The sequence below is a fragment of the Theropithecus gelada genome, chromosome 5, assembly GCF_003255815.1.
Source record: "Theropithecus gelada isolate Dixy chromosome 5, Tgel_1.0, whole genome shotgun sequence".
In the NCBI taxonomy this organism is placed as follows: Eukaryota; Metazoa; Chordata; class Mammalia; order Primates; family Cercopithecidae; genus Theropithecus; species Theropithecus gelada.
In genome coordinates this window covers 162,647,526-162,791,704 of record NC_037672.1, presented here as the reverse complement: position 1 = coordinate 162,791,704, position 144,179 = coordinate 162,647,526, and the positions used below count along the sequence as shown (strand labels likewise).

The 144,179-nt window shown below is 36.3% G+C and overlaps 1 long non-coding RNA gene across 1 annotated transcript; it reads right to left on the bottom strand.

Annotated features, from left to right (window-relative positions):
• Positions 1-47,797: 47,797 nt before the first annotated feature.
• On the bottom strand, positions 47,798-125,643 carry LOC112625417. Its single transcript, XR_003119586.1, has 6 exons — positions 125,531-125,643; positions 124,422-124,504; positions 117,956-118,124; positions 75,260-75,345; positions 55,602-55,787; positions 47,798-49,325 (listed from the first exon to the last, which is right to left on the bottom strand). It is a non-coding gene; the product is annotated as an uncharacterized LOC112625417 (long non-coding RNA).
• Positions 125,644-144,179: the final 18,536 nt, after the last annotated feature.

Below are 144,179 nucleotides of genomic sequence, written 5' to 3'. Positions count from 1 at the left end.
AAAACAAGAGAACAGGGAGTTCATCGAGATAAGAAATGCAGTTTTTGATTACAAAGAATTTTTAATGCCTCAAATCTTTCAATTATTTTGTGTTCCTAATGTGTAATCTTTTTTCTTATCTCTGCCAAACTTCAAACAATTCTTATTGTTTGTACAACAAAGAAGTTTCTAAATTGTAAAAGGTTTTGATAAAACTGCAATCACTACCCAACATTTTAGTTAAACACTTTCTAAACTCTAAATATTTAGACATCTTTCTGGAGTGAAAGGATAGTAGTCTAAGGTTAGAGAAGTTTTTCTGCTCCTGAAGTGGAGATTAAATAAAAAACAGGTTGCCTGAATAAAATACAAGTATGATGAAAAGCACTAAGCTTAGAACTGGTTGTGTCATAGTAAACTCGGAGGATGGTTTGTGGGTAAATCAATTAAATTCTCTTCAGATTTATTACTTTTCTGATGATGAATTGGATTTCATATATCACAGTAACCTTGTGTGTGTGTGTGTATTAGACACACACAGACATACTCTCTCTCTCACTAGGCAAGAAGTAAGACAAATAGAAATCGAATATATAAGGATGTCTTAATACATACTTAATATGTACTGAATCATCTTATATTATTGCACCAAATCCTCATTTGCTATTGTTCAATTTTAAAAATAAGAATAACAAAATCTGACACTATGCTTGCCTTCCCCGGACAAGGACCAAAACTTAAACTGCTCATATAATTCTTTAAAAACTCAAATTACTTTTTTTCTTAAGATAAACAAACAAACAAACAAAAAACCTCTGGCTAAATTCTTTACTTGATAAGCCTGCTACTGATTTAATTTTATTAACTCTCTATTAATTTAAAGTGATGCTTAGAACTAAAAGATATTTCTCAGCATCGCTCCAGACCCTTCAGTTTTTCCGGAGGACAATACTTCTAAGTAACAAAGGCAACCATTCATTACTGCCAATGGTTTCCCAAAGACTGTATCATCTCAGTAGGATATCCTAAATATTTCCAACCCATACATGAAGTAAATTATACACGAAACTCACACAGTGAATAAAATAATTAAATTATTGTGTATTTGAATTGAGAAAGATGAGTTACGGACTCGACCAAGAAAATCAATGACTGTCTACTGCCAGTTAGGGAACTTAAGCAGACCTGAAAGGATTAAACCACTGTGCCACAATAAATAATGATCATAATAACAATAAATTAGACAGATGCTGGAAAGCACTTAAAAAAAGAGTGTGTTTGTGTGTATGTACGTGTGATTTTATGGCTTCAAAATATGTTAAGATCTCAACACATCAAAGATTTTAATGAAATCTCCAATATGTTAGCAAAATTTAGCTGGACACAGATTATCTATGCCATATCTAATCTGATGAGCTGAGAAACAGCCACCACCCTGGTAGTCTCACCACGTTTTCTCTTCAAGGCCTAAGACAAAAACTGTTTGGAAAATAATTTGTCTAGAAAACCAAATACTAATAAATGAATGTGGATTTTATTTTATTTGTGAATATATTCAGTTGAGATGCCCATCAGATGGTTTGGGGCCAAGCCTTGTACTTTTATGGGTAATAAAATTACTGTAAAAAATAATAAAAACTTATTAATTTTCACTAAATATTATGTTTTGTTAAAATGGAAACCTTTATAGCATCACTCAAATCCTTTAATTTAGATATCTTTTTCACTTTTATTTTATTAAATTATTTGTTGCCATTACAATCATTATTATCATTATAGTACTTGCTGTTCCTTTCTTATTATTCGTTACTATTACTATTATTATTGTCTTGAAGAAAACAGGGAAAATATATGTAACATTGAGAAGCTGCTATTTTTTATACTGTCAAAAATTTCTACCTTGTTGCTAAATGTGGTATGTGGAGATTAGACATTATAAAGGATTCCATTTTGGGAGTCCATACATTGTTTCTTCTAAGGGTAAAAGATGGACTTGGTGTTTTAGGCTCTATCTCCCCTAGTTCTTGGGCAAATTAGACAGGAAGATGTATGGTTGACCTCTTTCTAATATTGCAGGGATGAAGGAATCTAAATGTAGATGTTTCTAAGTGAATGTTAAGTGACTTGTTCTTTAGGGACAAAATTGGATTTTTGCTGAGATTATTATGAAGGCAACTGATATGGTTTTGATCTGTGTCTCTACCAAATCTCACATTAAAATGTAATCCCAAATGTCAGAGGTGGAGCCTGGTGGGAGGTAATTGGATCATGGCAGCAGATCCCTCACAGTTTGGTGCTGTCCTCATGATAGTGAGTTCTCATGAGATCTGGTTGTTTAAAAGTGTGTGTCACTTTCTCACTTGCTCTCACTCCTGCCATGTGACATGCCTGCTCCCACTTTGCCTTCTGCCATGATTGTAACCTCCCTAAGGCCTCTGCAGAAGCCCGGAATGTGCCAGCACTGTGCTTCCTACTTATGCAGTCTGCAGAACTGTGAGCCAATTAAACCTCTTTTCTGTATAAATTACCCAGTGTATTAGTCTGTTTTCATGCTACTGATAAAGACATGCTGGAGACTAGAGGTTTAATTGGACTTACAGTTCCACATGGTTGGGGAGGCCTTAGAATCCTGGCAGGAGGAAAAAGGCACTTCTTACATGGTGGCCGCAGAAGAAAATGAGGAAGAAGCAAAAGTGGAAACCCCTGATAAACCCCTCAGATCCCATGAGACTTATTCACTATCATAAGAATAGCATGGGAAAGACTGGCCGCCATGATTCAATTATCTCCTCCTGGATCCCTCCTACAACAAGTGGGAATTCTGGGTGATACAATTCAAGTTGAGATTTGGGTAGGGACACAGCCAAACCAGGTACTTCACCCAATCTCAGGTAGTTCTTTCCAGCAATGCAAGAACAGCCTAACACAGCAGCATTTTCTCATTTTAGATTACTGGAAGTAGGGTAGCTTCTTCAACTTTGCATCAGCACACCGCTAAGAATACAAAAGGCCAATGAGGAATGATAGGCATCTCTGGAGCACCACTCTTGATGGACAAGAACGATATGGAATACTTAGCATTTAGAATTGTCTCCTTTTCTTTGCATTTTAATTCCACTCCGTTTTCCTCAAGGCCTTCAATAACATTTTATTAAACTCTAAGCTTAGTGTTAGTTGAGTTTTCAAAAATTTAAGGGGAAAGCTTCTATGCACACTCAGTATGAAGTCAATCAAGGAAATTTGCTACAAAAACACAGAAGTTTAACTGTTGGAAAAGCCCAAAGCAGCATCCAGGAGACGGAGATGAGAGATAAATTTGTAAAAAAATGTAAGCCAAAAATGAGTTAATACTGCACATTCTCTTTTATGATCTACTTTTTCATTTAACTTGTTTTGTAAACGAATTGCAAGTCATGAAACATTTTCCACTGTTTTTTAAAATGTGTCTTAGCCAAGCAAATCTATATTCAAAATAAAATTTACTAGAATATTATACAAACATATGTTTTTTAAAAGACAAAATAATGACACTTGTATGTACATAAAATAAGTACATCAGTGAATTTATTTTACTCAATCATTAATGAGGAACTAATGAGGTGATACGGGAGTGTTAAAATGCACTTTCAAATAGATGCAAAATGTCCTAATCAATTGCATTCTGTGAAGACCCACTTAATTTGTATTTCCAGGGACCAAAATAATATGCATTATCAGTTTTCTACAACCTCCAGAGTTGTTAAATAGCTCAAGGACCATGAAAAGCAGATACAAGCAGGCAGGTGTGCCTAGATAGGACAATCAATCATCTGTATTTCCTCCATTTTCAAGTCTTTCAAAATTTTTCCTGACATTTAATGAACATTTTTTATTGTTTTTTCTCAATGTTTTTTTAACCATCTAAACATATGTCAAAAAGTAAATATTAAACATAAAAATCAGAAACATCAGAATGCCTCTTTGAAACAAGGAGGCAAATGGAAGGTCCACAGTTCTGTTGCCCTCCTCCTGGGTGACCTCTGTGTGTCCTCATAGAATCACTGAGGCTCTCAGGACCACACCAGAGAAACTATTCTTCCATGATGATATTTTAAAATGGCTACATACAGTTGCATCCTTGCACATATAAACATTTATTTCTGAGGAGCCCCACCCCCTTTTTCCTAGAATAGATGAGGTATTTGAAAACAAACTTCCTCTAAAGGTTTATCAAGAGACATATTTTCTCAGACTTTACACGTAACAACATATCCTCAAAAAATGATTTCCAAGAAAATAAACTATATCAGCATAAAAGGCTGCCACAATCCCATATTGTAAAACATTGAGGCTGTTTCTAATATTTCAGCAGATAAAGCTGTGAGAAACATTTTTAAATATATTGTGCCCTTAAGTATAAATTCCTAGAATTGGAATTTCTGAATTAAACAATATAATGTTTTTTAAAGACTTTTGGTACCTATCTTCAATTTACATGCCAGAAAAAAATTGCACCTATCAGCAGTATATGACATTTATCTAAATCGTCAGCAATATTGTAGTTTACAACTTTTTAATATTTGCCAATTGCAGAGTTGAAAGAAAGCTTCTTGTTTTATTTGCATCTTTGACCAGAGAGGATTAACTTTTTTAAACATATTTTTTGGCTGTTTTACTTTCTATTATAAATTGTTCTGTATATGTATTCTCTTGTAAGGGAAAAGAAATATCTTCCCATCTTATCCTAGGTTCATGGCTGAGGCCTCTACAACAAAAGATAGATTAACACAAGAAAAGCATACAAAATGTATTTAACGTAAGTTTTGTGTCACACAGGAGCCTTCATAAGGAAACGAAGCCACAGAGAAATGTATAAACCTGGGTATTTTTTATGCTAGCTTTGATAATGAGTGGACGGTTGTAGAGAAATATGATTGGCGGACAAAAAGGTATGACACAATAATAATAAATGGGGAGAAAACTACAAAGGCTTATTTGTTCAGATTCTTGGTGTCTTTGTATCTTGAGCTCATTTCCTCTAGGCACATATTGGGCACATCTAGAATGAGGGTTTCATGACCTGTTTCAGGATAGAATCAGAAAATCCCTCCTAGGATTTGATGACCTGTGGAGATGGGAGAGGAGAGGTCAGAGAAAATTTCCTGCTTCTGCAGTTTTCTAAAATGCCATATTTTGGGGTAGCATGTCCTATAACCTATAGCTCTCTTTTTTCATATATCTAAAGTTAATAAAACTGGCATTATCTAGCCTGTCGTTCAGTCTTGTTTGAACCTGGAAATCTTTTATCTCACCTAATACCTCCTAATACGATCTAGAATTGGTGTTCAATAACATACTTCAGAAAACACTGAGTTAGCAACCTAATTGAATACCTAAAGAATTCTTCAAACAACTAATCTTTTCCTAACCCAAATGAATGCTATTATTGTAATAAATAAATAAATAAATATTTACTTAAACGTGAATGTCTATTCTATTTCTTATTCAGTTCTAATTGATTTATTTCTGTTTCCTGTTCCATACATTTTTATTTAATGCAATTTTATGATACTTTCAAAATATAAGATAAACTGGCCCCTTCTCAGTTTTCGGTTTGAAGGATCTTTTTGTCACTCTTAAATAGTTTTGATGAACTTTGATTTTTTCAGGTTTCCAACTTGTTTTTGTTACGTTTGGAAATTCATATTTTACACAAAATTCTCAAATGTAATTGTCTAGTGTGTATAATTTTCAAAATTTTCCAAAACCTTCTAATTATACGTTCCTTCTAATCATTGTGTTTTAAAGTTATGTTTTACTTATTATTTGACTATTGATGTAAATATATTGCTTTTTTAATAGATTTACGTATAATTTTTTAATTTTCAAAATTGTTTCCATTTTGACTTACGGTTTCATTTCAAAAATTCTTCCTTCTGTTTCTGTTCTTTTTCCAAATTCTTTGTATAAATGCTTAATTTAGTCCCTGAATTTCTTATTCTAAAATAAAGGTCTCCGAATGCTCTCCTGAGAACATTTGACCTCATGTCATTTTTAATTTCTATTATGTAAATGTTTGAATATATAGAAAAATATAGAGAACAGTATAATGGACTTGAGAACCCTTGACCCAGATTTAATCATGATCACGATTAGCATTTTACTTAGGACATAGTAAGTACTCAACAAATGTTAGCTCTTCATATTATTGAGATGTTGAGGGCAGCTTAGAATTAGCATTACTTTTAAAAATACTAATAGATGAGGCAATTGTTGCCTCTGAAATGGATGATAGGTATTTTCTGAAACATTCATGAAGAATACCATAGGTATTCCCTGTCTCCTTATTATTCATTCTGGAATAATTACGTGTTAATTCTGGGGATGAGGTGCAGAGTAGGATAAAGAGGCTAAAATAGCATGAGAGGTAAAAAAAATGTAGGGGAGGCTTTCTAGCAGAGTAAGGATTACAGTAATGAAACTGATTCAGCAGGCAGCATCTCAGTTCTATTAGACCATCGGACATATGGCACCCACAGTGTGGCAGCTGCCAAACTATTGCCGGATTCATTTCAAGTAACAAGGTTATAAGGCATCTGGTGTGATCTTAGTGTCCAAATATTTTTCTTTTTCTTACCATGTAAGTATAGAGAGTACCGTTCTCAAGCCACCACAGTTGCATCATATAGTATTTCATCAATTTATTGTACCCTGCCCCAAAACTTTATTATCTCTACTGTAAACTTTGCTCCAGAACACAAGCATTATAGTGAATTGTCTGGAATGCTAAATAGAAGTCATCTATTACTTTCATTTAAGGTGTTTAGATTTGGATGGTATAGAGCCCAGTAAGCTGAGCCAGAGAATAATGAATTTGAACTTTGAGTTCTAACTTTGACAGGTTAGAACATTGAGTTCTAACTTTGACTGGACTTCAAGTTCTTTTGACACTTAAGGATAAAATTTGACACATTAGAACTTTGAGTTCTAACTTTGACTGGACTTTAAGTTCTTTTGACAGTTAAGGATAAAATAGTAAAATTAACTATATATGTAGTGGTTGTAAGGTCTAGAGTTTAAAATTATAAATTAATTTTAAAAACTGAAATAAAACTGAAAATAAGTTTTATGGCAATAAAGAATGAGATCATGGAATCTAAAGACCAGAGTTTGTTAATTATCTCAGTGCCATTTGCATTCATTTCTGAGATATGAGATATTAAATATATGAAATAGCAAAATTAAAATGATAAAATATAAAAAAGAATGTTATAATGATTTAAAACTTTAGATTTTTGATAAATGTTATCAACACATTTATCAGCGAAGTATAAATATCCATAAAATTTAGAACAACAGGACTTTAGGAGTTACTTAAACAATGATCCCCAAAGTATATCTCCTAGTGTCATTGTTTCATGGTTAAAAAAAAAAAAAATTGAGAAACACTGAATTAAACAAAGTTACTTGGTTTCTTTACTGCTAAACTTCTCCAAGTCTTTCAAATGTAAATTTCTTCATGAATTAATAAATGTGATATCAAGAGAATATAACATTGATGTTTCCTGAACTTAGTTGATCAGGAAACTCTCTGCCGTAGATCTTGAAGAGCTAGGATCCAAGTTTACTTTCAGAAGTGCTAATAAAATTGAGCACTTTATGTTATGCAACAGAACTAGAGTCCAGAAAAATTAAGTGGTTGAAAAACGGCAGAGACAGAATTAGAAACAGGAAATCTTGACTTTGTCTAGTGATTTTTTAAAAACTTATTTTCTGACTGATATTTATATAATATGATGGTGAACTAATATTTTTAGGAGGCAGTTTTGACACATTTCCTCATTTCACAAATTATTGTCATTGACATAGGTGGAAACTCACTAAAACTCTTCCTCTACTTGGGCAAAAATGTATCCTCCCAGTCTCCACACAAAGTGCAAAATATTATTAACTTGATTTCATTTGCCTAACTTAATCAGTTCTTAAATCAGGGAAAAAAAGAGGTGTGTCTGCCTAAAGCACACACTTAGTTCACAGCCCTTCACATCACATTTTCTTTTAAAGTATATTTGAAATTGCTTCTGAGAAGTTCAGAATGCCCAATGACATGGAAATGCATTGCACACAGCAGTGCACATCACCATCTGCCTCGGCAAAGTTGTCCTTTTTGCTGAGTTGAGTGGAAAGGTTAGTTTCAGCTTAGCTCTGTGTGTGGTTGGGCAGTCCCCAGCTGCAAACCAAAACAGCACAGGGAAATGTTTATTAAAAAAAGAAAAATTGTACAATTAGTGTGTGTGGCCAGTGTGAGCCGGATTAATTTCCTATGTGGGTGAGTTTGTTACATGGATAGGCTCAGGTGGCTGAGAGAAAGGTGTGGCTCTCTTTTAGGGCTATTGAGGAAACCTTAAAAAAACAAGACATTGCTTATGTACTTGCAAAGGTTGACAGAGGAATTGTGAACAGTTTACGGTACAAAACCAAGACACATTTTACCTACTATGGAAGTTAATCTAAATCGGGATCCAATGGAAGTAACGGAGAATATTTGTCTTGAACATTTAGCCTGCAGTAAGTTAACAGGATCTCTGTCTTAAGGAGAGATGTCAATTGCAACAGCATTACTTATTCTCCTATGCACACAGAAAACCAATTTGGTTGCTGACAGTATCAGAAACTGATCATGTTCCTGAATCATTTATTTTTGACAGCAGAGCCATAGGCCATGCTTCACATGTGTACATAAAATTCAGATGGCATGTGCAAACCTGCCAGTAAAATATCATTTAAAATCAGAACTGAGGTTCTAGCCATTCTCAAAAAGAGATGATTTCACAGTCTGGTGATAAATATAGAATTATGGCATCTGTTCACTTCACAGAATTCACTCTTTGTTCTCTAATTTAAGAAAAGGCATACAATGCACATGTCTCTGGGCACATTTTCAACAAAGAACAATGTGTTGTAATGAATTAAGAAAAGAGCTGAGCTTTTGATGAATTGTAGTGAAAACTTGATAAAGATAAATTGAGCCTTTCAATACACCCTTAAGTGCATAATTCACAAATTATGAAGGAAAAGGAGGAAATTTTTTCTGCGAATATCTAACCTCCATGTCTTCCAACTTATAGAACAAATCAGACAGCACAAATTTCTGCAACTGTCCACTATTCTGGGAGTCCATCGACAACCGTGATAGTAAGTCTTTAGTAAAAATATGTAACGAATACCCAAAATTGCTTATTTCCTATTCGTTGACACAAACAAGCAAGATGAAATGCACCTGTTCTGAAAACTGTTTATGTATAACCTTAAAATTTCTTTCCATCACATTAATTCTGAGTACAAATAAATTGAAGAACAGAATAACCTGTTACAACAGTTATATAATTATAACTTCTTGCAATTGAAGAAAGACTAAAGAGAGATGGAAGGAAGAATATCCAATAAAGCTGAGTGCTAGGGAAAATATTCTAGAGTGGTTTCTAGAATTTGGCCTGGCAAGATTTCTGGAGTCTTACACGAAGCCCCATTACCCTAACCCTTGTGTTGAGTAAATTCTCCTAATGTATAATCCTGTTGTAAAATCTAGATCAGGTCAAAAGAATGTATATTTTCGAATATAGTTAAAGAGAGCAACAAAAGGAGTACATTACAATAATATCTCATCTTGAAACTACTTGAAAATAGACTTCAGATTTTGTTGATATGTTTCATTATTTACAAATTCAAGGTAACACTCTTCCTTCTGAATCTTTAAGATTAAATGAAATAGTGTAAGAATATATGTACACATATAGTTATATAACATATCCTGCAATGTGTATAATATATAGTATATACAATGCTAATATGTATATATTGCATTCCATGTGTATATAATATATACATATTATGTATAGTGTAGCATATATATGTAATATACGTATTACATATAATATATAATGTGACTAAATAGATTATGCTGATTATATAAGTGCATACAGATGTATAATATTTCTATGCGTGTAAAACATTAATTAGTATCTCACTCAAGTTAATAACTAAGCCTATATACATTTTTTTATTTTATAGAAATATATTTTGTGTTAGACATGCAATTTTAAATAAGAAATTATCAAGGGATTAGCATATTGTTTTGTCTACATAGTGTCCTATTAAATGAAATTTAAAATAAATATAGTAGCAAAAATCTATGATATTTTCCAGTTAAATTTAATATCTTCAGTCATTCGTTCATCATTTGTTCATTAACTATTTTGAAAATTAGTTATTAAACAACTATGCTATGCTAGACTTTGTGATCGCTGTTGCCTATCTTAGGTAAATTGAAAGCAGTAGATAATGTAGTCAGCAAATAGTTAATTGCTGTTTAATGTTGTCAATGAAAAGGAGTGTTACACAAAATCAGAGGTTTTATTACTAGGCTTCTTAATTTTTAAAAAATCAATAATGTTAACTCAGCTCTCCAAATGATTTTACAATACTATGGAATCTCTTCACGTTAAATACAACACTGAAGATTTTGAGTATTATGTCAAATGACTTAAAATTATGTTTGTTTTGCAAAAATGACTTTCTATAGGAGAATGGGGGAAAAAGAAGTGGGTAAAGATCCCTTATTAATGATCATTTAGCTTCTTTAATATCATATACTTCTCAGCAAAAACTTTGATCAGTTAATTGTAAATAAATCAGAAACTTATGAATTAAATTTCTTCTGAAATGTACTTGGGTCTAAAAATAAACGGGCAACGTCCTTGCCAAAATGCATTTTAGATTTTATTTTACCCAAAATGCTTGAATAATAGTTCAAGATGTTCAATGAAACCAAAGCACAGCTGGTTTCCTCCATCCTTAATACTGTAATTGTAGAATTACTGTGGATGAGATGAAGCCATAACTTTAGCAAGCATTCTGTAAGAATACAGATAGCCAGATAATACCTAGATTAAGCAGTTTTTAGTAAAACTTGCATCACTTTCATGCTTGAAGTACCATGATATAAAATTAATTTCAAAATATCAATGACAGAAAAAATAGAAGCTTACTAGCTATTGCGTATTTATGCAATAATATATTCAAAAGGACCCAATATTTATAAAATTGTATAGCAACTAACACTGCCAAATTCTACTAATTTCTACTAATTGAGAAAATTAACTCATTACAGTCTGTGGGAAATTCTGTTCATAGTTTCAAAACAAGTATTCCCAGGTCTGAAAGGTAGTCCTTTCTATTTTTGATATTTCTGTGTTATTAGCTTTACTTCAAATATCGTCACTATTCTGAAGGTTTTCAGTTATAAATTAATATTATGGGGTCCCAGAAAAGAAGATTTCTAGATAGGATTGCTTAATTATCATTAAATGTCTAAATTCTTAGTATGTATGAGTTTCTTACTTTTGTCCCTCCCACCTCACAACTTTGGGCTTGGAAAGGTTGCTTAGATATGATTGCCCAAACAAGCACTGTCTGGTAGAAACATAAGGTGAGCCACATGTCATTTTAAACTTTCTGATATACACATTTTAAAAACATTCACAAGTAGGTGAAAATCATTTTAATAATACATTTTAATCTAAAAGATCTATTGTCATATTAACATGTAATCAACATTTAAAAAGTACTGAGATATTTTATGGGTTTTTGGTAAAAATCTTTAAAGTTTGATGTCTATTTTCTACTTACAGCACATCTTAATTTCGACTATTTCATGTTTCAAGTGCTCAATAATCACTTATGGCTGGTGATTACAGTACTGGTTAGCTCGCAACAGAATTTAAGTCTCCACCATCCTTATCTGCCAGGTGCTGATCCATTTTTCTCCCCTTTAGCAAGACAATTTCTTAAAAGAGTTATCTCCAATTTTGTCTCACATTTAAATACAATTTTCTTGAAAGCTCTTGTTTCCAGTTACTCTTCACCACTTAATTCGATCAGTCTCTCACTGCCATCTTTCAACCAAAGCTGCTTGGGTCAAGGTCATCAATAGTTATCTTCATGTTGTCAAATCAGTGGTTACTTTTCTGTCCTCCACACGCATGATACACAGATAATTAACTCTTTATCCTTTGAACCTCTCTTCACTTGAACTCAAGAATACCACACTGCTGTTTTCCCTCCTACCTCACTGGATGCACCTTTTCTTTTGCTTACTCCTCCATGTCTTAGCATTGGAGTATTCCAAGGGTCAGCCCTTGACCCTTTTCCTCTCTATGTACTCATTCCACATGGAGATTTCATACAGTTTCATTGCTTTACTATCATCAATGTGTAAATGGCTGACAAATACAGAGTTCTTTCCTGAATTCTGGACTCACATATTTGAAATGTCCACATGACGTCTAATAAGTACGACATGAACATATCCCGTACTAAAATCCTATTCATTCCCAAATGTGCCTCATTTATGATTCCTCATCTTAGTTAATAGCAGATCCATCTTTCCAGTTTTTCAAGCCCTGGACTCCTTCTCAAACTTGACTCCTCTTTCTCTCATTCTCGACATTCAATCAGGAAATATTGTTGGCTAAATCTTGAAAATACAACTAGTACTCCTCACCAGCTCCACTGCTACCAACCTATGAAATTCACCATCTTCCCTTACCTGCATTATTACATAAGCACCTTAACTATTCATTTGCTAACTATCATGTTTGTCCTTTTATAATCTTGTTCTCAACAGAGCCCTCAGAGGCAAAATAAAGACAATTACAGTTAAATAAGAACTGGGAGAAAATTCTCAAGAGAGCTGCTCTAAAGAAACTTCTAAATAAGCCATTTAAGGTAGCAAAATATAAATAACACTTTCTGTATCAAAAAATAGTGTTTAATTTGTGAGGCTAAATAATTAAGCACTTAATATTGGAGCTAAAATTTTGTAAAATTATATTGTTTATGTAGGGAAGTCTATTTTTAAAAATTTTACTTTGGACTTTGACAAGTTAAAGACTCTTTATAAAATTAAGATTAACCACAAACAAAGAATAAAAATAGAGTTATAAATTTTTAACTAGTGCAACTAAAAAATGGGAGAAAAGGGAACCAAAAAAATCAATCATTCCTTACAATAAAAGAATAGGTGGGAAGAAAATTATAATAATCTGAATAAATGTAAATCTGAAAAAAGAAGGTAGAAACAAGTACATATATATCAATAATTAGCATACATGTAAGCTTACCAGATAAAATGCAGTATTTTTCAGATTTCATTTTTAGAAACCTAACTATATGTTGTTTATAAGAAATAGACATAAGTATAAAAATGGTTTAATGAAAAAACTGAAAAAGATATGTATTAAGCAAATATTAAGAAAAAATAAAATCTGGGCATATCCATTTTAGTTATGAGCAAAATAGATCTTAGGACTAAAAAACTCTGGATATGTTTACTAATTATACTGGAAATGCCATTCACCAGAAAAATACAATTCTAAACACTTTTGCACTTAATACAAGAGACTTAACATATGTAAAACAAAAGTTGGTAAGACTACTGGGAAAAATCAATAGAACTACCAGCAGAGTGAGAAAATCAATACAACTCTCAATTATTGATGAGTTAAGCATACAAGCAAGTCAACAAAGATAGGGAAGATTTAAGAAGTAACACAAATAAAATAAATTATCTAGTAGGTATATTTAAAATTCTGCATACACTTAAGTAAAAATACGTATTCTTTTTAAGCACTCATGGAAATTGCCTGAAATTGACCAAGTAGGCAAACACAAGGATAGTCTCTATAAATATGAGAAAAATAGATGCCGAAAGATTCCATACTCTTACCACAAAGCAATTGTGTTAGGAAGTCATAAAAAAGATAAAAACCTCAAATTCCTGAATGTTTGAAAATTAGAAAACACATTTCTAAATAACCTATGTGTTACAGAAAATGTCATAATGAATGTTTACACATACTTATAACTGAATGAATAAGAAAAGATTATATATAAAAACAAGAGATGTAATGCAAATTGAGATACAAAAGAAAATTATAGTCTTAAGTGCTGGTAGTAATAAAACAAAAAAGAAAGACTAATAATAATCTGCCCCAGTTGAAGAAGGGGAGAAAAATAATAAATATGAAGGAATTTGATAAAAGGAAAAGTATATAAACAGAAATGAATGAAATAGACAACAATAATGAATTAGAAAAGACTTAACAAAAACATACATATTTAAAAAATAAATCTGTATGAGGCCAGTCAAGAAAGATAAAGTATAAATGAATAATATTTTGATTAAAAGAGGAATACACTGATATAAGAGAATAAAAAGACAGTATTATAATCAATAATGAAGAGGTTAAATTAATGGAAAAATATTACATCAAAAACTAACCCAAGAATACATAGAAAATCTAAATAATGCTGTAATTATTAATGCATTTGAGGCAGTAATTAAAATCTTCCTATAAAGGAAACATCAAGATAAGACCGTTTTGTAAAATTGTTTTACTAACTTTCCAAAAACATGTTATTCTAATCTTCTATAAGCTTTTCCAGAGAGCAAGTTAGACTATTTCTCAATTATTCTATGAGGTGAGACCTGAAAAGGAAATTTGCAAGCCCATTTTACTTATACAAATTGGTTAAAAAGAAAATAAAACGCCTAACAAAATATTAGCAATCTGAAATCAGCAGTATGTGTGTGGGGAGAGATGGTGAGCTGGGGGAAGAAGGATAATAAACCAGGACTAACTTAGTTTATCCCCAAAATGCAAGGATAGCTTAATTTTAGAAAATCAGTAGATGTTCTTCACCAGATTAACAGATTAAATAATAAAAGAATTTTTTATTAAATGAATGCAAATAATTTAACACCCACTTACGCACACACACACACACACACACACATATATATTTAAATAAATAAAAATAGAAGGGTAATTCTTTGACCTCATGAGGAATATATAGGGCTATCACATGTGGTTTTGCTGACTGTGCACTAAAATTCTCTATGAACATACTGCTCTCTGGAATTGTGCTCTTGGGGGAAAAAAAAAAAAAAAAACAACTGTCACATCACAATGGGCATGTTTTTAGGCGAAATGTTAGAATACAAGTAGGCCAGTTATCATTACTTCCAATATATATTTTGTTATAGAGCCTATTTAGCATATGAAAAGATAAAGAAATTTAAATATAAATGTAATTTCTTGAAGATAATATACTACTTAAAAAGAAAATTCAAAAGAAACTTCAGAAGTCCTTACACATAATAATATATGTCAACAAAATTTCTGGAAATAAAGTCAGCATATAAAGATAAAGTGTACTTTTATACAACAAGAAAAACACACATAATACAATTTAAAATAATGCCACATACATTATTAACAAAAATAACAAAGTATCAAAGAATATATCTGAAAAAAAAGATGCACAATCTTGAAGAAAATGATAAATTTTACTAAGAGAAGTTACCTAAGACCTATATAAGTGCAGAGATAATGCATATTCATGCACAGGAAAGTGAAATATAACAGATGTCAGTTCTTCCCTGTTGACTCATAAATTCGCTCTACCAAAGTAATTTTCATGAAATTTGCTGTGTTGTTTCTAAAATTATATGGAAAAGCAAATAGCTAATTATTACCAATCTACGTTTATTTAAAAAAAGAAATAGGGACTTCCTACAATACAGTAAGCCTTGTAGTAAAAAGATGGTTATTAAATTACTGTACAATAGATGTAGAGACAGGTAAACTTATCAGTGCAAGAGACTAGAGATCCCCAAACAGGCCCACATACAAAAGGAATATTAATATTGTCAGAGGTATCATGGTAGATCAATATAGTAAATACAAACTAGGAAAAGTAGTTAGTAGTAAGGGGGAACAAATGAAATTATATCCTTACCACATAGCTTACATAAAATTAACTCCAGATGGATTAAAGAGTTAAAAATATATCAAAGAGTAGACGGGTGGATCACGAGGTCAGGAGATCGAGACCATCCTGGCTAACACGGTGAAACCCCGTCTCTACTAAAAAATACAAAAAACTAGCCGGGCGAAGTGGCGGGCGCCTGTGGTCCCCGCTACTCGGGAGGCTGAGGCAGGAGAATGGGGTAAACCTGGGAGGCGGAGCTTGCAGTGAGCTGAGATCCGGCCACTGCACTCCAGGCTGGGTGACAGAGCCAGACTCCGTCTCAAAAAAAAAAAAAAAAAAAATCAAAGAGTTAAATATATATCAAAAGCAAAAACCTTAAAAATTTTTTAAAGAATACACATCAGACCTTAAATCCAACCTTAAATAAGCTATAAAAATTCCTGTAAAAATTCTGAATAAAAATACAGGCATACCTCATTTTATTGAATTTCGCTTTATTGTGTTTTGCAGATATTATGGCTTTTACAAATTGAAGGTTTATGGCAACCCTGAGTCAAACAAGTCTAACTGCACCATTTGTCTAACAGCATGTGCTCACTCCCTGTCTCTGTGTCACACTTTGGTAATTCTCACAATATTTGAAACTTTTTCATTATTATTACATCTGTTATGATGATCTGTGATCAGTAATCTTTGATGTTACTGTTGTAACAGCTTTCGGACATCATGAACCACGCCCATATAGACAGTGAACTTAACCAATAAATGTTGTGTGTCCTAACTGCTCCATCGACTGGCCATTCCTCCATCTCTCTCCCTCTCCTCAGGCCTCCCTATTCCTTGAGACACAGCAATATTAAAATTAGGCCAACTAAGAATCCTACAATGGTCTCTAAATGTTCAAGTGAAAAGAAGAGTTGCACATCTCTCATTAAATAAAAAGCTAGAAATGATAAAGTTTAGTAAGGAAGACATGCCAAAATTGAAACAGGCCAAAAGCTAACTCTTGTGCCAAATAGTTTGTGAATGCAAAGGAAAAATTCTTGAAGGAAATTAACAGTGCAACTCCAGTGAACACAAGAATGATAAGAAAGCAAAGTAGCCCTATTGCTGAGTTGAAGAAAGTTTTAGTGGCCTGGATAGAAGATCAAACCTGCCACAACATTTCCTTAAGCCAAAACCCAATACACTAAAAATTAAAAAAAAAATTTAAATTCCAAATACAGAGAAAAGCCCCAACTTATTCAATTCTACGAAAGCTGACATAGATGAGGAAGCTGCAGAAGAATAATCTGAAGCTAGCCGAGATAGGTGGTTCATGAGGATTAAGAGAAAAAGCATCTCTAAAACATAAAAGTACAAAGTGAAAACAGTAAGTGCTGATGTAGAAGCTGCAGTAAGTTATCTAAAAAATCTAGCTAAGACAATTGACAGTGATGGCTACACTAAATAACAGATTTTCAGTGTCAGTGAAGCAGACTTTTGTTGGAAGAAGACGCCGTCCAGGATTTTCATAGCTATAGAGGAGAAGTCAATGCCTGACTTCAAATCTTCAAAAGACAGACTGACTCTCTTGTTAGGAACTAACGTAGCTGATGATTTTAAGTTGAAGCCCATGTTCATTTACCATTCTAAAAATTCTAAGGCCCTTAGGAATTATGATAAATCTACTCTGCCTGTGTTCTATAAATAGAACAAACAAATCTCACTAACAGCATATCTGTTTACACCACGGTTTTTGAGCTATTTAAAGCCCACTGTTGGGATTTACTGCTGAGAAAAAATATTTTTTCTCAAAATATTACTGCTCATTGACAATGTATCTGGGCACTGGAGAACTCTGAAAGAAATGTACACGGTGATTTATTTTGTTTCCACGCTTCCTAACACAATATTTATTCTGCAGCCCGTGGACTAACACAATACTCTGCAGCCCGTGGATCAAGGAATAATTTCAACTTTCAAGTCTTATTAGTTAAGAAATACATTTTGTGTGGCTATGACTGCCATAGATAGTGATTCTTCTGATGGGTTTGGACCTGACCAAAGTAAATTGTAAACCTTTTGAAAAGAATTTACCATTCTAGATGCCACTAAGAACACTGTGATTCATGGGAGCAGATCAAAATATCAACATTAACAGGAGTTTGAAAGACGTTGGTTTCAACTCAAACGGATTACTTTAAGGGGTTCAAGATTTTTCATGGAGGAAGTAACTGCAGATATAGTAGAAATAGCAAGAGAACTAGAATTAAAGCTCATAATTAAAGATCATAATTAAAGACAGGCTCCAAGTGTGAAGTGAAATTGAAGCCTGAAGATGTGACTGAATTGCTGCAATCTCATGATAAAACTTGAGTGGACGAGGACTGGCTTCCTATAAATGAGAAAAGAAAGTGATCTCTTGAAATGGAATCTGCCTCTGGTGAAGATGCTGTGAACACTGTTGAAATAACACCTCAAGATTTTTACCTACACTTAATTGAAAAAGCAGCCACAGAGCTTGAAAGAATTGACTCAAATTTTGAAAGAAGTTCTACTGTGAGTAAAATGTTATTAAATATCATCACATGCTACAGAGAAATTTTTCATGAAAGGAAGAGTCAATTGATGCAGCAAATTTCACTGTTGTCTTAATTTAAGCAATTGCCACAGCCACCCCAACCTTCAGCAACTACCACCTTTATCAGTCAACAGCCTTCAAGACAAGACACTCCATCAGCAAAAAGATTATGACTCCCCCAAATCTTAGATGATCATTAGCATTTTTTTAGCAATAAAATGTTTTTTAATTAACATAAGCACATGGTTTTTAGACATAATGCTATCCACACTTAATGGACTACAAAATAGTGTAAACATAACTTTTAAAAGGAAATGAAAACATTTATGTAACTCACTTTATTGTGACACTTGCTTTATTGTGGTGGTGTGAAATTGAACCTGCAATGTACTTCAAGTACATCTTTAATGATGAACAAATTAAACTACATGAAAACTAAGAACATCTGTTCAACAAAGGAAATGTTCAAAAAGGTAATACAACAATAGCTATAATGATTTTGCAATATAAATAACCATCAAAGGATAAATGCTGTAGACTATATACTAAATCCCTACAAATGAATAAGAAAAAAGGCAAAAAAAAAAAAAAAGTAGAAGAATGGGAAAGATATGAATATTTATTCTAAAAGTAAATGCATAGAACCAATATTACATATTAGAGAAATTTAAATCAAGCTTAATTAGCTACCATTTAATCATTAGTATTAATTATACATTATTAATGTGAGTATAAATTGGTACAACCACTTTCAAAAGACATGTGGCATTATCTTGTAAATGTTAATATTTGCATATTCTCAACCTAGCAGTGCCTCTTCTGGGTTTATAGCTAAGGAGACATATGTGCACCAGAAGACTGCAAGGATCTTTATACCACCATTTTAGTAAAACATTAAAACCTGGAAATAACCCAGATATCCATCATTAGAGTGAATAAATACATGTTAGTATGTTTAGAATTAAATTTTTTCAGAAGTAAAAATGAATGAACTACAGCTATATCCATACATCCATTACTGTAAGATTACACACAATATACTATTTAAACCTCAAAAAGATGTAAGATTTAAAATATTTTATCATATATATGACAAAAACACTTTCTAAAAACAAAGGAAACAACATTCAGAGTAGGGATTACTCTTGGCCAGGCCCGGTGGCTCAAGCCTGTACTCCCACACTTTGGGAGGCCAAGGCAGGAGGATTGCTTGAGCCTGGGATTTCAAGACCAGCCTCGGCAACACAGTGAGACCTCATCTCTACAAAAAAATGTAAAAATTAGCTGGGCCCATGTAGTTATAAATTAGTGGTAACATCCTAGTTCTTAAATTGAGTGATAGGCCCCCATACAGTCATTATAGAATCTTAAACTTGTTAAGTAAAAGATGGATTCCTACATGGCCCAGTGATTATAATGTGCTGTAAATTGAGGATTTGCCTAAATTTTATAAAGTTATAAAAGGAGTATTATGTGTAGTTAAAAATGTTCTCATAATTTTCAGATAAACATATGGAAGACGTCTTTCCCTATTATGAGAGATGTCAAAACATAAGAGATACTCATCGCTGTTACTTAGAACTTGACCTTTGATGCCACTAAATTCTGTAGGGAGGAGGCAAGGGGTAAAGAAACAGTTAAAAGCTTGGGCTCAGAAACTGGGCTTCCCACATTTCAATTTCTGATGCCTGTCTCTACATGCTGTATGACTTTGGACACGTTATTCACTTCTCTGTGAAATAAGAATGACAATGATCGTGGGGTAGTGTTAGGGCTTAAAATGTGTCAAGTGCACCAAAAAAAATGTTAATCACCAATATTAGTAGTGAAAGTACTTGGAAGGGCCTAGCTGCCTGGCCAACAGCTGAATGCTGTCACTTCCTCCTTGCTACTCTTGGACTGGGCAGCCAGGACCCCCCACCATGCTTTCCTGGATTCCAAATTGAGCATGTTAGGGAGTGTTCTGATGGCATTATTGGGGTTCCCAGATGAGGGTGGTGTCTGAGGCCTCTGATCTAAGACTCCTGGTTATTAAGGGGAACTAAATGGCCTCCCCTTAAAAGGAAATCTCCTCTCCAAAACTGAAGTCTCCGCATCTGTGGAAGGCAGCTGGGATTACCATTCTTCTCTTTGCAATCTTTAGTGTCAGAACACAAAAGGCTAAGCATCAACAAATACCCACAAATTATCATAGCACTTTATCAATGTAGGAATAAAAATAACCCGTTTGGGGCAAGAGGTACCAGGATGCAATGGTAACACATGACAATTAGTTCATGCCTCAGTCAGCCTAAGACTTGACTTGTTGGGGTTCCTAGATGAGGGTGGTGTCTGACAAGTCAAGTCTTGACTCTTCTGAGAGTCAGTGCCTTTTGCTGCAAGAAATTCTCCAAGAAGTCAGAATTGTTTTTCCAAGGTCCTTCTGAGTTCCAGAATTTTGAGTCTTCACAAGCAGTAGAAGGTTTTCCCCAGTGGATATATTTTCACCACAGACATAATCAGTTAGCCTTGCACATTTGCCATTGTCCTCACCGAAGGCTCTGGAAGAGTAATAGCTGGTGACAGGAGAGAGGGAGTTGAGTGGGTTTCACAGATACCCAACTGGAAAATATCTTCATTGCACCAGACTATAGCTGGGTTACCCAACAAGATTAGCTGTTCAAGTATCCAGATTCAATTATTTCTTTTTCCATTAGTTATCTGAATACAACTTAAGTTTTTCTGTGGGTGAATAAAATCACACGACGTTAGTGAAGATATGACATTTTAAAACAAGCTTAGGTACTTCCTTAATAAGCAACCTAAAAATAAACAGAAGAACAGAATGAAGGAAGTCACCCTAATACATTTATAAATGTGTGGTATTTCTCATCGTGAGAGTGAAGAGTAAATTCTGTATCTACTTTGCACACAGCCAAATGTGCTATGAAATATTATTGATGTACTTGACAAATTCCCAAGTATAGCATCAGCCTTGCTAAAATACTTGCTGGCACGACATTGCACTTCCAAATTTAGCATTATGGCTGACAGCATTTTTCTTGGTCTCTCAAAAAATGACCAGCCAAAATTGTACTGCATACATTTCCAAAGGATCTGATACTTAATTCTCTCTTTTTAGAAACTAAATTCATTGAGTATGAAATACATAAACCTTCAGATACAACTGTTAACCTTTTCAGGTTTAGGAAAGGAAAAATATGGCTATGTGAGTATTATCCAGTAATGTATTAAAATAATTCTACCACTTGGAGGGATTAAGCTGAGATGAAGTTTAACTTCCGAAAAATCAAATATGCATATCAAGACTATAACAGCAAATTAGAAATTAAAATATTTTCTTTCATTTTATGTAATAACAGCTACCACCCTCTTATCTAATAAAAGGTTTTACAATCTCTCCTGGTTTTAAGTGTTTTATGAAGAGGAAGGATAACTGGAGATAAGTACTCAAACAGCATAAAATAAAAGATACTTTCAAGAATAAAATCTTTAGGAAGCAACTGAATTAAAATAAAAGCACTAGTTAATATTCACTGTGATAGAAATTAAATTGATACTGCTTAATGTGATAGCAACCCAGACTTTAAAGTAAATCTTAAAATGCAAATAAATAAATAAACAAGTACATGAAAGATGAGTTAGGGGAATCCATTGACATTTGAATGTCAACCTCTTGGTTCTTCCAGTTGAATCCAAACTTTGTTTTGGCTCTACGTTTCCACTTCAGTATCTACACTGTCATGCTCATCTTTAAAAATAGTAACATACTGCTGTGCCAAGAAGCAAGGGCAATGCCAAACCTAGAAAAATCTATAAAATCAGGTTTAGGAAAGAACTGAATTGCTTATAAATGTCAAAAGCTCTGTAAGGAGTAGTATTTTAAAAAATAATCACAACAAAATCTTCTACTGCTTTGCTCAGAAGGCCCAAAATACACTGAAGCCAGTGTGGCCAAGAAATGGAAGGTTTATATCTGAAAACCAAATTTCCATCTTCACTCACATTTACAAGCAAATACTGCTCTGTAGTTTGAGGAAGTATTTTTGACCTAAGAATGATACTCATGCCCCTGGTGTGTAATCAGGATGATCTAAGGTATCATAATCAAAGACCCATCAAAATCACTTGCTCTGTGGTAACCACTGACTGGTACTTTTTTCTCAAGAAGGCACCTGGGACTATGTGGGGAATGTGCCCTTTGCCTGTCTCTGTGCCTGAGGCAAGTTACTAAGCTCTTTGAGAGCTTTGGTTATCACCAGAGAGAAAAACATTGACATTGAATTATAACCCCAATGCAGACCAGGAAAATTTCTACTTGGAAGTATGAAGAACACAAAACACTTAATGTACCATAGAATTCTGACAAATGTCCACTTGCTAATGAAGTTAGTTCCATTTTGATATTTACATTAGCATAATAGAAATGATAATTCATAATATTAATTTCCATTTACTGAGTGTATATTGTATGTCAGGCACTGTATACTTAATATAAAGTACTTTATTTCAATCCTTAACTAACCCATAAAGGAGATCTGGGGTTCAAAATGGTTAAGCTATTTGCCCAAGCCCTTATAACTAATGAGTGGCAGAACGGGCATTTCAGACTAATCTATCTGGTTCTAAAAAAACACTGTAAAGTGTCTCCTGTTTTATTTGTCTGTGGCATAAAGTGAGATTTTTTTCTACTAAGTTTCACTTGGCTTATTTTATTAATTCAGTTAATATACACAATTATTAGCTAATATTAGCAGTTTAATTGGACAATATGAGTGCCTTGCACATATGCATGATTAATAATTACTGATCAATACTTATCATTTGCTTTGGGTTGAATTGTGTCCCCCCCAAAACCCATATTTTGAAGCTCTAACCTTCCATGGAACTATTTGAAAATGGGGCCTTTTAAAATTTTCATTTTGTTTTTGAGATGGGGTCTTGCTTATTGCCCAGGCTGGTCTCAAATTCCTAGGCTCAAGCAATCTTTCTGCCTCAGCCTCTGGGATTAGAGATGTGCATTATCACACCCAGGTTGGAGATAAGACCTTTAACTAGATCACTAACCTAGAACTTAAAGTATAATTTAAAAAAGAAAAGAAAAGAAAAAGAAAAAAGAGTAAATTAAGTCATAAGAATGGGACTCTGATCCAATAGGATTGATGTCCTTCTAAGAAAAATAAGAGACACGAGATATCCTTCTTTCAGAGACCACAGAGACACGAAGGCAGCCATCTGCAAGCCGAGAAGAGCGAGCTTACAAGAACCCCGTCGTACTGATACCTTCATCTTGGACTTTTAGCTTCCTGAACTTTGAGAAAGTAAATTTCTGTCATTAAAGGCACCCAGTTTGGGTGGCTTTTATTTTGTTATGGCAACTTCATCAAGCTAATGGGGACTTGACGACTTCTGAGGACAATGATGTTACATGTGCAAAACCGGGGAAAAAAACCACTGTGTTCATAGGGCAGAGCTTAGAGCCCTCTCAGATGACCTACATCTACCATGCAAATCCCTGATATGTGACTGGAAAAGGCTAGTTTCTCTCTGGGATCAATTCAGACCTATTTCTTTCTGGCTTATTTCTCATTTCCTTTGCCGGAGGCTGTCAGTAAGATATTTGTGATAAGAAAATATTTCTGATAGACTCATTCTTAGAATGGGGAACTGAGTCATAGAAAAACCAGCTGCTGAAAGACTCTGGCCAACAGTATATGCTCATGTTTTGTGCTTCTAGCTGTATGTTGTCTTCCATCTTCAACTCTAGCTCTTTACTTCATTGAGGGCTTGAAAAACTAGGATCCTATGGCAGCAGGTGGGCTGAGAGGAATGCACTATGGGTGAATGTCACAGGCCAGAGCTCTCTTAGCAGGACTCAGAGGACTCAGGCATAGGATTAACTTGGCTTTTTAGAGTAACTGTTTTCACTAGTGGAGTTTTTATGAGAGTCTGAGTAGGTTTCGCTGGGTCTGTAATTGTGCTTGTTTCTCTACCTCGTACCCTGCGGTAACGCAAAGGTTCTTAAAAGGAGACTAAGCTGGGTGATTTGCGTTTCAGAATATCAGGAGGTTTCTGTTAACCTTCTGCACTTCTAAAACATTTGGGATCTCTAAAGTGACCACGTTATCGTTTCCAGTGCATCACAAGGTGTGAGAGAAACATTTCTCTTTCCCCACCTTCCATTTCGGGACATCCATCCCTTCAACATCTCTACTTTCTGAAACATTTTTTTTCCCTCTCTCTGCCAACTGTAGAAGTCAAGGATAGTACAAAAACATTCAAATTGGGAAGCGGCCAGTGGATTCTGCTGCTAGGGATGTTATACCACTTGGGCTGTTTGTGGAGTATCACTGTGCCCAGGAGCTGTCACCCCCGTCAAAGGGTGGGGAGAGTATTTTGTTACTGTTCACCCGCATGATTCTAATTGCACAAACATAGGTTTCCAAGGTCAGGGACCTTTTTTTCCCTCTGTTCTAATAGCAACAATAAAAAAGAATTTATATGTTAGCATCCTGATTCTTTGTAGGGGAAAAAATTGTGCTCTGTTCTGTCACTGCTGTTTATCTTCAAAATCAATTTTGTGTACTATAGACCACACCTAATAATCATCTACTACAGGGCTAATTCAATTTATAGAAATCTTAGATAGATCGATGAATTTGCATAAATTCTTCCTCAAAAAATCCCGTGCTTTACAAACCAGTGTACATAACAATCTTTCTAAAAAGAAATTGGTTTTTAGAAGCACACCATGTAAATCCAGGTATAGCGTACCCCTTTGACTCATTTATCAATGCATGTTAATAGAAGATGTTCAATAAATATTTGTTGATTACAAGGATAATTTTGAATGAATTCTGTGACAAAGAAATCCCAGTGAAGTGTGGATATTTCCCAAGACACTACCAATCTGGCTTCAGTTTGAAATAAGCAGTGGTTAGCTTTATTGAGGGGACTAGACAGAGGTCACTAGAGGAGTCAGCCAGAATTTGGAAGTGGAATACTGCTGGCTCCCAGCCCTGTTTCTAGTAACTACTCCACCCTACTGTTCCCAAGAGAACAAATGTGCACTTGATAGCTGAGCAGGTGGCATGGACAGCACTAATAAACAGCTCCTTTCCTGTAAGGGAGCGCTGGACTAGGTTTATGGATCCATGAGCTTTCCTGTGGGGAAGCCATTATGTCTAGTTAAAATTGTAACTAAAAACATCCGTCTCTATCAACTTCTCAGTAATCCTACTCTGGTTTAGTCCAAAGCCCCTCAATACTGCTCCCCTCATCAATTCAGTTGAGGGCATGTGCAACCTGCTCCCAGGCTCAAAGACAGCATGAGAGACAACCGGAAATTATTCAGTTCATCTGTTTGCCATGAGGAGCGGCTGTGGATTTAGTCCACCTTCAAATTAATGCTGGGAAAAGGAAGCCACTTGGGGTTCAACAGGTCTCTTTCCCTGTGTGTGTGGTTTTTTCTTTTTTTTTTTTTAAATGTGTGTACTTCCTCTGCTTCCCTCACGAACTCCATAGCTTAGGAATTCCAAGCCATTAAATGAAATTAAGACACAGGCTCATTATTTATTTAGAGCCAAAAGGTTACAATCAACTCCCCTCCAACAATCAACCAATATCCTTTTGTTTACTGGAAACATAACAGGAAAACACTACCTTATGTCTAAATGACTTGGGTGGGGGGGTGGTATTTTCATAAACGCTTGCTGAATTTTCCTAATTAATCAGAAGTCTTTGGCACAAATCATCAAACTGTTGGGACTTGAGACCCAGGGCTGGCAGAAAACTTGTCAGCAGAAACTGTCTTTTGTGCAATCTATGTGCTACCTGGCACAAAAAGTACTTAGTCAATCTTGATTATGATTACATTACAATGGTTAATTAGCAGAGCTTTTCTTTGTCCTTACAAACTTCTTTAGACTTTGTCATTAATGAACTGAGGAATGAGAGTTTCCCTGGATTTGTAGGCAAAAAAAAAAAAAAAAAAGTGAGAGTGAGTTTTTGTTATTTTCCAAAGGATATCCCTTGTGCTGACAGTATTCCATGGCATGAGCCCCACAGTCCCAAAGCCAACCACCCAAGCTGGCCAAAGAAAACGCTGACCCTACTGGACTTGAGTAGGTCAAGGAGTTTTATGGTGAATGGAGAGTGACTGTAAAGTTAATCTCTTATTTATGTTACACTGTGATAATCCTGCCTAAGAGTAACAACAGCCGCAAAAGTCAGGAAGTTAAAAAGAATTAACAACACAAAAAGAGTCTTAGGCCATCTTTTTGTTTTGACAGTTATTGGTGTAAACTTGACGGGAGGTTCAGTTGTTAAAAAAGCATTTTTAAAGTCTAATTAAATGCTTATATCTTATAGTAGCATATATTCTATTTAAAACAATATCAAATACTCTGAACTATAAAACTATAAAAAGAAAAACAAATTTGTATAATGCAAAAATTTTTAAATTAAAGCTAAAATGGGCACCTTATTTGGAAAGCATTCAGAGTATCTCAGAAATGATTTAGGACTTTTTTTTTTTTTTTCAAGACTTGAGTTGGATTAAAGAAAGTGAGCAAGGAGTAACTTTTAAAAATGGGTTTCCAGTTTCCAGTTATTTTATAGACATTTTCAGTGAGGACACAGTAAAAGGAAACATTTAAGCACATTGTGAAATATTGAGGTTAGATGAAAAATAATTTCCTGAAGGGATTTAGTCATTGGAATAAGTCACCAAAAGTAAGCTCTGAAATCTTTTTCTCTAGAGGTCTTTAAAAGCATGATACATTTCATCTCTCAAGGACAGAGCTGTATGTGAAGATGGATAATCACAATAAATAATTTTAAGGAAAATATGAATTTTTCTGACTGTAAGTAAAGATTTTATTTCTTCAAAAATGCTTAAAATGGAAAAAACCATTAATTAGGTTCCAATAGTGACCGGGAAAAGGCCATTTTATAGGAGCTTTCACAGCTTCACTCAAAAGAAATATTTCTCAGCATATATGTTGTTGTTGTGGCCCCTAGAAAACCATTAGCTTCGATTTTGGCTCTCTTTCTACGTGGACATAACAACCCATGAATTCATATTTGGAATCTCAGGCAGTTACATAACTTATTCTATCTTGCCAAGATCAGTAATGTTTCTTATTGTTGAGTAGTTTGTTTATAAGAAATAGTAATCGTATATCATAGGTGAAAAGAACCCAGAAAATCAGATTTGATATTAAAAATGTCATGGGATCATTTTTAGAATAATTTCACCCATGAGAAGATTGTTCACTAGTGAATGAAGACTGGTTTAATTCCAGTGGTGTAATGTTACACTAATCTTAGAGATACAATACAGCCTTCTGAGGGATTTATGTACCAATAGCTATGCCACTGTTTCCCAGTAAAATAGATCAAAGCAACTCACAAATATATGGCTTATTCTTCTATACATCTCTGAAATGAATGGATAAGTGTGGCAAAGAAGCTATTGTCAGAACAATAAAAGAAAAGAAGGAGAAAGAAAAAAGCTTAAAGCACACATGAATGTAAGGGAAGCGAAAATAAGGAAATGCCAGGTGAACAGACAAAGAAGAGTGGTCCCAGCAACATAGGAAGAGACAAAATATCATGGTGCCACATGGACCCAGGGAGGAGAAGTTTCAGTAAAAACAGGGGTGCACACCTGACTCAAGGACTAAAAAAGAGATGACCATTTGACCTGACAGGACATTATCGACAAGCTTTGACGGTTAGACACTACAGTGGGTAGAAGAGAAGAAGGAGGGATGCCAAGTGAGGAAGTAAATATAGAAGTTATCTAAGTATTTTGCTGGATTATCTAAAATTGATTGTGGGCAGTGGAAGCATTCACAAGGAAGAGCGGAACCAGATGAATCAAGCATGCTAATCCCAAAAAGAAAACTCTGGCACTGCACAGTAAAAGTGTGCAAAGGGACTTAGAACAAGTCCTCTTCCTTTTACTCTATCTGAGCTCCAGCGGGCACCACATATTCATGTTCCTCCTCCTGAAAGGGTTTATGATGTGATTTTTAAATAAAATTGGTTTGCATGGTGTGATATTTATATTATTTGTTATTTTTCTGAATTGAACACAAAAGTTTATAAATTTCCTTATTATGCAACTTTTGCTAGGTTATGCTGAGGTAGGAAATAGTCAATGGCTTCTAACAACAATAAAAGCCAATGGCTTCTAACAACCATGCTTTATTTCTTGTCTACATTGCATGTGATCTCCATGTGTGTTGTTAATTCAGGGGTCCGCAGTCATGAATGGCCCCTTTCTGGACACACTGAGCTCACAGCAGTTAGAAGGGAAGCAAGAACAGAGCCTCAGGGTGGTTCTTGAGATTTTACTCAGACATGGCAGAAATTAATTCACTCACAATTGAGCAAAGCAAGTCGCCTACCTGAGAGATAGAGTGGAAAAGTACAATTATGTGACATGGAGGGCAGAGAACACATGGTAACAATCCAATCTATCGCAACTGTTAAAATTTTAGAAGCCATATCATGCACAGAGAAAAAAATTAATTTTTTTTGCATCTTTCTAATTAGTTTACTGATGAGATCATAATATGTGTTTTCTTTTGATCCTGCTTTTTAATTAATACTGCATTGTACATTTTCCTCTACGTCATTTGGTATTCTTTAAAATGTGATTTTAAAGGCTGTACTTTATTCCACTGTCTGGAGGTATGTAGGTAATGTGTTGGTATATATACACATACATTATTCCATTTTCTGGATATGTATATTTACTTTCCCTTGACTTTTCTGCTTTGCTGTTGTTGTTGTTGTTGTTAATATATTGTCATGCAGAAGTTTAGGACACATTTTCTAAACTATTTTTTAACGCAAGCTTTGAGGAATGTTAACGACCTGAAACAACAGTGACCACACCTTTAATAATGGCTACCTTATCTCTCCTCCTGAAGAATTAATACTCTATTTACAAAATAAGGTTTTTAGTTTCGGTTGAACACTTGCCTGGAAAATGAAAGCAATGCTCAGGAGTGCTAATATATTTTTGGTGTTTCACTCCCATGATTTGATTTATTGTGAAATTCTTTGAGTGACCAATAATGCTTTCGTTAAGTCCGAAAACTCCTTTCCAATCATATAGCAAGAAAGTTAGCACCTCAGGTACTGTCTGTCTCAAAATATGTATTAAGAATATACATTAGAAGTTTTAATTTTGAGATTATATGTGTTCCCTATAACAATCTGGAGTCTAAAGAAATAAATCAAATATTTTAATGATGTAGCTGACACTTGTTTGCCTACCCATTATCAATTCCTCCCTTTCTTTTCCTGATACAATCTTCCCACAGTCATCTGCATGCTTCTGTGGAGACCGACCACACCCCCTGCTCTAAAGAGCAGGACTGACTGTTCTAAAAATGACCTCAACCTCATTGCCAATGATTGACTCAGGAGTGGGCAGTTTGCTCCATTCTGCCAATGAGACAAGAAGAATATCTGATTCCTGAGAGACATTCTTTCTCTGTTAGAAGAGAGTCACATTAAAAGTCATTCTCCTTCCTCCTGACATTTTCATGTGCGTAAGTGATACCTGGTACAAATACAGACAGTTTCCCGGCACTTTAGGAGAAGCTAAAAGTGAGGGTGTCAGACACAAGCAATGGAAAGAACTTGGGTCTTTAACGACCTTGGGGAGCACTGAATCAACCTGGAAATGAGCCTGGCCTTTTGAAGTCCTGTTATGTGAAAGTTAGTGCATTTTCTTATTGTTTAACCAATTTAAGTGGACTTCGGGATACTTCCAGGAGAAAGCATTCTAGCTGATGCAAGGCAGGCAGAGATGTGAGAATATGCTCAAAACTATCAATCAATGAATTAAAATCAATACTGAATATCTAAAACATAATTCCATCTGATACTGACACTGATACTAACAGGTACACACAACACAAATCTATACATACATTTTGTCTCCGACTTTTACTCAGTTACTGAAAGGTCTGTCATGTTCGCATGTACTGTGATGAATAAAATAGGAGGCAAGTTAAATTGTGTATGTAGTCTTAAAATGAAGGAAGATGGACAGGATGATTTAATTCCAAATGTGTAAATTCATGTACTTTAAAACAAATAAAATAAATTCTAGCTCAAACTCTTGCAAATGATATCCCAGAGGTGTCCACGATTTGCGATCACCACAGATCATAGCCTAGGTAACAAGGATGGTGCAGACAACTTTAGTGTATTTCCCACAGGGCAATTAATAGAGCTACATATAACAGACATACAATCAGTTGATATGATATACAAATAATTCCATGGTGGCTCATGCCTGTAATCCCAGCACTTTGGGAGGCTGAGGTGGGCAGATCACTTGAGGCCAAGAGTTCAAGACCAGCCTGGCCAACACAGCAAAACCCCGTCTCTACTAAAAATACAAAAATTAGCCGGGCCTGGTGGCGCACGTCTGTAGTCCCAGCTACTTGGGAGGCTGAGGCAGGAGAATCGCTTGAACCTGGGAGGTGAAGGTTGCAGAGAGCACCCCAGCCTGAGAAATGGAGTGAGACTCCGTGAAAGAAAGAAAGAAAGAAAGAAAGAAAGAAAGAAAGAAAGAAAGAAAGAAAGAAAGAAAGAAAGAAAGAAAGAAAGAAAGAAAGAAAGAAAGAAAGAAGGAAGGAAGGAAGGAAGGAAGGAAGGAAGGAAGGAAGGAAGGAAGGAAGGAAGGAAGGAAGGAGAGAGAGAAGAGAGAGAAAGAGGATTCTATATTATTTGTGAAGAAAAAGATGTATGTTGGACTTGGATTGGTGAAAGACACAAGTAATATAAAATCAGATTTCCATCACTGGCTTTCAAGTCTTACCTTCCAAGTATTTCACCCAAGTTTATGATGGCAAAACTTATAGAATCATATTCAGTTTCATGATTTTGCGTTCCATTCTGTAAATCTCATGGAGATACAAATGAAAAGAACTGTCTAAAGTTGAATAAACAGATGTCTATAATTTAGATAACCAAATCCTATAGAATTAAGCCCTGACTATAAAGATTTATAAGCAAATACGAGCTCCCTCAATCGGTTATACATACAGTCAAAATTTTCTGACTTTCTAACTCATTCAAGCTTTCCTTTTGGCATATGAAACACGAAGAATGCAATCCAGAAATCTCATTTGCATGTATATTTCAATTTAAAAATAAAGGTTTTTATTGTTGTTTTTACCTCTGAACATTACAATGTGGAAATCAGGAGCAGGAATTGAAAAATAAAAAGTATTTTTCCCCAAATTATGTAATTGTGTATTATTTTTCCCTTAAATTAAGAAAACATAGCTGTATCTGCATATAAAAGTGAATTATTCAGAGAATTAGATTAATTTCCAGGGTTTTATTGCTCCCATGCCCTAAGAGGAAAACATCCCCAGTAAGGCCTTACAAAAGTCCTACAAGTTAAGATCAAGAAAAATATAAGTTCAAAATGTTCTCACTCATTTATGGAAGAAGAAAAAAAGATGACATCATAGAAATACAAAGTAAAATGGAGGATGCCAGAGTCTGGGAAGGGAATGAGGTAGGGAGATAGGGTGAGATTTGTTAAAGTATACAAAATGATAGCTAGATAGAAGGAATGCATTCTGGTGTTCTATAGCACTGTGGGAAGACCAGAGTTAGCAGTAATATACAGTTTTTAAAAGCATGAAGGAGGTTGTTGAATATTCTGAACACAAGGACATGATGTTTGAAATGAGAGATATGCTAATTACCCTGATCTGATCACTATATATGTATTTCAATATGATTATGCCCTGTATATACCATATCTATAATTACTATGTGTCAATTAAAAAATTTTTAAGATAGTATTACCAAGCATAAGTAAGTCATAAGAGCAATAGCCAAAAGACCCTTAAAGACTTCAGATATTAACATACAAAATACATCTATGTATTCATTTTTATTGCTGCTGTAGCTAATTACCACAAACTTAGTGGTTTGAAACAACATAATTTTATTATCTTAGAGTTATTGGAGTCACATATCTTAAAATCGGGGCCATGTTCCTTTCTAGAACTTAAGGAATGGGTCTGTTTCCTTGCCTTTTCCAGCTTCTTGAGGACACATGTTCCTTGGATCTGACCCCCTTTATTGGTCTTCAAATCTAGCAATCTCCCTGACCATGCCTTTTTGGTTTTTTGTCATACCTCTTTCTCAACCCACTTCTTCTGTCTCCCTTTCCCACTTTTAATTATTCTTGTGATCATATTGGGACCCACATGGAAAATCCAGGATAATCTTCTTATCTGCTGATTAAAATCATAATTCCATCTACAAGCCTAATTCCCCTTTGCCATATATGCCAACACATGCACAAGTTCTGGGAATTAGGACAGAGATTCCTTTGTGGAGGACATTATTCTGCCTACCACAAGCTGTATCCTAAATGCTTAAGAAAATAAAATATGGAAACACAAATGTGAATAAGCAATATACAACCATTGGTAATGATCAGAAAGACTTTAAAATAAACAAGATGGAATTTCTTGAAATAAAATATACAACTTTTGAAATAAAAAATCTCCATAAATGAGCCAAATAGATTTTTAGATATCGTTGAAGAAATAATTAGTGAACTGAATATGTATCTGATGAAATTGTCCAGAATGTAATGCAGAGGGACAAAAAGAAATAAATAGAAAATACAGAACAGAAGTTAAAACATATAGAAGATAATGAGTAGCTCTAGGATATGTGTAGTTGAAAGCTAAAAGGAGAAAATAGAGATAATGGAAGGAAGAAAATAGGTGAAAAGATAGTAGATGAAAAGTTTTAAAAAAATTTAAAAAAACGTGAATTCACAGATCCAGGAAGCATGATGAATCTTAGGTGGTATAATTTTTTTTTTTTTAATAAAATCCACACTTGGATGTGTTTTGGTAAAATTGGAGAACACCAAAATCAAAGAGAAACTATTAAAAGCACACAAAAAACTATCACCTGATAAAGGCTAAAAATAAGACCAATTGAAGAATTATCAACAGCAAGTCCTGGGCTGATATAACTATAATTGAACTTTTTTTAACCTGGAAAAATTATTTTTCAAAAATCAGAGTGAAATGGAGTCATTTTCGGATAAAAAAAAATGGAGTTTACCACCAATTCTTTACTTCAGGAACTTCTAAAAGATGTATTTCAACAAGATGGAAAATAATCACAGAGGTATAAACTGAGATACAAAACATAGTGAAAAATAAAATGGTAAATGTACATTTTAATCAAAATAAATATGTGTCTGCATAAAAAATTGTCTATAGTTTTATTTTAAAAGTCAACTCTAAAATACTGCGCAAAATAGGATGTAAGTCAGAAGAAGAGTTCTGTATTCTAATATTTAGGATACAGATATCTTTAGACATTATAAAGTCCAGATTATGATATAATAACCACTGAATGAAAAGTAATATAGTATAAATGTTAATATCATAGAAGGAAAAAATGAAATAAACACACAAACCAATTAAATAAAATGGCAATAAAAGAGAAAAGGAGCATCAAAAACAGACCAGTTTTAAAAATAAGATGGTACAGATAAATCAAAATGTATCAATAATTTCAATAAACCAATAAAGTCCCCAATTAATAAATAGATTATTGGATTACATGCTTACCTTAAGATAAGGTCTATCTCTATCTATTTATTGCTGCATAATGGATTAGTTCAAAACTTTATCTTAAAATGAACACGCATTATGTTTGTGAATTGACATAATGTGAATTGAAAATTTCGTTTTCTGTGAATCGGGAATTAGGAAGAGGTTTAATTGAATGATTCTGACTCCGGGTCTTGCAAGAGATGCCCAGGATCTCAAGGCTTGACTGAAGAATTTGTCTACAGCCTTGGTATCCTCAGAACATGGCATCTGGCTTTCCTCAAAGTCAAAAAGCCAAGTTGTCTTATTGTCTGCACCCAAAACCCCATACTGCCATTTATGCAATGTTCTATTGATTAGGCCGTCAGCCCTATTCATTGTGGAAGAGGACTATGTAAGGATATGATCACCAGAAGCTGAGGATCACTGGGGGCCATCCTGAAGACTGGCTATGTCAAAATACCCCAAGGTAATACTATCCAAACAAAGTTGGGGTAGCTATGTTAATACCAGGCAAAGTTTATTTTAAGACAAAATCATTGTTAAAGATTAGAAAAAACATGATTAAATAATGAAAATAGCTTGAATTCATAAAAAAACTAACAAATCTAAACTCAGATCTCTATGGAAAAAATTAGTCTTAAAATATAAGAAGCAAAAGTATATTGAACACAAAAGGGAAGAATTGACAATCCATCATCCGTGGGAGAAATTTAAACATATTTTACTCAATTACTGACATGTCAAACAACAAAAAATTAATAAAGATAAAGAAGATTTGAACAAGAAGATTAGTAATTTGGTTTCCATGTGCAGCAAATAGAGAATATAAAATGTCTAAAGTATACATGAAGCATTTATAAGAATTAACCAAATGTTAGGCCAACATCAGGTCTCGGGTAGTATAAAAATCATTTTCTGAGACCATGTTGTCCAAGTACTGTGCAATTAAAATGCAATAACAAAAACAACAACAATACATTTTGTAATCTTAAAACACAGTTTTAAATAATTTATGGATTAAAAAGATAATAATGAGAATTTAAAAAATGCTTAGAACTGAATTATACAAATATTACAAACTACTGTGAATTGCTGTGAAAGCAATACTTTGGAGTATATCTGTATATAACTGAAAAGGTCATATTCAGAAGAAAATAAAATTAATGAACTAATTATCTAACATAATAACAGAAGAACAAAATAAAACCAAAGAATGTAGAAGTTAGGATTTTAGGATCAACCAAGCCAAAACACAAACTCTGAAGAGAGTAAAAAAGAAACTTTGGGAGGCCGAGGCAGGCGGATCATGAGGTCAGGAGATCCAGACCATCCTGGTTAACACGGTGAAACCTCGTCTCTACTAAAAATAGAAAAAAAACAGCTGGACGTGGTGGCAGATGCCTGTAGTCCCAGCTACTCGGGAGGCCGAGGCAGGAGAAAGGCATGAACCCAGGAAGGTGGAGGTTGCAGTGAGCCGAGATCGCGCCACTGCACTCCAGGCTGGGCAACAGAGCGAGACTCTGTCTCAAAAAAAAAAAAAAAAAAACAAAGAAGAGAAGGCACAACCAGCTATCAAATCATAGATATTAAGCACAACACAAAAATATAACTATAATAAAAAGAAATTTTTAAAATAACAAGAAGATCTTTATGTTATTCACAATATATATAAAATCAGCAAATTCTTAGAAAAATCAGCATTTATAAAACTGATCCAAAAGAGAAGAAATACACTAAATATAAACTAGTAAGAGAATCAGTAGTTAAAATATGCATATAATAAACATTCTGCCAAACTAGTTTCATAGACAAATTGGACAAAATTTTCAAAGTACCAATTGTTTTGATCTTGTATACCTTTTTAAAGATAGTTGAAAAGGAGAAAATACTTCCCAACTCTTTTTTTGAAGTTAAGAAAACCTCGATATTAGAATCAGACAAGGATTATACAAAAGAAGAAAATTATAGTCCTGTCTCAGTCCTGAATAAATGCAATAGGCCCAAAATGAAAACATCAGTGAATAAAAAGCATAATTAATGAATGACCAAGAGTTTATCCCAGGAATGCAAGAGTAGTTTAATATTCAAACGACTGTAAATGTCATTCACCACATTAAAAGATTAAGTACACGCAAAACAAGAATTTCATACAATTCAGCACTGTCAATGATAAAATTTTTTAGCAAACAAGTAATAAAAGGAAACTCTTTTAACCTGATAAGGTTTTCATCAAAATTCTAAAGAAAACATCATTGTTAATAATAAAATATTAGAAAAATTCATTTTTAAATCATGAGCACATTGACACATAATACAACTACTCCATTAAACAGGGTACTGGAAGTCCTAGCCAGCATAGTAAAGCAAGAAGAAGACATAAAAGTCACATAAACTGAGAAGAAAAAAACAAAATTGTCATTAGTCTCAAATGATATAATTTGTTTACACACACACACAAACTTGCATACAAATTTACAAACTATTATAAGAATTTAGTGAAGTGGCTAGTGATATAATTAACAATAAAATACTCTTTATTTCCTCTATATTAATATCAGGTATCTAATTTTTTAAAAGCAGATTTTTAAAATGTTACCATTTACAATAAAAACAAAATATATTGTTTCCTAAGACTTCTTCTAGCAAACGTTGTGGAAATCTTTCATGGAGAAAATTATAAAACCTTTTTGAGAGGTTTTAAAGTTGATCTAAACAAGTGCAGGAGATACATTTTATTGTGTAAGAACATGGTATCACAGTTTTAATTCTCACTCAAATTTCTCTATCCATTTAATATAATTCTCATCAAAGTCCCCAGAGCTTTCTGTAGAATATAACAAGTGATTCTATAGTTTATGTGAAAAGCAAATAGCCAAGAAAAAAAAAAAAAAAAAACAGTCCTGAAGGAAGAATAAGGTGGGAGGAGTTGCCTTGTAACTATTCTGTTTTACTTAAAGCTTTAGTAAGTTGGAAGCTGTGGGGTGGCGCAGGGATAGATAAATTGGTCAGTGAAACAACAGATGACCCAGAATCAGATCCATGATTATTTGGACATGTATTATATGGGATAAGGATGCTATTTAATAACTGTGGAAAGGGATGCTGTTCAATAAACAGGGAGAGTTGAGTGTCCATGTGGAAAAAATAAAATTGGATCCCAATCTCACAGCACATGTGAAAATCATTTCCAGATAGATTAAGAATTTGTGAAAATCAAACTTAAAACTTTTAGAGAGAGAAAAAAAGAAGGAAACCCTGGCCGTGGGAAAATTCAGTCTTCTCAGAGTAGTAAAGAATTTCTCAAGGACACAAAAAACCTTACTACAAAAGTAAAGACTCATAATCTACACTACTATGTTAAAAATTTGTATTCACTGAAAGACACCATAAGTAAAGTGAAAAAAACAAGCCACAATCCATAAGAATGTATTTACAACACACTACTAATAAAAAGTATACAGAATATAAGAGTAATATATAAATGTACTGATTTTCTATAAATCAGTCAAATGCAGATAATGCCATAGAAAAAAATAGGAAGAAAATAGTGACAGGCATTTTTGCAAAGAGGAAACAAGAATAGTGAAAAGGTATCTAACATCATTAATAATCAGGAAAATGCAAATGAATAGCAGAATTATATTTTATTTTATTTCCCTAGACTGACAAAAATCAAGAAGTTTAATAATACCAAGTACTGGTGAAGATGTAAAAGCAACAAATTTAGGGAAATAAAAGAGAAGATTTCCCACTAAAATTGAAAGTGTTCAGGCCAGGCGCAGTGGCTCACGCCAGTAATCCAGCTATTTGGGAGGTTGAGGCGGGTCACTTGAGGTCAGCAGTTCAAGACCAGCCTGGCCAACATGGTGAAACCTAGTCTCTAGTAAAAATACAAAAATTATCAGGGTATGGTGGCACAGGCCTGTAGTCCCAGCTACTCTGGAGGCTGAGGCTGCAGTGAGCCGAGACCACACCACTGCACTCCAGCCTGGCTGACAGAGCCAGACGCCATTTCAAAAAAAAAAAAAGTGTTGATAAACTATAACTCCACAATTCTTCCAGGGACTTACTTTAGAGAAATTTTATATATGGGCATCAGAAATAAAAGAATATTCACAGTTCAAGTATCGAAAACCTGGGTGATCTCAAATATCTATCAGTAGCAGAATGGATAAATAAATTACAGAGTATGCATACAACAAATCATTGTAAGTCCGTTACATACAACAACGATGACTCTCAAAGATATGATGTTGAATGAAAAAAGTAAATTCCAGAGGACTGTGTAATAACATTTTTAAAGAATGGAAGAATACACAATATGGTATTTAGGGCTGTACACATATGTAACACAAATAAAATTGGTAGGGAGGATGTCAAACATGCAGAATAGTGGCTATGCCTAGAAGGTGGGACAGGGAAAATGAATAGGAACAGAGTGCAGAGTACTGGATATGTCGTTCCTTTTGTCAATATGCCTTGTAAATCAAATCTATTTCACATGTATTTTTTGAACTTACAAAATATTGTGAAAAAAAATGAAAAGGAGAAAGCTGGGCATGGTAGGTAGCTCATGCCTGTAATCCCAGTACTTTCGGAGGCCTATGCAGGAACACTGCTTGAGACTAGGAGTTTGAGACGAGCCTGGGCAACATAGAGAGATCCCATTTCTATGTTAAAAAATTTAAAAATTAGCCAGGTGTGATGGGGCACACCTGTAGTCCTAACTACTTGGGAGGCTGAGGTGAGGGGATTGCTCAAAGCTACGGGTTTGAGCCTAGTGAGCAGTGATCATACCACTGCACTCTACCTTGGGAAACAGGGCGAGACCCTATTTCAAAACAGAAAGAAAGAAAAAAGTTGAAAGACAAAAGTAGTAAGAGCGGATTAAATGGAGCCTAAAGAAGAATTTTAAACTGAAGAAATAAAAATAATGTTGAGTCACTATTTCTCTTTTTTGGGTTTCATGTATATTTTATGCAATGACAGGGGAGGCAAATCAGATGTCATTATTTCTCCACATTACAATCCAGAATTCCAAAGATTGGATACTTTAAAGTTAAGTTGCATACAAATTGTATTTATTGTTCATACTGATAGCCATTTTTTTACTATATTTATTTATAAATATTAGAAGAAGGCTTTTTTGTAAAAAAAAATGCAAATAAAGAGTATCTACAAATTAAAAATCTACAAATGTGCATATACACACAAATTATAAAATATTTATACAAAATATTTTAGAAAACTTACCCCTTAAAATAATATGATTTTTTTTAAAGGGCTTATGTTTTTAAAGGTGATTTTAGCGTGGAAGATTTGAGGTTTAATTCTTAGATAACTTAGTCTAGGAGTTGATTCTAGAGTTGCAGAATCAGCGAATCTTAGTGATCGCTTATGCGGAGCTCAGGGCCAATTGTCATACCACGGCTCTCCTTCATCAGAAAATTGTTTGCGTTTCTGGAGTCTGATAGCTGACTTCTTTCTGTAGATGGATACAATTACCACCAAATCCTTTCCTCATTCTTGCTTTCCTTATGACCCATCCACCCTGTTCCTATATATACACAAAACTACTCAGTGAAGATCCTGAGAAGTATTTGCAAGCAATTTGCAGGATTTTTGGTGTTTTGCTGTTGTTGTCGTCCCTGTACATTGTGACTCCTGTGAAAAAAATGTTTTCCCAGTTTTATTGAAGTCTAATTGACAAATAAAAACGTGTATTTCAAGTGTACAGGGCCAGGTGTGGTGGCTCATGCCTGTAATCTCAGCACTTTGGAAGGCTGGTGAATCACCAAGGCAGGTGAATCACTTGAGGTCAGGACTTCTAGACCAGCCTGGCCAACATGGCGAAATTTCATCTCCACAAAAAATACAAAAATTAGCCGAGTGTGGTGGTTCACGCCTATAATCCCAGCTACTCTGGAGGTTGAGGCAAGAGAATCGCTTGAATCCGGGAGGCAGAAGTTGCAGTGAGCCAAGATCATGCCACTGCACTCCAGTCTGGGAGACAGAGTAACACTCTGTCTCAAAAATGAATAAATAAATGAATATGTGCAATGTAATGATTTGATCTCCATATACATATATAGAGAGAAAAATGATTACCATAATAAATTTTATCACATTCATCACCTCACAGTTACCTTTTGCATGTGTTAGAATGCTTAAGATCTACTCCCTTAGAAATTTCAAATACACAAGATAGTAACTGTAGTCACCATGCTGTACATGAGATTCCCAGAACTTGTATTTTTCATCACTGAAAGCTTAAGACAACCTTGTCACCTGCCCAATACTTCCTAAAGTATTTGTTCTGAGGGTCTGGGGCAGGTGGTCATTGCAGGATGCTTACAATATTGCCCCCCTAAATTCCATGATGAACAGTCACTTATTCTGAATTGTCAAGAATATGGTTTATAAATTTTGTGATACAAAATGTTACTAAGGATGATACAATTTAAGTTACCAGCCAGCATCTTTTCCATGCCACTTAAGAACCAGCTCCGAGAGTGAGGCCTTTTGGCTTGAGATAGACCTAGAGGACAGGGCCAGATGGAAAGGCGTGTGGTGTGTGGTGTGTGGTGTGTGGTGGCTCATGCCTGTAATCTCAGCACTTTGGGAGTCTAGGAATGGCACCAAGGTCAAGTTTCACCTATGTGGCAATTCTGTGAAAGTTCTCAGTGTTTTTATTCCAAGATGAATTATTTCATCTCCTATTGTTATAACTGGAAAACAGAAATGAGTGTATTCAAAAACTACCTCCAAAAGTTAGATTTGTAGATTAGGATGAAAAGTATAAGGTTTCTGAAAAAAAAAAAAAAATTCCAAGAATTTCATAGGAGGGTCTAGGAGTCTCAGAGGGAAAAGTACTAGAATCAGAATAATAGTACCTTGTTGAGAACTTCCCAAATCAATTAATTGGTTCTAATTATTCCTAAAAATTAGGGGGAAACTCCTGCGCTACCTTATCTTAACTACGGTGAAGAAAAACAATATAAATGTTTTAAAGGGCACAGTTATTTAAAACGTCATCTTTCTGGTAACAAAAAATAATTGTGATAAGAGATCTAAGTTGTAAATTCAGAGGTTAAGGCCATTTATTTTTTTAATGCATCAATATTCATTACTTTTATTTGTAGTTTCTAAATGAATTCCTAAATATATTTCTAAGTATATTAGGTGATCATAGTCAGACTAAGGTTTTTTCTTTTTCACTTTCATCTCCAGGAAAAGTCAAATTGTAATTTGAAATAACTATTCAATAGCTTGCTTTTTTTTTTTTTTTTTTTTTTTTTTTTTTCAACTTTCTAGCTACAGTACTTGTTTCCAAGTGCTGCTGGTAGAGAGAGGAAAAGTTGAAAAAATAAATAAATCCAAACAAGGGGTCTATGTAAAATGTCCTCTCTCTATATTTTGCTCTGATTTTAATGAGGCGATCATGAATCTGGGAACTTTCTGTAACAAACCAAGGTTAAGAAGATTCTGAGCAGCCAGATCAGCCTTATGATATAGACAATTAGAATTTCTCACCATGAAGTCTTAAAATACAAGACATGAACATGAATCAGAGGAAAATAGCAACTCCTCTGAAGGGGTAAGGAAATTATAGTAATAGTAAGAGAAAATAAAATGGCCATTTGTTCATTCATTCTTTCACACATTTAACAAATTGTAATGAACACATGTTGTGTCAGGCAGGAGATGTAAAAATGTCTAAGGCATGACACCTAATTTTGATCTCTAATCTAATATGTGTGGAAATAGGATAAGATGAAACATATGTGGAGATAGTAGAACTAACAAATTGTGGGTGAAACCTATGTGCCTTGTGTATGAATCTAAGTCTTTATGTATTCATGAGTGGTAACTATTCTTGCAAAGAATGTTACAGAGAAAGGATATTTTTTTCTTCATGCTGAAAGTATAAAATGATCAAAATTGCACATTTTAAATTTCATAAAGGACAATATTACTTGACCAGAAAATATAAGCTGATCCTCCTAACCAAAACAAAGGGAGATGTTTAGCTCGAGTCCATCCTTTGATGAAATAATTGGTAATTGGGAATAGGGCAGTGAGTGGTGGCACACATCCCAGTTCTAAGGATTTAAGAACATAGCTAGATATCATGCAAGCTTCCTGGATCTACCCTTATTTTTGACTATAGGCCAATAAGGTAGAGAAAACCAGCTTTGAAAAGATGGCCCTCATGTGATCCAGGAACAGGAAATGTCCATCCTCCACTCCTCTTTCTCCTCACCACGACCTCAACCTCAGCTGAAAATAAAACTTACAATTCGAAAATGTTATTTATTCATCTATTAAACAAATACTCATGAAGCACTTAGCAATGGACCTGGAATAAATGGTAAGCATTAGAAATGTCGTGTTGAACAAAATGGTCACAGCACCTGCCCTCATAAAGATTACAGTCCAGTGTTGAATGTAATTTATCAAATATTTATTTGTCTTGTGATTCTTATCATTTGTAGGCTCTGAAAGAAGCATGACACTGTCTCTGCCTTCCAGGAATTGACAGTTTGCAGAGACATCAAATGTTAAAATATAAGGCAAATCAAAAAATATAAGTGATTAAAGGCAAAACTAAATAAAATGAGGTGCCTGAATGTACAATTATATATAACAACTGAGCCATTCTCAGTGACGGCTACTCTACTCAGCATGACACTCAGAGCACCAGCCAGGTAATGTCTTTTGTCAGACAGGTGGTGTCTTCCTCTGCCATCTGTCCCTGGAGTGCATATAACAGAGAGTCAGGGACCCTGGAACTTCCAAAGAGAAAGAAAAATCACACTGGTGTGGATAATTGCAAGAGAATCAGAAATTTCCATCTAGAAGCCAAAAGTAGTTCGACTGGCATTCAATCAGTGAGGAAATAGAATGACTTGCTCCGTTTAAAAACCTCAGCCAACCAAACATTAAATAAACAAAAAAGACAAAATAATCATATTAAAACTAATTTGAGGACAACCACTCAACCGATCCATTTTGTCTCCTATCTTAGTCCTGCTCAGGGGCTTATTCTGAACTCAAACGGAAAGTAGGAACGTTTTCTTCAGACCTCCACTGAGAGTGAGTTGTTCTCTTTTCTTTTTATATTATAGTACAGTTTCCTCGGGGTAGGCTTGTTCAGAGACCCCATCCCAGGCACTCTTTCTCTGTGGAGAGCCCTTTCTTGCACCTGTCAAAATTATGTTAATCTACCTGTGTTCAAATCCAGTACTGTGATTTTGCCTATTGCCAATTAATTTGGAGCTGTTGATTAAGGATATTCTTTACCATGTGACTGTATAAGATGACTGGATCCTTTGCCTCTAGATTTTTTTTTTTTTAATTTTTTGCTGCTATCACTTCATTTTCTTGCTCATGAGAACAGCTCTGTCCTCATGGAGCAGGAAACACAGCCTGGAGCTCACTTAAGTGGTAGCAATGATAACACCACAATAACAAGGCTTTTCAGAAATAAGCAGTTACTTATTTCTGCTACTGCCTACTTCATCCCATTTCCCCCCACATCTAAGAAGCTTCTACTTCCTTCTGTCATTCCAATCAAAATAGGTTGCATACTGCTAATTACTGAGAGCTGGTTATCCTAATCCTTCACACCTTGGCCATTGTAATAATTCTAATAATGTGATAAGCCTGAAGAGCGAGGGCGATCGTCACACTTCCAAGCAGCTGTGCTAACTGTTCTCTCCCCATCTGGGACAGTTAATGTCTTCCTTTCTTGATATTTATGTCTGGGGATTTGTTTACCTTCTTTTATTTATTGATATGCTTCTTTTCCCCCAACATGCTCAAAATAATAACTCAGTTATGTTTTCAAAAATAAAAGACAAATAAGGAAAAAAAAAAAACCAAGCTTATGAACACAAAGTCTGAAAGATATTGCATTATAGTTCTAATAAATACACTTTGGACTTGAAAAATTTGTCAGTTTCCATTAACTAATCATCACACATAAATTAGCTTTTCATGAGTTATCATATTACAAGGTTCATATTCAAATTTTAGTTGCTCCTACTCTGTGCAGTCTCAAAGACTATATGCTGGACAGAGCATGCAAATTCTTGAATAAGGTATAACGTGCACAATAAGAAATTATTTTTTATTGATAAATCTTTAGACAACACTATATATTGTTTAAAATGTATCTTGCTGATTTTTAACAAGAAACAAATCACAGAAAAATCTAATGTTTTTTTAAAAAAAAAAGAAAAAATAATATTTTGAAACAAAACAAAATAAAAATGACTTTATCTTCCAAAGCCAGAGTGGAGCGTTAGCGGCTGAGTGGCTGACCCTAGTTTTCAGTATATTCTCCGTTCTAAGGACATTGACAGGAAACAGTCAGCCTGGAGATACAATGAAAGGAAACCCAGCAGTGAAGGTTTCACTGATAACATGTGATTTGAAGTCAGTGAACAGACCTAGCGGTCATTCACTCGCTTAGGCCAAAGTGTATAATAATCCAAAGGCTCCATTAAGATCTTGTCACAAAAGCGCACGGAAGATGGTATTTGACTCACGGGGCAGGGCAGAATATTTTCCTACTAATAAGTGTGTTGCAATAGCTGCTATCAATATGAAGGCATTATTTTACAGCACTGTGTTAATCTAACAGATGCGTGTCCTAAAAATGCATATGTTGTACAATTAAAGGGGCCTAATTTTTAAAGGGAGTTCCTTTAATAATAAAGCCTTGACTAACCAGAGCAAAACCTCTTTCTCATCTGCTGTTACCTCTCTCCATCTATCCCTATTCTCCCCTTTACCTTGGGGGAATAAGTTACTCTTAGTAAACAAAATTACTGAATTTCAATATTTTATTTTCACCACTTTGGATAGAACTCTTCCTATGATATGATGCCACTATTCTGTTGTTTTAAATGGAGTATGTCCTATGACCAATCACTTAACTCTTTCTAACCTCAATGACTATTCTGTACTACATTGGAAAACCCTCTCGATCCTAAACTATGCACACTATGCAGCCCCCAACAGCTTAGATTTGTTATTCTATCTTTCCATAGTGTTTGTATTACCTTGTTATCAAGGTCGCCAGCTAAATAAGAGTGAAGGATTAAGAGTCTGAATTCTCAGATATAAGTGTGCAAGCGATTGGTCAGCTTTCTCAACTTTGTTCGTTTCTTTCTTTGACCTTAGAAAGTTAGTAAATGAATGTGTTAAATTATGGGTAGAAATAAGATACAATGAATGCTCTGGAGACTTGAGGACTTTCATTGAGTAAGTTTTCATACTCAGATTCTTGTAACAGATTGTTGTTACTCAGATATCTCTTTGGCAGCTTTCCCAGTTTTCAATAGGTGAGTGTGGCGTAAAACAAATCCTACCAAGGTAGAGGTTTTTGCCATCTGAGTTATACCAAAGAGCTGCACTATCCAATGGAAACATAATATGAGTCAAATATTAACTGTAAATTTTCTACTAGAAACAATAAAAAGGTCAAAAGAAACAGGTGGAATTAATCTTAATGATACAGTTTATTTAATTCAATAAATCCAAAACAAGGCCCCGCACGGTGGCTCAAACCTGTAATCCCAGCACTTTGGGAGGCCGAGGCAGGTGGATCAGGAGGTCAGGATATTGAGACCATCCTGGCTAACACAGTGAAACCCCGTCTCTACTAAAAATACAAAAAGAGTAACCAGGAGTGGTGGTGGGTGCCTGTAGTCCCAGCTACTCGGGAGGCTGGGCTGGGAGAGTGGCTTGAACCCGGGAGGCGGAGCTTGCGGTGAGCAGAGATCGCACTACTGCACTCCAGCCTGGGCAACAGAGCGAGACGCAGTCTCAAAAACAAAAAATAAAAAATAAATCCCAAATAGTATTATTTAAACATATATATTTTAAAACAATGAAACATCTTCATTTTTTTCATAATAAGTCTTTGAAATCTGGTGTATAGCTTATAAGGACAGCATATCTCAGTTTGTACTAACAACCTTTCAACTGCCCCGTAGTCAAGGGTGCTAGTGGCTATTGTATTGGACTCCACAGATACACAGGATTTTTTTCTTTTAATCTTTATATGCCTATGAATCAAACCTATGGCATTTTAAAAAGTCATATGATGAGGGATTTAATGGAAAGGTCTATTTAAACTGACCTTGTTTGCCGAGAATTTTAGGTGGAAAAATGTGCTCTGTTCACTTGGGGCAATAGAGTGTTTATTTTGCTGTTAAATTGTGATCTCCTGAGTTTAGATTTTTCTGTGTAATAGTATCTGAAGGGGGTCCTTAAATTCGCACTTCATGATAATGTCAAAAGTATTCATGTAGAATGGCTGAACTCACTCCTTTTGGATATTAATTATAATTAAAGTGCATTTTCACATACAATTTATCTAACGAATCTTTGTCATTCATTTCCTTTGTGGCAGGCTGAGAGATGAAGAGTTGCAAAAACAGTTTCTGCCCTCAGGGAGAATCCATTCAAATAATAAGAGAGGTATGAATCAAACAATCAGGTAAATAAATATAAAATCACAACGGTGAGAAGTACTGCAAAAAACTACACTGTCTCAGGAACATTACAAGGAGGTTTGACCTAGTAGGCAAGGTCAGGGAAAACTTCCTTGAGGAAATGGTGCTTGAGCTGAGATCTAAGGGATGAATAAGCCTAACCAGGCAGAGAGGAACTGGGAAGGATACACTGTGAAGTTTGATATTAATCTTTAGTTTTGTTTCATGAAGAAACTATGGTTAGGAGAAAACTTTTCATTGTGCCCAAGAGAATAGTTCTCGCCCAGATTGAATTCTTGGCATTTCTTCCCGAGAGTCTTTCATGAGTCCAGCACTGTCTTTTCCTGTAACGTTGGTGCCAAGTTACCCTTGTCTCTGCTTAGACATTGAGTCCACTCCAGGACTGGACACGCCTTTGATTTCTCCTTTAAAATGTAATGCGTGGAATAGACATGAATAGGAATTTCAATATAACTAATTCATCAGCTGGTGTAAAAGCTTTTGAAACATATTAAACATATTTGAAGATAAAGAACTCTTACAAATCAGGGTTTTGTTTTCTTGAGACGGAGTCTCACTCTGTCACCAGGCTAGAGTGCAGTGGCGCGATCTCGGCTCACCGCAACATTCGACTCCTTGGTCCAAGCGATTCTCCTGCCCTCAGCCTCCTGAGTAGCTGGGACTACAGGCGCGCATCGCCACACTCAGCTAATTTTTGTATTTTTAGTAGAGACGGGATTTCACCACGTTGGCCAGGATGGTCTCCATCTCTTGACCTCGTGATCCATCCGCCTTGGCCTCCCAAAGTACTGGGATTACAGGCGTGAACAAATCAACTTCAAAAAAAGCAATTCAATAAATAAAATTGGCAAAAGACAAAAACAGGCAATTCACAGAAGACACACACATGACAAGAGCACATGAAGCAGTTATCAAAGAAATAAACAATAAATCTTAAATATTTGTTTAGCTTGACTTACTGACAAAGACAATAAAGAACATCGCGTGTCTCTAAGGAAACAGTCACTCTAAGACACTGCTGGTAGAAGAATAATTTGCAGCAACTTTACTGGAGGACAATTAGTCAATACACGTTTAAAAACTTAGAGTCTTAAATGTGACCTAGAAATTCCACTCTTGGAATTTATCCTGAGAGACTAATAAGAGAAGTGAGAAACAAACGTATAAATTTTAGGGCTATGATAGCTATAAAATGGAACCCACCTAAATATCCAATAAGAAGAGAATGGTTAAAAATTATAATATGTTAATAACAGTAAATATATGGCAAAATGTGAATACATGTGCATTTATTCATAGAGAAGTATATTCACAGTATTCTTGTAAGTGAAAAGCACAGCAGAATAGAAAGAAACATGAAGAATATGATTCCATCTTTTATACACACTCACAATTTTTGAGTATCCTTACATTAGAAAAATTTAGAAAATATGGCAGATTTTTAACATGTAATGGTGTAATTAATTATGTATAATTCATTTTATTTTTACTTATCTAAAATTTCTACTTTTTGTAGAAATGTTTTCTTATACTTAAGAAATACATTGTTTTTATAACAATTCTTCCTCTTAAGAAAAATTTTGAATAAAAGAGTTGTAAAAAAGAAAAAGAAAAAATATTACCTATTATGTTACCATCCAAAGACAACTGCATTAATGTGAAGTATTTCCCTTCAGTATTTTTAAGGATAACTGATTTTTGAAACATATTTAACTGGGCTTCTGAGACCAGTATTAAGCCTTGCCTGAGGGACAAGCTTTTACAGAGAATTTTCTAGTATCCAATTACAGGGTTTTTCCATAATAGGAGAATAACAGTGTATAATTAGATTGACACTTGAAGCTCTGTCCAGATACCCTCGTGAAAGGAGACACCATCTCCCCTCATTCTTGGCGTGCTCAATTCAATCAGATGTGGTTTTTCTAAGTCAATGATTCTCCTTAGGAATTTTGGCTGAATTGGGCAAAGTGCCTATTAATAATTACACAAGACACTCCTGTAAATACCCGGGAGACTTATGGAATACTTAGCAATAAGAATAGTTATTAGTAGTCCTATTAAAGGATCACTGCACCAGTGGCTAAGACTCTGGAGCCAGATTGCTTGGGTTCAAACTCTAGCCCTGACACCTTCTAGCTATGTAATCTAAGGGTTTTTTGTTGTGTTTTGTTTTTGTTTTTGTTTTAACTTTCTCTCCCTTAATTTCCTCTTCAGTAAAATTGGAAAAATAAAAGCATTTACTTCATAAATTCTTGGGAGAATTAATTAATACAGGTAAAACACTTACAGTGGTGCTTGGCACGAAATAGAAGTATCCAAGAAGTGTTGGTTTCTATTATCATTCAGAAATCATACCTACTTGGAAATGATGTTGGATGCACAGTGGTTGAAGGGTGAGGAAATGTGATTTGTGATCTCAACAGTACAATTCATTGAACAAATGTGTGCGCTCCCTGAATATAAGGTGTTCTGTACATATTATCACACTAATCTTTACAATCACACTCTAAAGTAAATGCTTTTTCCAGTCAAACGCAGTGGCTCACACCTGAAATCCCAGCACTTTAGGTGGCCGAGGTGGGTGGATCACCTGAAGTCAGTAGTTCGAGACCAGCCTGGCCAACACGGAGAAACCCTGTCTCTACTAAAAATACAAAAATTAGCCAGGCATGGTGGCAGGTGCCTGTAGTTCCAGCTACTCGGGAGGCTGAGACAGGAGGATCGTTTGAACCTCGGCAGTGGAGGTTGCAGTGAGCCAAGATTGCACCACTGCACTCCAGCCTGGGTGACAGAGTGAGACACCATCTCAAAAGAGAAAAAATAAAGTACATGCTATTTCTATCTTCAGGATTATAAAACCAGGGTCCGTACAGTTAAGTAACTTGTTAAAGTCACACATAGTTAAGAAAAAGTAGAATAGGAAAGACTGAGAGGGGAGGTGTTCCCTTGGTTTGCACCTTTCACTTTTTAGAGGAATTTCTGAATTAGGAAAACTCTAAAGGCAGAAATAAAGATGCCGTAATTTTTTTCACAATCTACCCCTTCCTTCAATAACAGAGAGTTTCTTTTCATTAATTCAACAATACCTATGGAGCACCTGCCATGGGCCAGGCACTGTTCTAAGAACTGGAGCTAGTGTCCCTAAAGAGTCTATCTTCTAGCTAGAGACAGGCAATAAGTAAGGCTGTGCCAGTTAAGTTATTGTCTCTCACCTCCAAATCAGCCTTCTATACTCAGTTTTGCTGTGGTGGCTCTGGGACTCTGCAGACGACTGGATCCAGCACAGTCAAAAGAGAGACAGCCCATTGTTGATGGTGACAATGAGCAGGAGGCCCCCATGGTGGGCAGTGTCTTGTCCAGCCTGCAGCAGGCAGTGGCACATGTGGGCAAAGCCCCATCGGCCCCGTGGAGGGCTGGAAACATTCTTCTCCATCCCTACCCAGTCCTGGGTACCTGTTCTGTGGCACCTTAGCCAAGGTGGCCCTTGCCCACTGAGCAAGGCATAGGCTCCTATTCAGTCCTGCAGCAGCAGGGGCCTCCCCGTCACACCTAACCCACTCTTGATTTTCCAGAAGCCCTCGGAACTGATGACGGAGAAGGTAGGCACCCAGATGGACCAAGCACAGCCTGAAAAGTCCTGCTGTTAGGAGTGCAGGGAGGGGCCAGGAGTTTCTGCTATGATAGCTGGTTCCCTGTTAGGCTCTGCCTAGAGAGGATGCTTCAGGGAGAGTGGAGCTCTACAGGATAAGGGAGGGACTGAACTCCTTCCTTTGTGCTTTCTATCTCCTTCTTGTGTCCTGAACATCATTCCAGAGATGCTTCTTTCACCCTACAAATGGCAGCGCCCTGCCAGAGCAGTGGGTGGATGCAGTTCGCAGTTGTTCCCACGCTTAACAGAACCAGCTTCAGCACACACCACCTCAGAAACATCAGCCTCAGTCAGGGTCCTGACTTTTCGGAGGTCTGGGCTATGGGTCCACAGGGATCCTCCACAAAGGTGCTCAGTTTCAACTTCAATGTCTTCCTTTTTCTCTCCCAGCCCCAGGAGCCACAGATGCTCCCTGCAGTTGGTACCTCTGTGATACCCTAGAGTTCTCTTGTTACCTTTTCTTACCTGTTCAGTTACTTGATTGACAATACTGTTTTCAGTAAGTGAACATATCACCAGTTCCCTAAGTTATTATCCTGTGTTGAACAGCCAGCTATTTTCAGTTTTTTACTTCTAAATCCTGCTGCCATAAAGATTGTGCAACAAACCTTTTTTTCAGGATTTAGGATCCATCTTTTTTCCAAAAGAGATTCCCAGAAGTAGAATTACTAGGTTAAAGAATGTGGCAGCTTTATTACTTTTTCTGTATATTTATATACCACACATATATGCCTAAAGTACATTATTTAGCTTTTCTAAATGTTTTTGCCACTTATTTTCTCCAAGTAGTATAAGGGAATGTTTATATGATTTTTCACAATCAGTTCTTAGTAAAATTGTATTTTAAATCCTATCTTGCTTTTGTTTAATTTACTAGCACTGAATTACTAATGTGCTCTAGCACATTTTTATGTTAATAATGTAAATTTTGAGATTAGTAGTTAATTTTATTTTCAATAAATCACTATTATTCTAATGTTCAATGTCAATAGTCTAATGAATTTTAGATTTTAAGTCATGTTCATGATGGGAATTGTAAGACTCTGGATGTTTTCATTCCTTTTAGTTCTCAGAACCCCAAAGAGCAATAGTCATAATTTAAGCATGCTTCCTTAACAGTCTCAAGATACTTACAGGAAGTGATTCCTATAGAGGAATAACATAGATTTTTACCAAATTCTAGTTCATTTTTTACTGCTATGATATAGTCTCTGATCTGGGATGGATACTTGTCGATTTTCAACTGTCACTTTCACTCTATCTTAATTTTGTTTTATCTGATTACATTTTTATTCAACCAAGGATACTCTTTAAACCATTAGTGGGACTTTTTAAAAAAGTATGTGGGGTAATAGTTTGGAGGGTTCAATAGATTCTGTTCTTAAAAGTAGGGAAACCGTTTATGGAAGAGTGACAAAAACAGCAAGCTGTGGTTCCCCACACCATTCATCCTTTCTTCTTCAATAACAAATCCCCAGTCTTAGCCCTGCAATGATGAGCCATCCAGGAGTCTACTGTTGCCTTGTCCCCTGGAACTAGGATGTCCAGTGAGATGTAGATAGAACAATTATTGAGTGGGACTTCTGAAAACAAACCTTTTGGTTTTTCTTTCTTTTTCTTCTGCATCCTAATAGAAAATGACGTCACAATGGCTGGAGCTCTGATAACCACCCTGTGCCCTGAAAATGGAAACCAAGTGTGCTGGGAATGGCAAAGCAGAAAGGAACATGTAGTTCCCTAATAAATAGTATATACACAATATATATAGCATGGTTTCCTCAACCTGAGCTGTCTGCTTTCAGATTTCTTTAACATGAGACAAAGCTATATGTCTCTTGTTTAGGCTATAACTACTGGTAGCCAAATATAATTCTTAACAACATCTCTTCAATGATGAAAGAGTATTGTCACATGTTTAGACATCAACTAGATGTATTATCATTTTGTCACTCCACTTTAATTGGTTTACAACAGTGCAGTGGAATACACTTACAATAAACAAATGTCTGACACTTCATAAAAAAGAACAATCAGATAGACTAAGCTTTTTGAATTTTTAGAGTTTACCGTAACATCTTTGGGTAACATCTGCAAAAGCAATCACCAAATGTTTGTGAAATGGGGATAAGAGAAATACCTACTTTGCCAGATAATATTTATGTAAGCACTCAGTAAACCTGAAAGGAACACATAAGTATTGGCTCTTATCCAACCAGATGGATCACATGAAGCCAAAGTTAAATCATAAGGGCTAAAAATAATTACATTAAAGGTAAACCGGTGAAAGTCATTCTGAGATTAAAGAGTAAGTATATTCTTACATGTTTCAGTAGCATGGTATTTCAAACAAGTTGCCTTATGCTGTATTTTTTACAACCCTGCTATTAGAAAGGGAGGATTTATTTTCTTCATCGGAGGCATATTTTGTAAAGATTACACTATCAATACTGACCCATGTTAAGAAAAATTTGTGTGAAAATACAGCATATTCCACCTCACAGGGCTGCATGCTGTGCTGTGAGAACAGCAGGGAAGTTTTATAAAAAGCAACTTCACTCGAATTTCTGAATATATTAAAAAAATGGTTTGGTTTCACTAACGTCAACCTGTACTCCAGCTGTTTGTGCATATTTTTGTGTGTGTCTACATTTTCCTTGGAGATTAAGATGGACTCAAAAGGAAATCACCCTTTCCAAAACAGGCAATTTGCTTTTCAATACGTTGCATAACAGATGCTCCAAATGAAGAAAGGTAGAGAAGCCTGAGCTGGAGGAAAACACAGTCGTGCAATGTTTTAGGACCCCAGACCTGCAAGGGAGAAGCTGAAGGTAGGAAATGAAGATGCATGCATTTATATTCAAATGTATTATTTGAAGCAGAACAGTAATTTCTATGTTGTAAAAAAAAATCCAGCATTGTTTTGAGAATTATCAAAACCCTTCAATGTAGCTTGAACCATTACACACATATACACACACTCAAATGTCTATGGCTATCAGCTCAATTCATTGTATAGAACACCACATTTTACATAATTGATAAATCTGGGTGTTCTGGGTGTTCATTCTTTGCATTGAATCTGAAGACTTGCATTTAGCTTTAAAATTTCCATTGATGTGTTAATAGAGTTGCTTCATATACTTTTTACTGTGTCTAATTTTTAAACTAATTGTAACAAACAATTTCAGCACCTACACTGTGCAAAGCCTTCTGTGGGGCACGAAGTAAGTAAAATCTTGATCTCCAGGCTGTTACAATTCACTAAGAGAAGGCACACACATCCAACCACTAGCTTGGCATAAGCAAAACTCAAGCCATACAGTAATTCAGAATAAAGAAAAACAACCAGGCAGGCAGGCTCAATTGTTGCCCAGATTCTTGTTACATCTTATTGTTCCATCAGACTAGATCAACCTGTTCATTTCTACAAGTATACAACTTTTACAGAGAGCAAAGAAATAGGTTTTGGACAGACAAAAAGGAAACATATTATTCTATTTTAGAGGTAAGACAAGAGTTGATGGAAATTTTGTTAAACAATAATCCCTTTTAGACTTTTAATCTACTATGCAAAATATAAAATATACATCTATATTTTATGATTTAGGCAACGTTTGTTTTCATGAATGCTTAAGTGAGATTTTATTATGTCTTATTCCCAAAAACTTTTCTAAAAGAATGAATACTCAATTTATTATAAACTTTGAAATAAAAATCTAGACTTTAACATGTATATCGATTCACAGGCAACATTTTAAAAGCATAACTTTTCTGTTAAGTAAGATAGACATATTTTCATCTTGTCTCTACATACAAAAGATCAGATTTTAAATGATCCACTTTTTATAGTATCAAAAGCCAAATTAGGTAATAAGAGACTATGCAAAGATTTCTTTAAAAGATCACTAAAAACACAAGTCAAGTGAAAAACTGTTGAAAAACTGCCATATGTAGAAATCTTCATTATTAAATGATTAACGAAACCCCTGAATGAATAGAGTTTACTTCAATAAGTCAATATTAGCTATAGAGCCATGACTGAGGTGAAGAGGCAGGAATAGAATGTAGTCTAATGTGTAATTATTTTATTTAAATCACTATAGCAGCAGTGTTGAAAATGAATAGTCAGAGACAAGAATGAATTAAGGGAGAGCAGTTAGTAGATTCCTGGATGTGTCCAGGTGAGAGTTGTCTAGGATAAAGGTTGTGTTAGTATATTCACTAATTTAAAAAATATCTGTTGAATGTCAAATATTTGCCAGAAACTGTTCTGTCACTGGAATTAAGCCATGAGCAAAACAAATAAAAGTCTCTATCTTGTGGAGCTCATATTCTACTGGAGAAGACATACAATAAGATAAATATACAAAATATATAGTATACTGGCCCAGTGCAGTGGCTCATGCCTGTAATCCCAGAACTTTGGTAGGCCGAGGTGGGCGGATTACCTGAGGCCAGGAGTTCGAGACCAGCCTGGCCAACATGGCGAAACCCAGTCTCTACTAAAATTACAAAAATTAGGACAAGCGTGATGGCTCACACCTGTAATGCCAGCACTTTGGGAGGCTGAGGCAGGCAGATCACCTGAGGTCAGGAGTTTGACATGAGCCTGATCAATACGGTGAAACCCCATCTCTACCAAAAATACAAAAATTAGCCGGCCATGGTGGCAGGTGTCTGTAGTCCGAGCTGCTCGGGAGGCTGAAACAGGAGAATGGCTTGGAACCAGGAGGCAGAGGTTGCAGTGAGCCAAGATCACACCATTGCACCCCTGCCTGGGCAACAGAGCAAGACTGTCTTAAAAAAAAAAAAAAAAAAAAAAAAAAAAAAAAAAAAAAAAAAACAAGAAAAAAATATATATAACATAAAAATAATAAAATAAAATAAGTATAAATATATGCATATAGAGAGTATATTATAGGCTGATAAGTACATATGGAAAAAAGAAAGCAGGGAAAAGGGAAATAATATGCCACTATGAGGTGAAATTGTAGGAGGAAAATCGAAAGAAGGCCTCACTGACAAAGTAATGTTTGAATGGAAGGAAATGAGGGAGTGAGCCATGAAGATCTCAGGGAAGAGAGTTCCAGGCCAAATGAACAGTGAGTGTGAAGGGTGTGAGATGAGAACATGCCTAGTGTGTTCAAGAAGGATCAAGGCATCTCTGTGGCAGGAGCAGGAGGAGTGAGATGAAATTGAGAGTGACAAGGGACTGGGTTATGGAGCAACTATAGATCACTGTAGGATTTTAGCTTTTATTCTAGGCAAAATGGGAAGTCTGTGCCAGCTACTGACCTATTAGCTCTTGGTTCTAAAGCACCCTTCAGGACTCTTCTCTATAATGACTCTGTAAACTACATTTTCCTGTTAGTCAAATGGTTTCCCGTTAAGTTTTGCCAGTAGAAGGCAAGGAAAGAAGAGAAGGGACTTACACATCTCTGTTTTTTCTATATTGGTCAGTAGCAGCTAAAAACTTCAACCTTCCTTGAGAGCTTCCAGGACCAGTTGTCTGATGAGATGCCAGGTAACAGCAGTAGCCATTTGGGACGCGTTCTCAGAGGTCTGTGTACCATCTCCATGGTACTTCTTTGTCAGCCTTCTGGGTTCTGTCCTTGGTCCTATATATGTAGAGATGCCAACTTCTTTAGTTTTTAATATCTGGGTTACTGAACTATCCCAATTTTGTCCTTTTGCTATCAAACACCTATGTTACCAATTCTCTGCTTAAATGCCCTCTGTTCCAAATCCTTAAGGTGGTTTTTATTTTCCTCATGGTTACAGTGTCAGGTACTGGGAATGATGCCAGAAAACCCTCAAAGATGGGATTATGGAAATGTTTAACATATGTCCTTGACCTTGAACTTAACGCAAAGTTCTTTGTCAGTAGAAAATGAGGATACTGACATAGTGTGCAATATTTAATTAAATTATCACCTGGAATTGCTTGGAATAAAATGCTTACGTAAATGAGTATGTTGGGGGGATAAAATGACTGCTGCAGGTGATGGATATGGTGGTAATAATGACTGTGATGACTTTCGGGTAGAATGGCTATTTCTGACAGTGCTGGAGACTATACAAAAGGAAAATGACTCAAGAATTTAATAATCTCAATGCTTCTCTTGTGATCCTAGAAGAATCTTTTTTTTTTGTACAAATGTATTTATTTTAGTTTGTATATAGCAGGGCAAATATATCTGAAAACCAAATTCAACATTTAGCTATTTAGGTGAGTTATGGAATTACAATGAAAGGGGCATTCACAGACTTTGCAAGCGTCCTAAGTAAAAATTAAGACTCTGATTGGAAAGAAGTAGGGATATCTGATGGAACATAAAGTTGAAAACCTTGAATCCACTCTGAGCATTCCTCTCAATGAGATGCTTATTCTCCTCAACACTCACCACCTCTACTGTGTCTAGGCCTGTACAGCTAAAGCAATCTAAGTATATTCCAACAGGGCCAAGTGAAAAATCCAGTGTAAGAAGAAATAAGTTATACTCCAAAAGAATTGCTGTATTTTTCTAAATTATATTGACATGAACCTAGGGGATATATGTGATTATAGCACATGTATAATAATATGTTAGACCAAAGAGGATGGAATGTGACATTGTATCACGTAAAATTTCTTAACATAGTTATACTTCTTCCAGATTTAATATGATAGGTTGAGCAGACTGAAGTTGTTCTAGCAATTGTTTCATTTATTGGATTCAATGGTGGCCTTCTTTCAGGAAGGCTGGATGAGAATTTTCTCGGCCTGGTGTCAAAAATGGCTTAGGGATGTAGGAACGTTAGAATGGACTTTACTTGTGAAATTTGCATACCCACCACCCCTCTCTATTTGTTTAGAGGGCCCGGAAGACATCCGTTTTTCTAGGGCATGTGCCACTATCTTTGTAAAGTTCAATGGCAGCCATCCTCTGAAGGGTAAAGATGGCAAGGGCAGATGTTATTTTTGAAAAAGGATCCCTAATTTCAATGCATATCATGGGATGGCAGAGTAGTGCAGTCAATACTCACTTCAAGAAATAAGAGTCATGCAATTTCTGTGAAGATAGCTAGGAAGAATTAAAAATCAGAATTGACCTGCAGAGACCTTTGTCTATGCTTACTTAATTCCTTAGGAATGAAATGACAGGAGGAAAATATATAAGCAAATTTCTAAAGTGTTACTTAATCAGCATAATAGGAGAACTCTGTTTGATGGGCAGAAATCTGACTTGAGTATTCACAACTTCTCACCTACTTCCCGAACCTAAAGGCATTCACAGAATTGGAGTTCTTTGATCAAAAGGAAGACTAGGTCCTTTTGAGAAAGTACTCTGCAACACTGCCGTAACTGAATGCTGTAAAAGTTTTCTAGACCTTCCTGAGACATGCCTGCCTGCCTTTGATAGGTGATTGTACACTAGAACAAATTGATTCATATCCTAGGGACTCAAAAAGCATTTTGGACTACTACTCAAAAAGTGGGTACCTATGGAGTCAAAAATCCATGTCACAGTGATCAATTGAAGGGGAAAACGTAGTGGAAAAAGGAAAGCTATGTATGTCTTCTTTCTTGCTTATGTATACATGTAGCATGTTGCAAAATAACAATCTTTGCAGTGCCTCCCTTCAAGAGGTGTAAGCTATTTTTCAATGTCTTGAATTTGGATGCCTTTGTGATTTGCTTTAGCCAGCAGAATATCAGTGACATTGTGTGAGTTCTAAGCTTGCATCTCAAAGACTTTGTATCCTCCTTCTCTCTCTGTTGGAACCCTGCAACTTCCATGGAGAAAAGCCTGCACTCACCATCTGGAGAAGGGAAAACCATGTGGAATAGAGACAAGCTGTTACAGCCAAGGCCCCAGACACAGGAGAGATCCAAAGACCAGCACAGTCAGCCCAGCCTCTGACAATGGACTCACCAGTGAGTCTGTGAAACCATAGGAATCACGGATTTTTTTTCATCCTTTATTTCATCCCTATTACTTCATGTAAGGATTGTTGGTGTGATTGCAACCGAATAAGAGGATTTATCATCACTCCCAGATGGGGCATAGTAAATATTAGGACGTTGAGTCTCTTCTATATGGAACAAAGTACGAATGACTTCATGTATATAAAAAAGACTTGGATCCTGCTAGGTGGAAGCATGAAGCTGTTAACTGTGGTTGCATGGAAGTTAAAATACATGGAGAGGAGTGGTTAGGAGTGCTGAGAAACCAACGAAGGTGACTCTGCGATGCTGGGAGGACTCTGAAAATTACATTTTCCAGTTACCCTTGCCAGCAGGCTTCCTTTTAGATTCCATCTGCAGGATGCATAGAGAGAAGAGCAGAAGGAACTTCCTTCCTGTTTTTCCTGTCTTTGACGGCACTGCTAGATCCAGCCTCCCATGAGTTGTGGCATTTCCAGCACAGTGCTGTGGCACACTCTCAGAGAAATCAGCAGCTCCGGGGCAGCCACTCTTTTCCTGGAAGTATAGAACTAGCTATGCAGAGCCCTCTTCGAAGCCCCTGGATTCTGGTAACCCCACCCCTTCCCTTTTGTTTCAACAATGAGCAGTGTCAGTTGTTGCCTGAGTTTTTAAATCTCTGTGTTACACTTTTTCTCTTTCAGGCACCCAACATCTATGGAAAACACCTCTTAGTTTGAGATACCCATTGTGGCTTCTATTTTCCCGGCTAGAATCTAACTGATAGGAAGTCATGGAGGGTTTTCAGATCTCAGATGATTTGTCTTGCATTCTGATAGCATCACCCTGGCTGCTGTGTTGGAATTGACTGAGGGACCGACCAGCTAGGAGGCTATTTCAATCAAAATAGATGGGGGTAAAGAAGTGGTTACATTCTGTATATATTTTGAACATATTAATGATGGGATTTGTAGACAGATCAGGTGTGAGTTTCAAGGAAAGAGTAAAAAGTATGAACTATTGTCTAGGAGAGTAGGAGACTGATTAGAGGACTGTAGTGTTAATGCTGGGAAACAATTAAGATCAGTGATTATGAATTTAAAGGTTAGACCAACTGGCAGCTGAGTGTGCAGACAGCCATGCCTACAGACACAGCTCTATGGTGGTTTTGTTAAGGTGATGCTGTGACAGATAAATCCTGAAATCTTAGTAACTTAATACAACAGAAATTTCTATTCTAGTAACATAAAGCCTAATAGGTAATGGGACATAGTGAGGACAAACTCCTAGGTTATACAACTGAGTCTTTCAATGATCTTGGCTAATAGAAGCTCAACATATGTTTTTCAAGTTTGTCCTGGGAATTGATACCCAGATGGAAAATTGAGGAAGGGAGAAAATGAAAGATTTCAATAAATTTTTATTTATGCCAGTCCTAGAGGTAGTATGCATCATTTCTACTCACATTTTCTTAGCTAAAATTCAATGTCATGACTGCACCTTAGGTGAACAGAAGCCAGGAAACATCGTTTAGCCTTATGCCAAAAAGGAAAGGAAAATAGGTTTGGTGAACTCTTTTAGCCAATCTCTAGGAAAAGGAGAGATAATCTGTGTTGATGCAAGCAGAGACTAGGCAAATAATTTTAAAAGGTTGTTGCTTTGCCAAAAGTACCACAAAAGTGAGAGAAAAGCAAAGGGTTTCAGAGCAGGTTCAAAGAATAATTAGAAGGACTGGCCATGAATTTAAGCTAGGTAAGGAGATAGGAGAAGACACAAGGAGAGAAAAGAGTTATTAAGATTCATGTGCTGGGGTGATAGATTGGTGAAATAATTGTTAGAGCTCCATTCTGGTAAGCACTGGCAGGCAATGGAGGAGGTGTTAGTTAGAGAATGTGACGCTTGAAATTGAAAATTTGGAGGAACTTCAGGGCTTCTATTGACAAAGATGACAGCAGACCCTGAATGTTAGCATCTGGGATAGGGTACAAGAAAGATCACTGGGAGAGAGACTGCCAAGGAATTTAGAGTCCAAGATATTGACAGATAATCTACACAGATATCACATGTTGAAAAGAGTGGTAGTGTTTCAAGTGCTGAAATATTTGAGGAATGAGGAAATGTGAAAATAAGAACAGTGAATGACTTAGAAAGCTGTTAGCGGGTAAAACGGCAAGACTTGGTGATTGGTTATTGGCAGTGAAGATGAAGGAAGTGACGAGAGTCAATCCCAGTTTTCTCACTTACGTGAATGGGTGGATACTCTAGACATTTGTAGGACAGGAACACTCTAGGGCGTCCATCTTTAGGACAGGAATGATGAGTTTATTTTTGGATATATGGATTTTAAAATTTCTCTCTCTCAAATATCCAAATGGAGACTTTGAGAAGATTCTTTGAAATCTAAAGGTGTAAGACTCAGAGAAAAAACAGCAGTGGATATATATATTTGAGATTATTGGAAAATAAATAGTATATAAAACCAAGTATTGGTAATATTGTCTAGGATGCTAATAGGAAGCACAGAAAGAAATAAGTCACAAAGAGAACACTCTTATCTGTTTAGCCTACCATATTAAATCTGAAATAAGTGCACATGTGTTGATTAATTTGGCCTGATCCAATGTTGTATTTTATGCTCCTTGGTTTAACACCCTACTAATTTATTCCCATGTAGCTCCCCTAGGTTTACGCCAATATAATTTAGAATAATACTATTCTAATAGTACTATTCTAATAATTCTAAATACTATTCTAATAATACTATTTACTGAATAATACTGCTATCTTTGGAGTATAACCTCTTTCTTCCTAGCTCGGATTATTCACTTGTCTCTCTTGAAATGGGCTAAGATTTCTCTAGCTATAGGTCTAGACACAATAAGGGTGATAGGAATAGGCCTTAAAGAGAGTAAGCAGCCCATTGAAAGAATGCTTAAAGTAGATTCACAATTTTCACTTTTATTCATGTGTATTTAAATATTTCTATCCCTTCCTAATCAATGCCCTAATTTTCCACTTAGGAAACTTGGGAAGTCTGTGAATACCTCTTACATGGTAATTCTATACTAACCCAGATTCTTAAATATTGAGTTGAATTTTTAACTATATCTACCCTGGTATATACGAACAAAAATAAATTCATACGTACAAAAGCAAGAGATTTTTTAGGATCACAGAGAGGCTTTCTATTTCAGTTGACATTGTTAAACCCCTGAGTATATCATTTTCCTTTTGTATGGTCTCCAGTGCAGTGATAGATAGTCATTCTACCAAAACGAATAGAGTGTGAAGTTTGGGAAACTAAGAACAGAGTTATTCAAGAAGAAGGGAGTGTGTCAATAAAATTAAAGTGGCATTATTGAGAATGTAGTAGGTATCAGGCTATGTTCAAAGAACTTCACAAATATTTATTGTATTCTTATGCCAGTCCTAGGAAAAGGTACTATTATTACAGGTATTCCTCTTTTACATGGAAGAAAACAGAGGAACAAACTTACCCAACTTAAGATGATTTGATTTAGTCACAGAAGTCGTAGAGCAGAACACAAGGCTTTGAGTAGCATAATTTAATTAATTGCTTGAGATCCCAGCTAGTAATTGTCAGATCCAGCAAGCCATCCTAGGCCATCTGACTCCAGAGTCCAGTTTTAACTATTTTATATTAACTTCTAACCCAAAGGGATCAGCACTACTCAGAGAAAACCAGGCCAAGAAATAGAAAACTGCTTTTCGGATTGAGTGGCAGGGAGGTCATTGTTGATGGTAGTAAGAGATTTGTCAGTGGAGCATGTAAGTACATAGTACTTAAGTACATAAGGCAGATTAGAGTCTGATAAAGAGAGAATGCAGAATTAGAAAGAGGACAGATGTACTTTGGATACTCAAGAAATTTGACTGTCAGAGTCGAGAAACAGAAGATGATAGGGGTAAAATCGGGTTCAATGAAAGTTGTATTTTTATTCTGTTTTGTTTTTAAAATGAAAAGAAGTCTTTAAATGTTCACAGAAAGGAGCCACTTAAGAAAGAAGGGGATTAATTACACAGGAGAGAAAAGAGACAATTGACTTTGCATGCTTCCTGGGAGGGTGGGAAGGAATTGAATTTAGGGCAGTTGTGAAAGGACTGATCTGAAACAGGAGGGGGGACAATGTTTCTCCTCTTTGAACAAGAGAATAATAGGATGAGTGCAAATGCTATCCAATTAAGGGAATTAATAGTGTATCCCTATGATACCTTCTATTTCTCTCTTTTAGAAAGTGAATTCATTTGGGTCTGAAAAATGATGGCTCTGGCATGGTGTAAATTGAGAGTGAGAAAAAGTTGAGAAAAGTGTGAATAATTGAGGCTAGTGAGTGAGAAATATACTGGGCTATGCAGTCACTGCTAATGACCTAGATGATAATGATAAATTTATAGTGTTACTTTGTCCTACTATTATTTCCTAAGTGACATTCTAAAATACAGAAAATGGATGCCTTTAGGGTTTAGTTTTGCTAATAAAGGCAATGAGAAGGCAGAGGAAATTGGAGTTCAGAGGGAAGAAAAGAGTAATTGAAAAAATGGACCGTGGAATCCAAGCTGAAGAGGAGGGCAGTGAAGTTAAGAAGCATCATGGTTATGGTTATGGTTATGGTCATGGTCAAGGTTATGGTCATGGTCATGGTTATGATATTGGCTATGGTCACGGTTATAGTTATAGGCATGATCATGGTTATGGACATGCTTATGGTCATGGTCACGTACCTTTATTGCAGCACTATTTACAATAGCAAAGACTTGAAACCAACCCATATGCCCATCAATGATAGACTGGATAAAGAAAATGTGGCACATAGATTATATTAATACTATTTTTTTAAAAGGAGGTCACTGAGGCTTTGGATATTGACTGGATTAAACAGGAATTAAAAGCCCAAGAATTCAGGAATTTAGTCCTACCAGCAGTCTCTTTGAAGGAGGTGGGACAGAAGGACTGGAATGGTAGACAGCTTTTGGCTCACCCAACTTAAGATGATTTGATTTAGTCACAGAAGTCGTAGAGCAGAACACAAGACTTTGAGTAGTGTAATGGCCCCATCTCTGCGGGCCAGCCTGTTTATTATTTATCTAAATGTTTATTACTTTGGCTACAGTCTGTTATTACATGTATTGTTCTGTGCTGTGTTTGTGTATTTATATATCTCCCCTACTAGACTCTGGCTTCCCAAAGTCAAAGCCTGGGTATCATTTTTTTTTTTTAACCTTGGCACTTGTGTTAGTGCTTGCCCAATAAATATTTGATCTAATAACTTTAAGCACACTATTTCTATTCCATTGCACTGTCTACTATTTAACATAGCTTATCAATGCTGTGCATTGCTTTGTTAGTTCATGATTTCTTCCAAAAAATGTTAACGTCTAGATATATAGAAAGGTTAGGTACAAACAAGAGGAAGAATGTGGAAGCATTACTTACTGTGTACGGATCAGTGATAAGAGAGAAAGGAAACCAATTAGCATTCTTTTCATTATCAGTTGTTTTCAATTGTGTTATGATGACCTGGATAGAATTTCCCATAAGAACTAAGCAGTAAAAAAACAAATAAATAAAAGAAGAACAAGTTGATTGCTTTATTGCATTTGATACTTAAGTAATCAGTCTGAAAGAATGATTTCAAGAATAAACAGTTTAATGGATTCTGGTTGATGGTTTACAGTTAATGTTTTTGCAATAAAACACCTTCTTCCCTCATTTGCCTCATCAGATAATATAGTCAAGCTTTCATAAAATGAGTCCAATTTCATTCGTTATGTCAAAATTGAATGAGCGCTTCAATTTTTGAGTGTCACTGGTTACAATTTACATCTTTCCTATTGAATGAATTTTTTTCTCCTGTAATTTTTTTCTTCTATAATTTTGAGCTTTCTTTACACTAGTTGGATTATGATTCCTGACCATGGGTTTTGCAAGTCAGTAGGTCATGTGTGGTTTCATCAAACACTATCAAACATCTCTTGCCAAATTCCAGTGGTGAAAATTTGTAATAGTTTTATAGGTAGAAGTGATTAACATTTTCACAAGATGAAGTTTAAGCCAGTATCTAACACAGTTATATACTTCTCTTTTTAACCATAGATTTCTCCGTTAAAGTTTATTAATACTAAAATAAATGCACTATAATTATCACTTATCAAGTGCCTACTCTACTTGAATGCTTGACAGTATCTTATGAAATCTTAAAAACAATTCTAAAAAGTTTTATTTACAGGTCTCAATTATAGTTGATAAAACTTAGGTTCAGAACAGCTGAATTATTTGCAATCATAGGTTTTTAAGAGAGAACTTAGAATCTGAGACTAACCCCCATCTTCATGCTCTTTGTACTGTATCACATTACCTCCATTTTATACCATGTCTATCAGAGTTTCCTTAGGACATGGAGGCAGAGGTCCATACACGCACCTGTGCCTATAAGCACTGGCCAGGACACAGAAGATATCAGGCCCGGTTGAATGAGAACTAAGCAATGATTCAAGTGAAAAATGTAACATTTAAGACTAAAATTTAGTCTTCAGTTCCATGGTAAACTTTCTGATTTTTAATGGGAAAACTGTATTTTTAATAAAGAGATCCATCATTTTTTACAGTTTTGTGTTATGGGTATACATTTTAAACTGAAAAGTAAAAGGACGTTTCATTCAAGTCAAAGAAATGTTACTTTATCCTAACTGTAAGTCCACTGAAACCAAAAACTGTCTTCGTCTGGGATTAAATTTCCCCACTCAAAGAATAATGCCATGAATTTAGTATGAGCCAAAATTCCTATACTTGACAACAGTCCCAGTTCATCACAACCATGTATATAACCTTGGAACATGGCAAGCATGTTCTCTATTAAGCCATTTTAATAATCAATGATAAATTGGACTACAGGTCCATAGTTCCTTAGTCACAATTCCCAAATCCAAACTAAAGATTTGGCTAACTGATACTAGAACTTATTTGGCTAAAAAACGTGCTCTGAACTGACATGAGGCTATAAATAGTCTTAACTTAACTTACCTTGTATGAATTTTCATATGTTTCACAACAAAATATTAATATATTAATTAAGGGTTGCTACAGATGGGGTTTAATACATGCACCACATTACTATTCTAAAATCCAAACAATTCTGAATACCAAAACACATCTAGCCTCAAGAATTTTGGGAAACAAATTTTGAAATGTTTCTCTTTCATTTTCTGCTGTGTTGCAATTAAAGAAAAGCTACCATGAGTGAATTTTCAGTATGATTCACTTTGAAATGATTGTGATAGTTCCCTAAATCAATATATTTCAATTAGTTTGAAATAATAGGATATATGCCATAATTAATCTATTACTGTAAAAATAAGTAGCCTTCCAGGGAAGGGGGACATTCACCCTTTGTAGAAGTAAATACAATCTTTTCTCTTTTACACTGTGCAGTCATAAGAGTTGAATGATCAGGATACAGCACACTCCCATCACACCAAAAGCTTCTTGAAGTCTTTTTGCAGATAATCCCCTTTCCACCCTCAACATGGGAAACATTTCTGCCACTATGGAATGGAATCGTGCAATATGGATTTCTTTCAGTCTGGCTTCTTTCACTCAGTACAATTTGTGGATTCATTCATCCTAATGCATGTATAGTAGTAATTTTTTTTTATTGTTGAGTAGCACTTTGTTATGTGATATTTTACAATTTATCATTTACCTAAGAGCATTTCAGCTGTTTCCAGGTCGAGTAAGTTTGCTATAAGCATTCATGTATAAGTCGTTTTGTGAGTATATGTTTTCATATTTTCTTGGGTAAATACCTAAAAGTGAGCTACTGGGTCCATTTTTAAAAGTACATATTTAACTATAAGAAATTGCCTAACCTGTTTTCCAAATTGGCTATTTTATACCCCACTAATAGTGTATGAGAGTCCTATTTGCTATATGTATTCAATACAGATGATGCTGTCAAGTTTTTACAAGTTTAGCTAATCTAGTGAATATGTAGTAGTATCTCACGGTGGTTTTAATTTGCATTTCCCTGATGACTAATGAAGTTCAGCATCTGTTTCTAATCTTATTAGCTATTTGTATGTCTTTTTGTGAGGTGTTTGTTCAAATCTTTTCCTTTTTTTTTTTTTTTTGCCTTTTTATTGTTGAATTATGAGATTTCTTTCTATATTCTAGATTCAATGCCTTTATCAAATATATGTATTGTGAATTATTTTTTCTATGGCTTTACTTTTCATTATCTTAGGAGTGCCTTTTGTGCAGTCAAACTTTTTACTTTTAATTAAGTCCAACTAAAAAAAATTTTTATATGGTTTGTGCTTTTATTGTCCTAAGAAATTTTGGCTTATTCTAATGCATCAAAGATTTTCTTCAATTATAATTGTTTAAAAATGAAACCTAGTCTCTCATAAAATGTTGAGCTCTTTTTTTTTTCTTTATTGAGTGAGAAGTTAGGCCAAGTAAATGTTACATTCCTTCTTAACTAGCATTTTAAGAATTAGTTCCTGAGATTTTCTGTTAGAAAGCTATACCACTATTTTTCTAAATTTTATGGTTTATCTGAGGTTGATATTCCTAGTTCTCAATGAACATATACTATACCAGAAAAAAAAAATAGAAGAAGTATAGTTAAGGGGCAAATGTCTTAAGTGCCTATAAACCAATATAGCCTTATTTCCAAAGCTGTTCTAGGCATGAGAAGATTACTCCTGATTGGGCAAGAAAGGCTGTATGACAAAGGCTGCCCTCAAGCTGGGCTATGAATGATGGCAGAATTTCGATAGACAAGAATGAAGAGAAGTTTTATTTTTGATTCTGTGGGTGTAGGCAAGTTGCATTGGCCGCAAGTTCTCTCAAGTTCACTTTCATTGGCTCTAAAATGAGAAGTTTAAATGAAATAATTCTAAGGTCCTTCTCATTTTGAACTGCTATACCTTGTTACAGGATCAGTATATTATTTCTTCCTTACATATCTTTTGATGTGAGATTGTTTATGTGTGAGTTTTGAAAGCAATTATTTTAAAAGTGCTCCTAAGGCCAGGCTATAATCCCAGCACTTTGGGAGGCCTAGGCCGGAGGATCACCTGAGGTCAGGAGTTTGAGAGCAGCCTGACCAACATGGTGAAACCCCGTTTCTAGTAAAAATACAAAAAAATTAGCTGGGCGTGGTGGCACATGTCTGTAATCCCAGCTACTCAGGAGGCCGAGGCAGGAGAATTGCTTGAATCCAGGATAGAGAGGTTGTAGTTAGCTGAGATCGCACCACTGCACTCCAGCCTGGGGGACGAGAGCGAAATTCTGCCTCAAAAAATAAATAAATTTAATTTAAATTTAAATTTTTTAAAAAGTGCTCCTAAAAAATGTTATCCCAAGATTAGCATTTAGAATGAACAACGTAAGTCATAAAATGTGGAATTTATAGGGCGCTGATTATCTCTTTGGTGGTGCAGCCGTCAGTTTTTGATCCTGTAAATGTTTCTCAGGCTCAATTATATGTATGCTTCTACGATACTATATGTTGATGTAATATAATGTGGTGATATTGTGACATAGTTTCAAATTCTTTATTTTTCTTTTCCTTTAAGTGCTTAAATCCATGCATCTTGCTTATGGGTTTAGAAGACAGGGCTATCACCTATTACTTTTCCTCTGCAATCTCTTACCCACAGACTTGAAGAAAGGAAGGGAAAGAAGAAGGAAAGAAAATAGACCACCGGTTCATAGGGTGTTTTGGGGTTAGAAGGAGAAATGACAAAAGAGAAGAAAACCTGAATGGATCCTATGAAAATTAGAAGTGAACTATGATTTCTTTCACTGTCCTCAGTTTGCTTGATAAAATTAGTTTTTTAGAAATTTACATTTTATTTATGATATACATATATGGTGAGACAATTGAATTACAATATTATCTCATTTGCAAATTTCTGAATACCATTTTCCAAGGAACTATATTGAAATGTATTAATTTAATGAAAATCGATATACATTATATAAAATAATAGGCAAACTAGTTGCTTAATGACTTTAAAAATTAACTTTTATCTTAAACTTGAAAAAATCCTAAACTTTCAATATTTCAAGCAGTTTACTTTGCATTTTAGGTAGCAATAGAAATAAGAGGTTCTTCAGAAAAAAAATTTTGTGTAAGCAAAAATGTGTTCCAAAGAGGCTGTGAAACTCAATTGGTACTGTTATCTGCTAAGAGAGTAAATGAAATTATCATTTCATAAAGCCCAGAGAAAATCTGATGGTCTCTCAGGTAAAATGAGTGATCCTCGCAAAGGAAAAGTACTTCACAGAAGCCGGAAACTGGGATACCAAAGAGAGGAAACTGGTACTAGAATATTTCACTTAATGACTGCATGACAAGTCCATCAGAAGTCATTATTTATAGGTCATTTTCCTGTCAATTGTAGGAATCCTGGCCTTAATCATTTGTGTCAACACACACTTCCGTATAAAAACTTCCAACATGATACAGATAATTCTGAGAAACACGATATGCGTTCTGACAATTTCGTGCTTTCCTTTTGACTCTGAATTTGCCAAGATATTTCCTGTTAACTCCTTGGCATGAGTATTTTTAAGCGTCTGATATTGATGCCAGCTCTGGGTGTCATGCTGGGAAAATCCAGTTTTCGTAAGGAAAATTACAAAGCATTGTGGTCAGCATTAAATTTAAAGGAATAATGCTACTTTAAAAAACATTTCTACACTTAGATATTTCATTACTTAACATAGGTTTTCTCCTTACATTTTTTTTCCTTTGGTGGGATGTCTTTTCCCACTCTGCAATTATTTTATGAGTGAAAGTGATAAAATTACTGGACTGTTATGTGCCATGCACTTTCACTATAGGAAGAATAGAGATTTCCATTTCTCAATGCAAAAAAAAAAAAAAAAAATTCTGTATGATCAAAATAGTTAATATTCTAAAAAGTAAATGCATTCTCAGGAATTATTAGCTGTGATCAATATTCAAAAATACTCCTCAGCTGGTAATAAAGGAAGTCCCTTTTTTAAGCGTTAGTTGCTCTACCTCAAAGTTACCTACTTTCAGACAAAACTTAGTCTATAAAGAATGCACAAAATTTAGTTTTATTAAATTATGATCACTTGAATTAAAAATCCAATGGGGTAGTAACCTTCCCCAGTGAAGCTTCTGGTTTTTATTTTGATACATATAAGGAAGAGATGAAGAACGCTTTCTGGCCCCTGTTCTGTCTGAACAGGGACATTGAGAGTAACAGTGGCGATAGCTAAAGTTAGTAACTCAGTGAAATTTATGATTCCAGGACCAATCAGATTGAAACTCTCAGATCAATACAGTGTTTTCCAAAGGAGATATTAATAACATTGTAAGTGATTATGCCGCTTAAAAGATTCTAGGGTCCAGATTAGCATAATAGTTTACAGATAAAATAAGACATAAGTACATTATGGAAAAGAGCCAGCTACAAATCAAAACAGTTAAAATCCAGGTGGGAGAATCCCCACTTGGATGAGGCAAAAGAAAAAAATAGGGAGCAGAGATGTGAAAGAATAAGGGAAGAAATAGTTTCATAATTTCATTTGTTGATTTCTGAAGGCCAAAATGGAAAAAAGCCCTGAGAGGCCAACCAACAAAATAAAAAATTAATCTTATTAAAATGTAATTGAACTATTTCTAAAGGCTCTGTCATTAACATTCTAGAAAAAATAATTTTTAAATAAAACAATCAATGAAGATTTATCAAATAATTGGGAGATAAAAATTGGACACAGGATACAAGTGTGTAGTTTTTAACAGAGCCAAACAATTATTTATTGATCAGATGTACCAAATGCTTTCACTGGCATCTGCATGGTAAAAATTATACAATATTTGGCAAAGAATCTTAAAATTATAGGTATTCAGCAAAAGGTCCAAAAATCCCAGAATAATAATTCAAATTTATTAAACACATATTGAGCATAAACTAAATCATTATCCCTGTGCTAAGTGTGAATTATATAAATGATTAAGGCATAATCCTAATCATAGAAGAATCAATGGTGTAGTTAAGGAATTAAATAAATATAATACAATAGGAAACTGCCATAATGATAGTGAAGAGGAAAAACGAAGTATAAGAGGAATTTCCCAGGAAATGTAGACAAGTCTCAGTGCCTCTAAGCCAGCATTTCTCAATCTCAAATCTCATGATCTGATTTCATTTCATTTGAAACAAAGCCATGCCTTTCTCAAACTACACATATAATCCTTGAGATTTTTTTCTGTGCTTTCATTAGAATTATGCCTTTTTCTCAGAGTCACTACACTAGATGTAGACTAGATTTGAGTGGACACATTAAAAGTTTTAAGATATAAAGTATGCTTAAGCTTAAACTAAACTTACATGCTGAAGAGGATCTGTACTCTCTTTTGAGGCAAAGGATCACTTTGCCTCAAAACCACAGTCTGAAGAGCTTTCCTTATGCCTAAATGTAGATAGTGAGTGTCAGGCAAATATTTAACTAGTGTCCTCACCCAAAATTGTGGTCAAGGTAATGTAGGTGTATTCATTTTCTATTGCTGTTGTAATAAATCATCACAAACCTAGTGGCTTTAACAACACAAATTCATTCTCTTACCAGCTCTGCAGATAAGAAGGCCAAAATGAGTCCTATGGAGTATTTGCACAGCCAGTTTTTTCTGGAAGCCTCAAGAGAGAGTCTGTTCCTTGCCTTTTCTAGCTTCCAGAGGAAGCCGATACCCCTTGGCTCATGGCCACATAACTCTGACCTGTGTCTATTGTCACATCACGAGCTCTTCTGACCTCCTACCAGGACCGTTGTGATTACATTGGGCCTGCCTGAATAACCCAGGATAACTTAAGGTTGTTAATCACATCTGCAGAATGCCTGTTGCCATATAAGTTAACATATTCACAGGTTCCAGGAAGGACATGGACATCTTCCAGGAAGATTCTGTCTACCACAGCAGGTGAATGCATGTTGTCCCAAGTAGGCTATCTTCAGATAAAATTTAACCAGATACTTCTGAGTCTCAGAGAGGATCTTCCCTTTGAGGGAGAGAGGAAGCAGATAAGCCATGCTGTGATTTGGTCCATGTAACTTCAGTTCTTTTAAAGATAGTACCTCATCTTTCTTTTAAGAGATGGCTGGAGAGCAGAAGCTTTTGCAGGGTAATACACTATATACCCTAGTCATGTAATAAGCATAGTTTTAAAAAATATGATAAATATACAGGTTTTTCATTCATAATATTCTTAAGAGGGGTCTCTAGTTTGGGCTTATTCTTTAAAAGGGAAAGCAACCAAAAACACTGCAAATGATGGCAACAAATTCACTAAAGGCACCCATTGGTCAATCTTTAATAAATATTATATATGCATCATTCATTTATTCAATAAATAATGACTGAGGAATTAGCACATGCCAGGTGTTATTCTTGGTGCTAGAGATATAAAGATAAACAAGAAAGATAAAGACTTATTATCATGTATGTAGCCTACACTAAGTGGGGAATTCTCATAGTAATACTTAAATAATAGTTAATACCTAAATCACATATTAATAATAAAATAACAATCTCATTAGAAATTGTTACATGTACAATGAAAAAAAATAAAGCCAACTAATCAGTTAGGTTGTAAAGGATGACATAGGGTATTTTAGATATAGTGTCTAGAAAGACCCCCCTGAGGAAGTGACATCTGGGCAGAAACATAAAGGAGGTGACACCATCAGGCATGTGACGATCAGGAGAAAGTGCATCCGAGGCACAGAAGGGTAGAGCAAGCTCCTGATATGAAAGGAGTTTGGCATGCTCAAGAGAGAGTGAAGCCAACATGGCTGGCCCACGTGAGCAGGAAGGAGAGCAGTAGGAGACAAGGTCTGTGTAGCAGCCTGGGGCCATGAAGTTCAAGTTGATTTTATGGGCAATGGAAAACCGTTGGGGGTGTTTTTAGCAGAAAAATGACATGATCTGACTTCTGTTGCTGACAGTTCCCTCTAGCTGTGATGTGGTGGATAATGGCGGGCCTACGAGACAAGACACTGTTTTAGGCGAAAGATGTTAGTGACTTGGAATAGCAGGTGGCGTTGGAGCCTGAGGAGGGATTGAAGTTCTCAAAGCATGATTTGATGGAATTCTTTTCATCCACGATTCTGATGGAATTCTTTTCCTGAGGAAAGCTGATAAAAGGAAAGGGACAGGACAAACTATAGCCCACATTACTGGTCTCAAGGCCACCACCAATACTCATTGTCTTCTTCTGTCCATTCCAGACACTGCTCACCCTCAGTTCTAACTTCTGCTGTTCTGGGCAATTTACCTGGTGGCATGGCCTAGACTTTCATCCCTGAGTTATGTGAACGTCTTGTCATCATGTCCCTCTCAGGTGGCAGCACACATCCATTTGCCATCAAAATTGGGCAAGGAATGCCCACATGGATCACCTGCTTGCCAAGCACATTCCTGCCTGCCCCTGTTGTGTGTCATCAGCTGTGCCTCCTTCTGATGATCATGGTAAGTTATGTCTGCCATGATGGCAACTCTTCATCTTGCCTGCTGGCACCTTGGCCTGAGGATTCTGAAGTGTGTAGGTAGCAGTGTAGCTTTAGGTTCAGTGGGATGCACACTGGGCCACTTGCTGGAAACACTTCCTTTTTGGGAACCAAGACATGTAAACGCACAGAACCCCAGAGATTTGGTGAAGGGAAGCAAAGTTTCTCCAAGAGGACAAAAGAATGATGGTTCTCACGCTGATTCATTCTATCTACTGGGGGCACATCATCATAAAACTATCAATTTAGAGAGTATGCAGCATCCTAAATGATTAGGTTGGTCAGCCTGCAGCTTCTGGGGGTGTGGTATGGGACACCAGATTCCATGGACCTGTGCCCGCTGCCCCATTTCCTTCGCTATAAAATGAGCATCCTTGATACTGTAATAGGAATAAGCGGAGAGAGAGGCACTGGGGCATCAGTGATAGGTATCATGGGGTTTCTAAGATCTGGACTACCTGCAGCTTATTTGTGTGTCCTAGCCTTACACATGTCTCATTCTGGATGTACGAATCCACAGCCTTGTGATACCTGAGAGCTGTCAGTCAGCAGCACTTCCAGTAATTAGTAAAACTAGTCCCTCATTCAAACAGGAGAACTGGGAACAGCACATCATTCCCTACATGTTCTCACGATTTTAGATGCTAAGTAGATGTTCCCTCATTGTTTCTGGCCCAAAGATTAATAAAATTATAATCTTTCAGAGTAGGAAACTGAGATGCAGAAGAAAGCATCCCCTTTTATAGAATTGTCTAACACATCTCTTCTCTGTATTTTCACAAATGAAGCCACGGAACCCTACAGAATAATGAATCCCTTTTCCATCTGACAACTACTTACCCTAAATCCTTTCTCCATATTCATTTCTTTCAACTTTATATTTCCCAGACCATTCATCCTTCCCTGCACAAAGTGAAGTTCATCAGTGTTCCTACTAAAGTGTGATTTTGTTTATCATGAATATATATATATTATATATATATCTATATATATAATATAGATATATAGCAAGGACTCTCTAATTCTGTACTTTGCATCTGGTATTTCAAAATGAAGTCTAAAAGTGTACAATTTCTACTCCTACACAAGTTTCCTCTTCTTAGATTTGACCTCCTATTCTGGACTATGAAGGTATGTAAAATTATGTTTTTGTGATCCAACCCATTATTTAGCTGAATGGACTATTAAGAACACTGTGCTAGTGTGAGAAATGCTTCTAGTCTTGACTTTTACCATTTATTAGCTCCTGTACAAGAGGAGCTGTATAATATTGTTCAATCACTGGAAATCTACTAGGATTATGGAATTAAAGTCTTTAGCAAACTTAAGTATCATGCTAATTTTAGTTTATGCATACCAAATGTTAGCAACTATTAACAGTGCACTTCAGATTTATCGAGTGACCTCCAATGATACAAGAACATAGAAGTGGTCCAAGAACATTCAGACCACCCACATGTAGGAATGAAGGAAAGGACCTGCATGTCGAGATCCATTTTGAGCCTCCACGGATGAGTCTCACAACTCACTGGTCAGCCTTGAAGTATGTGTTGGGAGACATCACTTAGCATCTACTTCAATCTATTCATTTGCATGTTTTGAATCTGCTTGACTTCTCATGGAGTCCACGTTTTTTATTTCATTCAAAATGGTATCATAAGACTCTCCTTGCTTCCTTCCACTTCTCTAAGTGGAAACAGTTGTTCTTAGTTCATGTATGTATCTGAGAGGCAGCTGGAATAGTTGAAGAGAAAGAGAAGAACTAACCTGGGCACCCCAGGAACCTACTGACATCTATAACACCACTGTGTGCTCCTTGCCTGTCCGTCTTAGTAGGTCTGATGAATGCCCTAAATTCTGAATATTTACTACCTCAACCACAATCTCTAAAAAATTATGCTAGTGACTTACACAATAGACATTATTCCATAAATGTTTTAATGATGCCAAGTATCTGAACAGATTGTACAACAGCAGATTTTTGCTGCAGTCAGTCAACTTATCTCTCTCTCTCTACATGTATCTATGCCACCATTTCTCCAAAAATCACAGTCTAGTCCATGTTACTTCCTAAATGAGCATTGCCCCAACATAAGCCTTGGTTAGAATGCTTTTTATTATTGGTCTTGGAGGTATAGAGGTGAACCACTGATCCTGGGTCTACAGATTCATTTAATGACATTCACTCGTTCTATAGATTTCAATAGGCTTGGAAATCTCAGGAAAATTAGCAGCCTCTGTAAGCTAAGGTGGATTTTACTGTTCAGAGAACACATCTAAATATGGCAAGGGCTAGACTGTTTGTGTGTGTGTGTGTGTGTGTGTGTGTGTTTTGCACATGTGTGTACAGAAAAAGATATACATAAAATATTTCATACACTTATAAAATATTTCAAAGTCCAGACTATTTTGTTTAGACTTCCTTATTTCAGGAGAGGAAATTGATACAAAGGAAAGCAAAAGAAGATAGATTTTTCTTGGCCCTTTCACCGCTGATGATAAAATTCCATAAGGAAGGAGAGTGTCAAGGGTTCCCACTGCCCTCTTTTGCTTCCTTGCTCTTCCCTCGAAATAAATCTCAACATACCACCATGATCTTTGCAATTAAATTACTTTACCCAAAGCAGATGTTCGCTAGGAGCATTTTCCTTCTGCAGCAAGGAGAGTCGTAGCTTCTCTGCTCCTTTGCCTTGTTAACTCATATCTGAAAGAACACATGGAAGTGGCATGGTCAGAAAGAAATTGGATACGCAGAGAGAAAGTTGAATTTTTGCTTGTAATACTATGCTAAATTATTAAACTAAAAGTCATGTAAAATAGCTAAAAGACTAAAAAAGACATAAATCAGCCACCACCTATGTATTTTATTTCATTGCTTTTTTTTTCACTCTTCTAGTATTTTTCCCAGTTTGAATAATGAAACAAAATTAATTGGTTTCACTTTTAAAGCAATGTTATTATAGACATGTATTTAACGTTCTGAAAAAATATTTTATATATCAAAATATGTATTTTTAAGGCAACTCTTAATTTAATCCAGACAGTGAAATCTACTTTCCTGTAGAGCTTAATGGCTTTAGTCCACTTTAACTTTCATTAAAATTCTCAGAAATCTTTCTATTAGGTTTTAAAAATGTTTTTCTTTTTAGATTTTAGGGAGCCAAATTGTGACCTAAAATATAATAATATTTTTAATTAAATATCAGTTTAGCATTAGAGTTATATAGAAAAACTAATAATATACATAACCTTAACATATTGTCATTTGGGATATCTGAAATTAATATACTTTGCTCTTTATATTTAGTGAGAAATACTGTTTGAATATGTAGATTAAAAAATATGCCTTAGTCATTTAGTTTTATGTAGAAATTTAAACTAAAGGCAATACATAATAAAAGTATAAAAAATTTTAAGAACTTACATAAAGTAAGACCATCTTACATTCCTATGCAACTTCCATTAATTGAAGAGAGAGCAGCCTATATTTTGATTCAAACACCACTGAAAGTTTTATGAGTCCCTTGGACTTACTAATGGTGAAAATAGCTTTATTTTTCCTTTGAATCACTTCCAAGTTACTGTTAACTAATATATATATTTTAAAGTTATTGATTTTTATGACAAAGACTTTCTCCATCTGGAAAATAAACTATACATTACTGTCATATTCAAGGACAAATGTACAGGATTTGAGTTTTGCAAAAAAATAACATATGGGATTTTCAGAGGGCTTTGGCACGGGAGTTGGAAGAGAAGAGGAAGGAGTTTACCTAACTGTGGGAACAACGTACGAGGTCACACATGATCCACTTTAAGATGGACTCCTGTGTCCAAACCAATTTTTGATACTACTCTATGCACGTGATGCACTAGAAGAAAAAGAACCAACCTTCTAATGCTCCCGTGAGTGCAGAGGAACCTCAACACACCTCAGAGAGACACTGGAACCGAATAATCTATTCTTTGGAGAGCTTACTCTATATTTCTTTCCCTTACACTTTGACAAAAAATTATTTGCTTTTTTTAAATGTATCTAACAGACCTCAGAGAGGGGTTGGAACCGAATAGTCTATTCTTTGGAGAGCTTACTCTATAATCCTTTCCCTTACTTATTGACAAAAGTTTATTTGCTCTTTCTTTTTAAATGTATCTAACATTAGCCATCAAGTGATTTTTCCTTAGAATTTTAAGGTTTTCATCAAAATACGCATGTTTTTCTGGACAGATGGAGACTCCATAGAGAGAAATTGAAGTAACTGAGAAAACAACACATTGCCAGTTGCTGTGTTCTAGGCTAGACTCTCATTTAAGGCTGTATACGCATACTGGATAGTGGGTTTTGAATGTGTATCATTCAAAAGTGGAATGTTCTGCAATGATACCTATCTTTTTACTACTAGAGAAGATGTAGAATGGTATAATGCACACAGTGCTGGAATAGAGGGCAGGAATCCTAGGGAGGAGTTTTAGCTTTGCCATTACCTAGATGTATAATCTTGTAAAAGTGATTGGATCTTTGCGGGCCTCAGTTCCCTCATTTAGAAAATGAACAACACAGACTAGATTATTTCTAATGTCTTTCCCAACTCCAAGAATCAAGGCCCCCTCATTCCACTGTGATTCTTTTTTAAAATTAATTTATTTATTTTTATTTTATTATAAGTACCAGGATACATGTGAGGAATGTGCAGGTTTGTTACATAGGTATACATGCACCAGGTTGGTTTGCTGCATCTATCAACCCGTCATCTAGGTTTTAAGCCCTTCATGCATTAGGTATTTGTCCTAACGTTCTCTCTCCCCTTGCCTCCCACCTACCGACAAGCCTCGGTGTGTGATGTTCCCCTCCCTATTTCCATGTGTTCTCATTGTTCAGCTCCCACTTACGAGTGAGAACATGTGATGTTCGGTTTTCTGTTCCTGTGTTAGTTTGCTGAGCTTCCAGCTTCACCCACATCCCTGCAAAAGACATGATCTCATTCTTTTTTATGGCTGCAGAGTATTCCATGGTGTATAAGTGCCACATTTTCTTTATCTAGTAGTCTATCATTGATGGGCATTTGGGTTGGTTCCAAGTCTTTGCTATTGTGAATACTGCTGCAATAAACATACGTGTGCATGTGTCTTTATAGTAGAATGATTTATAATCCTTTGAGTATATACCCAGTAATGGGATTGCTGGGTCAAATGATATTTCTCGTTCTAGATCCTTGAGGAAATCCAACATTGACAAATGGGATCCAAATAAACTAAAGAGCTTCTGCAGAGCAAAATAAACTAGCATCAGGGTAAACAGGCAACCTATAGAATGAGAGAAAATTTTTGCAATCTATCCATCTGACAAGGGCTAATATCCAGAATCTACAATGAACTTTAAAAAATTTACAAGAAAAAAAAAACAACTGCATCAAAAAGTGGGCAAAGGATATAAACAGACACTTTTCAGAAGAAGACATTCATGCGGCCAATAAACATATGAAAAAAAGTTCAGTATCACTGGTCATTAGAAAAACGCAAATCAAAACCACGAGATACCATTTCACACCAGTTAGAATGGCAATTATTAACAAGTCAGGAAACAACAGATGCTGGTGAGGCTGTGGAGAAATAGGAATGCTTTTACACTGTTGGAGGAGTGTAAATTAGTCCACTGTGATTCTTAAAGATAGGCTATAAAAACTGCTTTATAATCCATTACACAATGGTTTTGAAATAAGGAATGGATTGACTAGCAACTATCCTCATTTTTTATGTGGAAGTTTGTTTGGCAATTACTTCCCAAATATCTTTCTCAGATGATGCTCTCTTTATATGGTGAAAAATAAAATTATAGTACCTTAATACAGGAGTTTATTTGGCACATCCAACTATTTTTATGTTGCATCTTTAAGAATCTGTTGGATCGTCAATACTCTGAATTATTAAAAGAAACAGTATTTTTAAGGGAGAGTCTAATAAAGATTTTGAAGAGAGAGGGAAAAAAAAGAGATTTGAAAAAGTATAAAAAGTTGGAGAAAACATTGGATAAAGCACAAACTGTATCTGAGAAAACCAGGTCCACAAATAAGATCTGATTATCCTACCACCTGCTTCTTTAATCCTCAGGGTAAAGACTTCCCAGGGCTCCATGACTTTATTGGATGCCCTGTGTCTTTGTTTATCTTTTGTCTTACTATAAACTTACTATGGAGGATTGAAATTCATGAGACTAGTGGTATGAAGATAGGATTTATCCCAAGGCAAAGCAGTTTGGAATGTATATGTTTGTTTGAACCCTGACACTAATTTGTATTGACAGCTTTTTGACTATGTTAAAACAGACTACTGACTCCCCGTGTTTAGTCATAATTATTTGTTGGGATCAGCTGATAGTTGCTAATAAAATCTTCAGAAGATCTCTATCTCCCAATTTGGTAAAAACAGTCTCACCTTGTTTATTTGTGGTTTTAGTTGTCTAATAAAATTCAATTTCCAGTCATGTATTGAAGCATAATTTTACAAAACAAATTATCTGCAATAAGATATATTCTTACAATTGTATTACGTAAGATTTTTTAAATTATGTATTCACTTGATTATATCAAAACTTCAGAGAGAGCTTAAGAACATAGTCAGGTTATGAGAGTTCTTTGAATGTATTTCATCTTTGTTGGTTTATTAATCTTTTCATAATGTGTCTATTTTTCCCCTTTCAAAACTCAAAATGGAAGGGAGGATTTATCTGCAAGGTAAATAATAACACAATGTAGTACAGAAAGTTACATCTGTACAAAATGCATCAGAAGTGTCCATGACTAATAGCTTTATTTCTTCTCTCTTTGTCTCAAGTATTTCTCCAGGTATTCTTTCATGTTTTTGTCTTCATGTGACCAAACACCACAAGTTTAGTTGAGGATTTGTAAATATTCCCCACCCCGATAAACTCTGATAATTTGTTTTTCCCATACTATTTTAAACATACTTCTGCAATGCCAAATTTGTACAGAAAACCTTTGAACAATACAACAAAATCAATTGTAAGAGAGATAAATGAGATGTTTTCATGGGTTTATATTAAATCAAAATGAAATTTATTTTCACAAAAGGATCCCTATGTACAATTAGTTTCACAGTGTATTCCAGAGTCTTACGAAAACATATCAGCAACAAAAAACTTTTTAAAGTTTCTATCAGGAGTGTTTTTTCATGGACCATAAATATAACTTAAGGCACTTTATGTCATCCTTTTCCAAAGGATTTGGTTCAACACACACTTGAGAATTATATTCAAAATATTTTCATCCAGACATTGCCAGCCAGAATGTGCCCAATTAGAACTGATGGCCAGTGAAGGCGCCAGGCCCTCGTTCTTCAGTGAGTAGATCTTGGGAGGTGGGATAATGAGGGAGGGATTGAGCAGTGGGGGCAGGGCTGCTGGTGGTGGGGAATTGTTTTCCAACTTCTTTTAAAAATCACAGTAATTTAACAACTATTCAGCTAACAACAATTTAGCTGGACCATGCATTCTTCACCCTGTACTAATTGAGTACCTTTCAATATTAATCATATAGTACACACAATGGACATTTTTTAAGTTGGGTATTTTGTTTATTAATCCAACAAATATTTATTGAGACCTAGTAGGTGCCAGGCACTACACCAGACCCAGAAGAAAAAAACACTAATAGGGCAACCTCCTGCAGAAGGAATTGCACTCAGAGGAGAACTCTTATATAGTATATATTAGATAAATTTTCTACCCAACTTTCTTCTGCTCATACTGTGTTCATATTACTCTGCATTTGATTGGAATAAAAAGAGGACTGATCCAACATTGTCAATCTTCTCTATTTAAAATAAAGCCAGTGAAGCTCATTTGCATAACTAGAAAAATTGATTTTTCAAGTCTACTGCATTGATTCCAGACAGATCTGCTGAGTTTTAGAAAGTGTGGCCCATAATCCTTAGATTCTTGTACTGTTGTGTCTGTCCTATGGAAGGGCATTCTCCTTTAAAAAATTCAGCTTTTTATGCTGATGCTCTGTAGGCTGCCTTCTAATGAGGATGGTGTGGGCTGGGGTCAAGTTGTAGGTTAAGTTGCAGAAAGCCCTAATGATCTATCTGGAGCAAAGCTTAGCACCTTGGGAAAAATGCGTGGCCCTTTAAATTTATGAAAAATTCTCCTCTGGGAGAGAGTGGGAGTGAGGAGATGGAATAGAGTAGAGGAACAAAGATAGCCATCCACTTGGATAAAGGAAGAAATTTGAATCGCAATCAATGAAAAAGAGTCTGAACTTACCTGCAATATATATTTTAAAGTCATAAAAATAAATTACATAGGGCTTAGAAAATAAATTTGTTTTAGAGAGCTGGGTGGCTGTGATGGTTAACACTGAATGTCAACTTGATTGGATTGAAGGATGTAAAGTATTGTTCCTGAGTGTGTCTGTGAGGGTGTTGCCAAAGGAGATTAACATTTGAGTCAGTGAAGTGGGAGAGGCAGACCCACCCTCAATCTGGGTGGGCACCATCTAATCAGCTGCCAGGGCAGCTAGGATAAAAGCAGGCAGAGGAACGTGGAAGGGCTACACTGGCTAAGTCTTCTGGTCTCCATCTTTCTCCCATGCTGGATGCTTCCTGCCCTGGAACATCAGACTCCAAGTTCTTCAGCTTTTGGACTCTTGCATCTACACCAGTGACTTGCTAGGGGTTCTGGGGCCTTTGGCCACAGACCGAAAGCTGCGCTACTGGCTTCCCTACTTTTGAGGTTCTGAGACTCAGACTGGCTTTCTGGCTCCTCAGCTTGCAGATGCCTATTGTGGGACTTCACCTTGTGATCCTGTGAGTCAATTCTCCTAATAGATTCCCCTTTATATATTCGTCTGTCCTATTAGTTCTGTTCCTTTAGAGAACCCGACTCACACAGTGGCTCAAAGGAATCTCAGTAAATCTGAGAAAGAAAAACCACCTAACCAGGCCCTCTATTTAAGGCTGGTAGCCACTGGTGAAAGTGATTATTAAACACTTGGAATGTAGCTGGTCCAAATAGAAATATGCTGTAAGTGTATGAATTTCAAATATTTAGTACAAAAACATGTAAGATATTTCATGAATAAGGTTTATATTGATTACATGTTGAAATGATTATGCTTTGGATATTTTGGGATAAATATATTGTATTATTAAAATTAATTTCACCTGTGGGGGATTGTTTTTCTGTTTTTTCCTTTGTTTTCAATGTGGCTAGTAGAAAATTTAACATTATATGTGCAGTTCACATTTGTGGCTCACATTATATGTCAATTAGACAACACCAATCTACATTATTAGCTCATTATGGCCCAGAAGGAGTTAACTAATTGAGAGCTTTTTACTGAAGAGAGAGTGGTAGTTAATATAATACCTACCAGCCTATGTCAGGAGTTTCTAAACAGGCCATGATTTCCTTCTAAATAATAGAGACATTTGCTTTAAATCTTTAGAATTCACTCTGGCTTTCAACCAGACATCAGGGTTAAAAATCAGCACATCTCATTTCTATTAGTCTCTCAGGGCAATCTGAGCTGACAGGTCTGGATAGAGTTGATGGAAGAGATCAAAATCATTCTAACTACTATTCTTGTGAAGAACCAATGCTGATCCTTTAAGAATGAAGATTCCAAACTTAAACTCTATTTGAGAGCATGAGCAAAGAAAGCTAACATTTCAAGGGAACGAGGAGAGTAGAAGAGATGACTAGATTATAACCAGAGTTGTCAAAGAGAAGGAACTCCTTCTTCTCTAAAGGCTGCCAGGCTCACATGGAGGGGATCGGGGAGGCTAAACTTGGGGAGCGGGGTGGGACTTTGGGACTGGTTTAATGCTAGGCCAGGAGTGGTTGCTAGCCCCACAACGTTTTCATTCTCCATTTGCTCTCTGATTCCCATTCTGCATCCTTATGAAAGTTTCTTTACAATAAAACAGAGATTCTTGGCTATTGGCCATAAAGCACAGAGACATATTGCCTACTAGACTGGAAATAAACTTGACTTAAGGGAGGAATTCAAGAATGGTACTAAGTTCATGCTTCCCTTTCTTTTTTTTTTTTTTTCTGAATTGTTATAAAGAACAGTGACTTTTCCTGACCCTGTCCACACTCTCCTCCAGTTGTTTTTAGTTAGCATCACCTGTACTCCTATTGTCAACTTCTACTGGAGTTGACAATAACCAGGGAGAATGACGAAACGAAGTTGAGGTTAGGAAAACTAATTGTTCCGAGCCCTTTCTCAACTTTTGGTGTTGCATCTATGTTCTTCAATTGTGTTGCTTGCCCTAGCTCACCCCTTTCCCATAGATGCCATGGTTAGAAACCTCTTGCAGGGACTTTGGACCTTTGGTTTTGCTCCACACTCTTCGTGACTTCTCAGACTTTGTCATTTACCAGGCCATTGCAGCATGACTGTTCTGGTGCTTGTATTTGGTCTGCTCTGCTTTTCTTGGCCTGCCTCTTGACTTTTTCCCCTCAAATCATTGTGACAGACACCACTGCATGGTGAGATTAAATTGTTCAACTGATAAAAAATAGCCCCCTTTTCTATTCTGCTAACAGAAAAATCAGCCTGCATGTTGAAAATTCAATTTTCACTTCTCCTCGTCAAATAGGTAACATAGATCTTCTACACACCTGTTGTATCTGTACAAACATGTAGTTTATTATTAATTATAGAGCTTAAGACTTTAGCTCATGCACCAGGACTTCAAAACCAGGATTCCTGCTTCATCTGAAGTTATAAATATTTAAACGTTGGCAATGAATCTTAAAGAAAACATAGAATGATTTATTCTCTAAGAAGGGGCCACTGTTAAGAAGTTTGGCATGAAGCATTTTTCTTAGCATTTGTAAGACAAGCCAACTTTTCAGCTCATGCACATTACTGGGATGAATGACATAGGGCTATTGTGATTCTGCATAAAGATATTACTAACCTCATACAACTTAGAGAAGCAGGCCTGTGATGGAGCAAAAGAAATATACTAGCAACATCCAAAATTAAAGACAGAGCCTAGAGAAATGTTTCTGCCAACATGTCCTATGATTTATTACTGAAAATCATTTCCAAATATGAAAAAAATATTTTAAATCTGCACTTGGAGTAAACAGAGGGCCTATTTAAATTGCATAGTTATAATTAGAGTAGATCCATGACATTTTCCTATTTTGAGACTACAATTACAGTGTTACATATATACGCTACCATAAAATACAGACAATGCCACATGGAGATGTGGGTGTGTGTGGTCTGTGAGCCTCACTAACTAGTGAAGTCATTAATGTTCTAACTACCAGTTTCCCACCATGTTTGATCCAATACTTGACTCAGCCCAATTATGAATTACTCTATTCCAAGGATCTTTAGAATGAGTCACAAACAATGCGAAAATGTTAACCCCACAATTAAAATTAACATAAAAATAATTTGGTCATTTTTTAAAAATTGCCTCAATATGGGACACAGAAGCAGACAAAGACCTGGTGTGGGTTAGGATGGCAGAGAGTCATGTCATCCAGCACTCTCATCATGCCTTACCAATATCCTTCATGATATCAGTTGAGACCAAGGACCAGGATCTTCTAAGCTAGGGATGTTAGAAGGTGGGCTCCCAGGGCTTATCACACAATGTTGAATTATTCATTGCCTCTTCTATTATCATGAGGACCATTTACTATATGCTCTTGAGTGACAGTCCAGTTAACTGTTAGAAATGGATGTCCTAGTAGGACTTTGAGAGACGCGTGGAACTCCTGATGGAGTTCTAGCAATTTCCAGAAATAGATAGAACACAAAACTAGAAATTTAATTCCCAGCAAATTTTCTGCAGAGTTTCAAAATTTCCAAAAACTATTCAACATATCCTGGTTAATTTTAATTCTTAAGCCTCTATAATGGGGGAATGGGAGGGAAGAGGTTACAAATTAAAATATCTAAAGGTCCAAAGTAAAACAATACAAGTTAAGGGAAACATATGACACAGGAGAACTGAGATTATAAGAAAGCAACCCCTCATCAGCTCCAAAGAATTATTGCCAAGGGTTGCTCAACCTCCTGAAATCCAGAGAAGTTGGAACTCTAGATATTTTTAATGCAAAATTCCCCATTATAAAAATATTTTGTTTTCAGCAAAACATGTATTTTATCTGTGCATTATCTCAAGCCGTATAGCCTCAAATTCCTGGTCTGGGGTCTAAAGATTCTTAGAATTACCAATCATCTACTGACGTTCTCTCCTTAGTGTATTAAAGCATTGAAAGACGGCACTCTCTGAGTCACTGGGAACTCAGACCAAGAACAATTGATTCATGAAGAAAACTCATTTTTAAATTATTGTTTCACAAAGGTTACATCCACTCTCATCTGTAGCATTTAAACTTGCAAATTGTGTACTTGAGTGAGTTACAAAACAAGGGGTGGCAAAACCTCATTTAATTAAGAAGGTGTTAATGAAATAATTTCTCTATACCAGGCATAAAGCAAGTCTGTATGGAAATCGTGGAAAATGTAATTTGGTTTGCATCTTGAAGGCGCTCACAGTTCATAAATTCATGAAGGAGTTAAAATGTTAGCAGTGTTGTTGTGAAATACATACACTGTAATGCAATTTGTCAAAGAAATAGCCAGGTTAAACACTGGGTGTTTCCCCACTGACTTGGCAAGCATCCTGATAATTTTATTGAATTTGTGCCTTTTTCCCCCTCAGTTGCCCATTATCTGATAGACATTACACATGAACGGTGGAAAAACCCAAAACCTTTACTGAAAAGTTGAAGAGGAGAGTAAAAGCTTAGGAGAGGTGGGGGGACTGACTAAATACCTCATTTATACACACAGACTCATTAAGGTCTCATTGCCTTTACCGAAAAGTAAAAACAAAGATGTGATTCATTCAGACGTTAAATTTTGCTAGTTATTACAGGTTAGTATTCAGCACTGAAATAACCGACTCTTCAACTCTATGCTTTGCTTTGAATAAAAGTACCTGCTTTCTTCATTACTTCTTCTGAATAACTCCTGGGAAAATGCTGAAATCGAGTCCCTGTTAGCTAATACTTGTCCTAACTGTTGGAAACAAAATCAAAGATCATACTTAATGGTCATTTAGCTCTTCAGCTAAATGATGTGTTCTCAGATTAAGACCTAGTATAGAAGCTCCAGATGACTGAGAAATTCATTTGACATTTGTCTATAATAACAGTCACCCTCAGAAACATTTTCAGTGTGTTTAGGTATTTTCCTTATCTCTCTCTAGCAGATGCCTTAAAGGAATAAGACCTGCAGTGTTCCACAGTTTAACATGCTTGGTGATTATTTCCTATTATAATGATATGAGGGAACTGTTTGACTTTGATTCAGACAGGGATTTTTAACATATTCATTATCTCATTAGCATTTTCCTTAAGGATTTTGACAAGAGGCTAAAGAGGTAAGAGGTACAAAGTTATCTCCTATCAAGACTGTATTAATTCTTCTATTGAAAGAAAATTTAAGTACAACATTTAGAGGAATGCAAATTCAATGAGAATTTCAAAAAGAAAAAAACAAAAAAGTATAATTATTTCAAAGACACTTCTCATTTAGTAAAAATGAGACTTTTCAGTTATTTGATAGAGTAAAATCAATTGTTTTAGAACTAAAATTGGGACATCAATGACAGAGAAAGTTTTCACCAAGACATATAGATATTCAATTTATTGCTTTTCCTCCAATGTTAAGACTGAAAAACCGTCATACCATGGGTCAGGTAGTTAGAGTGTTTCACACATCACTTAGGGAGTAGGGGCAGGGAATAGGGAAAGGAGGACCTTGGAGCATCTGCTGGTGCTTCTAGTCGTCCCTGGGAGGGCGCCCAGCTGGGAGTGGACTCAGGCACGGTGGCACGCAGAAGAGAAGGGTGGCAAAGCAGCTCTCAGATAAAGAACGCTGGGCCGAATGATTATCCTGGTGACAGTTAACAAGATTTCCTCTGTGTCTACATAGTTACAGTCTCCAGGCTTCTTTAACTAAAAAGCCCCATTCAAATTGTTGGCAGTTCCTGAAAAGGTGTCCAAGGCTGGGCCTGTTACACAAGTTTTGCTTGGCCAGAGTGGTTTTCCTCTTTTCTATCATTTGTCTACAATGATATGTGGAAGGATCTAGAGACCTTCTTGAGTTACTTCTTAGTCCCCTCTGCAAAGGGAGACCAGGGAAAACAAGAGGGCTTAATAATGCCCCAAACTCTGTAGTTTTGCCTTGAGAAGTCTGTTTGAGGAGATAGCAACAAATTCCAAAATGGAGGTGAAAGAAATGTAAAACAATCTCCCAAATTTTGAGGTGATCATCCACAAATGTATGCTATAGACCAAGCCAATTTTCCTCCTCAAATTTTGGTTGCTGTCATTGAAGAGCATCCTAACTATGCTCTTTAAAATATCAGTTTCCTATTTTAAACAGTAGTTGTCCTTTGACATAGGAATACGTGTAACCTGACAGGAACATGAGTCTGCTTTTTTGTTGACAGTCATATAGAGGGCGTGCCACACTAAAGTGGTGGTCCTTCAACCTTGCTGTGGATAATATTCACTCCTAAACTTGAAAAATGCCGATTATTAGGCCCACCCCTAGAAATTGTGACTCAGTAAGTTTGGGCTGCACCTCAGAAATCTTTTTAACAGTGAACCTAAGTTATTGTAAAGTAGGTGGGCCATGGATCTTGCAGAAACACTGGAGTAGAGAATATGTCTTTAGAGGGGAAATGAGCAGTTGGAGATCTAGCAGTGCATATAGCCTTGAAAGATTTTATATGTCTGTATGTATGCATGTGTGTGTGTGTGTATATATATATATATATACACATTTATCTATAAAACATGTGAGTGCTTTGCTTATAAGTCCTCACAGAGTAACTCCAGTGAGCAAGGGATGGGACAGGAAATAATAATCTATCGGCAAGGTTAAGTAATTTACTCAAGGCAAGTTAACAAATCTGTTTGAACAGCTGTTGGAACTAGAGCCTCCGGCTTCTTGAGTCCTATGCTCTCTGTATATGAGGTCTGCATTTTCACAGTTATGAAACACATGCTGCATTCCACGAGATCAGTTCCTCTGAAATATTATATGATACTCCCACTACATCTATTATATAGATATTCATATAGCATGCCAAATATCTCAAATGATAGTAGAATTTGGAAATGTTCCTATTGTCCAGGCCATTGTCTGTACTTGCTACAGTGGCTTCAACATCTACTACTTACTCTTCAACCCGCTAAAATTTACATTCTTTCCACCAATCCATTAAACCTGCTATCGCCAAGTTCACTAACAATTTTCTTTTTGCAAAATCCAAAAGGTGCCATTTGGATCAAGGTTATGGAGCAAACATTATTTTGGATCTCACTTTCTGCGGCATCATTCTCGAGATGATATAAAGATTTTTAATAAAGGATAAATCTACAATTTCACTAAGAAATGAGGAAAGTTAAAATCAAAATAGCAGAACATTTGAAAAATTACTAAAATATTAACAGCAAATTGATAGATTGAGAAAGAATAAGAATGGAGAAACTGGGGACCACAATACCACACAGAAGAAAACTACCACAGGCTTCAGTGATACTTCAAAGTAAAGAATTAAAGATGTTCCTAACAGTTTTGCCTCCATTGCTACTTTCCACTCTCCCACTGAGCTGAACGGCACTATCTTCAAATAGGTCAATAACCTTAAAATTGCTCTCTAGAAAGAGGAGGTAATCCTCCTAGGGAAGTCTTCTTTTAAGAATGCTGAGTTCTGGCCTGGCGCAGTGGCTCACGCCTGTAATCCCCACACTTTGGGAGACCGAGGCTGGCGGATTATGAGGTCAAGAGATTGAGACTAGCCTGGCCAACATGGTGAAACCCTGTCTCTACCAAAAATACAAAAATTAGCTGGGCGCGCTGGTGGGCGCCTGTAGTCCCAGCTACTTGGGAGGCTGAGGCAGGAGAATCACTTAAACCCGGGAGGCAGAGGTTGCAGTGAGCCGAGATTGTGCCATTGCACTCCAGCCTGGCAACAGAGTGAGACTCTGTCTAAAAAAAAAAAAGGAGGCTGAGTTCTAATTTATGCTATTATGAAGATAATAACATAGTTTACAAGCAGTACTAATACTTATAAAGCACCTATTATGTGTTGGGCCCTGTTTCAAGAAGTTTCCAAGCACTGATTTATTTAATCTTCATGATAACCCTATAGTGTGGACTCTGCTACTTTCCCTGTTTTAATGAGAAACAGAGATGTCAAGTGACTTGCCCAAGGTCACACAGCCACATACCATATATGCACAGTGTAGCTGTGATATATGCCCAGGGAGCTGTGTAAGTCTGTGTTTTTAGCCGGTGTGCCACTTAGATCTCAATAACAATCATAGAAAGATGGGGAAAAACACAACTGGACCCAGGAAGAAAGTGCATGAAATGCTGTACTGCATGGACCTTTTTATTTTGGAAATTGGATGAGGTAGTGTTTAGTCCAGTCCTATATTCCGACAATGGGAAAAATCCATAGTCACTACCTATCCCAATCAGGCTAGCTTTTCATACAAAGGGACAACAGGTATTTGAGAAAAGTTAATCAGGAAGGAACAAAAACCAAGATTAATAAACAATATCTGATGATGAGAAAAATAAATTATATAAAGAACATAAGAGAACTTTTAAAATATTCTGAATAGTACCCTCAGGAATAGAAGAGAAGATTTAATCCATAAAAGGAGAAAAGTTTGCAATCAGAGTAGGAGAAGGAGTTCTCTGAAATGAAATGTATAATTACTGGAATAAAAAACATCCAAAGATGGACCAAATTCTAGAAAGGACATAGCTGAGGATTAGATTCATAATTTGGAAAATGAAGTCAAGAAAGTCTTCTAAAACATAGAACAAAAATTACAAAAAGCTTGAAAAACTGAGACACGAAGTGTTAGCATAAGAAGTTCAACATCTGCTCTGGGCGCGGTGGCTCACACTTGCAATCTCAGCGTTTTGTGAGGTTGAGGCAGGCGGTATCACTCGAGGTCAGGAGTTCAAAATCAGCCTACCCAACATGGTGAAACCCCTGTCTCTAACCAAAATACAAAATTAGCCAGGCATGGTGGCTCGTGCCTGTAGTCCCAGCTATTTTGGAAGCTGAGGCAAGAGAACTGCTTGAACCCGGGAGGCAGAGGGTGCAGTGAGCAGAGATTGATCGTGCCACTGCACTCCAGCCCAGACCACAGAGCAAGACTGTCTCAGAAAAAAGAAAAAAAAAAAAAAAAAGGAATTTCAACATCTGTCTAAAAGAAATTTCCAAAGAGAGAACCAAGACAAAAAAAATAAGGAATAATAAAATACAATTTCTCTAAACTGAAGAATGACACAAGGCTCAGATTGAAAGGATTCATTGAATTCTGAGTAGTGAAATAAATTCCAGTGATGGAGAAAGAAACAATAACTTTGAGGTACATGAGAATAAATCCACAAACTACTGTGCAAGATATAATAAAATAACATTGAAATACATAATAGAAGCCCTACATACATAGGAAATTCCACTATTTGAAGGTATTAAGTCTCCTTAAATTGATCTATAGCTCACCGAAATTCCAATAAAAATCTTAGTAGGAAATCTGTAAAATTTCAAAAGATGATGATAAAATTCATATGGAAGAATAAAGAACCAAGAATAATTAAGAGAGTGCTGAAGAAGAATAAGTTACCTATAATATATTCAATCTTGTTATACAATCAGAGTAATTAACACCACATAGTATTGGCACAGAAGCAAATGAACAGTGGAAAAGAATAGGGAACTCAGAAATTTGGAAATTTAGTATACAACAGAAGTGGAGTAAAATCAGTGGGAAAAGGAAGAGCTAGTCAATCAGTTTTGTTAGGACAAATGATTTTGTATGTCAGTAATGATTCTTACCTCACACAAAACAGAAAATTAATTTTAGATGGATTAAAACTCTAACTGCGCAAGGTTGACTTTGAAGCTTTTGGAAGACAACACACTGTAAGATCATGTGAGTAAAGCTGACCTGACAACAATGAGCTTTGACCAAGCAATTTCATTTTCAGGTTAAAAAAAAGAAAATGGGAGGAATTTCCACTCTGCATATACAAGAAGGTATGTACCAAAAAGGCTCATTTTACAATTTCTTATGACAGTAAAAAACTAGGAAAAAAGCTAAAATAAAGAAATTGAGGTATATACATACTTACAGTGAAAAGAAAAATAAATAAAATTGAATTACATGAGAGCATATACTGTACATATAAATGTTTTTAAAAGCATCATGGAGCCGGGTGCAGTGGCTCACTCATGTAATCCCAGCACTTTGGGAGGCCAGCCAAGGCGGGCGGATCACGAGGTCAAGAGAACAATACCATCCTGGCCAACATGGTGAAACTCTGTCTCTACTAAAAAAAAAAAAAAAAAAAAAAAATACACAAATTAGCTGGATGTGGTGGCATGCACCTGTAATCCCAGCTACTCGGGAGGCTGAGACAGGAGAATCACTTGAATCCAGGAGGCAGAGGTTGCAGTGAGCCAAGATCACAACACTGTACTCTAGCCTGGGTGACAGGGTGAGACTCTGTCTCAAAAACAAACAAACAAACAAACAAAAAAAGCATCATGGAAAAAGTGCAGACTGACACATATTTTAAAACTGCAGATCCCTCATATATGAAATCTCAAAACATGCATCATTTCATATTATTTATGGAAATACATGCATACAGTAAAAATACAAATTAATGCATAACAAAGAAACAGACCAACTTTAGAGGAATGGCTCCTTTTGAGAGAGTGAGAAGTAAACAGGACCAAGAAGAGCTATCCAGGCCTTTCAATTAAATCCGAAATGCTTTATTGTATCTGCAACATTTTATTGTATCTGTAGCATAGTGGATGTTAGTTATATTATCTGTGATTTTCTGTATGTTTTTAACACTTCATGAGAAATTTAGCTTGACAAAAGACACTGCACTTATTAAAGTGAATAATGTGTTTTCTCATAGCAAATAAGTCAACTTCTCCAGCACCTGGGAATGTCTCAGCAGGAAATGTCTAATAGTAATTGCTCACACAAACGCTTTAATATGCCCTGAACAAGAATATAACCTCCCTGTAATGATTTTGAGTGCACACTTTATATTCCAAGGGCCTCTGGGGAGTAACAAAGGAAATTCAAGTGGAAAGCCCCATCCAACTGGCAGCTCCTGGTCCCCTGAGGCAATCTGCTACTCTGAGCAGTAGTGGAGGAACAATTCTCACACTCTCAGGGAGGATTTAGACCATCTTTGGTCCTGTATTTGGATTCATTATTGGGACTGCCTACTGGAAAGCCTACTCTAGGGACCAGGGATAACTGAAAAGAGTGGGAGTGGGAGAAGGCAGTGCACTTCTTCAAAACTTGATACATTTCTCTTCTAATAATAGTAAGTTTGAGGGAGTCGTTATCATCCACAGACATAGACAATAGTGAGAACACACAGCTAAGGTCCTATGTGATGGGTGGACACCATAGGTGAGGTCCTAAGACCTAGAAAAGCCCAGGATAGCCCAGGACTGAACCTTGACATCTAGTTACCGTGGTGGAGCTCTGTGCAGCCATGGAAAAAGAATCCCAAGGACCTCATGGTTAGTCATCTTCAGAGCTAACTTTCCCACAGAACAGCTCTGCTCTTGCCAAACAACGAATGACCACACTGTGGGTCCCAAAGAATCCTGAGCCTGGAACTCAGAGATACACTTCTATGGGAGGACATTGGCTGCTGTTCTTTTATATCAGTTTGGGATTAAAACAGGGCTTTGTTCTCTTAATATGTAAACTAGAACTCTTAACTTTTATAAAGCACTTTCAAATACACAATTCATTAGATGCTTACAACCTCCTAGTTTCGCTGATTTTGGATTGTTGGGGAAAGTCAAAAAAGTTGATAAGAGGCAGAAATAGTGGCATTCTTAGCCTGTTTTTGCTGCTATAACAGAATACCTGAGACTGGGTAATTTAAAAGGAACAGAAATCCATTTTCTCATAGTTCTGGAGGCTGGGAAGTCCAAGATCAAAGTGCTTCCACCTGGTGCGGTTCTTCTTCCTGCGTCCTCATGGGGTGGAAGGAAGAAGGGCAAGAGAGGATGAATGCTGCGTCCTCACATGGCATAAGAGCAGAAAAGAGAGAAGTCATTCCTGTAAGCCCTTTTAATAATAAACAGCATTAATTCATTCATGAAAGCGCTGTCTTCATGACCTAGACATCTCTCAACACTGTTGCATTGGGGATTAAGTTGCTGACACATGAATTTTGGGGGACACATTTAGTCCATAGCACAGGCTCTAGGATAAGGTGGAGAAACAGAATTTTTAGGGGCTGGAATGCTTCACAGGCACATTCCTTGGCTTCAGGTCAAGATCTCAGGCACTACCATTCTTTCCCCACAGTCATCCCAGAAAAAGGCCTGTCTTGTTCCTTTGTCCACAACCAAGTGTTGCTTCAAAACTTAACTCAGGAACTAATTATTCATCTAGTACAGAAAAAACAGTCTCACAACTTTTTTCCAGCTCTCTAGTAAAAAAAAGCACAAAACCAGCCCATTGAGGTTTTCTAGTTGTTTCACATTGAAAGAGTGAGAAAAGGCTTCTATCTCAATTCCTATTCTCAATTCAGTCTTATAGAGCAGTATCTTCCAGGACAGCAGAAGTGCTAGGCTGGCTGTCTGTCTCAGGATAGTCTATGATGCTTGTTAAAATAAACATGGATGGGTCCTATTGCTAGGGATTTGTTTTTTTGTTTGTTTTTTTGGTTTTTTGTTTTGAGACAGAGTTTGGCTCTTGTTGCCCAGGCTGGAGTACAATGGCGCGATCTCGGCTCATGGCAATCTCCGCCTCTCAGGTTGAAGTGATTCTCCTGCCTCAGCCTCCGGAGTAGATGGGATTACAGGAGCACGCCACCACACCTGGCTAACTTTGTATTTTTAGTAGAGATGGGGTTTTGTCATGTTGATCAGGCCGGTCTCAAACTCCCTACCTCAGGTGATCCGCCTGCCTTGGCCTTCCAAAGTGCTGGAATTACAGGTGTGAGCCACCGGGCCCGGCTGAAATTCTTATTTAATAGGTGTGAGGTGGGGCCCTAACATCCACATGTTTTCCCAAAATTTCATATGTAATTCTTAGGCATAGCTAATTTGAGAAATCGTGATGGAAGGAAAAGACAAGATCACTGTGAATGCTTCAAGTAGAGGTTTAGGGTGCACATAGGACTGAAGATTCATCTATATTTCAAAGAAGTTCTCATAAAATTTTGGCAAGGGCTTTCAAACGAAGGAACTTGAAAATAATGTAGCCTTCACATAATTTTATTTTGACATTCAGTATTACATGATATAATAAGTAATACACTGGTACTGGCTTATAGAGATTGTGAGAGCCAGTTGTTAAATTTTCGGAGATTTTGTCATTCATTTGTTAAACTATTGGTAGCTTGAAATCAGCTGGGGTGAAAGTATTCATGTTCTGGAAATCAGGAAATGCTACCAATTAGGGCATTAACCCCCTGGGGAGTTTGTTGTAAATTTACCATCCATCCCACTGGCTGTAGAGGATGTATGGAACAGTGTATTATAAACATGAACATTTTACGTAGTACTATTCTGTCACTCTTTTAAATGTATTCAATTGAAACTATGCCAAAAATATTTGATACCCACCAACCATTATCCACTTTAAAAATGCAAAACAATCTCTTCTTTCATAGACTCAAAATTTACCTTACCCCACTTTCTTTCTGAGTTCATACTTCCTTTTGACAATCCATCATAGGATTTTATTCAGATATAACATTGTAAGCTTGAAAACCTGCTTTTGTTCATCTAATTACATTTCTCTGTAATAGAGGAGGTACAAAAATTGAAATTAGAGAGTTTTAAAATTTTCTGTGATCATAATGGTCTAAGTTTTAAAAATCTTTTTTCTGGATTGAGTTATTAGTACTGTGATTAGACAATTGATCCAACAACATAAATGTATTAGCAAGGTAAAAAGGATTATTCATTATATAAAGCATTTTTTGGAAATGCATCTTTTGATACAATGAATGGCCTATTAAAATTAGTTATATATGCAAGGATAAATATTATCTATTGCTAGCATGAGACAGGCTCTACTGAAAAACAGTTGTTAATAAATAGAAATTAAAATAGTTTAGTTATATGAATGTCCCTCAAATCTCAAAAGTCCTTCTTAGTTACAGGCCAAAAATCACATAGTGATTTGGATCTCAAAAATGGTCCTTGATGTGTGAAATGTGTGGAAGCTGCATGCTGCAGATGCAAAATAGGACCTGGGGTCATACACTCCAATTTTAGTCACTCAGCATCCTGCCTCTGTGACCTCGGATCATTTATGAAGTTTCTGATTCTTTCACATTACTTATCTGCTAGATAAGTGGATAATATCCCCATCATGTAGGGCTGATGTGGGGATGAAATGAAGTAATAAAAAGAAAATGTTCTTTCCTCACTTCACATAACATAATGTTCTCTAGGTTCATCTATGCTGTCACAAATAGCAGGATTTCATTCATTTTTATGTCTGAATAATATTTCACTATGTGTATATACCACATTTAATCTTGAGTCCTTTTCTCGGTTATTGCGAATACCGCTGCAATAAACATGGGCATGCAGATATCTCTTTTAACAAATTGATTGCAATTTCCTTGCAGATATACCCAGTAGTGAGGTTGCTGAAACATTTGGTTGTTCTATTTTTAGTTTTTTGAGGAAACTCCATACTGTTTTTCACACAGGTTAATACTGCCTGATCTCACACATATGTGGAATCTACAAAAGCTGATCAAATAGAAGGAGAGAGTTGAATGGTAGTTAACAGGGGCTCAAATGATTAAGGCTTAGGGAGGATGGGGAGACGTTGGTCAAAGGATACATAACTACTGTTAGATGGGAGGAATAAATTTCAAGAGAAATTTATTTACAACAAGGCAAAATTTATACCTTACAGCAAGGAGACTATAGTTAATGATAATATAGTACATTTTTGAAAAATTTAGAGTGGATGTTATGTACTCTCACCACAAACGTGATAACTATGTGAGGTAATTCATTTGCTAATTAGCTAGATTTAACAACTCCACAGTGTATGTATACTCATGTTGTATGTGATGAAAACATACAATATTATTTGTCCATTTAAATTAAATAAACTTAAAATTTAAATTTTTCTAAGTGCAGTGAGAATGTGAGTGTTCAATACATGGTAGCTCTCATTTTTTAAAATTTAATTATTTTAGGAACTTTTTTATTTCATGATGTGAGATACACAAGTAGGCTATTCTTATAAAAGGTCATAAGGAAATATAAGATCTCGGTGATTAAAAAAAGGAGGATTTTTAGAGTCTTCCAGGAGGCCCAGGAACTCCTTGGCAGGCCTAGGTATTTAGAATATAGGCTGCTTTTTTTTTTTTTTAATTATACTTTAAGTTCTAGGGTACATGTGCACAACGTGCAGGTTTGTTACGTATGTATACATGTGCCATGTTGGTGTGCTGCACTCATTAACTCGTCATTTACATTAGGTATATCTCCTAATGCTATCCCCCCCACCCCCTCCTCACAATAGGCCCCGGTGTGTGATGTTCCCCTTTCTGTGTCCAAGTGATCTCATTGTTCATTTCCCACCTATGAGTGAGAATATGCGGTATTTGGTTTTCTGTTCTTGTGATAGTTTGCTGAGAATGATGGTTTCCAGCTGCATCCATGTCCCTACAAAGAATACGAACTCATCCTTTTTTATGGCTGCATAGTATTCCATGGTGTATATGTGCCACATTTTCTTAATCCAGTCTGTCACTGATGGACATTTGGGTTGATTCCAAGTCTTTGCTATTTTGAATAGTGCCGCAGTAAACATACGTGTGCATGTGTCTTTAGAGCAGCATGACTTATAATCCTTTCGGTATATCCCCAGTAATGGGATGGCTGGGTCAAATGGTATTTCTAGTTCTAGATCCTTGAGGAATTGCCACACTGTTTTCCACAGTGGTTGAACTAGTTTACAGTTCCACCAACAGTGTAAATTTGTTCCTATTTCTCCACATCCTCTTCAGCACCTGTTGTTTCCTGATTTTTTAATGATTGCCCTTCTAACTGGTGTGAGATGGTATCTCATTGTGGTTTTGATTTGCATTTCTCTGATGGCAAGTGATGATGAGCCTTTTTTCATGTGTCTGTTGGCTGTATGAATGTCTTCTTTTGAGAACTGTCTGTTCATATCCTTTGCCCACTTTTTGATGGGGTTGTTTGTTTTTTTCTTGTAAATTTGATTGAGTTCTATATAGGTTCTGGATATTAGCCCCTTGTCAGATGACTAGATTGCAAAAATTTTCTCCCATTCTATAGATTGCCTGTTCACTCTGATGGTAGTTTCTTTTGCTGTGCAGAAGCTCTTTGGTTTAATTAGATCCTATTTGTCAATTCTGGCTTTTGTTGCCATTGCTTTTGGTGTTTTAGACATGAATCCTTGCCCAAGCCTATGTCCTGAATGGTATTACCTAGGTTTTCTTCTAGGGTTTTTATGGTTTTAGGTCTAACATTTAAGTCTCTAATCCATCTTGAATTAATTTTCATATAAGAAGTAAGGAAAGGATCCAGTTTCAGCTTTCTACTTATGGCCAGCCAATTTTCCCAGCACCATTTATTAAATAGAGAATCCTTTCCCCATTTCTTGTTTTTGTCAGGTTTGTCAAAGATCAGATGGCTGTAGATGTGTGGTATTATTTCTGAGGGCTCTGCTGTGTTCCATTGGTCTATATCTCTGTTTTGGTACCAGTACCATGCTGTTTTGGTTACTGTAGCCCTGTAGTATAGTTTGAAGTCAGGTAGCATGATGCCTCCAGCTTTGTTCTTTTTGCTTAGGATTGTCTTGGCAATGCAGGTCTTTTTTGGTTCCATATGAACTTTAAGCAGTTTTTTCCAATTCTGTGAAGAAAGTCATTGGTAGCTTAATGGGGATGGCATTGAATGTATAAATTACCTTCGGCAGTATGGCCATTTTCACAATATTGATTCTTCCTATCCAAGGGCATGGTATATTCTTCCATTTGTTTGTGTCCTCTTTTATTTCACTGAGCAGTGGTTTGTAGTTCTCCTTGAAGAGGTCCTTTACATCCCTTGTAAGTTGGATTCCTAGGTATTTTATTCTCTTTGAAGCTATTGTGAATGGGAGTTCATTCATGATTTGGCTCTCTGTTTGTCTGTTACTGGTGTGTAAGAATGCTTGTGATTTTTGCACATTGATTTTGTATCCTGAGACTTTGCTGAAGTTGCTTATCAGCTTAAGGAGATTTGGGGCTGAGACAATGGGGTTTTCTAAATATACAATCATGTCACCTGCAAACAGGGACAATTTGACTTCTTCTTTTCCTAACTGAATACCCTTTATTTCTTTCTCTTGCCTGATCGCCCTAGCCAGAACTTCCAACACTACGTTGAATAAGAGTGGTGAGGCTGCTTTTTTTTTTTTTTTCAAGGGATCTTACATTCTTTTTGTGGAACTAAAGCCACAGTGGTGAATTTTGGTGGAGATGAACACATCAGGACTCTTACACTCTCATGCAGTGGGATGTCTCTGCCAAATTCCTATAGTATTTAATGGAAAATATTGATACAAATCTTTTTTCAGGTCAATGAGAACAGTTGGCCTCCTAAAAGTCCTGGTCCTTAGGCAATGGGGAATGGATCTGTTGTCAATTTAGGGTTGTGTAGTCAAGATTATAAACAGGAGTAGGTTAGAAAATGCTTATTCAGCAAAGCGCAGAGTGGCTTTGGTATAAAAAACTTTGAAGAAAACTTACAAGAGCCTTTGGATCACTGCTCATCCCCTCCAAGTGACACAATGACTAAATGTTTGTGAATTTAATAACTTGAATCACACAAGACTAAGAAGAAATATGAAATCTAAGTAAATCTTATTTCTTTTTTTCCCTGAAACCAATGAAAAAAACTATATTCACTACACAGTATTTCCAAAAGTCTGGACCAGTCAAGGTTTTAATTAAAAAGCCAAATGTCTCTGTTGATGAATTTTAAGCCAATAGGAAATTGAAGATCAAACTTCAAACCTCTCAGGAAAACAGTTTTGAAAGGAAATGCTCACAGACCCACCGCTGGGTGCTGCTCTGATAAACAGATGAACCCTTCCATATGTGCCTAAATTCCAGTTACACCCATTGGCCAGAGCCATTATTGGCCAAATCCTGCTGCTAAAACCGCTAGGCACTGATGAGAGAGGTGCCAGAAATAATAAGCTGGAGCTTAGGCAAAACCCAAGAGGAAACACTCGATGTCAGATATGAGTTTGCCATTGTTTTGAGGGAACATGGATGGAGGAAAGAGTAAATGCCTGTGTGTTTGAGAGTCAACGTATATACCTTGACTATCAGACTGGATCTTATTTTCCTTGGCCGTTCAAAACTGACACGAGATCATCTTTTGCTGATATTTACTTAAGTGGTGACATTCATTTCCAGGCTGCTCTCCAGAGTTATTCTAGTGTTAAGAACGCTTTTTAAAATAATAAATATATGAAATAATAAAACATCAAGCAGATGTTTATAAACATTAGCCAAGCTCAATTAGTGTAATTGTGACACTATATCCACTCAGGGGAAACTCATTTTGCTAGAGGGGACAAATAATCACCTAGGCTTCCCATGCTTATACTGAGTTTTTATCATCACTAGTATGTGGCAGGGAAGCTGCAAGCAGGAAAATCTCACAAAACACATGCCTACTCTCTCTCCTTATATGCTCCCATGGCTGTTTCTATAAAGATGCCCCACAAAAACCATAACTGAATCCTAGATGGACAAACCAGTAGTTCCTTTAAACAACCAAAAGCCACATAGACTTTGAAAAGCCGATAAATGTTAAGCTGACCCAGAATCATGTAGTTTCTGGACTTGGCTTTCCTATTTAGCTAGCCACAAGACAATTTAACTCGCCACTTAGAAGAGTTCAGAGAAGCCACTTCCATCTGAACTGTATAATAATATTTATAATCCCCATAGTACCACTAAGAATCACAGAATTTTAGAGCCAAAAGGGACCTGGGAGGAGATAATATCCAACCGATAAAATTCAGTAATATTCAAAAATTACTTAGTATTATGTGCCAGAATTGTATTGCATTGTTGTATGCCTACTAAGTCCCAGATCTTGCAACTACAAAAATTGGCATAATTGGCCCCACCCTTAGAGAGCTCACAGTATGGAAAGAAGAAAAATTCATACAGAACAAAATTAAACTACAATATGAGCAAGCTTACCAACAGAGATACAGACACAGGAGCATGAAGGAGTTAATAATTAATGTTTTCAAAGTTAGTGACAGTTTCCTGGAAAATGTAAATTTTTGTTCTGTTGGGAAGGAGAAGGAATATGTCATCCAGCAGAAAGGTGGGGGAGAATGATAGGGGGAAGAACGCCAGAAGGAAAAGGTATTCCAAGAATAGAAACCAGCAAGAACAAAATAAACAAACACACAGGTGTTAGCCTGTGTGCTGTATTTGTGTAACATGAGTAAAGTCTGCAGTGACTGAAATGTAGGTGGGTGGCAGAAAAATGCTGTTTGACTACTTTACTAAGAAGCCTAAGCTGATCCCCAATAGGGAGTAACCTCGGATGAGTTTTAGCAACTTAGGGTAGCATAAAGGGTGATTGAAAGAAGATTGAGGAAGAGGCTCTGAACATTGTCAGCGGCAAGCAAACTATGGAAGTACTGATGAGTTCTAAATTGGAGCACTGAATGAAATCAGTTAATGAGAGGCCAGTGAAGTCTTAAGTTTCTTTTTCCTTAATCCCAAGATTTTTGTTTTCTGTCTGATTCTACATACTGAGAAAACACTGGGTGAAAAGTTACCCGAGATTCAAGTAAAAGTGCAGCACGGCACCCTATTTAAGAGCAGAGGTTGCCTCCTTTGATATCCTGGCACTATAGTTATCTGCAGGGTTCATGTTCAAAGCCTGGCGTCAATTGCAATGTGGGGAATTTGAGGGAAAAATCAGTCATAGGAAACCAGAAGAAGACATGATCCTCAGCTGCTTGTGGAAAACTATCCTCAGCAGGACTTTGGTATTGTGAAATATTTTAATAATAATACAGGCCTATGAATTCTTGGTATTAAACAATGTGCCAAGTACCTGGCAGCCAGCACAGCTGGAGCAGTGGTGGGACTGGAGCCCCAGGGTTGCTGCCGCCCTGCTCTCGAGCTCCCTGCTTCCACGTGTGGGTCCCACAGAAATGTTCTTCACTGAGGCAAAGGGGATATTGAGGCTTTGTGGCTTGGGGACATCGAGGCGATCTCCTTGTACCAGTCTCTGATAGTTTTGCTTAGCCTCTGCTTGCCTGCCTGACTTCTGCATACTTCTGACCACAGTTAACCAAGACCCCTGCTTTGCTCACATCTGGCTCTGTCATCTGTAATTTCTTAGCCCGCACCCCAAACCTAGAGCTCTTCAGGGATCTGGTACAAATAACTAAAATGGCTCTGAGATACAAATATACTTATATAAAGTAAATTTTTAATGGTATGATTTGAATTATGACCACTTAAAGACAGAATATGGTTGGCTTTTACCTTCTTTTTCCTATTCATACTTAGAAATGATTCCAATTGTTTTAGAATGTTTTGCCAAATATTCTCTGCCTCTATTTTAATGATATCTGCCTAGATTTTTTTTCTGTCTTTCAGCTTAATAAAATGAACAAAAAATATTTTCTGAAGTTAATCATAAATATAAAACTATGTAAAAATCTAATAGATTATTAGAATTAGGAGAATGGGGGCTATAAAATATGACCTGTCTCCCAATTTATGAACATCTTCTATGAAATCACGGACAATTTTCACCAAGACACTCTCACGGACAGCTAAACTATAAAACAAACAAACAAAAATGAACAAACAAAAAAATCTGTATCACCTTTTATCCATTTATCACCTTTGATGTATAGATAACTTCAGCTACAGTTGACCCTTGAACAGTGCAGGAGTTAAGGGAACCGACTCCCTGCAATGTTAGAAATACAAGTATAACTTTTGACTTCCTAAAAACTTAACTACTTAATTGCCTTCTGTTAACTGGAAGCCTTGCGGATGACATAAACAGTCAATTAACACATATTTTGTAGGTGGTATATATATTATATACTGTATTCTTACAATAAAGGAAGCTAGAGAAAAGAAAATGAAGGCCATTATCTTTAGCAGACGAATGCAGGAGCAGAAACTCAAATACCACAGATTCTCACTTGTTAGTGGGAGACAAACAATGAGAACACATGGACACAAAGAGAGGAACAACAGACACTAGGGCCTATCAGAGGGTGGGAGGAAGGAGAGGATTAGGAAAAATACTAGTGGGTACCAGGTGATGAAATGATCTGTACAGGAAATCCCCATGACTCAAGTTCACCTGTATAACAAACGTTCACTTAAAAGTTAAATTTGTACTGCTGAACTTAAAAGTTAAATTTTTAAAAAAATCATAAAGAAGAGAACATGTATTAATGAATATGTTCATCAAGTGAAAATGAATCGTTGGGAAGATCTTCATCCTCTTCATCTTCACATTGAGTAGGATGAGGAAGAAGAGGGGTTGCTCTTGCTGTCCCAGGAGTGGCAGAGGCAGAAGAAAATCTGCATATAAGTGGACCCTCACAGTTAAACCCTTATTCAAAGGTCAACCGTATATAAAGTTGGAATCTGCTTACCTCTGTCTTCCAACCATTGGTCTTATTTTGCCTGTTGAGACCACATAAAGTAAGTCTATGCTCTCATTCATAAGATAGAGAGAGATGAAGAAAGGAACTGTAATCACCTAGATTTATATTTTCCTGAGCTCTGTATTCCCAGGTCTATCAATCATTACTTGTGTGAGTCTTACAAATCCCTCACCCTTTTGGTCACCCCTCCTGTGGAAACTCATTATTTTGTCAAGGTTATTTTGGTATTTCTAGAGTATTGTCAGAACATCTGGAGATGATACTTCTGTTAATGCTATGTAAGATTCCATTTTTTTTTCAACATCTGTGTCACTGTTGATTCATTTTAAGCTTGGAGCCAAATGAAATCCTTAGGTCAATTATTTACCAAACTATTTGCTTTTAAACCAAATTTTAACTATTTCTTCTACTAGCAAACCAATAGGGAAGGAGGTGTAAGGACTGAGAAGGAATTAGCTAGTCTAGGCAAGTCTCAGAAAATTTTGGAGAAACACATTTCCATTTGAAATTCTCTGTTTGTAAGGTAATTTATTATTTTTTTCATTTGAAAACGTCATAAAGCTGAGTGATATGGTATTCTCTGGGGTAATTTGAATTCTGTCTGACATTACAGTATGCATGATAAATTGATTGCTAATAGTGCTAGAAATATTTACTTTCTAAATAATTTGTATCAACAATCTTATTTAAAAGTTACACAAATGCTTACTAGGAGAACTGAAATATATGTGAAGCACTTTGGTATCTTCCATTTACCAATTCAGTGTTTATTTTGTTTGGTTCAACACTGTTATACCAGGACCAGGGCCAAGAATGGACAAGTTGTTGAATAAATCTAAGATAATACTTTCTGTCTACTGTGTATTAAAATTCCATTAGCAATCTCTAATTTCTCTCTTTCTTTCTTTCTTTCTTTTTTTTTTTTTTTTTTTTGAGATGAAGTTTCACTCTGTTGCCCAGGCTGGAGTGCAATGGTGTGATCTCGGCTCACTGCTACCTCTGCCTCCCAGGTTCAAGCAATTTTTCTGCCTCAGCTTCCTGAATAGCTGGGATTACAGGCACATGCCACCATGCCCAGCTATTTTTTGTATTTTTAGTTGAGACGAGGTTTCACCATGTTGGCCAGGCTGGTCTCGAACTCCTGACCTCGTGATCTGCCCGCCTCGGCCTCCCAAAGTGCTGGGATTACAGGTGGGAGCCACCGTGCCCGGACTCAATCTCTAATTTCTTTTCACTTCGTTTCGTGTTTGGAGAGTGCTCCTTGTGGGGCAATTATATATTTTACCTGTGTTCTGTTTTTCAAATGCAAACACTTTGTTAATATGAATGGGAAAAGAAACTTCTTTCTATAATTGGACCAAAATATTATCTTTTCACAAAGGAGATTGTATATTACACCTATAAAGATAAAAGTATTAGCTCTAAAAGACAGTGCTGTGGTGTTGGAAAATCAGTTTCCCAATTTCAGTTTCAAAAATTGTATTGAGTTATTATACATGAAAGACCTGTAGCTACTAAGTGCTGTGGTCTCCATTACAGCAAAGTATAGCAAAGTATCCCATAGTGAGGGATATATATATATATATATATATATATAACATTTATGTCATTGCAGAAAGTTCTACAGGCCAGCACCAAAGGAATTAATATCAAAATTAAGAATACTGTACTTTGCCACTATGATTTCCAGACACTTCCACATGAATAATTGTGAACTGCCATAAATTATATGAAAATTAGATATAAATGCCACTCAGAAGATGACGGAGGACTAGAAAAATCTATAATGTGATACTGATCACATTATAGATATAGTTTTAAATGGTTAATATATATATATATATCCAATTCCCATAATATAAGTTTTTAAAAGATCCATTAATTTAGGTGTTAAGAAAATATTAAGATTTACTGTTTGGCTTCATAATCTTAGGCACTTTGTTAAAACCTTTGGCCTGTTTTTGAAACAAAATTTCTTTGAAAAATCTACTTGCTTTCTCCAGGACAATAAAAAAAAAAAAAAAAATCCCTTCCCAATATTACGTTGCTTTTGTTGAAAAAAGTCTTTCCTTTGAGAACTTGAGATCTCTGATATTCTCATGCCCCTGGTAAGTTCCCTGTCCAATTACCTATCATCGCCCAGCTGTGATTCACACCGTGCACTTAGATTTAGTGACTAAAAAAAAATTTATACCCAGAACAGTTCACATGACACAGGTCAAAGGGACAGCATGGATAATTCTCAGCACACAGATGTTCAACAGAGACAATGCGGAGACCAGCATGGAAATATTACTGCATTTGTAACTCCAGTGTGCTGTGGCCATTAACAAAGAGAAGCAGTGCAACAACGTGTGTTCACCTGTCTACTCTGGCCTGCAACATTTCAGTTCGCCATGTCATTGTTTTTCTAACTACACCACTGAAGATTCAATCTGGAAAGAAAGTCACTAAAGATTGAATAATAAAGAGAATATAATAGTGTTTCCTCTAATAAGTCCTAGTGGTCACTGCTAGCTTACTGTAACACTTTGTAAAAATATGAATTAAAAGACAACGGCCTTTGCAACAAAAGTGATTTGCTTTAGAAGCCAAAGACTCATTACAGTGCTGTGAGTTTCAGAGGCAAAATGGCAAAAGGAGGAAGTAGAACAAAGTAAAGGAAATATTCAAGCTGGTCACAGAGGAAGGCCGTGTCAAATAAGTATGAAGTCAGAGTTCACCAAAGCCACTTGTGGATAGAAATCAAAGGTAACCTTTCCAGGTTGAGGCCATGCATTTTATCTGAGCTCTGGCCACACAGTGGAGACTTTGGGAGACCTCCAACTGATGGTTACCTTTAGAATGTTCACCTCCACAGGAAGACAGACATTTCATGCATCCAGCCAGTATTTATTGTTTAAGCTACTACGCTAGGTGCTCTGAGGAATGCCCAAATCAGCCAGGCTTCTGTTCTGAATTCTACCCTCCAAGTGTCTAGAAAAGGATAAGCCAGGTACACAAATAACAATAATACAGGGTAGAATTTGACAAGAACTATGAGAGTGGCATAAACTGCCATGGGATTGAGAAAAGGAAAGAGATCCCTGCAGGAGGCCCAGGGGAGGCAATTCTGGAAGGGTCGCTGGTGGCTTCACGGAGGAGATGGCACTTTTTAAATTCGGTAATTCACTAATTGACCTATTCATAAACCTTTTCACTTTCTTTTTCAGGTCCTTCTGGAGGTTTCCTCATGGAAAGATGGATGAAAACAGAATGTGGCCTCCATCAATGTAGCACAACATTAGGTAACAAAATTAACGCTACTTGATAGGGGTCAAGTTATGCTTAAGCAGGAAAGCACGTGAATCCTTCCTAATCATCTAGTGGCGATGTCCAATATGGGGTCCACTAGCAGCATATGGCTACTTGTATTCAAAGTACTTAAAATAAAAATAAGTTAAAAATTCAGTGTTTCAGTTGCACTAGCTAAATTTCAAGTGTTCAATAGCCATGTGTGGCCAATGGCTACCATATTGGACAGAGCAGATATAGAATATTTATGTCATTGCAGAAAGTTCTACAGGCCAGCACCAAAGGATTTAATATCAAAATTAAGAAGACTGTACTTTACCACTGTGATTTCCAGGTACTTCCACTGAATAATTGTGACCTGCCATAAATTATATTGAAATTAGATATAAATGCCACCAAAAGATGATGGAGGACTAGAAAAATCTATAATGTGACAGTGATCACATTATAGATATAATTTTAAATGGTTAAAAATGAAATTATTTGAATTTTAAAATGCCTTAAGATACTTACCATTGAAAACATTTCGAGAGAGGTAAATCAATTAAACACAGCAGTAGTCAAGAAGGAGGAGTCACGAGAAAAAGATCAGAAGTGCTTAAGGAGGCCAGGTGCAGTCGCTCACACCTGTAATCCCAGCATTTTGGGAGGCTGAGGCCGGCGGATCACCTGAGGTCAGGAGTTCACCTGAGGTCAGGAGTTCTAGACCAGCTTGGCCAACATGGTGAAACTTCGTCTCTACTAAAAATACAAAAAAAAAATTAGCCGGGCAAGGTGGCAGGCGCCTGTAATCCCAGCTACTCAGGAGACTGAGGCAGGAGAATCACTTGACCCTGGGGGTTGGAGATTGCAGTAAGCAATCAAAATTTCACTCAAAGAAATTTTGCTCCACTGCACTCCAGCCTGGGTGACAAAGCAAGACTTCATTTCAAAAAAAAAAAAGAAAGGAAAAAGCAAAATGGTTAAGATGGGTAATCTGAGTTAAAAATTAGAAGAAAAGAGGCAATGAAAAAAATACACTTTAGTCAAGCATCAGGAGGGATTTTTTTTTTTAAGTGAAAATGATAGAAAAGGAGAAATACTCTGGGGATATAGAAGACATCTTTTCTGAGGCCATTATCCACATAATCTAATTCTCTGGATTTATCTAAATCATCTACAAGGAGCCCACTTCCCTTACCCAATTTCTTTTGTATGACAAAGCGCTTGCTATAAATTTGTCTGCTTATTTTTTTAATTAAAAGAACATTTATGTGTAATTTTAATGCCTTATTGAAATTAGTCTTTCAACTTTAACATTATAAATCAAGTTATAAAGCCCCAGGGGATTAAAATATTGTGTCACAGATCAGTGGAAATTTTCTTAATGATTCACAGCGAAATACAACTGCCTGAAACTGAGCAAAAGTTTCCTACTGAGAATTCAAAGAAGACATAATAGTTTGCCTCATTTATATCTCTATCATAATTAAAATAAACTCTGAAGGAACAATCTAAGATTTATATATATATCTTAGGTAAACAATATTTAAATTTTGTATTTTGACATTTGCGGCACTGAGGAATGTACACTTAAGTATCTTAAAGAAACCAGCAAAATATCTTTCTAAGAAAATGAACTAACTTTCTTCTTATTGTGAAATTGGGATTACAAAAGAAATGTGTGCATTTAGGAAAGGTAACCCAGCACACAAAAACTCTAATGATGTAGTTAATGCTTTTTAATTAATGGAAGTGAGCCTCTTTAATAACCCAAGTTTTGAAGAAGGTCACAATTTCAAAGCTGCTTGAGTGGGAAGCAAAAACATATTTGATGTAAGACATCATAAGTAATGAAGACATTTTATGGCTTTAAGTATTATGTAAGGTCATTTGTTACTTAATGTAACAAACAGGATATTTTTATATGTTAAAGTAGCACCATACGAATAATCGATCAAAAAATAGTGTTTCATGAGAAATTGGAGGTTGGGGGATTAAAAAACCCAAATATTAACACTATTACCTATTGTATATTTGAATAGTGTTTTCAAGTTGCTTTTAATCCTTAAAACAGTAATATCTGAGATGCATGATTACATCCTTCCTACAGGTGGAGGAACAGGGCTTAGAGAATCCACATAGACTTGAGGTGTTAAGCCACTTTCAAATCAAAGCAAAACTTTCCCAGTGGGGAGCCCAGTGGATTGAGAGCTAAGAAGTGGAAAATTTGGTGTTATGACCTAGTGTTCCAGGTTTTCTGTTCATAATTCAATTGTGGTAGACATTCGTGCCACTAATGGCTATCTCCTTCAGGGACATGGAAAGTTTATACTTCTCATCGCTTTCAAAGCCTGGCATGGCCATGTCCCTTGTTTCAGCAACTATATGTCCATGGAAGTGATGTCACGTCTTAGCAAAAGCATTTAATTGACAGCACAAGACTCTCTAGCCTTCCCTTCTCCAGCACATGTTGATATGCATCTGTCCTGGACCCACAGAAAGAACTAAATGTTTATTTTCTTGAGTCTCTGAGACATTGTAATTGTATATTACGGAGCCAGATCTAACCTATCCTGGCCAAAACATTTTGCACAGTCATGCTGCATAACAACTCTTCAGTCAATGACAGACCACCTATATGACAGTGGTCCCAAAAGTTTATAATACTGTATTTTTACTGTTCCTTTTCTATGTGTAGATATGTTTAGATACACAGCTTCTTATGACTGTGTTACAATTGCCCACAGTATTCAATACAGTAGCACGCTGAACAAGTTTGCAGCTTAGGAGCACTAGGCTATACCAATTAGCACAGGTGTGTAAAACCTAGATGGGTTTGTGTAAGTACACTCTGTGATGTTTTCATGATGAAACTGTCCAATGCAACGCATTTCTCAGAAAGTATCCCCATCATTAAGGTATGCATGACTGTATTTTAAAACTAACTGGGCCCCAATTTTATCACACACTTAAAATGCAGCCTTTTCTTTTAATTACTATAATATAAAAATGTTTGATGGGTGCTTTGGTGCACTCAAAACAAATTCTCTGAAATTCCTTCTCTAATTACATTCCCTGCTACTTTTTATAACAAATCGATTTACCTCCATTTGAGGCTTCCTCTTAGAACCAAGCCTCAAAATAGCAATCTTTTGTCTTCGTGCTGACAGTCAATGACTGTTCCTGAATTTTCATTCTTTCTCTCTTACTATCATCTTTTTCTCTTCTCTAGAACTTACACTTGGCTGTTCTGTAGCTACCAGATACTAACATTAAAAAGTTGCCTCTGCCACTATTCTGTCTAATAGTAGGTATTTTTTAAAGAGATTACAACTGCAGCTGAGAACATACTGGTACTTTATTCATCAGGACTCAAAGTCAAACTCATTTAGGCCAAGGGAGGGACTTTACTGGATCAACGAGTTCGAGAAAGAGCTAAAGAATGAGAAGGTGTTTCACCAGGCTGGCCAGGCTGGTCTCAAGTTCCTGACCTCAAGTGATCTGCCCACCTCGACCTTCCAAAGTGCTGGGATTACAGGTGTGAGCCACCAGGCCCCAGAGGCAGAGGTTACAGTGAGCCAAGATCATGCCATGACACTCCAGCCTGGACGACAGGGTGAAACTCCATCTCAAAATAATAATAAGAATAATAATAATAATGAGAAAGTGGCATGGACAGAGGGACAACTGTTCCTCAGAAAACCTGGAACCGGTGAGAAAATCCTGTTTTTTCCTCCCTCCAGTTTGATTCTATTTCTTTCTGTGTTCTAGTTTCATTCTTGAGACCTATGGACAATTGCTGTCACATGACAGTGGCAGCTCACACATTTCACATCTCATAGACCTCTCCACCTGATAGATACGAATTCTTTTTCAATTACAGTATGAGGAATTCCAAGGGAGGTCTCAGGTTGGCTCAGTTTGGGTCAGATGTCTGTACTTCAACCAACCAATTAGGACAGAAAGGAGGATATCTTGCTGGCACTTGGGGCAGGTCTTCCTCTAGCCTCCAGGTGGCAGGGCTGGTCCCACAGATGGAATGACAGCAAGGTGAATAGACAAAACTATAGATGCCCACTATAGACCTACCCCAAAATACTGATGTAGTTTAATCTGGTGTTAGTTCTTAAAATTAAGATGTTGAGTACAGTAACTGTAGTATAGTTTAATCAAGTAAGTTAGACTACAGTGGGTTTTATACAGCTATACTTCTGCTGTAACTGAAAATCTGCTTTTTAAAATTATTATTATTTTTAAAGATAAGGTCTCTCTCTCTCTGTTGCCCAGGATGGAGTGCAGTAGCATGATTATAGTTCACTGTAACCTCAAACTACTGGGCTCAAGCAATTCTCTCACCTCAGCCTCCCAAGTAGCTAGGACTGCAGGAGCATGCCACAACACCCAAGGTGATTTTTTTGTTGTTGTTTTGTTTTTGTTTTTGTTTTTATTGTTGAAGAGACAGGGCTTCACTATGGTTCCCAGGTTGGTCTTGATCTCCTGGCTTAAAGCAATCCTTATGTCTTGGCCTCCCAAAGCACTGGGATTACAGGCATGAACCATACTCGACCTTCTCCTTTTATTTGAAGGTAAAACTGGCTTACAATTGCTTTTAAACTAAAAACTAACAGTGAAATCTGGAAACCATGATCCCAACTTTGCATGAAGATTAAATGGAAAAAAGCATAGATCTGAGACAAAAAGGCTGCTGATCCCACCTGCAGGTCAGCTCTATAGTCAGAGTGCTCTTAATCTCACCTCTTCTGATCATCCTTCCTCTTCTACTTTAACCACTTCTGTGTTTCAGTAGGTTGAAACGACCTCTTACTGCACATTGAAAATCACGTTTTCAAGATGCTCCTCAATTCATATATGGATAAAAAAGGTATAGAAAAGGGAAATTCACTTGTCCTTCTCTTGTAGGAAAAAAAAATTAAGTATTCTCATTGAAATAATTTAAGAATAAAATATGAGAACACAAGAATTTCCTTGGTAGAGTCTTTATTTCATAAATTAGTTCCTAAAACTGTAGAAGTGTCTGGGTGAGCTTTTCTAGGGTACTGGGGATGATTTTCATTTGGTGGGAAGAGTTTCAAAAAACAAATGTCTACATCTTTTAAAATCCTAACCTATTTTCTGTATGCTACCATTTAAAAATACTATGCCTACTTGAAAATCAAAAGGTATCTATATATGTAAAAATAGGATGATCTTAGAATTTGTTGCCTAAGCTTGAATACTTTTGAGATTGAAAGGGGGGCATTATTAAAAATACGGCTGGACAGCAGAGTAAATTGAAACAGTTCTGCCCAAATCAAATCTTAAAATCACTCTACTTAGAAACAACAATTGATCAATTTGGCTTCCCATTATGCTCCATTTTCTACTCATATTGTAAAAGAAAAAAATCCTTTGCTTTTTGTAAAAATGGGGAACGCTACAATTGACTTATTTTCCATGAAACATTCACATGGAACTGGCAAATTTTAAAAAAGAAAGCCTGATTATGTGTATAGTCTTAAATCACAGAGATGCCATTTAGAATCTATAGTTTCCTAGCCCAGCTAGAGTCAGTAAGTCAGGCCGTTACACACTGTTACCATTTGGACTTGGCCGAAAGAGAACGAGGCCTTGAAACTCCACAACTGTGGTGGACCACAGCCTCGCCCCTCTCCCACGGCTCTGGAGATTTCCAATGGGCTGAGGCCTCTGTCCAACAGCAGAGATGAAGCCATAAATCAGTCTTTCCTTGAAACCATGGGGAGAGGACTGGGGCAGTTACTGGCTATGTTTATTCTCCACAACGGCCATTCTATCCCGACTTGTTCAGAGCAGTTACTTTCAGATTAAAACTGAAAGGAATGCATCGACTGAATACTGGACACACTGAAAGTGTAAAAAGAAAAAAGCAGAAATTATTTTGAAGTAATTCTGCTTGCCAGAATTACGTATGCTTTGAGCTTTTCTTTCAACTCATTTCCAATTTCTAGCATTATGTTGTCGTTATTCAATTATGATCTAAAACAATATAGATATTGACACAAGGCATTACTGCAGTGCACATTCTGACGGCTGTGTTCTGCCCATTAATTCCTGTACTTCTCTTACTCTCCAAAAACCATGAAATCTCTTAGTATTGGTCATTCTTTAAATCCCTCATCGATATTGGAAAATCTCTTCGCTTTCTAAGTGTGCTTTCGTTCTGTTTCTCTCCGAAGGTTTTCCCATTTTCTATTCACAGAAATGCACACTTCGCTTACACAACTATGAAGCACATTTTTTTTAACTTCATGGCCTGCTTCCCATAATTCTAAGGCACTCAAATAGAGATGTCAGATAGCCATCCCATTTTCTTCCTAAATGGAAGGTAAGGAAAAGCAGGTGACATTCCAAGAGCCACGCTAAATAAAGAAAAAAAAGTCTCTGGTAACTGTGTGTTGAGCTATGAAGGCCAATGGTCCAATTATACACTATGAAACTCCATGAGTGAGTACAGATTAGTTCCTTTATCTACAAGGACCACCACAGTGCTGGATGAAGCCACTTAAAAGTGAATTCTGTCAACTTGTGAAGAGCAATTCTCTAGTACCGTAAGTCTTTCAAAGTATGATTTATTACCTCCAATAATACTTAAATATAGGCTGAAATCATTCAATCATTTTTTCACAGATTTAAATAAATTTGTCAGAAAGTTATAAACCATAGCCCAAGGGGAGACAGTGAAGCCTATAATATTCTGCACAGTATCCATTTGGGGTATGAATCAATCAATCGTGCTCATAATAAATTGGACAACTTATGTGCCTCACACTATTAAAAATAATTTCAGTGAATGGGTCACATAATTTTCTTAGTGGTACGCAATAGTCTCTTTTAAGCTTGTGAAATATGTTAAATGTTAAAGAAGGAAAGGAATACATACCCACATGTATATATAGGCATATATGTATACATCTTTATGTGTGGATACATGCATAGGTTACACATATATGTGTTGACACATATAGATACAGATAATGATAGAGAGATAGAGGGGGAGAATAGATATACATGTATAGAATGAATTAATCATGGACAACAAACAGAGATGTTTAGAGTTAAAATAATTATTTACCAATGTGGTATAGCGTTTGATGCATGACAACTGAGTAAATGATCTTTTCTCTCCCACAAGCACAGATCTCCACAGTGCTAAGTTTATGAATTCACTTTTCTACAGTTGTAAAGACTAAATAGGATATTTCCAGTTCATCATTATGAGCTCCTAATTTTATGAAATGTAAAGGACTCACAGATACCCAAGGTATGCAATGGAAGTCATCTCTTCAATAATAACAGGCATTAGGATTTAACTTTAGTTTTAAGATCTTAGGGCTTTTATGTGTTTAGAAAACTATTCAAATGATAATAAAACTGAGAGAACAGCTGCTTTTGACAGTTTAGTTTTCTTCTAAGCATCACGACTAACTGCGACTAATCCCTCCAAATGAACTTAATTTTGCAGAATGAAGCGTATTTGATATGAACAAATATTGAACAAAATGTTTCTTGTGAAGATGAGCCAGAGTCGCGCATTCACCCTTCTTGACTGTTGCAAAGTCACCTGGGGACACTTAACATTCCATAATTCAACAAGCCTGGCCATCTTTTACTTCTAGGGAGTAGTAAACTTTTACTTTCTTATTGGAATATTTTATACCTGAATATGGTTTATGTCCCAGTTTTTACTTTCTTATCTTACTAATAACTCACTTTTAGACAGAAATAAAGAAAGGGGACTTCAGCTGACAATAAGAAAAATGACTTAAGTGAACAACAAAGAAATAGATGCCAAAAAAGCCCTCTTCTTATTTTTCTGTTTTAAGTATTTATAATTTTTGCATTCTAATAATGCCTTTGTAGAATTTGGCGTGTTGGCTAGATGATTTTAAAATGGATGATAATTTACATTCCGATGCATCCCATACCCACATAGCAATGGGATTGGAAAATACTTTCCGGCCACTCTCAACAATGGTTGTGATTCTCTGATTCTCAACAATTTACTCTGAGCAGGTAAAATAAATTATGAGTAGCAAAGGAGAAGGTCATAAATTTTCCATAATATCATTATTATAATTGGGTTATCTACCTATGGAAAAATGCAAGTTCAAATGCACAATGTTCTAGATGCTGGATTGATAAAAGCCTGAACATTAGTCTTTAATAAAAATGGTTTGTAATCTAACCCAGGGTATGTCAATGAACCAAATGTGCATGACCGAAATGTGCAAGAAAATCTCTTGGAAAATAATAACTCAATTTTTCTAAGTACTTTGCAAACATTTTCTCTAAAAGTTTTATAATCTGACTCATTACAGAGGGCCCTCAACGGCCCCCCCTACCCCGCAAAATTATAGCCAAAACCCAACAACAAAAATTAACAGTTTTTGGTTGCCAATGTTGAAATTACTTTTTCTGTTCCAACCCCCTTTTTATCTAAGTGGCTCCCAGAGACCAACATCTGAATGAAGGCAGGGAGGTTTCCTTTGAATGTGCGATTATACTGGCCCAAAATAAAAACTTAATTTTTCCCTAGATCTTTTCCTAGGAATCATATTATTTCGTTGTATAATATGTTCAAGCTCTGATGGTGTCTATTTCCGCAATCACATCATGGTATCCTAACCCCTTACCTCCCTGAGGTTCACAATTAAGCTGCCCAGCAATTTGAGAATAGAGCCCATGTATACTCCACTGGATAACCAGCAACCTTCTGCTGAACACTATGAAACTCCCACCAGTAATGAAATGCATGCTTTGCTAGCAAGTACTATCCAGCTTTAGAGAACAACATTTTCTTTTTTCAGTTTCGCATGCCATAAAAAACCAGGAGAAAAATGTTTCTTTTTTTCTTTATTTTCCCCTTAGCTCAGAAACATAAATAGTGTTTCTAGATCTTTGGCCCCACTATTTAAAGACGGTGATCATTGTGTACTTAAGACTTTTTTTATTATTCAAACTATTTTATTTCTTGGCAGAAAATTAGGTCAAAAAATAACCAGAGGCTTTAAAGAATAGGAACAAACAGCCGTTTAGGGCTGTTTTCTGGTTTTTAACCATCTTTACAAACATATCAAAAACCCTATATGGATCTTATAGAAATAAGTAAGAGTATATCAAGTAAGCCTTTCAAGAACAACATGCTACAGACTGTTCTGTAAAGCAAAGAGAAAAAAAAAAGTGTGAATGTTTTTGCATGTGTTTATTAAGAAGGCTGGGCAAATGTACTCATTCAATTAGGAGTCCCAGATATCCACAAGCCTAGGAATCAAGGCACATCGGGATGGATTAACAAGCACCATGGTTGAACATCTCCAGTTTTGGGTTTAACATACCTGTAGTCATGATTTGGGGCACATGAAGGGCACAAAAAATAAAAGCTGATAGGAGAATTATTCTGAAAGAGAATTATCTTTTATAAGCAAATCAACTTGACTGCTGACTTTGGTTGTAAAAAGAAAACCCTCAGCACATGGATAGGGTAGTTGACAATTGAGAAATTAATTAAATTTTACATCCTAACATAAATTTGGGTTTCCAACAGCGGCCCAAGAGGGAAGGTATTACGGGCAGGAATAGAGAGGACAGAGGGGTGCAGAAGGAGAGAGTTGGGAAGAAGCCAGCCCAGACAGAGCACAAGGGCAGGGGCCTAGGACCTAAGAAAAAAGAGCAGTCTGAGAGCAGTGCCTGGAAGAAGGAATGACTGGTGGAATCCTAGGAACCAAATGTTTAGTATTTACTGTAAGATTTTTTTAAATAAGATTTTTTTCTTCCTGATGTTGGGCTAGGCTCTACGACTTAAACATCTAAGGAGATGATAACTGTTCTTCAATGTAGCTCCCCCAACCCTGTCCAATGACCTACAAATCATTCCTAATAAACCTGTCACTAAAGTATATGAGTGGCATTTGAGGAAATAAAAAAGTGGCTGGATTCCGTTGACCTGGAGAAGAAAGGAGTCCCCAGTTGGTAGTGGAAAGGCTCAAGAAAAATAGAAACTTGAATGGTAAAAGGAATTTAGAAGAAAAAGTGACCAGGAGAAAGTGCCACATATTTTGCGGGGACACATTGGAACTTCAAGCCATTTTTATTTAAAGATCAAAGGACCATATGCCCTCCACAGGCTGAGACTAGAAGAAGTCCAGGCAGTTGGCAGAGGGCCTACATATAAAGTAATTGGCATGGGTGCTGGGTCCAGTTAGCATTCAGTAAGTCAAAGGAGAGCCATAAAGTGGGTGCATGGAGCCATTTTTCTGGAGCTACTTTAGTAATGTTCACCATAAGAGTACAGTCACATGTCACTTAATGACGGTGATGCTTTTCTGTAAATGTGTTGCTGGTGATTTCATTATAGAGTACACAGGCACAAACCTAGATGGTAGAGCCGACTACACACTTAGGCTGTATGGTAGAGCCGATTGCTCCCAGGCTGCAAACCTGTACAGCATGGTACTGCTTTGAATACTGTGGGAAACTGTAACACAGTGGTATTTGTGCACCTAAATACATCTAAACATATAAAAGGTACAGTGAAAATATAGTGAAACCTCTCCTCTACTAAAAATACAAACAAATTAGCCAGGTGTGGTGGCAGGCGCCTGTAATCCCAGCTACTTGGGAGTCTGAGGCAGGAGAATCACTTGAACCCGGAAGGTGGAGGTTGCAGTGAGCCGAGATCGTGCCACTGTACTCCAGCCTGGGCGACAAGAGCGAGACTCCGTCTCAAAAAATGTATATATAGTATAAAGATAAAAAATGCTACGCCTATATAGGGCACGAACCATGAACAGAGCTTGCAGGACTGGCAGTTGCTCTGGGTGAGTCTGTGAGTGAGTGGTGAGTGAGTGTGAAGGTCTAGGACATTGCTGTATGCTACTGCAGAGTTTGTAAACTCTGCACACTTAAGCTACACTAAATTTATTTTTAAAAATTTATCTTTCCTCATTAATAAATTAACCATAGCTTACCATAACCTTTTTACTTTATAAGCTTTTTAATTTCTTAAAACTTTTTGACTCTTTTATAATACCATTTAGGTTACAACACAAACACATTGTATAGCTGTACAAAAATAATTTCTTTTTATACATTCTTATTCTATAAGCTTTTTTCCTATTTTTAATTTTGTTTTGTTTTGTTTTTTACTTTTTAAATGTGCTTTGTTAAAAAGGAAGACACAAACACACACATTAGCCTAGGTCTACACAGGGTGAGGATCATCAATATCACTGTCTTCCACCTCCACATCTTGTCCCACTGGAAGGTCTTCAGGGCCAATAACATGCATGGTGCTACCATCTCCTATGATAACTATGCCTTTTTCTGGAATACTTCCTGAAGGACCTGTCTGAGGCTGTTTTACAGTTAATTTTTTTTATAAGTAGGAGGATTAAAAAGAACAATGAAAGTGTAGTATATTAAATACATAAACCAGTAATAAATGCATTTATTATCAAGTATTACATACTGTACATAATTGTATAGGCTACCCTTTTATATGACTGGCAGCATAGTAGGTTCGTTTACACCAGTGTCACCACAAACACATGAGTAATAAGTTGCACTAGGATACGACAATGGTTTTGCTGTCACTAGGTGATAGGAATTTTTCAGCTCCCTTATAATAGAGGGGACCACTGTTGTATATGTGCTCTGTTGATTACCAAAATGTCATTATGCAGGGTATGACTGTATACAGCTACCTCTTCTCTCAGCCCACTTCCAGATAAAAATAAACTCTAAAAGAGCAGCAAGGTCATCTCTAGGAAAATAGAAATGAATGACCATCTAAGACCCCCACACCCCAAAATCACCTATTTTTGACAAACAATCTAGAAGGCAACATCTCTAAAACCCTTCAGGATACTAGCCTGATAATAAACCAGACCCATCAGTTAATTAATAGAGAAGCAATGTTTCTGGCTTATATTTTTAAAAATTGGATATAGCAAAAATATGTTATTTACTATAGATATACACCCTCTGCCTACAAGAACTTGAAAATGAGAGAAATAATAGTGCCCTATGGACAATAAGTGTTAAGTTTAAACCATTATGATTTAAAGTGAAGAGTGTAAAAATCATATTTAAATGTAATAACATATGTAAAGAAAGAAAATAGTAGCCACAAAGAAAAAAAAGAAAAAAAGAGAGATTTTGAAAGAGAAAAGTAGTGAGTACTTACTGAAGCATTATGCAAAGAATGCTGCGTTTCCTTAAGGTCTTGACCTGTTGAGTCAATGGGCATGAGGTGCATTTCGTTGAGGCGCCCTTAGTTGACATCTTGAAACACTCGAATCATGAGCCTCACTCCACCATTACTCACCAAGCCAACTCCTTTTTATGTAGCTTCCCTGTAAGGAGATAAATACTGATCAGATGTAAACAATGCATTGTGCATTTGGTGTTTTTATGTGCTGCTGCAGGTTAATAAATTGGCCATTCCTATTTACACATCAGGGTTTTCAGCTTGCAGTTTAAATCTTTTTCTGAGAGGAAAAAACACTTTTAGAGAGTTCGAAAACCAGGCCACTGAGCTTAGAAGGCTAGAGGTCAAGGTCTGGATCATCACAAATTACCCAGGTATTCCCACCCCACAAGGCATCTATGAATAGCCAGAGTAGCTTTTTTGGTGCTACCCTGACTGTGCAAAGGTCTACCTTGAAATTCAACAGAAAAATATCTCACTAACGTTCATTATTCTCTTAATATATAACGACTCAAACTACTGCTATCAAATACACTTGGCCTAAAATAAAGAATAGGAAAATAATGAAACAACTGCATTGAGTTTCACTCAATAAGTATGTTATTAAAGACAACAGAAACTGAGTAGCTAGATTAAGAACTAAAATACACTTTAAAAGAATAAAACACCTGCAACTCTTAATTTACCACTTTAGCCTGAAAACTAATATATCTACATCTGTTATTAAGGTAGAATTTGGCTAACTGTAAACTAATATAGTAACTTTAGGTTCTCTTTTTTTAAAAAATATGTTATGCTCAAAGATCTAGGTGGTATCATTGCGATGTTTTTTTTATTACTTCTCATGTACAGAAAAACTTGGCTATCTGGGAATAACATTATTTTTGGCTTGGACCTTATGTGGAGAATCGTAATGACACATGCAACTGTTGAAATGAAAATGAGAAATAGGTTAACCACATATGGAAACTACACTTTTTATTCCACCTCTCTGCTCCTTTCTCTTAGTTTAATAAGCCATATTCAACTTCTGCTTAACATAGAACACTACTAAGTACTGTCTAGAAATTTAGCTTAATTTTTTAGATTTCATATCAATTATACCATTTTCACCAGAGACAGAATTTGAAAAGATCAAATAATTAAGCTAAAATGTACATTAAATGTATATTAAATGAAAAGATCAAATAATTAAGCTAAAATGTATATGAAATGATAGTCCTTTGAAGCATATCTAGAACACCTTTTATTTCCCTGTCTGGAGAAGTAAAGGTTTCTCTGTGTGTAAAGTGATGTGATACGTATTCATAAGTAGAGCCCATGTTACATACTGACTGGCAGAATCAAGACAATAGTGACAAGGCTTTGAGACCGGAACCCACAGAATCTAGCATATCAAAGTAGAAAGCAGCTTACAAAGTTTTCTTTTTGAATTTTGAAAGCTTTTGTTAATTCATCTGTTTAATAAATACGTATTGAACATCTTCAATGTCTTAGGCCTTATTTTGGTGCTGGGATACATAAACTCTGTGTTCCCATTACATTCTAGTGTGAGAGACAGACACTCAACAAGATCAATTAAAATGAGTTGTCTATTAGAGAGAGATAAATGCTAAGGCTGAGGGGGGAAGAAAAAATATAAAAACAAAGCAGGGAAGAGCTGTTTTGCCGGTGGATTTTGCAATTTTAGATAGTGCAGCCAAGAAAAACTTTACTTGACTCGAAGCCTGAAGGACATTGGTTAAAAACCAGCAAAGAAGTGGAGAAGAAACCACACGGATTTGGGGAAGATCACTGTCACAGAGAACAAGGCCAGAGGTGCTGAATGAGGAGGAAGCATGTTAAGGATGACACACGCAGGGCACAATGACTCACGCCTATAATCCCAGCACTTTGGGAGACTGAGGCAGGTGGATCACGAGGTCAGGAGTTTGAGACCAGACAAGCCTGGCCAATATGGTGAAACCCCATCTCTACTTTAAAAAAAAAAAACACACACAAAAATTAGCTAGGTGTGGTGGTGCCCACCTGTAGTTCCAGCTACGTGGGAGGCTGAGGCAGAAGAATCTCTTGAACCCGAGAGGCAGAGCTTTCAGGGAGCCAATATCGTGCCACTGCACTCCAGCCTGGGTGACAGAGAGAGACTCCATCTCAGAAAAAAAAAAAAAAGAAAAAAAAAAATATGACACACGAATCCATGCGGCTGGAGCAGAGTGGAGAAAGGGAGAGTAAGAGGAGCTGTGGCGAGAAAGAAAACAGAGCAGGATGGGAAGAAGATTCTGTAGGGCCTTGTGGGTCACAAAAAGGACTTTGGCTTTTACTCTCAGTGACATGAGAGCCACTGATGGGTTTTGAGCACAGGCATGCCACAATCTGAATCACCTTTTAAGACGATTACTCCGAGGCTGGGCGCAGTGGCTCACTCCTGTAATCCCAGCACTTTGGGAGGCCGAGGCGGGCAGATCACGAGGTCAGGAGATCAAGACCATCCTGGCTAAGACGGTGAAACCCCGCCTCCACTAAAAATACAAAAAATTAGCCAGGTGTGGTGGTGGGCGCCTGTAGTCCCAGCTACTCGGAGGCTGAGGCAGGAGAATGGCGGGAACCCGGGAGGCGGAGCTTGCAGTGAGCTGAGATCTCGCCACTGCACTCCAGCCTGGGCGACAAAGTGAGACTCCATTTCAAAATAAATAAATAAATAAAATGAATTATAAAAAGAGGATTACTCTGGCTGCTGTGTCAGGAAGAAAATGAAGAATCAAGAGAGTCACTGATTGAAAAATGCTGCTATTTGGAAAGCAGCTCATAAAATAGCTATTAGCCAATTGAAGAAAAAGAATTGTTTTTGAGTACCAAGAAGTTTTAATGATAAACAAAAAAAAAAGATAATCAAACATTTCTCCCTCATACACATGCCGCATGTAGAGCAAACAAGGATTCTTAATCTGCATTTTAATGATTGTATCCAATTTAAATACCTACTTTTCATGCACATATAGTAATACTTTCTCTTTCAGAGCATGCCGTGACCTTATGAGATAAAATAATATTTAAAATGTATATTATGCCTTCTTTCCAAGTATGATATTATCACTAATTCTGAGAATGATTTCATAAACTTTTTGGCTAGAATGTAATTTGTATGTGGTTTTAATATAAGAACTGAAAATTTGAATCTATCTTTAGTCTTCATTTTGGTGACAATACTCTTTTTTTGTTACTTTTTCTCTCATTATGAAAACAACTGATTTGTCAGATTTTACTACATAATTATGAGATCGACATAAAACCTTCTATGGTTTCCTTTCACTATTTGAAAAAGTTCTGTGACACACAACACACTAAGGACAAGGTTCAAATAGCCCACGGCTTTAATAAAACTTGGTTTGTAAACGTTCATCAACCTGTCTCTGACTCAAGCTTTTGCTTTCTGATTATTCTCATAAAATCATCATACTTACATTTCCACTTGTCCCTGCAGCAAAAGATTCATATTGCATAATCAAATTGAAATCTTCTTTATTCTTAATGCTTAAAAAACTACTTTGTATTCAGCATTTTTACTAATATTTTACTATTATTTTACTGTTTTGGTGAACTGTATTTTGAGTCCTTGAGCCACTTTGCAAATTTGGGATATAAACAGCACTATGATCCCAGCAACAACAAAAATAGGATTACCGATAAGCAAAAGCAATAATACACAAATATGTGAACATAAGTTATTTAGAGAAATTGATGAATAAGAGCTTGTAGCACACACACAATCCTTGAAAACATAATTATTCAGAACATAAAGACATTTCTGCAAAAAATCATTATTATTGTTACACTTCAAAGTTAAGAAATGTGAGAAAACATTTCAGTCTAAAATGACTAAAACACCTATGAACCACCCACAGATCATCAGGGGCCACCGGTGTTCCATGGACTATGCCTTGAGAAATTGCCCTAAGGATTATTGCCCTAGGTTATTATGGCTGGATGGAGACGCTCTCAGAACAGTAAGACATCTCATTTCAACAAGGGGATTAGGCTTTCATCTAATTCACATATTGGGTTTCTGAGGAAAATTTTTACTTCAAAAAATGTTTCTGCTGATTTGAAAAAAAAGACTTTAAGAAGCATAACCACTAAGTTTGTCTAGAAGCAGAAATATGAAACAATCAAAGACAAGTTATTCGAAGAGAACAATATCATACCAGCAGCTAGAGGCACAGCTAGAATAAGAATCTAAGGTCCCCTAACACAAGACAGTGATTTTTCACTGTATCATGTTCTCTTCTTTATACAAAAGGAAGGAAATCGGGATAGGAACCTCTTAAAGCAAAAAACTATTAAAACTGTGCAACGAAGGCCTAAAGGAAATGCCTGAAGTAAATAACATGTCCAGTAAAACTTCTGGCATAGGCAAGATAAAGAGAAGAGAAATATACAGAATAATCTTTATGCTACTTCATGCTCTAAGAAAACAAAGAATATTAACAAAATGTCTCATGTTATACTGTTTCGGGACTTAAAACCAAAAATAGATTGGCAGATTTTGGCATGCCAAATTGATCGTTCATTAAATTTAATGGATCTACCATCTCGTCTGCCCACATTTTTTGCTATTATTGAAGTTCTTTCTGTGGAAGACTTAGAATTCACTTGCCAGAGTTCCATTCTCTGATCATACCATTTCCCAGTCAGAACTACACTAAAAAACAAGCATCAACTGCTGACCTTTCAAATTCATCCCTCTTTGAAACTCCAATCACAGAAAAATACTTAGGAAAATGTGCCTCTTTCATCTCTGTGTGGTGGATGCTTAGTTCTTCCTACAGAAGCTGGCAACCCCGGTTCCTTTTCTCACTTGTGAGAAATGCTTTGAAAAAGCCATGTCCAGCCAAAGTTCTCAGCCTTCTATTTCCTTCTTTACTTAAAATGAGGAAATGATTTGTAGAAAGGGGAAAAAAAACAATAATAGGATTCATTTATTGTCTACTTAGCTGGTCTGAATTATCTCCTAATCCACATCTTTGCTGACTCTAGGAACTCAAGTCCATTCTCAGCACTTGACAAAGGCACCTATTTTGCAAAACTTTGTTCTCATAACCAAGCTGGGAGTTGGTAAAACGTAAATGCTAAACTTTCTTCAACATACACTAGATGCTTAGGTTAAAGTTACTATATATATAATAGAGAGCCAAGGAATAGACAAAAATTAACATTGTGTATGTGTACACACACGTGGGTAAGCTCAAATATATACATTCAAGACTTTGCACTGCTTCACATTATTTGTTTTCACATCAAATTACCTCTGTATGCATAGTGATTGGAGCTAACACTGAAGTGCCTTTGCACTCCCCAAGTAACCACAGATCAGTAAAAGCTAACACTTATCGAGCACTCACCAGGTGCCAGTGGTTTTGCTGGGCATTTCATGTGCATTGTCTTATTTAATCCTCGCCTCATATGAGGTGGACACACTTTACAAATACGCAAACTGGGACTTCATAGTTAAATTAATTTCCTGAGGTCACAGAGCTAGTGATGAAAGTACAGAGCCTGTTCAAATCTAGATCTTACTAGGTAGCTCATAAACTGGACCACACTGTCTCCATAAAATGTAAGGAGGCCACAAGGATATTACTCGTTAAATCGCAGTTTCCCCTTTATGAGGGCTCATGGGAGAGGCCACTGTCAGTTTCAGTACCAAGAATAATGGGGCTTCTCCTGAGCAAATGATTTCTTTTATCCTCATATTGCTTACTAAAAGTGTAAATGAAATTCATGAGCCCCTTTCAGCAGGGAAGAAACCTTAAGCATTTACCTAGCAGCATATTCCTGACTTTGTGATTTTGTTCCTATTCTCATTCTGTGAGCCCATTTTCTTTATTCATGTAATTTGGTTTTCATTTAATCTTGGGTTACTTTCTGTATCCATATAAGCCATCTTAATGGTTCTCTAGGGCTAAAAGGAGATAAATGTATGAAAGAATAAGCAAAACTGGATGATAAGCGTTTAGAAATGTGAAAGATATTCCAGAAAAGACATCACCTTTTGGTGAAAAATTGTTTCAGATAACTCGCATGGTGGGTAAATCACAAGTGTCAAAGTGATAACTTATTCCGAGAGACTGACCTATGACATTGCTGATATGCTTTTCTCAGACAGTAGGATTTTGGTTTTTCACTAAAGAGCTTCACCATATCAGCAATATGTTGGAAATACAGACTTTAACTTTTCTTCTAGAGTTGTCTGGAAAGCATAAAAATAGAGATCTCTAGGTGGTGGGGATTTGGGTAGCTGATAAGAGAACATGTTGCTGCTACTATTTTCTGATTTTTTCTTTCAGTTCATAAAACAGATAAATAATATGTTTCTTTTTTCTCTTCTAAAACTTTATATTACAGTGTATTTTTAGCTAGACATGTAGTTGAATACATGCATTACCTTTCTCTTAAAAAAAATTGCAGAAAACCCCAGAATAAAGACGAAAGAAGCTCTATTTTCTTTCCTTTTTCCTTCAGTAGTCCCTGGCAAATAAGAAGAAAGAAGGATTTCTCCTGTGTAAAAACAACTGATGTACTGGTGTATTCAATTAAAAAAAATCATTTAATATTTTAAATATTCAATATAATATGAACTTACTATAATTGCCAATATTCATATTACAACAAGACAACACAAATTACCAGTGATTACAGGCTTGTCTTCCGTATACACTATAATACTGTTATTAAAATCATGAAAGGATAATATGTCTGTATGAACCAGTACAGAAATAAACTCCATAATTTACCAGATTTTTGCCTCTTTACCATATTTATTGTATTTCTAAAAACAGGTGAAATTATAAAATTGTAATGTTCCATCTTCTTGACAATCAGAATTAGTGTCTTCTCTGTAATTTTAATTTATAAAAAGTTGGCATTTTAACATAGAGTTGAACAATATGTTGTGTCCATCACATCAGTGGGGTTCCTCACTGTATATCCCCTATAAAGAATTCATGCTACTTGTGTTAAAGAATATGAGAATAATTTTTATTTTTTTAATTATAATTTCTTCTATGGTTGGATTATAACATGCCCATGGAAACTTTATAGTTAAAATGCATTTACAAGAACAATAGAAGAGTCCTGAGGTGTGCCATCAGTCTTTGGTTCAGTACAGTGCTTTCCTTGGGTAGTTTATATCTGGATTCTCCACCTTAATTTCCATTGAATTAAATGATTTAGCTGAGTCTATTTTGAGAAAATGTAAAACAAAGAAAACATGTGTAAGGATTCCCTGACAGTTTAATTATCCAAGTTCTCTCAAATCCTTGAAATGAAAGTTAATTGCCATAGACCTTACCATCATTTCTCTTTTTCTATCAGGACACGTCGATCCCAAGATCCCTATAAAAAGGAGACAACTTAGACAGCCCAGATTAAATTGGTCCACTGGAGTACCTATTGAAGAGCCATGTCGAAATTCAGCCTCTTAAAGCACAGCCTCTTAAAACCCACGCTGTAGTCACTCGCTTCTAAACTCTGCTTTCTTAAAGATTGACTTACTTTCTTTACTGGGGATCTTGAATGAGAAACTTCTCTGGAGAGAATTCAAGTCCGGGCAGTATGGCTGGCACGGGCCTGAGGAGAGATCACTTCGGTGACCGCTGAAACAAACAGCACCTGTGAGCTAGCACACGGCAGTTGTTTAATTAAGCACAGCATCACATGCAGAGCGATTTCTGATGGGAAATGAAGATCCCACTGGAAACTGCTAGGGGCATTAGACAAGCAAAATGTAATTATCTGAACTGAAATCCAGCTGACATCTCTGACAACAAATACCAGGGGATCTTTAAGGATCAGATGCTCCATTTTAAGTCAGTGCTTCTGGCTTCAGTGTTCTCTGCTCCCGCTTCGTCCCCCCAAGGTGAAGAGAGCACCTCACACTGAGTCACCAGCATGCACTTTGTCTGCCAATTCTTTCTGCTAGCAGAGAGGAGGTCGGGCTTACACTAACAGAGTAATTGAGACATGTATCCAAATATTTTAGGCCAAATGAATTTTGATTCTCTCCAAATTAAAAGAATCATATAATATTTATAGAAGCTAGAATTCTGCCTTGCCCTCTTTCCTATCCCAGATAGAGCCAGTTTCCCTTGACTTTTTAAAGTAGACACTTGGAGATAGGGTATCTCGGATTGGCCCTTTGTGGCGCCCAGTGAAGACATTCATTTAAATTGTGTCTTTTGTAAATGAATCTTTTAGGAAAGAACTCATGGACCTCTCAGCCATGGACGTTGCTGCTGCTGCTGTTGTTGTTGTTGTTGTTGTTGTTGTTGTTGTTGTTGTTTTAAGACAGAAATTAAGTGAACAGATTAAAACCAGGATATGATCTGAGCTGTGCAATGCTTGGTCTTGGGATTTTAAGTACCTCAAGTGAGATGAGAGACCACAATCACAAAGAAGGACTCTTTGCCTTAAGAATAAAAAAAATGAAAACTTTGAAAGTTTTCAAGAATATTAAGAATTAGAGATAGAAAAGATGTCTTTGTTCAATTATCTTTTAATGGTGAAGGCATAGTTCTTCTGGTCTGTATATCATGGATGTTCTCCATTTTAATTTTTAATATTTCAGTTCACATTAGCTGAAGTGCCTTCCCTTGAGAGGATTTTTATAATCTGTCTTAGCTGTTAGAAAATTGTTGCTGGTACTTTACTTAGCTCAATTTTTCCTCTGTTTAGGTTCGTGCTACTAGTCTTAATTACATTCTATTGGACTTCTCTAAATAGTTATTTCCTTTACTCCTCGATTTATTTACTTCATCATATGAAAACTACTGGTTACTTGCTGAACAAATTGTCATTGTCTCTCTCATTATTTTACTTGCTTTGAGTCCTCTCCTCATTGCCCCTTTAAAGAGAGTGAGCATTGGTCCTGTTTTGTGCCATTATCTGGCGTAATGATTAGTACCAGTGAACTGGTTTGAATGATGACGTATATAGTTACCTTAAGTGTAAAACACTGATGGGGTTGGTAACTTCCTTTAAAAAAAATTACAATCTCAGATAATGTACATGAGGAACTCACTCTCACCATAACCTTTCTTATGTAGAAAGGTTATGAAACTGAACATAGGGATTGCCTTTTTCAGGCTGTACTTCTCCACGTGCTAACATATTCAGTCTTAATTGTGTAATTATTTGTTTAACATCTGCTCTCCTCTTTAGACTGAAGCTTCATGAGAGCAGGGCCATATTTCTCTACTTTTTCTCAGAATCTTTAAAACCCTGCACAGTGACCATTACATCATATCATGATAAACAAGTATTTGTTGAGCAAAGAAGTAAATGAAGTTGGATCTCAGAAACTCACAGAGCCTTTTGTAGCCTGTCATATCCTTTATCTTCTCTATATTACTCCAGTCCTTTCACCACCTCTACCTTTCAGTTTGGTGTTATAAGATTATTTGTTCTCTGACTCATATTTATGGAAATATAACTAATTATCAACAAATACTATTTCTACTTCCCTGAGCTCCTGAAATTCAACACAAAGGAATTTGTGGTTTTGGATTAATATTTGTCAACTATTCAAAATAATGAACTCATCTAAAAAACCCAGGTCCTCTTAGCAAAATTGACCTTATTTAAAATGACTGCACCACCCATTCACATTACAGAATTCTATATTTTATTCTTTGCCAAATTCCAAAAGAATTTGCACTTACAATTTTTTTTTTTTTTTTTTTTTTTTTTTTTAGTTAGAGTCTTGCTCTGTCACCCAGCCCAGACTGGAATGTAATGGTGTGATCTCAGCTCACTGCAACCTCTGACTCCTAGGTTCAAGGGTTTCTCATGCCTCAGTCTCTGGAGTAGCTGGGACTACAGGCCTGCACCACCATGCCTGGCTAATTTTTTGTGTTTCTAGTAGAGACAGGGTTTCACCATGTTGGCCAGGATAGTCTTGAACTCTTGACCTCAAGTGGTCCAACCACTTCAGCCTTCCAAAGTGTAGGGATGAGAGACGTAAGCCACTGTGCCCAGCCATACATTTATCCACCTCTAATAGCACCTCTAAGTCCTTTACATGACCCTCTACTGCATCCACCCCAACCTGAGAAGTGTGATTCTACTGCCTTGTCTGGGTACCATGTGCCTTCTCTCCTTTCATTGCCAGGATCTTTAAATAGGTGCCCTAACTTTTTAAAATATATTTTTTGTTTCAATAGCTTTTGAGGTACAAGCATTTTTTGATTACAAGGATGAATTGTTTATTGGTGAAGTCGGAGTAGTGTACATTGCACCCAATATGTAGTTTTTCATCCCTCCCTCCCGCTGCCCCCTGTCTGAGTCTACAAAGTCCATTATATCATTCTGTCTGCCTCCACATACCCATAGCTTAGCTCCCACTTGTAAGTGAGAACATACGATATTTGGTTTTCCATTCCTGAGTTACTTCACTTAGAATAATGGCCTCCAGTTCCATCCAAGTTACTGTAAAGGACATTATCGTTCTTTTTTATGACTGAGAAGAATGCCGTGTAGTATATATAGCACATTTTCTTTATCCACTTGTTGGTCGGTGGGCACTTAGATTGGTTCCCTATCTTTGCAATTGTGCTGCAATAAACAGATGCATATAGGTGTCTTTTTTATATAATGACTTCTTTCCCTTTGGGTAGATATTCAGTAGTGGGGTTGCTGAATTGAATAGTAGATCTACTTTTAGTTCTTAAAGAAATCTCCTACTGTTTTCCATAGAGGTTAAACTAATTTGCATTTCTACCAGCAGTGTATAAGCATTCCCTTTTCTCCACATAACAGGCCTAACTTTTAATTGGAAATTTCCTCAGGAATATGCTGCCACCAGCTTATGCCAATCACATCCACTCTGATGCTCAATATTCTGGTTGCCTTCCTAGCTTTCTTCTCTTGGTTAGTAGTACTATGACAGAATTCTCCCAATCACTAAGACTTGAGACTTTCGGATAGTCTTTGGACTAGTCCTCTCCTTCATCCTCTAGGTCCAATTTTCCAAGCCCTTCATTCTTTGTCTGAATAGTTTCTGATCCATTATTACTTTGTGTTCATTCTCACTGATGGCACCCAGGCCTGACCCTCATCATCTGACATCTGGATACTGTGTCACGGGAGTTCCCTAAGAGAAGTCTCACAGACTTTAGTCCATCTCACTTTTTAAAATGTCTCTTCATCATATACAATGCATCATTTTCTGCTTCAATTTCTGTTCCTAGCCTTATTTTCCCTTATCTTTCTCAGCTGCCTCAGGCTGCCTCTTTGAACTCCTTTCCTCCATACTCCTAGCCTCTTGCCCAACTCCAGTCATTCTGGTGGAATCCTACCCTGGGGCTTGTGGACTTCCTTATCCCTCTGCCTGGAATGCACGTCCCTTCATCTTCTCTAGCTCACTCCTACAACTGTCAGGTTTCTGCTCACTTAAGTAAAAAGAGCTCTGTCCTGTCCCACCTTTCATCACTATCCCCTGCCACTGCATGTACTACTTACCTATGACGTATTTATTTATTTCTTGTTACTCTCTTGCTAGAATGTAAACTTTATGAAAAATAGATTTTCTTTCCTTTATTTTTCTTTTCCAGAGCATCTCCAGAAACTACAACAGATGGGAGCTCAATAAATATTTGCTGGATGAATAGATAAATTATGTTTCATTTTATTATTCTGTATCATATATAATATATAATAATAAATTAGGCTGGGCATGGTGGCTCACACGTGTAATCCCAGCACTTTGGTAGCCAAGGCGGGCAAATCACCTGAGGTCAGGAGTTCAAGACCAGCCTGGCCAACATGGTGAAACCTCATTTCTACAAGAATACAAAAATTAGCTGGGCATACTGGGTTCCTGTAATCCCAGCTACTCGGGAGGATGATGTGGGAGAATGTCTTGAACCCGGGAGGTGGAGGTTGCAGTGAGCCAAGATGGCGCCATTGCACTCCAGCCTGGGTGACCGAGGAGACTCCATTTCAAAATAATAATAATAAATAATGATGATAAATTTTAATATTCACATGTTCTCTAGTACTCTGGGATTATCATTTTCTTTCCCTCACTGCAGCATAAATATGAGTAATCAATGAGTATTTTAATAAAATCCAAAAGATGAAGGAATGTGGGGAGGAAGGAGTTACTTGGCCTCTTTTGTGTTGTTTCTTCATCTTACAGGAAGCTGCTGCTCCAGGCTTTCCTTCAGTAATGCCTGTCTATCCCGTAGGCCACACCTCTTGGGCATTCTCATTCTCTGAAATCTGCTTCCTCACCAAAGGTGGACTAGTGTCATAGATTTCCTTTGCATGAACAAAGTAAAATTTAGTATGGCACCCAAATTAGCAAATGAATCTTGCTACCATCTCTGTATATTTTGTGTGCGTGTCTTGTTGTTGTTGTTTTAGAGACAGGGTCTTGCTCTTTCCGCCACATTGGAGTGCAGTGAAGCAGCCATGGCACACTATAACCTCAAACTCCAGGGTTAAAGCAATCCTCTTGCCTCAGCCTCCAGAGTAGCTAGGATGATGGTGTAGGCCAACACACCCGGTTAATTTTTTTATTTTTGTAGAGTCTGAGTCCTGCTATGTTGTCCAGATGGGTCTCAAACTCTTGGCCTCAAGTGATCCCTCATCTTGTCCTCCCAAAATGCTAGGATTACAGGCGTGAGCCACCATGCACAGACCCTGCATATTGTTAAGGTCTGGCACTTGTTCTTTCTGCTACAGTAAGTTATTAAAAACTATTAAATCATAATAGTGATTACATGAATTATTTCCCAACATGCATTCAATCCTCACAATCACTCAATGAAGTAGGTATTGTTATTAAAAACTCCATTAACAGAAGAGGAAAATTTGGCTTAGCAATATAAGCAACCAACTTAATGTCATGAAACAAGTTTGTGAGTCAGGAATCAAGCCCAGGTCTGTCTGACTCCAAAGCCCGCCATGCTTTACCATTTCCAGCATAAAGTACATTAAATCTCCTTTGGAACCAGGTGAAAAAGTGAATGAACAAATGGATGAATGATTAATTGCATCCATTTTTTTCATCTTATTAATGGTGTTTAATAACCTGATTTCAAACTAACTCAAGGAAGGACTGGTTTTTGTCCAGGGAGAGCATTCTGCAAGTAGCGGCCATTAAGCAGACAGCCTGAAGGACCACCTGCCAAAGATTGAGCAGAGGATGTGTCTGAGCTGCGTGGGAGGCAGAACTCCATAACCTCCAAGGTCTCTTCAAGGTCAAGTGATGCATTCTATGACTCCAAGAGGTTTTTGAAAAATGGAAAATTTAAAATATATACAACCTATGTAATTTATTAATTTAGAAATAAAATTAATCTAACTTCATCTTTCTTTTATGCTTTTCCAAAAAAGAAAGTATTATTTTAGATTGAATCCAGGAGATAACAATCAGAATATCAACATTTTGAACTCTATCAGCTTTAATTCATTTTTCCCTTTAAGTTTATACTTTTGTAGCACTGATTTTTCTCGAGAGTCAAAGAAAATAACAATGGTAAATAACGAGCTCTTCGTGTTCCTGGAACAAACGACTCAATGCTAGAAATGCCGGCTTCAGCATGTGCTGAGAAAGCATCCAGATGTTAGCCAGCTGAAACAATACATCCTAGCGCATCTAAATAAAAAATTCATCTTCATTTAAAAATTGCAAGTCAAAAATGGGGTTTAGGATTCCCAATAAGGGTCAAGAAACTGCAAGTAGTTATGAATCTCTGAATCTGCCTATTGCCAGAAGGTATCTCTACAGTTCCTAGAACACTGAGAATTAAAAAGTAAATAAAATGCTGGATATAATAGCTGACTTTCTGATTACCATAAATTGAGCTAACAATAGTAAAAGTGCCTAGTATTTATTTAGTTATTACTTGTGAGTTTCACATACTATGGTCATGGGTTGCTTGGAAGAATGAGCTGTGGGAAATGCAAGAGAGAGGAGAGGCGATAGAGGAATTGGGAGTTGTGCAGATCATTAGGAGATCTAGGGACAGGGAGAGGCATTCTCCACCCACTCCCCCTAAACTCTTTAAAAGAGCACACAAATAAAACTGTCAAGCAAACAGAACAAAAGGCTAAGGAACCTTGAAAACTTTAGAAATAAACATTGCTTTTCAGAGTCACAGAAGAAGAAAGGTTCATTCCCATAGAAATGAAATTGAGGAAAAAATGAATTACAAATTGAAACATAAAACATGGATGCTTTGAATTTTCATTAGCACTCCTGCCATCAGTTGAGCCAGGATGGACTAAAGTGTGTTTTACAAAGTGTGACCCATCCCCCAGCATTACAATCATAGAGGGAGTTGATTTTTTAAAAAACATAGTGAAAAAAAAAAAAAAAAGAAACCAATTTCTGAGCCTCACATTAGACTCAATGAATAACTATTCCTGGATGCTGGGCTCAAACAATTCACATTTTATAATAATACCCAAGTGATTCTTATTTACACCATAGTTTGAAATCCTTGGGACGTGAATAGCATTTTGTGGTAACTAATATTTTAGAGAAATGTGAAGTGCAAGGCCATGATTAATTTTGAGCACAAGAATAAAGGAAGAACTAGCTTAACTTTAGAAAACAGAAGGCAAATTTAGCAAAGAAACAAACAAAAACTGTTGAAAAGTAAAGAAGGAAGCTAGAACGAAGTTTCTCTTTTCTAACGTCCCTTTCTTCATTCTATCTTAGAACATAAAGGAGAGGCAGGAAGTAAAAGAGGTTGACTTGTTTGTTAACAGAATATTATCTCAGTTTACCAAGATTCTTCCACAAAGTCACTTTGCTTACCTGTTCTTTTTCATGTTGGGACAACTTTAAAACTGATAATAACCCTGAGCTACTCGTGGGCAAAACTGTGAAATAACAAGTTCTCCTAAATAAGTAATTGAGAGGTTGCGTTAGTGTCCTGTGCCTGCCATAACAAATCACCACAAACTGGGTGGCTTAAGACAACGGAACTTCATCATCTCGCAGTTCAGAAGGCCAGGAGTCAAAAAATCACAATGTCGACAGGGCGGTGCCCTCTCCAGAGGCTCTGGGGAAGAATACATTCCATGGATCTTGCTAGTTCCTACTGGTTGCCAGTCATTGTCGGTGTTTCTGGCTTGAGGATGCACCACTCAATCTCTGCCTCCCTCTTCATGTGGCACTCTCCTGGGTGTATCTCATCTTCACATGTCATCCTCCTCTCTCTGTCCAGATTTCCTCCTTCTTATAAGAACATTAGTCACTGGGCCAGGCACAGTGGTGCATGCCTGTAATCCCAGCTATTTGGGAGGCTGAGGTTTAAGGATCACTTGAACCCAGGAGGCAGAAGTTGCAGTGAGCCAAGATTGAGCCACTGCACTCCAGCTTGGATGACAGAGCAAGACTCAGTCTCAAAAAAAAGAAACATTAGTCATTGGATTAAGGCCCACCCCAATGCAATATGACCTCATCTTAACTTGATGACATCTGTAAAATCCTATCCTATTTCCACATAAGCATAATGTCACATTTACAGGGACTAGGAGTTAGGAATTAAACACGTCTTTTTGGAGTATCCAATTCTACCCAGTACACTGAGTGAATGTTAAATGGATGCTGGGAGACAGAACTGGAGTTGTGTTGTTTTTATTTCATATTGCCTTCTTCTCTGTGTGTCTATACCGTTTTCTATTCTGTCTCTTATGAGGACACTTGTCATGGGATTTAGGCCCACCCAGATAACCTGGGATAACGACCTCATCTAGAGGTCCTTAATAAGTTTATCTGAAAAGGTTCTTTTTTTGAGTAAGGCAACAGTAACACATTTCAGGGATTAGGATGTGGACATATCCTTTTGAGGGCCACCATTTAACCCGCTACAAGGTGATAAAAACTTTTTTTTTTTTTGGTAGAGATGAGGTCTCCCTATGCTGCCCAGGCTCATCTCAAACTTCTGGTCTCAGATAATCCTCCTGCCTTGGCCTCCCAATTTGCTGAAATTATGAGGTGGTGGAATTTAAAAACAGACTATATCTTCACCTTTTCTGAAATTGTTTGAGTATATTCTTGCCTAGAGCAGATAAAATTACTCTTCAAGGTCATTCCTAAATTATTTAATTCTCTATAATCTTATGAGAATTTGGGTTATCGAGACCTTAGTTAAAGCAGAGAAAAAAAACCTAGGCAAATCTATTTTGAGTAAGTCAGACGCAAGTATTCTATTTTCAATAGGTTTAAGTTCACGAAAATGATTTCTTCAGAAGGACAATGTATGTTCATACTTAACTCTGAATAAGGAAGACTTTTTTTTAACATTTAGGAGCTTATAAAACGAGGTATATCTGAAAGACAGGCCAAGTTATAGCTTGAATAGATATTTATTCAGCATTAATCTCTCAAATCATTTGTGACATATAGGTCAGACCTGGGCAGTGAGAAGATTTAAAAGACACAATATGTGCTAAAACCAAGTCTCGGAGGGGAAATTTTGTCCTTTCTGTGTCTGTACAAATGCCCTCTCTTATCTCTAGCCCAAAGTTTGAAAACTTCTCATGTGTTCCAAATGACTTAATTCTAGTGAAGACTTAAGGAAAAATGGAAGATGATTGTGATGAAATGTATCAATTCCTATCATCATTGTTTCTAAATCTTGAAGTTACTCAGGCATTCTAGGTTTTATATTTTAAGTGTAACATAACCTGGAAGGTAAGTTGTGTTTCCAAAATACTCTAATAGGCAGCCAACTGATTGAAAGACTCAACAGTAGTGAGTTTCAAACGGGAACTGCCGAAGAGAAGAGGACTGCCGACATGACAGAGAATGAAGTCAGTTTCTTCAGACTTCTTAGGACCGAGCCTTAGACCCTGCTTTCTAATATTTGGAGTATTCAGAAATATTTCTGAGGGTGAGGTACTCAAAATTTTCCTAAAAAATTCCCAATTTCAGGATTAAAATCAGGAAAACCAAGAAAAAAAAGAACAAACTCATGTAGATACACACATAGTGTCATGTCCTGTATTGACAAGTCTTTGAAGGCTATTTCCATGAAGTAACCACACTGAGCCCAGAAACCAAGTCAGCCCATCAAAATCTATAATTTTCCTGCCAAAGCAAAGTAAATTTACCATGTTGCCAAAATTCATGTGAAAGTATATAGCATCTATTTCTCTTCTTATGTCATAGTTGTTCAAATCAGTGGTGTCTAAAACAGAGTATGCGTGATCATCTACAAGGGTGAAAAAGAATATCTGTTTATATTTATATTTATTTTTAATACGAAAACATTAGAAAGAAATCAAGCTTTACTTATATTTAAAATGTATTTCTATAATTCATAAATTTTAAAATGCTTATATTGAGATACATAGCCATAATGTTTTTACTCATTTAAATGTGTAATATTTTTACTTACATAGATACATGATTAAAATGAATTGGAGGCTCCTGATTTAACCAAATTGGAAATAATTTAATCACTTTCTTCTTTCCCTGTGAAGCACGGATCTTCATAGTTTTTTGGATTTCTGAATTTTATGAGGATATAAATTATATAATATAAATTATACTCATTTCAATATAAGTATACATTATATGTAAGATCTTGAAAATTTTTTGAGTCATTGTAGGCTAAACTGGTCCACATGCTTGTACAAACAGTTCAACAAGATGACATTTACATAAAAGTGTCCAACATATTACATCTCTAGGAAAATCTCTTCCATAAACATGAAGAACATTAAGAAATTATACCCCAGTCATTCTTGTAGTTTAGATAGTATAGAGAAAACAAAAAACAAATGAGGTCAAGTTAGTGATTTCTTCAGTCTTCATAAAAAAAAGAATCAGTATTTACCACAGCTACATAGGAGACCTCCTGCAATTTAAATGTTGCAGTCTAAATCTCAGGGATTTTTGGATTCCATTTACTATCTAAATTCTCTTTCCCTCCCTGACATTTTTAAGCACTGAAGAAGCATGTGAATTACCTAGAGATCTGTTCTAAGAATTGACCAATGACCTTTATGGGCAGGGACTGTCTTGCCCTTGTTTTAAAGCTCACTAAAATAACTATGCCCGGCTATCATGTCAAGATAAACTGATGTGCCATGGTCACTTACGAGAGGTGCCATGAACATTTTATTTCTAATAGTAGTTTGAGTACAAAAATTGAAGAAATAATCTGTGCTTTCTGCATGCCACCATCCCTCCCTGCTCTTCTAGTACAAAATCCTTTTCATCTTGTAAACTCCTCCAGTTTTTTTGAGTCTGCTGTCAATAAAAGGACTTGTCCTCCGCACCTACAGGGGTGGGCATGTGATGGGCCACTTCAGACCCCTAGGCACATTCATCAATCCAAGGGTAAGAAATTGGCTACACAAGGTCAATTAGAGTCATTTTCAGTATTAAACTAAAATGCTGTGATTGGGGGAGTGGGAGGGACTTATTTTCCTTTTAGATAATTGGTACCAAAGACTGGTGCTACCAGAGCTATTTTTTGCCACGAAGTGGAAAAAGCGTACTTCAGAATAAAACCAACATGGAGGAAAGAAGAGTTGACAGAGGAAGGGAAATAGAAGGTACTCAGTTTTATGTCTATGCTTTTCTATTAGGTTGATGCAAAAGTAATTGCAGTTTTTCCATTTTGATGGGAAAACCACAATTACTTTTGCACCAACTTAATATTATATGGAGGCAATAAAGTTTCTCTTGGCATTAGATTTCCACCAGGTGCAACTGAGAAAAGTTCTCTTACCACAGGAATGATATGCTAGAATACATCCAGGCTACTGTTATAATAAAGTCACTCTTACTTTCTAGATATATTTTCTTGAGTGGTATAAAGGTAAATCTCCAAATAGCCTAAAATCATGGCTGTGGCTATAGTCACTGAGTGTGTCAAACATGTGAACATACATTACATGTCTCTTAATTCACACATACATGTACGTGCACACACACAAACACACCCCTCTGAATATTGCCCTAACATAGCTAACAGAGTACTATGCAGAGTTGTTTATTCAACAAGCATAACTGACTAACAATAACATAATGCTCAAATTTTCTCTAGTAATACCTATCCACCAAATAACATATTTATTTCTATTTTGGCAGCATTCTTTTATTTTCCTGACTTCTAATTTCTTATTGTCCCATATGGTTTCTTTTGGGCCACACAATGTTAAAAAAAGATCTAAGTCTGGATTTTTATAATATTTTATGACTTGACAGTTTTTACATGCTGAAGATCAGGGAATGGAAATTATCATTGACACCCTCCCCCCACACCAAAAAAATCAAACATTTGTTCAAGACCTTAGTCAATTTAAAATATTTTGCTACGTCAACTAAATAAGCACTATTCTCTGAAGGCCAAAAAATGATTTCACCTTTTCTTAGATTATTATTACTTGTATTTCTTAAAGAATAGGGCCCAAGGGGAGAACTCCTTTAAATGGGAAATAGAAGGAGTAAAATCACTTTCAGATCTTTCTCACTAGAAAAAGCTGATTCTTCTACTATCTTCTTTCTCTGCTATGATGTATTATTAAAAATGGGAAGACACTGTTGATGGCATGTGTTGTATAATAGCTTTGTGGGGTACCATTTATTTTACTTTAAGGAGAGCTCATTTCATGTTGGGCCAACTCGGAAAGCTTTACAGAGGCCATCAGCCCACTGGCTTTCTTCATATTAGATAAAAGCAAGGACATTGCTCATACAATGATCTGAAGTTATTCAAAGCCTGAGTTGGGGAAGAGAGAATTTCCTTCCTTGGTACAGAGTAGCTTTCACATCATATCAATGCATTCAAACTCTGAAAATCCTTATTAAACTGAGAATGTCAGTAGAAAAATTTCACCTTTTTTGAAGTGTAAACTGAAAATGTGGAAATTTTATCAGATCAAAAAAGGAATAAAATTAAAATAAAGTTTAATATCAACTTTAAATGTCAATGTATTCTAAAAGAGTAAATAGTGAAAAACTGGATTTAAACCATACAAGTTATCTGTATATCTTAAATTACTGATCTGTGATTCATAAGTTGTAGGTTATCATAAACTGTTTGCTTGTAGAATGCTGAACACATGGCTCCCAGGGAATATTTTTCTGGCAAACATTTTGTTTGAATCGCCAGAAAATAAATGTTTTAGGCTCTGTGGGGTATCTAGTCTCTTCTAAACTCTGCCTTTGTAGCCTGAAAGCATCCATAAATGTTACATAAATAATGTGCATGTTCTGATAAAACTTTATTGACAAAATCAAGTCGGAGACTGGGTTTGGCCCACTGTTATGGTTTGTCAACCTCTTCTCTATGCCAAATTCTGAATTATCATTTGAGCTGCTAAGAATGGGATGGTGTATGCATTTAATAAATGGAACATTTTCCTGAAAATCAAAAGATGAGTTATCTTTCTGAATTGACCAATATCATGTTAATCAATTCCTTTTGAAGGTGTTCCCTAAGGCCTAGCTTTGTTAGGTGAAGGAGAGAGATTTTTGGAAAAGAAAATGAGGGGGATTGTCAGTGAGGGAAGCTTTAGGCTCATGCTCCCTTGCATTTGTCTACTTTATATGTTTGAGCTGTACAAAATCTCATTTAAAAAAGATTCACTTTGGAAGGATTGGGTAACTTCTGTAAGTTATTTGCATAAGTCACATCTAGCCCTAGTTGTCAAGTTGTCAATTAAGATCATATCACAGAAAGGGATGCCTCAAATGTAGCATGAGTCTTGTGTATAGGAAATTCAAGGAGAAAAAAAATATGTATTTTAAATGCAATAAATGTCTTTGTAGAGAATTCTGGAGAGTTGAGGAGTGACAACTGGATACAGACATTAGCCATCTCAAGGCAAGAACACGGTTACACCGGTGCTTGCGATTGCTGGCTTGTGGGGAGTATCCCACTTTGAGGTTTTCAGAAGCTGCTCCCCACTGATACAGACTTAATAGGCATCATGGAGAAAAGGATGCAGCTTTTCAGCAGTGCTCAGATCACATGTGACAGCCATAACTGAGTAAGCAAAGGGGGTGCTGGGAAGCCGGTAATGGGCCATGCAGATAGAAGAGCTGAGCAAATACTTAGTGGTGATGCTCACTGACAGCAATGTGAAACTGGTAGGTGTACACTGAGCTCCAAACATTCTCCTAATCCAGAGATGGAAGTTATTATCATTTTGACAGGTCTGCAAACCATGGCCACTGTCCAAATGCCGTAACACAGAGAGAACTAGAAATTAGGTTACAAATTTCCCCTTTTAGGCATACCAAAGGAATTGGAAGAGCTGGCAAAACTGGGAGCAAACAAGATACTTTAATTGAAGATTACAACATGTGAAATTGTTAACTCACTGGCCAGCCCTAGGACTCAGAAATTTTGGAAAAGAATTACAAAATTTCTGAGTAAACACCATTTTGTGATCTCCGTAAATTTCATCCTCTAAGTTCTCTCTTCATCTTTGGGTTTTAGTCCATTAACTTAACTCTTGTCTACTTCACAGAGGCAATAAAGATATGAGATCCCAAGGCAGAGTAGTTCCTCAATGGGGTTTACTAAAAACAGAGCATTCTATTCAAATGGGGAAAGGTAAGCTTCTTTTAATCTCAAGAACTGGGTGAGAAAATCAGAGGAATGCAGATATGGTCTCACTTCTGAGCCATGATCCTGAGAAATGCTCTACAACCAAAGCACTGGATATAGTATGTACTTTGGCTAAGCTGCCACCAGGTGAATGGTATTACTTATTTAAATTCTTGTAATCTAATCAGAATGATTTCCTATAAACATAACTTACAGATTCAAGGAAAACACAGTCTAATATCCTAAATTACCAATAATGTTTCTATAAAACTATGTATTAGAATAAATACATAAATATTAATTACCACTAACAAAATGTGTTTGCATACACACACATATACACACAGAGTAAAAGCAAAAGTTCCCAACTTTTCTGTCTATGGTACCCTTATTGTTTTAGTAATTTTTTCACAGCACTCCTAGACCAAAAGAAATGTCTAATAATTATATTTATTAACGAATTAGAAATCATAAAATACTCAGCTTTATAAAGATATGATATCAGCAAAAAGAACGTAGCATGATCAATGAGGAAACTGCAAACTATCTCAAGCTTCATTGTGACCAACAGGTATCGAGAGTCACTGTCTTTTGCTGGAAAATGTAAAACGTCCTGCAGCCCTCCCGTGAGTTTGCTGTAGCACCCCAGGGTGCCTTGGCGCACAGTTTAGAAACCACTGGATTAAGACAAATCTGGGAACTATTCTGTGTCTGCTCTCCCATCCCAGTTAAGTTACACAATAGCTAGTATTTTAATGTTTTCATTCTTGGCTCAGTCTAAAATTGATTGTTCTCTTAACTTTAGTGAACAAAACAAAACTTGAAATTGATTTTACTTTGAGGCTTCAAAGAGAATCAATGGTTCTCAGTACTATCTGTTTAAGCCTCTTTCTTCTTCAGTGGGAAGGTCTCAATGGCCTTCACATAACTTATCGAGGAAAATATGCAGTTGTCCTTTGTAAGGTCACAATTAATAGTCTTCATTTTTCCCCAGAAGCAAAGCTGAAAAAAACAGATGAAGAATATTTCCTACATTCTGACTAGATTTCTTGACTGAAAAAATCTCATGACCATCCTTGATTAATCAGGATATTTCTAAATTAATAATCTCTTACCACACAAGAAGCTTGTCGTTCACCTGTAGTTTAATCACAGGTTTTAACACATACTGTAAGATTTCAACTCTCACTTGTAGGCAGAGAGAACGGTTACTTTATAGCCTTGTGTTCTCCATCAAGTTAGGCCCTTGAAAAAATAATTTAATTAGAATATTTTTATAGAACTATGGTTCTTCACAAACATACAAGAAGTGTCATCTAACTAGAGAAGAATCTTGGATGCCTCGGAAGAAAAGCTAAGAGTGTGTGTGTGTGTGTGTGTGTGTGTGTGTGTGTGTGTGTTTGCGTGTGCCTGTATGTCTGCCTCTATCATGCACTCATGACAGAGAGAGAGATAAAGAGGAGAAAGATAAAGATTCACATTCCTTAAAGGTATGTGAACATGAACATGTGACAATGTGACTTTGATAGAATGAGTGTAGACAGGCAGGGAGGAAGTGAGTAGGAGTCTACACTGAAAGGGTTGGCTAACCAACTGTGGTAGGCCATAGGGTTTTCTCAGATCACTGGCAGTTTTCAGATAGATCTAAAGAGATTCTATCAAAACATGTTAAATACCAACGATAACCAAGGACAAATTGCCACATTCCAAAAGCAATCAGAGTTGGCCTGCATTATCCCTTCCTCCCCACATTCCTCGGAGGCTTATCACAACAGCAACCACATGCATTGTAAACAGTGTTACCCTTCAGCTAGGCAACTGGCTTCTTCCCCTGCAGTAGTTTAAAACCACCCTCTGCTCCCACAGCCTGTAAGATGGTCTGCATTAACTTTGCACTGATCTCTGAAGGCAAAAACAGGATCCTTTTGCATTAACGATTAGCAAAAATGCCAAAGGCAACAACTTTGACAAGGACCATACTACAAGCATAAGTTTGCGTTGATAGTTTCTCTTCAATATAGTTACGAGTGCTCTGCCATCATCTATGAAACATATCAGTGCACATAGACCACCAAATCATGCAACAAATCCTAAGAGTTTATTGGAAATAAATTACTGGATTATGTTTATCTAACCACAAACTTTAAACTCTGAAAAAAAAAAAAAACTGGGTAAAACTGCTAAATGTGGTATTCATTACACATAGAAAGATGTTTAAAATTGATGTGAAAACATGAGTACATTGCAATTTAAACTTAAATTTCAGTAAGTACCTAAATTTAAAAGCCCATAATAATTATAGGATGTGTAGCCTTAAATTAAACAAGACTACTCTTGAATTAAGTAAATGCTAATGTTGTACTATCCGCTAAGTAAATACTAATTAGTTGTCACAGCAATTTTTCTGAATCTTCTCACAGTATACTAAGATATGTGTAATGTATAATATGTGAAGTCACCAAGGGTGGAGTCTGGAAGACGTAACAAGCAAAAATAAAGCCAGATGTCAGTAAAATGCTCCCTGTTACTATGTTTTGGAGCTCCATATGGGAGGGAATAATTACACTCTGGCAGTGAGAACCACCCAAAAAAACATATTTCTAAGTTTTTAGCATAATACATTTGGAACTTTCTAGAAATAGTAGCAGAAATATTATAATAAATCCCAGAAGTTTTGATGTGTAAGTAGTCATGGCAATCCCCTTTTCCCTCTGGTGAATCTGAAAGATGTCTTGAAGATTGGTGATATATCAAAACTTTCTTAAAAATGTCTTTTCAAGGTATTTTCTAACCAGAGGATTGCAGACTTTAAAACAGTCATTATTGGTAAATATTCCTTTCCCAACCTCTGTGTTTCAATTGTTTCTCTGTAAAATGGAGATAATAATAGTGCCAACCTCATAAGGTCTTGGCAAAGACTAAATGAGTTAGTACACAGCTACAAACTCACATAGACAGAAGTGTCTCAGAATGTAAAGTTATTTCTCTTTTAGAGAGATAATACAGTACATTACCATATTAGGTCCATTAGGGATAGTTTTTGATACCAAGTGAGTTCAGGTCATGTGTGGTCTTGCTGCTAATTGAGCTTAAAACAAACTTTTCTTGAATTTTAGAATCATGGATGAGGAATTGTAGTCCTGTATATGTAGAATACTTAGCACTATATCTGGCATACAGTAAGAATTAAGCTTGTATTTTCTTTTTTCTTTCTTTTTTTTTTTTTTTTTTTTTTTGAGATGGAGTCTTGCTGTTGCCCAGGCCAAAATGCAGTGATGTGATCTCAACTTACTGCAACCTCCAACTCCCAGGTTAAAGTGATTCTCCTGCCTCAGCCTCCCTAGTAGCTGGGATTACAGGCATGCACCACCACGCCCGGCTAATTCTTGTATTGTTTAATAGAGACAGGGTTTCACCATGTTGGCGAGGCTGGTCATGCACTCCTGACCTCAAGTGGTCCACCTGCCTAGGCCTCCCAAAGTGCTGGGATTATAGACATGAGCCACCGCACCCGGCCAGTGTGTATTTTCAATCATTATATTAGAGTATTATTATTACCCAATATTAAACTTGAGAGGATAATATTTTCCTTCCTTCCCTCCTTCCTTCCTGCCTCCCTTCCTTCCTTTCTCCCTTCCTTCCTTCCTTCTTTCCTTCCTTCCTTCCTCCTGCCCTTCCTCCCTCCTTTCCTTCCTCCCTTCTCTTTCTTTCAACAAATAACTAACAAGGGCATTTTACTTATAAAGCACAATGCTACGTGACAAGATAATTTGGGTAGTACTCATGTAAAATACAATTCCTTTCCCTGGTCCAAGGATCGGTAAGATTTTTAAAATTATAATTTTTTTGTTGCTATATAAATTGTTTATCACCCCAAGCAAAAATTGTAGCCTTTCCATAGCCATACTTAGCAGCTATCACACATACATTTAAAAAGATAATAATTGAATTAAATTAGCCAGTAAATGTCAGCCAGTCTAATTGTGTCATTATAATTGTTGCCATAATTGTGACTACCAAGGTTTTCTCTTATTACCACTTATAATAGAAAAAATGAAAAAACTTTAACAAATCTTTTATAAACCACTCTTAAAATGAATAACTAAACAATACACAGTTAAACCTCACTTTGACATTTTCCAAGGAATCCCCTCCCCAAGAAAATGAGATTTTCAGTGTAATTTCTAATTTAATACCAGGACTGATAAAAGAAAAAAAAAATGAACTGGAGTAATACCCTATCCTTATTCAAAGAGTATTGATCAAAGCCAAATTCTTGTTAAATAATGTTTTACACTGAAGAGATGAAAATCTTCAAAGCATTCCCCATGAATTCCCTAAGAAAGTAACTTATGTTTGGTCCAAATCTTACAGGGGGAAAAAAAAAAACCTCTTGGAGCAAAAAGCTAAGTATTCCTTTCAGCATAATGACAATCGATCATATCCCAGGGTCTCTCTAAATCCAATTCTAATGCCTAAATGGGACAGACTCTTCTACTGAAGAAAATGGTGAAAAATTCTCACCATTTTCCCAGTTGTTCAACTGCTGTATCTACATTCTTAGAATCTAACTAAAAGACGAAACTGAGGCTTTTGTGCATTTATAACTAACTTTG